Raw genomic sequence first — 144,179 nt, 5'->3', positions numbered from 1 at the left:
CCGACGTTCAAAGCAAAATGATGGCGCCTTGTTTTTATTCTGCAGCAATTTACTGAACTTGCGCATAAAGTGTGTTTGCGCTGTATTTTTAGATGCAATGTACACTTCCCAAGAATCTAATTTCATATTCCATAAAATAAACAGATTTTTAACCACCAGAGACGGGTATATCTCCTTCAATGGCAACTGAGACAAACTGAACGCTTTTTTTTGCCGTGACTCTCTTCCGAACGAAACAACTATACACATACATTTTATACTGATCATTTTTTTAAGACAATAAATGTAATGTGAGATTTCGTACTTACAATCGTTCGTTACAAGTGATCCGCGCCATATGGTCGATCATCCATAATGGTTTTGTATCCATACACAGCTTCATCTCAATCTCAACGCACGGTTTACAAAATTTGTGGGAAATAGGTTGTATTCCCTGTCCTTTAGGTACACGAATGCGGATTCGGATGAGACCCAGTGCTCATTTGGCTGTGGTGCGGATCTGCGCGTGAGCCCGATGCTGGAGTATCTGCAAGGCACGGGCGTGTTTTTTTTTTCAGAAGAGGGCAGGTCGCTCTATGCATTACAATGACTTAAATCGCCCCTCTCCCCCCCCCTCTCTCTCTCTCTCTCTCTTCCTAAAACACATAGACGCGCACACACTCACAAAGCACTGTACTGGAGAATCTGTTGTAGGCTACCAGTAAACACACACTGTCTGAATTGACTTTTTAAAAGAATCCTATTGAAAAGGGCCCACCACAAACCTTTAACTGCATCGTATAAAGAACGTCAGGTTTTGCCACAGCATTCATATATCACACAAAAATATTCTTGGAATTACTGAGAACTAAAATAAAAAAAAATCTTCGCCATCACGACTAGGAAATGTGTCTTCATGGTCTTTTTTAATTGATCCCGTGTTTGCAGGAAGATAAAAGTTATTCTGAACATATACTTTAATACCGTTTTCCCCTCATATAATACAATATTTTGTTGCTCGACATTTGCTCAATCCAGATGCATTCACCCAAGAGAATGCAAATCCAGCACAGGAAGGGATTCAATTATATGAATAGCATAATACTCTAAAATACTAAAGGGAATGAATATTTATAATCCAACGATTACTGAGATTTACATTGCAGGTTCTGCCACAAGCTAAATCTGGTGACACAATTCACTAACATCTACTTGATAACCTATCCGTTGTTTTACTCTTTATTCCATGTAATGGACTCGCATGCACTGCCGCAGGAAAGGAACTCACGCCTAACTTTTCAGATTCTGTGCAATTATAGCAATGCTACAATTGTTGTACTTATCGCGAAATAAAAATAAGTCAATAAGATCAATGTTCCTACTTAACGAGTTGAAGTCAGTTTAATTATCATGAGAGATGAGCGGCCTTTTTGTCGTCGCCCCCAGTAATATATCCTTTAGTGATCTCGCAAAAATGGGAATCACTTTCCAAAAACTCTAACCTCTACCTTCGAAGCACAGCGCATTACTATCCTCCGGTTCTCTTTTGTTGTTTTGCTTTTATTTACGTTCAGCTAGATGATTTTATTGTGATAGTGAACGAAAGACCACATGACTCCAAGAAAATACACAGAGACTGCGCAAAATATCGCTAGACGGACACATCCGCTATGCGGTGCGTCATATGTCGCGAATACCCAAAACCTTGCTGTGCGCAGTGAATAATTCATTTAGGTAAGAGCTTGTCTACTTCGGTTGCATTTTTCTACTTCCCGCTACTGACTTTTAAAAGGGTGCAGCTATACTTCTTTATGTATAGTAGCGCCCGTTTCACGGGCTTGATGGACATCTATCTGCAACCCACTGAGGATTTTGAACAATCAGATTAACTGTGTCGTTCTTCGGGAACGTATTTCTCTCATTTTTAACAATCGATACCAAAAACACATTTCACGCCTGATACTAAAAGGATCAAAGGAAAATAAATATCAAAATACTGCTTTAAGGGTTTCACAGTTAAAATCAATATACCTAAAGCAGGTGTCTAACAAATACTATGTTATTGGACGTCTGTTAAGCAAAATGTAATCTCCCAACGTGTGTATACAGGCGTACAATTGTTTAGGCCTAGACTAAACAACAGAATAACATCAAATCATTGCGTTAGCAGATGAATTCCTGCAAAATACCATAACACATTTGTTCTGAATTGTTTTGTTTTCCACGAGAAAACTGCTATCAAAATAATTATTTTTACAAATAAATCTTTCACTAATATAATTATATCGAGAACATATTAAGAAAATGTTTGCGGTAAGCGTATTGCTTAAGAAGCAATGGAAGCCGTTGAAGGCTTTCAACGCCTTCCCTAGGAAAATGCCATTGTTGCAGTTAAAACAATGGGAACTGCGGGTGATTCTAGTGGTCCACGGGATGAATGGAGGATCTGCGGGATGTACGCGGGTCAATGCCTGGGGTCCCCGTCCCAAAGCCCCTTTCTCAGCGTGCCACAATACAGCATAAATAAAGGTCGTGGCTCCGCAGGGTCACGGGGCTGCCCCTATTGTCCCACACTTCAAAACAGATAAACATTTATTAATCAGGAGTTACCAGCGGCCCCACTCCCCCAGAGGGTAGGGGTAAAAAGAATAAGGCAAAGAGAAAGAGCGAACAGATCTTCCAGACGCAGGAACAGCCAGTAGGCCGCAAGGGCAACTTCTGATATTTTGAAATGAAACAGGTTTTATCGGTAGTGTACAGTCTGGAGTGATAACCGAGGAAGCCGTGACGTCAAAAATACTACATCAAGTAAGAAGTATTAGTGGACTAAAAGAGAGGCATCGGAAAAAATGTAGGCTATTTCAATTGCTTGTTGCATGAGGTTGTGAATATTGACAATGCAGTGAAATAACCTAGCGAGTTTGCCGTAAGAACGTTGCATAACAATGCCGATTTGGGCTTAATTTGCATGAAGTTGTGTGTCGAGTTTAATCTGTTACATTATATAATATCTACGCGTACGTGTATTTTTTCCAATTACTTATTGACGACCGCGAATCGCCTTATATAACTAAAAAAAAATCATAGACAACGTAATAATGCCAAATTGTGCATTGTTGTTTATATAATGGCCAACTATAGATAACGGAATAAAATTAAATAAAATGAGCATAATATTAATAATACACTAAGGATCGTGTAGAAAAGGGAGAGAAGTGTCACGTTTTCATACGTCTACAGTCGCTTAAATTAGGCTGTAACAACATGAAATCTGCATATAGCATTACAGCCCCGCAGTTCTGCAGGTATTGAGTATTTCGCCAGGAATAAGAGTTTATAATAATAATTATTATAATTCTAATAATAATTATTATCTTTCGCATATAATGCAGTGTAGCAATGAGATCTTAATACATTTTATATATTCAAAAAACTCGTCTGAACGAAATGAGTAATTATTTTATGTTTTTCAGTTATTACTTATGCTTCCTGGGCTGCTAATAGGATGCATCTATATTTTAATGTTTTGCCAATAAATACTAAATAGATAATGGGTCAAGGTTATGTATTAATTCAATGCTGATATTTAAATATGCATTTTCAGTTCTCTCTTCTGTGGAGTACCTTGAAAAGACACGTTTTAACGAGTTAAACGCCTGAGATGTGCAAGTCTCCAGTATTACAGTGTCACTGTGTCACTGGTGAATAATAAAAAAAAAACACAACGTCGGGACGCCGGGACTGTTTCATTAAAGCGAAAGGAGAAAGTATGTCTTACCATAAGTGACACGTACGGTACGCTGTCACTGGGAATTTTCTTTCGTTTCATGCGCGCATTTTTTCGTTGACTTTAGTGTCCGTTTAACTCATTTTATCGCGCCAATAACGAAAACGAGCACATTGCTTGCGTTTTTCGCCTTAATGAGGGCGTAGACGTTGGCGGTGAGTTCCTCGGTGCAGTTATACGACAATACATGTTTTGTGTCTGCATTAAGTAGACCAGCGGTACCCGTGAAGACAGCCCATTCTCCTTAACGATATTTTAAGACAGTAGGATATTGTATTGAATTATATCAATGAAACCCAGGTGAAAAGCCAAAGTCTTCACACCAATAAATATTTTATAAATGAATATGTTATTATTCCGTCTATGCGATGATTTGATAGCATTTTAAATACTTTTTACACCATTAAATATGCACTTGTATCAAATTGTATCTAATATAAAAACTGTAAAAATATAAAGAATAAACTTAATTTATGTTCATATTTTTGAACATTTAAGGAATTGCTGAAAGTCACAATTAAAAATACAAACATAATATTGCAATTATGTGTAGTTGAAAATGGACAATTTACTGATGAGTCCAGGCTCTTTCTTCCAGAAACAACACCATTCAAAAGACAAACCATATAAATATCAACATATTTTATATTCAGTTTCTCACCAGTGACATGCAATACAAACACACCAGCCTGTCCTCGACACTCTTGGGTCTCCTTCATCATAAAGACACTTAGTTACCCCCAGATCACCACACTGTGGGAGAAAGTTGACCTTCTGTGTGTGTAAGAATAAGACAAACTTGTGGAGAGATGTGACGAAATACGACGAGCGATTTTAAGGCAGCAGCTCCGCCACCTGTGCGTGTTTGGATTTTGGGAGGACACTTGGGTACCCAATGGAAGCTGCGGAAGCGTCGCACCCCACAAACGCTCCACATGTGGGGGTCTACCCTGCTGCCCAGCCTCTGCAAACTCCAAATCCAATCAAGAGAGCATCTCACTCATTTAGCAGTAATAAGTCTGCTAAGCTAGGGAAGACTGATGAAATGGGCCAGTAAAATCTTATCTGAGTTCTCAAGCTTTATTGACTGTGAACAGCATGTTGTGTGGTCGAAACCTTGACTTCGTGTTGAATTCATTGAATTTCCACATACAGTTGCACACTTAGTCCACCTTGTAATATCTGCGGTCCCCTTGTTCCGAACTTCTGTAAGCATCTTGAATCACAAACTCCATACTTTTTTCCCGATTTCTGATCATTGACTTTATTCCTATTTCAGCTTCATCGCCATGGTGACGTACACGACCGCCATCATCGCCATGGTGACGTACACGACCGCCATCATCGCCATGGCTTCCTTGCGGAAATTCAGCCCAGTCTGAAACTCCACTCCTTCTTCTGTGTCTGGGATTGTCCTTTGACAGAAAAGGCTGGCAAATCATTTATTAACACTGTGTGCTGTGCTCTCCAAATTTATTTAACTTGTTCGTCTTCTAATCTTTACTACCCAGACCCAGAAAAGGAAGGTAGCACGATAAGATGTTTTATCCCCTTAATTTAAGTGGCAGTGGTGGGTCTACGCCCTCATTAAGGTGTCATTCATCTTGGGCAGACTGGTTTAATTTGCTGTGGACCTCATTGTTTAGGTGTAAGTGTTTGATTATCTTGTTATTAATCTTTAAAGGCATCTTCAGAGTCGCTTATTTTTTTCATTCCTCAAGGGCTTTGATAGACAGAAGGTCAGTTAGAATGAAATGCATCACACTACAGAATGACAGACTGTTCATTTGGACATTTGCTTGTGTCAGTTTAACTTGTTGCTGTTCATATTTGACGTGCATGTTTGTGTATGTGTGCGAGTGACTATAAGAGAGACCGTGTGATTCTGTTTTAAAGGCACTTTTAAAATTATGCCATGTTCAGCACGAATCACGTGGGTGTCATTCGGAGCAGCTAAAGTTATAACATTAACAGAACCCAGTATGGAAAGGATGTGCAGTGGATATATGAGATTGTTTAATATAAAATTATTTAAACGACAATTTAAAGTTACATTTTCAAATTAAAACGTTTGTCTAAGACATGGGGAATAATTTAGGGTTTAACAGCATTTATTCTATTGCTGTTAGAGGTAAAAAAAAGAACAAAATATTTGTAAAATGTTATAAATGCTACTTTTATTTGATAAGTTATTTTTATATAGTATAATAATGCAAATAAAGCATCAAAGCTAATTTGCTGACGCTGCCCCTTGATTGATTATCATTCTTAATAGCTTCCAACTCAAGGAAACATGCCATTTCAAAGCAGTCAGAAATGCTCTGACTGTAGAATGATGCCGTTAGTTAGATGCAAGAAACAATCTCTGCATGTTTAAGTGGAACATGAAAGTGAGCAGCTCACGTCCAGGGAAGAGCAGAATCCATGTGGTTATCCAGTTCAGGGTCACATGACCTGGAGTTTATCCCAGAATGCACAGGGTATGAGACAAGGGGGACCCCCTCCGCCCCCCCCCTTGCCCCCAAGTCCCTATAAGCAGCCTACTGCATTCATGATCTGTTTTATTATGAAAGTTATTATGCTGAATTACATAAATAAATGATACACACATGTGTATTTATGATGCATTTACTATGTATGGGTAACATTTGTTTGCTGTGTCTGACCATGGATAGGAGATGGAGGTAGAGGATTTGCACTCTCCTGCAGCACCTGACTACATTATTCAGTCATATTTACGGATGTTTTCCAGCGACTTCATTGTATGTATCTAGCTGGTAAGCGGCACGTCTTTGTTGATCAGGAATCGGGTGATTTAAGGTGCTGGTTATGTGTTGTAGGACATTGAGGTAAATTAATTGTTCAGCTGAAGTCTGTGTGATACGTGAACAAGAGGAGAGGCCAGCTGGTCATCAAACCTGCTGCGGAATTATCCGTTACTCCCGAATCCAAAAGCTCGCTCCCGCCCGAGCGTGGGGCCAGCTGTCAGCCACTTGATTAATGTCTTTGGCATTTTTTGCATCTAAATGTTCAGCCAAGGAGCCCTTCCTGTGACGGAGCCAAACGCTGCCTCTTCAGTAGCCATTGTTTGGAAGCCTCTTCACATCCACACACCCATAATAAAAGACCTTCCTTTTCAATAATGCTGTGTGTCCTACATAAGGCTTCCTTTTCTGCAGGCTTGGTTGTCTTGTCCATTCCTTTGTTAAGTGAACCTGAGGAAAGTGTTAAGTAGGGATCATACCCAAGGAAGTTGCTCCAGTGTTAAGATCATGCGTGTTAATCCTTTACACTTTCATCATAAAATCATGTCATGAAAACCTGCAACTAATATGGCTCTAGTAAGCTGTGTTATATAGATCAAGCCGTAACTGACTATCAAGTTAATTACATGTTGCCAAGCACCTCAATTAAGGCTCAATTAGCTGTAATTAAAAGCTTTAATACAGTATGTGTCCAGTTGTTAAGAAGAAGCTGAGCAGTAACTGCGCTGACAGCGTTTAAAGCCTGGAAGCTTTCTCCAGTGCAGCCAGCTGAGCTCACAGGCCTGCTAACGTCCCAGGCCACATGACTGCATGTGCTTATTCTGTTCATCACGAGGTCACTGTGATTTTGTACTTTCAAATTAAACTATGTTAAACTGTGTTAGTGTAGCGCAAGCTAAAACCCTGGCTTCCTTTAAATCAAAGCTAAATAAGATTTGAACAACTCTGAGCTGTTAGTTAAGTTCTCCCCAAATGAGCTCGATGAGCCGAATGGCCTCCTCTCGTTTGTAAATTTCTTATGTTCTTATCCATGCAGGAACCTTTTATTATTCATCCGGTGTACCTACTGTGTGTACGGTGTATCTACACATTTCTTAGAGCATTTAATAATGATTCTCTTCTTTATAATAGGTCAGTATCATTTTCCTCCTAAGAATGGAGGCTGTGGTCATATTTCCCTTGTGAACACAAATCACACGTCATGTAAAACGAGGCAGACGGCAGCGTTAACACGCGGCATGAGAAGCGGGTGAGCAGCACTGAGGGCACCATAGACACGCGCGATTATATCCACTATTTGTGCAGGAACAGAAAAGGCGGGAATGGAAGACAAAGGCGCAGGCGGTGGGGGTCGGAGCTTCGAGCTCTATGGGCGGGAGTCCTACAGGAGATGTGCTGCTTTCGCTTTCAGGGAGGGGGAAATCTGCTCAGATATTAAGATCAGTGCTTTTATGTACAAGGCTGGTACGGCTGTGAGGATAGTGAGCTGACTTCCAGTCACACAGTTTAAATGGAAATGCATGAGAACTGAGCATTAATGTGTGATTTCCAAAGTCATAACAATGAAGGCCCCTGACCTGCTTTCATGATAAATGTACAAGCTTTAGGCTGCTAGAAAATAATACAGTGATATGACGCACATTTAATTCTTAACTCTTTCAGCTGGAGCATGTGTGTGTGTTTTTTTTTTCTACTGTTATTGGATGTAAACCTGACCTCCTTCCTCATGCTGCTCAGATATCGCACCGTGATTTCAGACACTGATTTTCAGACACGACGCTGTAAGAAAGCTGAAGAACCACTTTAATTAGTGTTATTAGCTCCTGAACTTAAGACAATAGCTATGAATATGCACAACCCCCTCTGCTAGCCGCTGTGTCTTGAGTCGGAAGCCCAGCCCAGCCCCCTCTGCTAGCCGCTGTCTCTTGAGTCGGAAGCTCAGCCCAGCCCCCTCTGCTAGCCGCTGTGTCTTGAGTCGGAAGCCCAGCCCAGCCCCCTCTGCTAGCCGCTGTCTCTTGAGTCGGAAGCTCAGCCCAGCCCCCTCTGCTAGCCGCTGTCTCTTGAGTCGGAAGCCCAGCCCAGCCCCCTCTGCTAGCCGCTGTCCCTTGAGTCGGAAGCCCAGCCCACCCCCCTCTGCTAGCCGCTGTCTCTTGAGTAGGAAGCTCAGCCCAGCCCCCTCTGCTAGCCGCTGTCTCTTGAGTCGGAAGCCCAGCCCAGCCCCCTCTGCTAGCCGCTGTCTCTTGAGTCGGAAGCCCAGCCCACCCCCCTCTGCTAGCCGCTGTCCCTTGAGTCGGAAGCCCAGCCCAGCCCCCTCTGCTAGCCGCTGTCTCTTGAGTCGGAAGCCCAGCCCAGCCCCCTCTGCTAGCCGCTGTCTCTTGAGTCGGAAGCCCAGCCCAGCCCCCTCTGCTAGCCGCTGTCTCTTGAGTAGGAAGCTCAGCCCAGCCCCCTCTGCTAGCCGCTGTCCCTTGAGTCGGAAGCCCAGCCCAGCCCCCTCTGCTAGCCGCTGTCTCTTGAGTCGGAAGCCCAGCCCAGCCCCCTCTGCTAGCCGCTGTCTCTTGAGTCGGAAGCCCAGCCCAGCCCCCTCTGCTAGCCGCTGTCTCTTGAGTCGGAAGCCCAGCCCAGCCCCCTCTGCTAGCCGCTGTCTCTTGAGTCGGAAGCCCAGCCCAGCCCCCTCTGCTAGCTGATGTGTCTTGAGTCGGAAGCCCAGCCCAGCCCCCTCTGCTAGCCGCTGTCTCTTGAGTCGGAAGCTCAGCCCAGCCCCCTCTGCTAGCTGATGTGTCTTGAGTCGGAAGCCCAGCCCAGCCCCCTCTGCTAGCCGCTGTCTCTTGAGTCGGAAGCTCAGCCCAGCCCCCTCTGCTAGCTGATGTGTCTTGAGTCGGAAGCCCAGCCCAGCCCCCTCTGCTAGCCGCTGTCTCTTGAGTCGGAAGCTCAGCCCAGCCCCCTCTGCTAGCCGCTGTCTCTTGAGTAGGAAGCTCAGCCCAGCCCCCTCTGCTAGCTGATGTGTCTTGAGTCGGAAGCCCAGCCCAGCCCCCTCTGCTAGCCGCTGTCTCTTGAGTCGGAAGCTCAGCCCAGCCCCCTCTGCTAGCCGCTGTCTCTTGAGTAGGAAGCTCAGCCCAGCCCCCTCTGCTAGCTGATGTGTCTTGAGTCGGAAGCCCAGCCCAGCCCCCTCTGCTAGCCGCTGTCTCTTGAGTCGGAAGCTCAGCCCAGCCCCCTCTGCTAGCCGCTGTCTCTTGAGTAGGAAGCTCAGCCCAGCCCCCTCTGCTAGCCGCTGTGTCTTGAGTAGGAAGCTCAGCCCAGCCCCCTCTGCTAGCCGCTGTCTCTTGAGTCGGAAGCTCAGCCCAGCCCCCTCTGCTAGCCGCTGTCTCTTGAGTCGGAAGCTCAGCCCAGCCCCCTCTGCTAGCCGCTGTCTCTTGAGTAGGAAGCTCAGCCCAGCCCCCTCTGCTAGCTGATGTGTCTTGAGTAGGAAGCTCAGCCCAGCCCCCTCTGCTAGCTGATGTGTCTTGAGTCGGAAGCTCAGCCCACCCCCCTCTGCTAGCCGCTGTCTCTTGCGCCTGCTTTACTGCCTCTCGCTGCTGTATACTGATAAATCAAGCATCCGACTCCCCCATAACCCCAAGTCCTCATTAGAAACTCCTCCCCCACCTTGCCATCCTCAGCGTTTGGCCCCAGGCCATCTGGTCCCCCTCCCCCCACCCCCCTCTGTCTTTCATCCTTGCTGTGGTGAGAGAGCCCTCCCCCTCATCAGCATTGTGTAGTGATTTCTGAGCGTTCAGGGTTACCCCCCCCCCCCCAACCTCACGCCCGCCCCATGTGCTGGACCTCAGCTATCATGACTTAGTTTGACATCCAAGGTCTGAGATGAAAGGGTGCGGTTTCTCCTCAGGTGATCTGTGCAGCTGCCCTACCGGCGGAGTCAATAAGCTGATTCTGCAATAATCTACAGTGTTCGGTCTGATTAGACAGATTCTTTAATCTCCTGATATCGATTCTATTACTCGCTTTTCCTCGAAGAGGACGTCTACCAAATAAACGAATGATCAAAATGGCAGCCGTGATAATAAGGCTAATAAGGGAGTAATAAGGGTGAGGATTTGGTCCCTTTTAGGTATGTGAGTATGGCGCATATACGAAAACGAGCTCGTCGTTAGTTTGACATAAAATGATACAGGAGCCATTATTCGAGTCCACTGTTTTGAAGAGGATAAACCTGAAGTTCAGTAGGTCACCAGTGAAGTCCGTTCGCCTTTCAGGTCGCTGTTTACGCTGTCCTATGCTGTTAAAGCAGTAATATTCATCACTAACAAGTCAAGATAGATGCGCGCAGAGTCACGCATCTGGGCTTGACGCGGTAAAATAATGCAGCGCTACTCTTCAGTCCTGTTAGACATTCAGGACTTCCAATTGTCATTTTTACAGCTGAATAACAATATTGCTCAGAGGGCGAGAGAAAGAGAGAGAGAGACGTTTCTAAGAAGTGCCTTCCATGCCTAAGCCCTGCTTTGTACAAAGCATGAACTATTTATATCTAATGAAGTCATATCGTTGCAGTAATTTAATTGCATGCAGCAGAGCGTCATTAAATAGCTAAAATAAATATATATAAATGTGAATGCAACTAAAATGCATGAAAGGCATAAGTGAGAGATGCAGGCTGACTGAATGAAGAATGAACCTGCACACCGAGGATTATTAATGGGCTAAAACAGCAACGCAGGCACACCTCTGTCTGCAGGCCAATCAGCCGCCTTCTGCTGCATGACCTAAATACACTCACACATGCACTCAGCAGCTAACAGACGATTCCAGACCCAGTGCCCCTTGCCTGCCGAGCCTCTCTCCGCTCCCTACATTCCAATGGCGCACCTCTTCTTCCACATCCCTCCAGTAATTCTGGTTTTGGCCACCTTGTGCTCAGATAACCTCTGTTTTTTTGGGTTTCACTCTAAATGATGGAGTAGGGAATCTGGATGCCAGGTGCGACAGAGCAAATACCCGCACGGACCCCGTGTGCAGCACAGCAGATACTCGCACAGACACTGTGTGCACCACGGCAGATACCTGCACAGACACTGTGTGCACCACGGCAGATACCTGCACAGACACTGTGTGCGACACGGCAGATACCTGCACAGACACTGTGTGCGACACGGCAGATACCTGCACAGACACTGTGTACGACACGGCAGATACCTGCACAGACACTGTGTGCGACACGGCAGATACCTGCACAGACACTGTGTGCGACACGGCAGATACCTGCACATACACTGTGTGCGACACGGCAGATACCTGCACAGACACTGTGTGCGACATGGCAGATACCTGCACATACACTGTGTGCACCACGGCAGATACCTGCACAGACACTGTGTACGACACGGCAGATACCTGCACAGACACTGTGTGCACCATGGCAGATACCTGCACATACACTGTGTACGACACGGCAGATACCTGCACAGACACTGTGTGCACCACGGCAGATACCTGCACATACACTGTGTACGACACGGCAGATACTTGCACATACACTGTGTACGACACGGCAGATACCTGCACATACACTGTGTACGACACGGCAGATACCTGCACATACACTGTGTGCGATACGGCAGATACCTGCACGGACGCCATGACTCCACAAACAAGCCCACCAGCCTGTCAGTCACAACTTCAAAAGCTTATATTTATATTATATGAACAAACCATTAGCTAAGTTTCGGTGTGATGTGTATTATTTAAATTTCATTATTCATCTTTGCCAGTTCATTTGCCCTGTAAGAAAAGAAACTGACAAGAGAATGACAGATTGAGCAGAATGGATATTCACATTTTCATACACCTCCTCTCCTGCAAGAGTTAGTAAAGCAGCAGGGCATTGGGTGTGAGCAGAGATCACCGGAAAGCGCCGTTTTAATGCTTCAGAACATGCGGCTTTCTACATATCCTGCGCATTTAGGCTAGTTCTCCTCAGCCTGTCCTCCCAGCGCCTCCCCAACTGTATGCATGGCTCCATCTTTAGCCGTTAGCATACTCAGCAAACCCTGCTGGTGCCTTCAGTCTTATTCTGCTCTGCACGTTATCAGGCTCCTGTGAAGAGGCGTGTCGAGATTTCAGCCATTACAAGAAAGAAGTTTAGCTGTAATTTGCATCCAAAATTCGGTGACTCGGTTGTGCATCTAAAATTTCACCTAAACATTATGATTGTATGTGATTAGAAGGCGATTTAAACATGAATTTAAAATATATATGTAATTAAAAGCTATATTTATGTGTCTCTAATAAAGTGGTCGTTGGGTGCATTAGAACGCAGATATTTCACATATATTCGCTGTTGCACAGATCTGTGTTTATTTTTCACGTTAGTGCTGAAAAAATGGCACATTTTAGTCCCTCTACACTCCCTGAATACTGTAGCTTTTGCCAGAGATTCAGTGCACAGTCACAACGTTTTTGTCCTCTCCCACTGCCACTGTGCATCATCACACCTGTATATAAAAACTCCTTTGGACTGACAACATCTCGGGGGTGAAATCCATCTTAATCAGGGTGGTAATATATTTAGGTTAATCAAATGTATGCTGGGAGAACTGAGATTTGAAAGTTTTTTATTTGTTTTGGGGTTTTTTTTTCCAATTTACTGCTCATGAGGGGATAATTTGCGTTATAGTTGGCTCTTGGTCAGCTGGCTGCCAGGTGATGTCATTTCATGGCTGTACTGGATTTGACGGACATATGTTTCGTGGCAGCCGCGGTCCCACTGACTTCCTGTTCCTGCCGCACTGTGGCCCGTGTGCAGGAATGAGCAGAATGTGCACCGGGACTTAATGCTGATTGCCGCAGCTGCTTACACGTGGAGTCACCATGGCAACGGGGGCGGTTGCCAGGCAACCATGCTCTTTCAGGGACACCGAAAGTGCCCAAAGGGTTACTAAAAATATATAAGAGTATGATACTGTGACAGCGAGCCATCCTGCCTGCAGTTACATAGTGGCTGAAAGAAAGACTTCTGTGTGCAGGAATGCAGTGGCTTCCGTGCCTGAAACCAGTGGGGTTTTGCCAGGTGGAGAAAAGAGGCCGAGGGCCCTTGAGGAGAAGCGCAGTGCAGACAGCCATAGGCCATGTGCCGGGTCCTTGGGGCGGCATGCACACTGGGGTTGCTTAATGCTGCAGTAACATCAGCCCAGATGGGTCTGCAGCCTGTGCACAGCACGTATAAACCATGCTATGACAGGAGGTGCAGCTCACCAGGAGCAGGGGAAGGCAGCAGTGTGTGTGTGTGTGGATTGTGTTTACATCGCATTGTGGGGGCCAAATGTGTTTTGGGACCATTTTTCAGGTCCTCACAAAGATCTGTGAATGCAATCAGAAAACTGAAAATGCCAGAAGTCTCACATTCTCTTTGGTCACTTATGGTAAAGGTTAGGGCTGGGTAGGGGTTAAGGTCATCATATCGGGATTAGAGTTTTCCCAATAGAAATGAATGGAGAGTCCCCAAAAAGATATGATTTTAAACCCATGTGTGTTTGTGTGTGTGTGAGAGCGAGATAGAGAGAGAGAGAGAGAGGCTCACTCAAGACTGTGGACAGATGCACAAATTTAGCACCAGCTTCATATAGGGTGACATCTTCTAGATTTATACAAAATGTCGCGTAAAATATCGACGAGACGAACGGCCATAAATGCCGATGTAATTCCATCCAGCATAACCCTGTTCATTACTCGGGAGGGAAGCTCAATGTCAGCCGACGAGGTCAAACTCGCGCGTTGGACCGCTGCCATGAGACATGCGATCTCATGAATAGTGCAGCAAGGGGGAAGAAACCAGGCACAGCTGAGCTTGAGGATGACGGCTCCATACCCACAATGCCTTGCAAGGTCCTTATTAAACAGGTACACCTGCTCATCCTTTGATAACACTCTCCGAGCGTAGGCAAAACCAATGTTGGGCTGTTTATCGAAATTAGTCACAGCCTTGGGACACCCGCTCAGGCCCCAGGAAACTCACTCACAGCCTCGGGACACACACTCACAGCCTCAGGACACTCACTCACAGCCTTGGGACACTCACTCACAGCCTCGGGACACTCACTCACAGCCTCAGGACACTCACAGCCTCAGAACACTCACTCACAGCCTCGGGACACTCACTCACAGCCTCGAAACACTCACTCACAGCCTCAGGACACTCACTCACGGCCTAAGAACACTCACTCACAGCCTCGGGACACTCACTCACAGCCTCGGGACACTCACAGCTTCGGGCCACTCACTCACAGCCTCAGGACACTCACTCACAGCCTCAGGACACTCACTCACAGCCTCAGAACACTCACTTACAGCCTCAGAACACTCACAGCCTCGGGACACTCACTCACAGCCTCAGGACACTCACTCACAGCCTCAGAACACTCACTCACAGCCTCAGAACACTCACTCACAGCCTCGGGACACTCACTCACAGCCTCAGGACACTCACTCACAGCCTCAGAACACTCACTTACAGCCTCAGAACACTCACAGCCTCGGGACACTCACTCACAGCCTCAGGACACTCACAGCCTCAGAACACTCACTCACAGCCTCGGGACACTCACTCACAGCCTCGAAACACTCACTCACAGCCTCGGGACACTCACTCACGGCCTAAGAACACTCACTCACAGCCTCGGGACACTCACTCACAGCCTCGGGACACTCACTCACAGCCTCAGAACACTCACTTACAGCCTCAGAACACTCACAGCCTCGGGACACTCACTCACAGCCTCAGGACACTCACTCACAGCCTCAGAACACTCACTCACAGCCTCAGAACACTCACTCACAGCCTCGGGACACTAACTGACGGCCTTGGGATGCTCACTCAGGACGCTCGGTAATGGCCTAGGGATACTTGCTCATGGTCTCAGGACACTTGCTTAGGCCTCAGGACACTCACAGCCTTGGGATGCTCGTTCACAGCCTTTGGACGCTCATTATTGGCCTTGGGATGTTCAGTCACGGTCTCGGAACACTTGCTCGGGTTTCAGGACACTCACAGCCTTGGGACTCTGACTAACAGCCTCGGGATACTTGTTCCTTAAGGTCCTGCCTGAGTGCAGCCTGTTTTTCCTGCAGTTGTTTTTGGAAATAAGCAGCGGAAAGCGGCGCCAAGCTTGCTGGGGGGGGGGGGGGGGGGGGGGGGGCGAGGGCCAGCCGGGTTTCTTATTTATTATTAATAAATGTGTTTTTTGGTGTCCCCTGGCACACAGCCAGCATGGCCACGCGGCCCCCGACGAGGGGGGCGGTCGGATCGAGGCTGCCACTGGCCCTTGGCCAGGGCGTGTGCCACAGGCGGGCGGCTTGGCGCAGCATAAAGGCATGCGGCGCAGTGAATGCGCCTTTGTGTGGCAGGCCATGCCAGCCAGCCTCTAATGAGGAGCTTCTTTGTGGCGGACTCTCCACATCAAGTGGGTCGGTGGGCTCATTAACCTGCCGCTGGCGAATGAAAGAGCCAGGCACGAGAGACTGCCATGATCGCGCACTTAAAGCCATCGCCCCCCACCCCCCGCCACACACATACAACAGAAATGGAGGATTCTCACGCTGAAGGGGGGGGGGGGCAGGGGGTTTTAATCACACATCTCTCACCTGATATTGTGGAGCAGCTGATAACAGCAGAGCACAGCCGCGATCAGGAACAGCCAAAATATCACCAGCACCCCCTCATTCTCAAAAGAATATCCGGAGTTGCTGTGCGAGTCCCTCACACACGCCTGTCAGGGAGGGGTAGGGAGTGACTGCTCCGCCGTCACCATGCGTGCTGCTCCCAGACGTCAGTGAATGTTCTCTGCGAGCCCTTTGGGGCACCAGTTTCTTGCAGTCATCCTTCACACCTTTGTGTCTCCTCTCCGTCTCCCTGAAAGCTGGGCGGCCGCGTCGCCATGGTGACGTCACACGGCGAGCGGCTGCAGTCTCGCTCCTGAAGATTCCGTCTCATGTCCATCACCTAGAAGAAGCAGGCAACTGAAAGAAACATTATGTCTCAGGAAAAAGAGACAGTTTGCTGTACAAATGCGTAAGATACAAATGCATAAATACTGTAAAAGTATTGCGTTTTATTTGTTGTCAAAATAAGAGTTTTTTCATTCACATCTCTGATTCTTCTAGGCCAGTCTTGACTGTTTATGTTCATTAATAATTCATTTTTTTAATAAAAACGATGATGATGTTGGTGATGATATTACTGTCATATTTCTTGTTGTTCCAACAACGTAAATAAAACAACTGTAGATATGGTTTAAGGATGGGGTTAGTTATGACCCGTCAGTCTCTGAAACTGAAATGTAAAAACATGAGAGATGCGAGATCCATGACGTGCCCACGTGACAGCCGGCACACAGGGGATATTCTGAGGCGGGGGTGGTCCCGGGGGGAGGGGGGCACATGGAGAAACTGCATGTCTCCGGTGCGCTTTCCAACTCCCCCCACTGGTTATCATTCAGGTCAGGTTTCTGAATCACAGATGACGTAAATCTTCAGCATTGCTGCCCAGCTTTGGGGACCCCTGACTGCAGTGGCTGGTCTTTCACATACTGAGACAACCATACAGACACTGACCTGCGAAAAGGTCCGACCGTATAATACATTCGATTCCGCCATAGGTTCTCACATCCCTGGCAGCACTTCATGGTCTGACTAGCAGACCCCAATTAAGAAAGAACAATTAGACTTCAGAAAAGCGGATCAAAGAGTTACAGCATTTGTCACACTGACAAATTGTATGTGAGGTTTCATTCATTAGCAGGGCTGCTAATGTTTATTCAAATGCAGTACAGCTGCATTATTGATTAGCTCTTATATGGATGATCTGAGAGGCTTGGAGGCTGCCCTGTGCACTGCCTGCGTTAGCTGGAAGGGCCCAGCTAGCGTAGCGCCTTAGCGCTTCTGGAATGAAACGGGACATCGCCTAGGGCTGCTCTCTCATTACTGCTCCACAATAAAGCTCTGCCTGCCGTTGTACTGTACCTGCACTGTAAAATCACCGAATACATGGAACATCCTGCCTGCCTACAAGAGGCTCAGTCTCTGTTTACGTTCAAATTCCAAATGCTGATTTGTTCACATGATAAGAGTTTAAATGTATCATTTATCATGATAGAACACGCTGGTTATTACAAAAAAAATGTACATGTGTATTTAATCTCTCCTGCTTAATCTATCTGTAGCCGGAGACATTTTGCATTTTTCTGGTTAATGTGTGTGTATGTTTGTGGATTATGTTTATAATCACAAAAACCTGTTATTTTGACGTCGTGGGGACCATTTTCAGGTTCCCACAAAGATCTGTGGATGCAATCAAGAAACTAAAAATGCCAAAAGTCTCGTTTTTGTTTGGTTACTTATGGTTAAGCTTAAGGCTGGGTAGGGGTTAAGGTTGCCATGTTAGGATTAGAATTTTCTCCATAGAAATGAATGTGGAGTCCCCACAAAGATATAATTACACCCCTGGGTGTGTGTGTGTGTGGGTTTCCCTGTGCCCCCCAGCCCCGCTGGAGGACGGTCACTGTCCAGCCCACTGCAGTATCTCAGCAGATGAACCGCACTTTATCTGCACACCTTGCCTCACCCTAATTTCCGGAAGTGAACCTAAAAAGCCGTATGTCTAAAAACCTGTACGAATGTGTCAGTACGATAACATTATTATCTTAACATCCTTATCACAGATTTTTTTAAATATTCTTTTAAATAAAATATTATTTTACAAAAGTGCCAAGTGTGTATGCTTCAAACACGCCACCCAGCCTATAACTCACGACCTCTGAGGTGCAAAGCGATACTGCAAACCTTCGCTCTAACATACCCTTCCTTTGTCTTATTATTGATTTTAGCTGTAGTAGCAGTTGTAGTAGTGGGATAATGTTCTGGAAACGTTTCCATACCGTAATCGTGAGATTCGGTAAACGTCCATTGAACGAAAAATTAACGGGGGTATAACTCAATAAAATTCAAATGTGATGAATTTAAAATAAGACTAGTCTTAGGTAGCCTAAATATCTAAATGTATATTAAGAACGAAAGTTAAATATCACGTCTCAGCATAAAAATAGGGGCAGCGAATCTGGAGGTTTGCATGGATGAGGAGGCAAACTGCGCTGATCTGCGGCCGGTCCGCCGGCATCCAGCGCGGCTCTGAGCCCTGAAAAGGAGCAGCTTTACCGCGGTGCCTCCGAGTGCGACGCTGCAGGGGAGTCTGACGGATACAATTATACGGAATCACACTTTATCACTAAAACCTTACTGCTTCGGTGCCGGCGACAACAGCATGTCGATGAATGAATATTATAGTTCTCCCCGTTCATGCATTCATATAAGTACAGATATTAATCTTAGTTTAACACTGACAGATTAAGTTTTACTGCCAGTTAACTGTGTATCTAAAACACTACAGATCATTCACACAAACCTTAATATTTACCACAGTGATGACCAATTTAAGAGATATCCTTTTAAATCAAATGTACACGGAAAGCAATTTCATACTTTTTATGCCTGTATAATGAATCTTAGAATTTTCTGTATTATTTAAAATGTACACCTCTTTCGAAGTGCTTATTTTTTATTGCTGCCATTACACATTTTAATTAAAACTGGTGAAATATATTTTTCTTTAAATGCATTTTTACATATTTTTAATTATTATATTTTTCACTGTGTCAGTGGCACGTTTTATGCACTGTGATGTTGACTGGCATTTAAAAGTCACCTGGTTTGGGGGTCTTGCTGTGATTCGCATCCCAAGCCATAATAAATTTTGGTGTTATGAGTTTAATTTTTAAATTAATTTCAGATTAATTATAAAACTCTTTATCTTATATAATTCCAGGTAACCCATTTAAAACTGAACAATGTCTATAGATATTTTTATAAAAATTGCTTTTCTTGTTTCAAAATCAGCACAAACATGAAATTGGAGAAACCTGAATATTGACCGGATTTCAAAATAATCTGTTAATTTCCTAGCCACGGAGATGCATGCAGGGCCTTCTGGCGCGAGGACTGCGGGACCCTGAGTCCAAGGCGTCCAATTCAGGACGCTTCGGAAATTCACGAGACTCTGAAACACCCCTCCGTCTGCGTTTGCGTTAAAAGCTTCTGCTCAGTCATCAGGAGGTTTTCTGTTCACGTCATTTCAGCTCTGCTTTGACTACAGGGAACAGGGAACATGCTGATTGCTCTTCTTTCAGACATGACAGAAACTCACCGCGATTAATTTCATTGTTCACAAAACATTTAATTTATTGTTCATTCATTGAATTATTCAGGTTTTGTTATGGAGAGAGATGTGCTTTTTCTAAAATATGTCACTCTGGTTCAGTACCTCAGTTCAATTTCACTACATAATGCATCTTTTTCAGTTAATAGTAAGCCTAATTAAATTCAAGCTATCTGGTACTTTGCTAGTAACACTATTTTGTGATTCTGACCTGTAACCAGACTGTGACCACCCTGTTACTCCCCCCTGTTACTATTTCGTAATGGAGCAGAAACCTTCAGTCCAGGCGGCCATTTTCTGATTCACTTCAGAAATAGACATATACTTTAGATGCAAGGGGATGCCAGTAATCAAGGCTCCTATTAAAGTACAAGACACTCACGGCTGTTCCGATAAAGAAGTTTACCCATAAAACACCTGGCTAGCAGGCTTCTCTTTTGCCTCCATCCTCCTCGGCTAGACTGCGAGCCAGCTGAGGCTAACCGCTAAGTGCTACCTGCGGGGAGTTTCACCGCTGCTGGCGTCCCACGTTCAGCCTGAATACCAAGCAGGGCAGCAGAAAAAGGTCCCTTTAAGGACCTCCAATAACAAGTCGACGCGATCTCTGTTTACGCTGCGGACAAACACAGGTGCTCCAGAAACATAAACAGTGGGGTTTTTTTTTTCAGAATTTATGTGCAGCCAAACTACTGGGCACGTTTTGATGTGGTCTCCTTGCCGGTGAGATGCCTGCATTCACATTAAAATAATGCAGCTGAGAGCTGCCCCTTTGTCACACTTAGCCAGTGTGCCTCACATGATCTGTCTCCTCTTTACACCTTTGAAAGGCCCCTTTGATGTTGCCATGCTTACAGAGCCATGGGCTTTTTGTGAGCATCACCTAAGTGAACTATACGTCCTACAAAAAAAAAAAAAACGGCTGATGCTTTAACAATGATGCTCCTCTCCCTCAGCCCTCGTGTCACGTCGCAATTTAATTTGCGACATGTGGCGCGTGTGAATATCTGTCAGTGGGTCCATCTCATAAAATCCTAACACATCTGCTCGCACCCTCGTAGAAGAGTGTGCCACTTTCACTGTCTAGTGAGCTCTTCACCCAGAGCTTCTACAGTTTTATTTCAGATTTTATTTTTGGAGAAGTGGCAACATCGGGACTTTCTTGGGTCTCCTCTCTGCTCGAATTTCACCTCAGTTAACCGCTGTAGTACCTGCTCCCGTCTGGAAGTCTCTTACAGCAGCAGTTTCCAAAACCTGGTGCACGGAACACTGGGAGTTTAGGAAATAGCTTGGTTAATTTTTGCACAACATAAGCTGCTTTACAGTCATAAAAAGATTGGGAACCCCTTCCATAGAGGAGTCACCACCTCCCATGGACCTACTTTTACCAAGCTTCTTGTTTCCAAGTCATACTTGTTTCAGGTTGAGCTTGTGCTAGCGATGGCCAAAATGACAATTCATGAACCATTTGCTATATTTTCTGACTCCACTAGATGGTGCTCTTGGTTTGCTTAGGGGCAAGCATTGAGTCCTTTTTTTTTTGGAAAAAAAAAAAAAAAAGAGCACCACCTAGTGGGGACAGAAAGTACAACAAATGGTTCATGAAGCGTAGGCCACCGCTACTTGTGCTTTCGTTTCATCCTGGTCTCAAAAGACGACGCCTCTATCCAAAGTGAATTGTTTTGAGAAAGCAGCACCAGATACTCCCTAGAGCAACTGGGGAATTAAGGGTTTTGTTCAGGGGCCCAATGGCGATGTCACTCCACCAGCTAGGGAATTCAGTAACCTTCTAATCATAAGTGCAGCATGCTAACCCGCTAAGCCATACTCACATGTTATTTAACTGCAGACTGGGGGGAGACAGACCACACTCCTGTCCAAATGCTTTATGTCTTACACACCCTCCTGACAGGAAAGAGGGGTGAGGAAAGGGGGGGGGGGTGGGACCTGGGTTGCTCTGCCCCTCCATGAATTCTGTCACTCCATCGGGACCTTCCACAGGGCCCATCAGGGACTGTGCAGAGCACAGCGGTGCCCCAATCTCCGCCAGTACTCCGGCGAACCCCCCCCCCACACACACACACACACACACATGGCAGTGCCAGCAGAGGCAGGGCCTGGGGACAGCAGGAGGTGACATTGGGAGGACACCAGTGGAGGTCGTGCTCGTTCAGCACACAGCCGGGGGACACAGTTAATGGCCGAGACGGTCCGGCTGGCAGTGAACGCGAGGCAAGCTGCTGGGCCAGGCAGTGTCCCTGTAGAGCCTCTTTGTGGCTTTTCTGTGGAGTCACAGCACAGTTCATGACGACGATCTCGCGGGAACCCCACTTCCAGGCTGACATCTGGGGAATACTGCAGGTGTAGATGCAGAGAGCTCTTCTTTCTGGGTGAAATGCTGTGCCCCAGTGCTGCAGTTTATAGACCATCCATACTAAAAATGTGCTTTTTTTCCCCATCCATATTCAGGCTGACTGCAGTTCTCTCAATGACCACCAGGGTGCATCAATCAATTACAGTAAATTTCCTACGGTGTGGATGCAGGTGAATCAGTGACAGCCTACAGATACAGCAGAGAGAAAGATTCTAACTTTTAAAGGCAGGGATAACAGTCATTGCTATAATGTCTTACGCAAAACAAATTCCATATGCATTTTTGAACATAGTAATAACAGGATTCTTATTCTGAGTTTGATTGCGATTAGTATTTAATCAGGTTTCAATCACCGTGGGATCCTCTGAGACTGCATGGCATCATTCAGTGCATGCTGGTGTTCAGCACATGGTAGCATTCAGTGCATGCTGGTGTTCAGCACATGGCAGTGGTGAGTGCATGGTGGTGTTCAGCACATGGCAGTGGTCAGTGCATGGTAGTGTTCAGCACATGGCAGTGGTCAATGCATGGTGGTATTCAGCACACGACAGTGTTCAGTGAGTGGTGGTGTTTAGCGCACTGCAGTGTTCAGTACATGGTGGTGCTCAGTGCAAAGCGATGTTCAGTGCACGCTGGTCGTCAGTGAGTGGCAGTGGTCAGTGTTCATCGTACAGCAGTGTTCAGTGTCTGCTGGTGTTACGCGTGCGGCGGTGTTCAGTGCGTTGCTGCAAAGCTGCACAAGGGGAGAGCACAGTTCTGGCTCCAGTATAGCAGCAGAGGGACGTCCTCAGAAGCAGGTCATGCAGCCGGACATGGGTCTGTACATGAGGAGACGTGGTGCCTCGCACGTGCATGGTCCTCGTAGGGAGGGGGGCCTCAGAGGAACCCCCACATCCCAAACCCAGCGAGTCTCAGAGAAATATTTAATGATGCCCTTCTTTGAGGCGTTCTCAGCACTGGCATGATTGGCCGCATGAGTCGAACCACACTCCGCTCAGGGAGGGAGGGTGGGGAGCTATGAAGACATGGCGGGGGAGGGGGGGCAAGGGATGAGAGCAACTGTTTTCTTTTTCCGTCTTCGTCTGCGAGCGCGCACCCCTGCACGGCGGATAAATAAAGTGCCGACCGCGATTATGCGATGGCAGGAATTGACCAGCCCAGTTAATCCCGCATTCAGCTTGGATCTCCACTCATTTCCCCTCCCTCCCCAGCCTGTGTGCTCATCCCTCGCGGGGGTGGGGGGATCGGCACTGGGGTCACTCTCCAAAACAAGCACCCAAGCTGTCAGAGCACATTAATGCCTGGCCAGCCGAGACGGTGCGGTCCGCATGGCACGACTCCGGGCCGATGGCGGGCGTCACCCACAGGGAGCCATGACCTCCCACACGGACCGTATTAAGCAGGGCCAGCCCCCCCCCCCCCCACAATGGTTTGATTTGCTTCCAATAAATTTGTGGGGCAGAAGAAAACATGCAGTGGAGGCTCATTGACTGGTTTGTGGTTTCTCTCCTCAACACCAGCAGTGCTTCATTTGTCTCGATTCATCCCATTAAATAAATAAACCTTTATATTTAAACTATTGTGTCCCCCCCCCCAATAAAAAGCTCTCTCCTACACCATTGCACGCCAACATGCAAATATTCGTTTTCCTTCGGTGCTTCACCATTCCTCAGTTTTTAGGTTCTTAAGGAACTGGAATCAGATTAACATCCAAACTCACTCCCCGGTCAGTCTGGTTTGATATAATGAAAAATTTCAATTTAGATTCTTTTCTCGAACAAAGAACATATACAACGGTGATAAAAAAAAATTAAATTAGCTAATTTAATATTTTTAATATTAATGTGAATGAAAAGTCAGGAGACTGTTCCCTTTGTTCTTAGCCGTTCCTGGTTGGCCGTGTGCTTTTTCCGGCACATTCTGCGGCGTGCTGCGCATGCAGTTCAACACGGACAAGATCTTTGAGTTTCTTGCAGAAGACTGGGAACCCATTGGGATAAAGTTAGATGAGTTTATGCGTCATTAAGCAGCATTGCAGACCAGTGAAATGCGATGTGGAATCGCTCTGGAGCTGTTAGTGGACGCATACGAAGGTCTGCATTAATGGGGGGAGGGGGGGGTCTTTCTTTGCCATTCCATCACTGCCCATCAGCATTTTGTCAAAATAATATTGATTGTACTTCTAATGAAGCTTGAATCTGTCTCATAAAAAGGTAAAAAGCAAAGAAGGAATAACGATAGAATCTACAGCACTAAGTGGGCAACCGTTCTGGTTGGCTGGGGTGTATCACATGATGATGCCTTTATCCCGCTTGGAGCTTAATCTGATTCCATCGTTTGTGGCTAATCTAACCCTTCCTGACCCAGGTGGTGACCTCACAGCTCAGGTCTCTGGTCCTCGGCATGTCCAGTGTCCTTGTCAAAGCTACAGGCCAGAGACCCCGAAAGCCTCGCCGCCCTCCCAGCCCAGAAACCACACCCCAAACCCTCAATGCCCACCCGAGCCCAGACACTGCACCCCAAACCCTCAATGCCCACCCGAGCCCAGACACTGCACCCCAAACCCTCAATGCCCACCCGAGCCCAGACACTGCACCCCAAACCCTCAATGCCCACCCCAGCTCAGAAACCACACCCCAAACCCTCATTGTCCCACCCCCCAGCTCAGACACCACAGCCCCACCCCATCGCCACCTCCCCCGGAGCCCAGACACTGCACCCCTAACCCTCACTGCCCACCCCAGCCCAGACACTGCACCCCAAACCCTCACTGCCCACCCCAGCCCAGACACTGCACCCCAAACCCTCACTGTCCACCCCAGCTCAGAAACCACACCCCCAAATCCTCGCTGCCCTGCCCCCCCCAGCTAAGACACTGCAGCCCGAAACTCTTGCCCCCACCCCCCCCCATCCCCCTCCCTATTTTACCACAGCCTTTGCCACAGGCTTTAATTATTTCTGATTTGTTTCGCTGTGGATGAAAAACTTCTCCAGGAGAAGAATCGTGTCTCTGACCCATTAATTACAGCAGCTTGACTTTCCCACAAAAAGTTTAGACACCCTGACATCACTAGAGACAATTTTTTTAGCAGAATTAAAATGTTATGTCAACAGTGGTGTGGATTAGTCATTAACCCTATAATCGCCTTCTTTCTGTGTGTCTCTGTTACGCATTTTTTCAGATTTCCCTTTGATTAACGAATACTTATTTATTTTGTCATAAGAATCTGCCTAAAATCGGTATAACTACAGTTCATAGCAGCGTAAGCTTCACGTTTAGTACAGTTATTATGACACACATGCGTATCTCTTTGCAGCATGTTGCACATGTTTTCATATATTACTCCCAAATTTCCACTTCTGATGATGAAATATAGAAGCAGTTATGAAAATGGTGTGCTAATTATGGGCAGTGAAAGTGCTCAGCTCCTTATCAGTGTGATTACCCATCACAGTAGTGACACACTTACCAAAATGGTGTGTTAATTGTGCTTAATAAAAGGTTCACCCCCATCTTCCTGCTTGCTTACCCAGTACATGGGAATCTCAGATCCGTCTTTAGCAGAGCAGGACACAGGGAAGGGTGGAAAGCAGAGCTCTGCGTGTGACACGGCAAAGACACGCAAAGTGCATGCACACGGACTGCACATCCTGCTCTGAGCTGGCTCCCGCTGCGTTATCATGCCACCGCATGTCTGAATGTGTTTGATGTTAATTATTCTGAAGCGAAAAGCCTAATGCTTTGATATTACCTGCTGTTACACTTTACGACACTTTGATTTTACTGCAAGGAAGCGTCACAGTGTGAAATTCTTTCCTGCACCATATTTGTCTCCGTGTGTAATGGATGTACTTACATTTTAATTCAGTTTTTCTTACCTACTCATATTCAAGCTGCTTAGATGCAATTGTTGCAGTGTTTAAATGCGCAGTAACATCTCTTTGCCTGTATGTTTGTCAGTAGCGTGCATGTCAATGCACACATTTGCTGTGTGCCTTTGTACAGATAGTAGCAGGAAAGGTGAATGCTTTAAGTATGTTTCATACACAAGCGGACAGTCAGACTCCGCAGCTTCATCGTGAATTGTTAGCTCTTCCACTGATTTGTGGAGGATGCACCCAAACCAGTGAGCCCAGTGCCGCATCTGTCCCCATTCCATGGTCATACAGGCTGCACTGTTTCGTTCCTACTGACGCTTCTCCCCTTTCCGGGATATTGGTTGAGTAATACAAAACCCTCGTAAATATTCAAATTCACCCTATCATGCATATTCACAAGGTGCTTCACATTCACATCATTTGCGGTCAAGTGATCATGCAGTTGTACAAAAATGATAATAACAGGTGTGATTTCAGGGTAGCTGTTGGTCTTTATTAACTCTATTACAGTAAGTCCACTACCCTACTTGGTACTTAATGCAACATGAGCTGCTATGGACTGACTTTTGAGACAGGCTCCTGGCATGAAATATGGATGGACGTATGTGTGTGTTTTTGTTTGTTTCTAATACTGGCTTGAATATTATCATTGATTGCAGGTCAATGATAATATTGATTTCAGATACTGTCCATAACAGCCAGAGCAGGTGATGGTCCAGTTAATGATAGAAGCCGGACCTAACGGACGCAAAGTGGAGCCCTGACCAGGGAAGTGAGCCAGAAGCTTCCTTGTTTGGTGTAACATGCTCTCTAATATTTTCGCTCTTCACATCCCATTACCACTGTTTTTCCCTGCTCACTTTCCACAAATGTTCTTCTCTATCTTGTTTTTTTCTTAATATCTGCTGGGCTTGTGAACTGCAACTAATTTCATGTATTATGTACATTATTTCATCATGGTGAAACGAAAGGAACAAATTAAGTCAATTTTGTTTCCAACATTATAAGCTTTAGCTTTAAGGGAAATTGCATGTTGCTGCCACACTTTGGCGCTCTAATATAAATGTGTGTGTGCGTGTGTGTGTCTGTGTATGTGTGTGTGCGTGTATTCATGTGTGTATCTGTGCGCATGTGTGTGTGCATGAGTGTGTGTGTGTGTGTGTATGTGCGTGTGTGTGTGAGCATTCGTACCTTACCTTATGGGGACACAAAGTCCTCACAACGTGACGAATACCCATTTTTTTCCCTGACAGGGCTGCGTGTCGACCACGTTCACGGACTGTTTCAGAGGCCTCTCTGAAAAGGACAGAAAGGGCCCGGTTTCACACCTCCACAGAGAATTCCAGCTCCCGATGAACCGGATCTTACGTGGCCTGCGGTGGCTGGGATCTAGTCCCAAGATCTCGGCTCAGACTGCAACGGGCATTAAACTGAGGAGAGGATGGAGAGAGAGCTCAACGATACAGAAATGATGTCACAGAAATGATGTCACAGAAATGATGTCACACTTAACACCTGCTGAAAAGCACCTTTGTTAATTCATAGTGAATGGCTCCACAATGAGGACTGCCACTTGACAAGGATTCTGCAAACAAAACAAATAGAATAGAATAGAATAGAATAGAATAGCTTTATTAAGACACTCTAAATAAAATGCATATTGATACAGTCAGCTTCAACTGTAAGATGCAACTCAGTCATTGGTGCAGACTAAAGTACAAGCAGCAACCACACGATCATCATGCTTCACGTTAACACTAGAGAGTAATGATCCGAAAAGCTTTTGCTGGTCAACATAGCCGCAGTTTTTGGGGGCGAACTCACTGCAGTATGAAGTCAGCTGGCTCTGCAAAGCCCACATGCTTCTGCTTCGGAAAGCCATCGCAAGTCCTGGCAGGAATTTCGAGGAAAACAAATCAATCGCAGGACGCTGATGTCGGAAGCAGAATTGTTGGTTGACCGAAGGAAGGCTGGGCCTTTTCTGACCCCAACCCCCCCCATTTGATTTTTAATGCCAATGGGATTTTATTTTTCATTATAATGTTTAAATCCAGCATTTCAAAGTCCATGGCCTGGATAAATGAGATTGGTTCACAAGCTGTGGCGGCCCAGCCTTTCAGTGGCGGTTCTGCAACATAAAGACACAAAGCCGGGCGGATCCATCATTCCACAAGCTTCACCATCGGTCCCCTAATTCCTGCTGAAGTATCCAGGTCAGACCCTGAAGCTTAGCTGCACAGGTTAGTTCTGTAACGTAGCTCAAAGCCCCAAGAGCGGAACCCACTTCCTGACGCTGGGACTGGAGCACAGTTTCGTTAATGTCGACAGTCACTTTAAAAGGACTGCTTTTGTGGAGGACAAAATTAAGGCAATCAAATGTCACCAGTATCCATGTTTGTACTGTCTACTGCCGTCTTTAATTATTTCCCCGGGGATTACAATCACATATTTATAGAAGCTTAATGTACTCTGCATATATTTATGTCTAAGGTGGCTGTTACTCTCATGCCGTCATAATCGGAGGGTCCACGAGACCCCAGAGTGTGACGGGGCTGCCCTCCACAGAAGAGAGGCATTCTGGGAAAGGTGCTGAAGCAAAAGCAGACAGAGCTGATGAACATTGTTCTAAACATTTCTACAGGGAGGAATTAATCTGGTGCAAAGAACCTTTTATTTTCACAGAACCAGTGTATCAGCCTCTACTAAAAGCAATTTGTTTTTTTGGGCCATGCTATCTGCCCAAACAGGACTTTGAAAGCAGTGTGCCGTGTGGCTTAAGAAAAAAAAAAATGCTGCCTTAATCAGATTAGCCTTGGCTAAAATCCCAAACTGCGGCTGAAGTGCAGTGCTTGTGGTTTCGAACGGCTTATGCTAAGTCTGCACCATGGAAATAATCTACTTTTAAAACCTCGGAAACAAATCAGCTGCGCTAAAGACACAAGTCGCTGTCATTAGAGAGTGATTAGGATAAACATTTTTATACTCACTGGCAGGTTGTGTGCAGTTTCTATCTGGGGCAAACGGGAAGATCTGCCATATGGTCATCGCTATAAGATGGACTGTGTGTGTGTGGGGGGGGGGGGGGGGGGTTGCTAGGATGGTGAAGTAAATCCACCTGCACACACAGAAAAGAGAGGCACACACAGATTTACCGAACAGACAGACACACTCACAAACAAAAATAGCAGACACACACAGAAAACGTGTAATCAACCAAAGCTTTTATCCAGAGCGTCATACTTTTGGGTCAGCCAGTACTTGTACCAACTGGAGGTTAACGGGTGACATCACATATGTGACCCATCACCACGGAATGAGTCTTACGGGTGCATTTCTACCAGTGCGACTTAAAACTCATTTCGTGGGGATGGGTCACATATACACACACAGATATAGCAGAAAGATAGAAAGAAACAATCCTCACAGAAAAAATACTCACAATTGCATGCATTGCATTTTTGAATATTTTTGAATAGCTAAATGGATTCGGAGACGCCCATAACTGCTTTGCGATTTATGTTTTCCATTACATTGTCAAAATAGATCCCACAGGCTTCATGTTAAGTTGCTCATCAATCCACAGATGGCCGTCATTCAGTGTCTAGGCAGCAGCTGGGGTTTGTATACATCTTCCAATAACCAGAAGGGTGCATGGTCATGTCTGGGGAGGATTTACTGCACCCAATCCAGCTGATATTTACTGAATAAAGCAAATGTAATTGATATGCATGCCAGAAAAAGAACGACCGCCACACAATCCCATCTTGTTAATTGTCATGTGTGCTAATTACTGTCAGGTCAGGTCAGGTTGGGGAGCATGCACTGCTAATTACTGTGGTCTATCCAAAATCACCACCAGTACCTGCTGTGGTCTTCACAACGGCTCTGATGACTGTAGAGCAGTGTTCCCTAATACAATCCTCAGGAACCTACAGACAGTCTTGCAAAAATGCTCTAGGGGAAACGTCACTTCAGATGCAGGAGTTTAACTAGAAATCCTGATGTGCTTATTAGGGGATATTTGGCTGATTTGTTTTACAAATTGCAGTTGGAGTTGAAGGAGTTGGAGTTGAAGGCTTGTGAGAGGATCTCTGCTGACCAGAGACAGTTTGGCCTCCTGCGTTCAGAGCCTCTACAGTTACCATCTCAGTACTCGGCCTTCCGTTGGATTCAGAATAAGATTTGTTTCCAAGGCCTTATTCAATAAATGAAGCAGATGATTATCTCATTGTAAAGCTCCCATGAATCGTGTTTTACTACTTGGAGCCTGGAGGAATAAAGAATCCGTACTCATTCAACACCATAAGTATCATTTTGGATATTTATAGTAATTGTTATTGCTGTGGTATATTCAGTGAAGATCAATAAAGTCTGTATTTCAATGGACTCATTGCTATGTGTGTGCCATCTATGTGCTCATAAACACATTATCGCTGGCTTCTAACCAACCCCTAGTAATTCATACCGCATACAATTCAATTAAAATATTTTGAATTAGTCTATTGTTTCATTAATTTGGCTGACCATATATTGATGGGTAGCTCATTCCATCAGCGAGGAACCACACGCAAGAATCACCTCCAGTGAGACTTTTCACACAGAGCAGAGATCTCCGGGTAGCACTGATTTGCAAAGCGAAGAGGAACAGTTGGGATGTAGGTCTCAGCGAATGATTCGATGGGGGTAGGTGCTGGCTAACAAACCAGAAGCAAGGAAGCTGAACTTCACAAGAGCATCTACAGGGAGCCAATGAAGAGAGACAATGAGGCATGTAAAACAGGAGCCGTTGGGCTGAATGAACACCAGACGCAGTGCTGCATCTCGAATCATCTGTAGATGAAGAGTGTCTGGACAAGCAGAGGAGCTGCACCGTTTTCTAGAAAAGGCCTGGTTATCCTGATGTTATAGAAAGCAAGTCTACAAGCAAGGCTGGACTGGGATTAAAAATCGGCCCCAAGCCAGGTCGGTGATTATTGTCGGTCACATAGGTGGCCATTGGGCCACCAGGAAATTGCTTGGTATACCAGATGGCCAGTGCGTCACGGGTCAGGAGACCACAACCGAGGTCCACTAGACTACGGGTCTCCAACCTTTTGATGAGTGCAGTCCAACATACTTTGTGCAAAAAGAAAGGGGTGGTATTGGGGGATGATGGTCATTAAACTCGATTGGCTGACCAGAATTGATAAGTTTAGCAGTTTCCACTTTTTCCAGATGTGATTAGAACATGCAAATGCCAGCCCAGTGCACTGCTGGTTGGGAACCTCTGCTCTGGGCCTCAAATGTCCTCCACTCAATCAGGGTCTCAATCTGCTGCAGCCTGCAGAGCATGAACATGCAGTAGTCACACACTGCAATTCCCCTGGGAGCCTCTAGGGCGGAGCTGCCCTATTTTTCAGAGGGTGACACACACCAATAATAACACTTTTCTGACCCTACCATTAGTCAGGTGATGAGCTAGCAATGCTCGAATAAATCAAACAGGAGCACATGCAGTGTAGCTGAACAGGGGTCGACAAAAGCTGCCATCACAGTACAGGCAACTCTCAACTTAAATAAACTCGACTTATGTAAATCCCGGGAGACCCCTCACCCGAGCACTCTGTGCCACCAGCTCACACTCTCACCCTGCAGTAATCAGCAGCTCTTCAAGGTCCCTGCAATAATTGTGATAAACCAGAATGACTCCAGTCTTTCTTTCCCATAGAGGGGACCCTTGTGTCTTACTGGGGTCCCCTGCTTGCATTAGCATGATCCCATCACTCTCTGCATGTGTGAGATGAGCTGTCTGGCAGGGCGGGGCACAGGGTCTGGCTCCGCCCCCTTCTCCCTGTCCCGCTTGATGATTATCTTATGTCTTATCATTCTCTCCCTGTGCTACATCCCCATTTGCATGTAATTAGAACCGCCCATAAAGATCTGATGCTGGTAACAGGATGAGGAATTCAGGAGGAGTAATTAACATGAACGTGCATGCTTGGGGTGGGGGCTGGGTGGGGGCTGGGTGGGGGATGGTTAGGGCCTCACTTCCAGCACCATATGGCCATTTCTGCTAATTCCATTTGACCTGTGTTTCCACACAAGCACAGAATTTCCATGTGTAACTGCATTTAAGGACAATTCCGATATCAGGCCCCTTGCCTGTCGTTGCTACATATGACATAAATGTGCCCCCTGTGGAGGAAGGTGCTGGGGGATCACCAGCAATCATTCCACTGTATATTAATGCTTCTAACAAAGTGCGTCCTGTTTCAGATAAATCACGCCATTTCGGGGTTCAAATACTTCCTTGCAAAAACATTTTATGACAATTTCTTCAAAAATCATCTTGTCTCATAACAGCTGTTTTACAGAATTACTTCCCACATGGGTGTTTTACTTACACAAATGTGCTGAGGGCAGAAGAAAAAAATTTTTGGCTCAGAGAGACAACCAATCAGATTGCAGAAGAGGTGTGTCCAAGCAACTGGAGGAGGTAGAACCAACCAATCAGATTGTAGAAAATTGTGTACAACTAACTAGAGGAGGTGGAACCAACCAATCAGATGTCTTGGTCCTGCCTCCTCTAGTTGTTGGACCCTCAGTTCCTTCTGTCCTCAGAACATTTTTGTGTCAGTAAAACGCCCACGAGCATTTCCTTCGTATTATATTTCTGCTTTCATAAACATCCTTTAAATTGGTCATATTTTTGGTATCGTTCCAAATCATTTTGTGATACCCAAAGTGAAGATGTGCAAATAAAAGGCTTTATTTACATAGACATGTACAGGATAAATAATTGTCCTGATTTAAGTTTTTTGCAGCAGTAAAGGGACAAGCATGTGACCTTCAGTAGCCAATCACTGCTTTGAACTGTTACCAGACTGGATGAGTAAATATGTGTTTTCCTATGTGGTTTGGGGGGGGGGGGGGTGTGCGTGGAGAGGGGGAGATCCATCTGGCCATTTTGACTCATATTCTGCTCAGGGTTAAAATGAAAAGACTTGTCTGCATCACACAAGAAAGCGTGCGCCCTGATCTCCAACAAACAGGATTCTGATTACTTAATGCGATGCTATCAGAGCAGGAATCACGATCTCAATGAAAATTAGCAGCTGGAGGGACATGAGGCCGGCAGTCACAGCCCCAAGACACGAGGAGGGTCTCATACGCAGAGCAGGAAAATGAGCAGAGGATGGTATTGGGGTCACATCCCTGCTGCTTCGAGACTGACGATTCTTTACTTGCCTTTGTGGCTCAGCACCTAGGACCCTGGGGGCTCAATGGGCTAAGCCTCTGTGCCTGTGATCAGGTGGTTATTGGTTCAAGACCAGCCTCAGCACATCTGCAGGTCTTTGAGCAAGTGTAAAGCGTAAAAATTCCCCACGGGGATCAATAAGGCAGTACTGTGTTAATCACATACACAGTCAGTAATATTTAACATGATTAGACAGCACAAAACAAGATGAAAACACTCACAAAACACCAAAGTCGACATGTAACTGGGAAATGCAGAGGTATTTATGGAATAAATGTAAAAGAAAAGAAATGGCTGACACAGAGAATATGACTAGATAAATTATAAATATATGCGATAAGTATAAGATAAATAAAAGAAATTGCCAAAATAATAAATATGGTAAAGTGCAACATGTCCATCTGTCCTGTAAAGTGTGCTGTCCGTTTGTGAGGCTGCAGTGTCATTGCTCCGTTTGAGTTGTTGAATTGCAAAAGGGTAGAGATTAGATAAATAAATAATATTAAGAGATCAGACTGGACTGAAAGGTGCTCAGTGAGCCCTCTGCTGTGGGCGAGGCTGCTTCTAATACACCTTCATAACCTGCGGTGATTAACATGAGGTTGTTAACACATCATTTCCCATTTCCCACGAAGAATTTCTATTTAATTACACAGCTCACTATGCATTTTTTTCCTCAGCTGCGTTTGCTAGCGCTTAATAAAAGCAGGTTTTCATTATATTTTCATACTGAAAATGCTCACACACTTGCTGAAACATTACATTTTACTTGGGATTCTTATAATGCCCTACATGTAGTACTGGAATTAGGAACTTCCGCTGAGTTCCTATTAAATATTCAGCAGTCAGGCTTAACGGCTGTTCTGGATTAACGCTGGCTTGTCATGGGTGTGTGCGTGTGCGAGAGCGTGTGGGCACGTGTGACTCTGTGACACTGGGACCGCTTGTCCCTGGGGCAAGATGCTGAGCGACTGCCGAGGTGTTTGTTGATAATCGGACCACGTGGGCCGTGTGCAGCATTTCATCATTAACGCAGCCAGTGAAACAGTGGCGTGATGCTGCGATGCTGAAGGCCCTGTTCTCCTGCTTTAATACATTCTGAAGCGCTGGACACGGATTCCGAGTGTGACGCTAACAAAGGACACCACTCTCTGCTAATGCACTGCTATTATCAGGCATTCGGCACAGAAAATACCATGAATATGCTTATTTGCAGTGTTCCTTTATTCTTTCAGTAAATCTTTGAAGTGAAGTTTCAAGAAAACCGCCTGAAGGGGTATATATTCCACTTTTATTACCAAGGTCAGACTTTGATCAGCATACACTATTGATACAAATCCAAGCAGTAACACACTGTAACCAGCTGAGTTTCCCGGTGAAATAATACTACACTGCAACAAGTTTAATTTCTCGAAGGAACAGTGCTGGAGCGTAAAAATTTGAGGTTCTTTATAGAACATTGCCACGCAGTAACAAGCTGAGGGTCTTTATGGAACACTTATACAGAGAAACAAGCTGAGGTTCTCCATGGAACACTGACACAGTGTAACAGTCTGAGGTTCTCCATGGAACACTGACACAGTGTAACAAGCTGAGGTTCTTTATGGAACACTTTGATTACTGCACGGAAACATCGGGACCCATGCAGACGACAAGAAACTCTGCTTTCCTAGTTGGTCTCCCATTCAAGCACTTGCCAGACTCACAGCTGCTTTATTACCCGGTCCGAAGTGCAGGTGGCATGGGTGCTGACACACAGCGACAATCTAAGGTTCTCTGAGGAACAATAACACACTGTGTCACAATCTGTTTCCATCAGCCCTTTCATGTTCCTTTTGGTCAGCAAAGGTCTCGGCTGAGCATTCCATTTCCTACCCCTCTGGTTCTTGATTACCCCCACCTGTTCCTCGTTTTATGTGATTCCTAGTGTCTAGCTAATTGTTAATGCCCCGCACCTGTTCCTCATTCAGCCCTCATTATCAATATATATACTCACCTGCTTTTACCCTATTCCTTTGTTAGTCATTGTGGAAATTAGTGTTAGTGCGTTGTATCAGTGATTTTCAAACCAGTCCTCAGGGTCTCCCAAACAGTCCACATTTTTGCTCTCTCCCAGTTCACTGGGAGCTAGGACAGAGCAAAAACGTTAACCATTAGGGGGTACACTAAGGAAACACTGCTTTAAATTGATACCTATTTGTGGTTTTTTGCTAGTATGACTTGTCATAGTTTTACCCAAGTTTTACCTTTGTTTACACCAGCCCTTGTTCCTCTCGAGTTCTTTTCCCTGCTTCCTATTTTGCCTCCCAGTCCTTTGGTTTCTGTTTCTCTTTGAAAGTTCGTTCCCAAAATAAAGACCTCTTTAAAAAGCTGCCCATGTCCCATTGTGACACACTGTAACAATCTAAGGTTCTCCGTGGAACAGTGCGGAGCCATAGAACCGCCCGGCGTGCAGTGTTTGATTTTATCCTCCTAAAAGGAATGGCAGCATCTGTGATATGCCATGGCAGGGGGGGCGTGTTGAACCACTGAAAGGATAATGAGCCAAAAAGGAGATGGGCTTCCATATCATACAGTATAATACATTTGATGATTTACTTGATTGCACATCATCACCCAGCACTGCAGGATCACCACACACAACGTCCTCCAGATCAGCACATGTGAGGAGAGTCAGCAGAAACAGCTGCCTACCTCAGTGCTTTATGTAAACATCCATAAGCATGTTTACAGGGAGTGGACATTACACACGCTCAAAAACGGCTTGGGATGAAATCAAATCATATCATTTGCCAAATCACTTCAGGCCCATAGCCAGAAAGGAATTTCGAGGGCGGTCCAGCAAATTTCAAGGGAGGTGCAAATTCGTCATTTTACTACCTGGCCATGCGCCTGGTCAGGAGCAAAAAAAATTCTGGGGGTGGCTACATGCCTGCATCAAGTACAGGTGAATGATGAAAGTCCCACAACAACCGCAACAAAATAATGCAAATAATAAACAAATCGTGCAATTACAAGTATACAAAAATGGTATTTGCAGCATTGTGATAATAAATAGTGTGCAAACTGGAAATAATAAATACGACAAATGGCCGTATGAAGGTGGGTATGGATTAGGCACGTTTGGATGCAGTGATTGGGCTCACAGTGGGACCAGAGTTCAGCATTCTGACAGCCTGGTGACAGAAGCCGTCCCGGATACAGCTGGTTCCTCACTGCCGTCTGTTGGATTTGTCAGCTGAGTCATCAATGACGGGGTAACGTAAAGGACTGAGGATGAGGGAACGAAGCGCTGACCTCCAGCCAAAGCGAACTGCAGCATGTCACCAGGAGCCCAAGACGACCGGACCCGGCTGCAGCTCCACCGGCGCTGAAACCTGCATGCCGAGAGACACGCCTGGTAGCTCTCTGGCCCTCCAGTGGCACTGCAGAATCCATTTGAGGTCTTAAGTTGTCAGAAAGGGGACTGTGATCCTGAAAAGTTCATTTAGCTTATTTATGCTCACTGGATATTAGTATTTATAGCTATTTATATCGCAATGTACAGCAAAGTGATGCCTTATGTTGCCATTTGCAGAAATATAGTTACATTGGACTTCTTTAATTTCTGCTCATGCCTCTTGCTATCCTATATATATATATATATATATATATATATATATATATATATATATATATATAAAGTGAAGCTTGGAATCATACCCCGGGGGGCTGGCAGGACCTCCAGAACCTGCACTCTCACCTACCATAATGGAGAGATGGATGCATTTATTAACCTGTGTGAAAAGCCACAGCTGTCATTGGCAAATACAGTCCATTAGCTCAGTGACAAAATGGCATCTTCATAAAGAGCCAGGCTGAGCCTTATGGATACCAGGCGAATCAAATCAGAAAAGGTCCTAGAACAGGCTTTGCTGGTGGAGCCATCTGGGGGTTTCTGGGGGATTTCAGAAGCTGAACACCCTCACAGTATTGGAAGGGATAGTGCGTATTAGATAGTGTGTATTTTAGAGTGCGTAATAGACAGTGTGTATTTTAGAGTGCATATTAGACAAGACATTTCAAACAGTGCGTATTAAGCAGTGTGAATTTGACTGTGCATATTACATAGTCCAGATTTGACAGTGCATATAAGACAGAGTGCATTTGACAGTGCTCACTGGACAGTGCGTATTTGACTGTGCGTATTTGACAGTGAGTATTAGACAATGCATATTAGTGTGTATTTGTCAGCCTGTATTTGACAAAGCGTATTTGACAGTGCGTATTACGCAGAGCCTATTTGACAGTGTGTATTAGACAGTGAGTATTTGACAGTGCATATTATCTGACATATCTGACAGTGAGTATGTTACTGAGTGTATTTGACAGTGCATCTTTGACAGTGAGTATTAGACAATGCATATTAGACATGGGAACTAATGTGTATTTGTCAGTGCGTATTTCACAGGGTATATTAGTGTGTATTAGGTAGTGCGTATTAGGCAGTGCATATTTCATAGTGTATATTAGTGTGTATTAGGTAGTGCATATTAGGCAGTGCATATTTCACAGGGTATATTAGTGTGTATTAGGTAGTGCGTATTAGGCAGTGCGTATTTCACAGGGTATATTAGTGTGTATTAGGTAGTGCATATTTCACAGGGTATATTAGTGTGTATTAGGTAGTGCGTATTAGGCAGTGCATATTTCATAGTGTATATTAGTGTGTATTAGGTAGTGCATATTAGGCAGTGCATATTTCACAGGGTATATTAGTGTGTATTAGGTAGTGCGTATTAGGCAGTGCGTATTTCACAGGGTATATTAGTGTGTATTAGGTAGTGCATATTTCATAGTGTATATTAGTGTGTATTAGGTAGTGCGTATTAGGCAGTGCATATTTCATAGTGTATATTAGTGTGTATTAGGTAGTGCGTATTAGGCAGTGCGTATTTCACAGGGTATATTAGTGTGTATTAGGTAGTGCATATTTCATAGTGTATATTAGTGTGTATTAGGTAGTGCGTATTAGGCAGTGCATATTTCATAGTGTATATTAGTGTGTATTAGGTAGTGCGTATTAGGCAGTGCATATTTCATAGTGTATATTAGACGGCGCATATTTCATAGAGGGTATCTGACAGTATGTATTTAACAATGAGTATTAGACAGTGTGTTTTAGTGCAAATTAGACAGCATATTAGACAGTGCAAAGTAGATGGACAAAATGCAATTTTACCACAGTTAACATGGTAGTTAATAGTCTTTTTTTAGTCAGAACATTTCGCCGTGGACACAGATGAGTCTTTCCAGGGACACATTGGTCCTTGTATGGACAGGTTGATGATCCCTTCTCTCACATCAGCGATAAACAGAATCAAACTTACCCTGGTGTCAGTTATATTACTCAGGAGATGCAGAATGTGATTAATCATATAAAAATACTCTGGTGAGATTCTCAATTGCTCTTCTCTTCACTGTGCTTTACTCCAGAAAGCAGCAGCTGCTGCTTCAGAAATCAGGTACAAACTGGTTTTGACTGGCGCTGTTCATGCCATCACTGATTTTTCTCATGCTGGTTTTCCCCGATTTTTTTCAATGGGATGACAGGAGCCACAGTCAATGTGAAAAAGCCCCATTGCAGCAGTCAGCTCAATAATTCATCCCCTCTATGTTCAGCAAACAGACTGTTTATTTTATAATACAGATACAATACAAATCACTGTTGCCACACCAGCACTGGGGTTAACACCAGTATCCCATCAGGAAACGCAGGGTCCCTGATGTCTCTCATTTTACATTTATCAGACTCTTTTATCCAAATCAACATATGGCACCAGACAGACCCTGAACAATTGGAGACTAAGCAATGATGACATCACTCTGCCAACCCTAGGACTCAAACCAGCAACCATCTGGTAACCAGCACAGTGTCCACACCCAGTGAGTCACACACCTTCCCACTGTTGACCCTTCTGCTGTGGGACGAGCCATAGTTAAACCTCTGCATTAATAACCACCAAACCACTCTGATCAGAGCGATTCTGAGGAGCTGCTCGTGAGCTCGCTGCAGCCAGCCCTCCATAACTTTGCCAGTGACTCATCTATACAGGACGGCATTTACTCTCAAACTTGGGAACTTGAGAATAAGTGGCGACTCCTTGGCTGACAAGTGCATTGTAGAACAGCTGCGGTGAATGTACTGTGTAACTGTCCATGCTGCCTTGGTTAAACTGTAATGGGGCATATGTGGGCGATCTGTTTGCATATGCCCGCATTCTCCACCAGCGTGGTGGGGCACGAGCATGAACAGGCACAAGCAGAGTGGGCACCGTGAGGCTGCCGCTTCAGTAATGTCTGGGGGTGCAACAGATACAGAACGGTGGGGGTCACGGGGCTTGGAGCCCGGGTAGAGGTCGGCGTGATGTCCAGGCAATTCCCCGGCCTTATACTAGGGGACCCTAAGCCCTAGTGATTCTTTACTAGAAAAGTGGTTGGAAAGATTTCATTTGATCACTAACAGCCTACATATTCCCTATTGTCATTAATGATATTTATATTTGATTTGCCCAAAGAGTTATGCATGTTTAGTACTTAGTACTTGTGCTCAGTACTTGCCTGGATATCTCCTGGATACCAGCACAAGCAATCATGTTAGTGCAAGTACTGCAGCTAAAACCTACCCTATAGCATGACGCCAAGATGGACATCATATTTCATAGCTATTTATCCAACCTGTAGGAGGGAGTAATGTGATGCAAAAGGTTAACATTTTATAAGACAGACACAATTTCTACTGCATTTATGCCACAATTGTTCTTGTTTAAGTGTGGGGAAGTACAAGCTCCCCTTGGAGCAAAGCAGCCACGTTTTGGCAGAATCTGCAGGGCGGTACTGCAGTAGCATTTCAGAAGACGTGCTTTATCCCTCGGCCCTCTCTTCCTGCACTTGGTCCCGCACTAGGAGCCTCCCGACCTGCAGAGGGAGCTATGAGGCCCAGGGCACTGTTGAGGAGGACAAACCTCCACTGAATCGTTTCTGATTCCTTTTGGCAGGAAAGCACAGGCCCGGGGGCAGAGCAGGTGGAGGCTGAGAAGTACATTAAAAAGGTGAGACTGCAGCAAGAAACAATATATAAATATACAAGGAGGAACTGAATCTGTTCCCTGGATCTGTCTCAAGTTATATTACCACATATGTTCCGAGGAACACAGTGGCAATTCTTATGGTACAGTTGCGGGGGAAGGGTCAGATGCCTGGGGGGGTCAGTAGGACAAACAACAATGCAATAAGCGACAGTGCAAGACAAAAGACATGTGCAATATAAGAATGAGTGAACAACAAGTAAGCAATAAATTGGTGATGCACTGGGGATTCGGGTCTGCAAATAAGGACAGAGGTAGTGCAGTGGTGGCAAAGTGCAGGAGGGGAATATTAACCTCAGCGTGTGGTACAATGCAGTGAGGGGACAGGTGCAGGTCACTGGTTATTTAGTGACCTGACGACTTACGGACAAAAGCAGGTAATGTGGGTGCTGATGCAGTGGTAACGCTTTCGAGAGGGCAGGAGTGTGAACAGGGCGTGAGCAGGGTGGCTGGCATCCCTGATGATGGACTCGACCCCCTTCTGACAGTGGGAGAGGTAGATGGATTGGAGCTGTGGAAGGTCTGCTGATGGTCTTTGAAGCAGTCGGGACAGTGCTTTTCGGTAATCTGATGCCCTGAATGGTTAGCTTACCTAACCACACTGCGATGCATCCAGTTAGGACGTTCTCAATGGTGTACCGTCAAAGTTTATCAGGGTTTGGTTCCCAACCCAAAGATGAACAGATGAACAGTCTCTGTTTGGCCTTTTTGAGGATGCAGCAGAGATGTTCAGAGACCAAGAGAGGGCGTTGATGATCTGGATCTGCCCCACAAACTGGTATCTATTATCTAAATCTGAATCTGTCCCTTCAATGTGCTCTCTGCACCACATTATGCTCCAAAGCTGCCTGACTTTTATCTGTCTTTGAAAAAGGAAATCATTTAAAGAAATACTACAAAGACCCATGGATTTCAGATGTTTTTAGGGCTATCGGGTTGCATACCCATAGGAATGTCTGTGTAACCTACGGTCTCTGTATGTTGTTTAAACACTGCATTATCTATAAAAAGCACGCCTATTGACAATATTTGAGACTGAATATCTCTGATTTATACTGTAAATTGGGAAAAAGGTTTGTTTTAAGACATTCTGAAGTCATACAGATGTAATTATTTAAAATGTTTAAAAAATGTTAAGTTTCCTCTTTTTTGTTTGAAATTGATTGCAAACCAAGTAATGAGCAATTCGCTTTTATGGAGGTGAAATACTGAATAAGTGAGCACTGATTGGTAACCAGAGATGGATAATAACTAGTAAGCCGGAGCATCCAGCCTTATGACAGCATAATGAGGCTTCATGAATATTCATCATATGGACAAAGCAGGTAGTGACTGCAGTGGCACTGTTGTTTGTCACCTTAATTGTTCATATATTTATATGCTGTGATTGTGTCATTTTTATATGCACTGATTTGTGTCACTTTCCTTTGGAATGGCATTCCTGCTGATACAGGAAATGCATTTCTGCATTTTTGACAACCTTTAAAACATATCAACAGAAAGCGTTTACTTCATCGTACCGAAATGTATATTTATTTAATTTCGGGGGGGGGGGGGGGGGGGGGGTAAGGATATTCGCAGTTTGTATAGCAATTATCATAATTATACACGTTTCTATGGTAACCAGTTAGTCTGTTAGTTTTGATTCACTATTGTTCCACCTTCAAGCTGATTTTAATTATTGGATGGCGATATAAAGGATTTTGCTTGCTGGTAAGTTAGACAATGGATGGAAATTTGGTTTTAAAAATGTCTGCTTGTGTGTCTGTACGTGTGTGTTAATAATCCCTCCTATCAATCCAACAGTAAAAACAGTGACCTAGATAAGCAGAACACCCTACAGTGCAGGCCAATTATTTACACATAAAAGGGCATAAAATATTTTACTTCAGATGTATTTTTTTTTGCTCTGAAGTGCTCTAAAGTGATTGTTGGTTAATTGAGTGGGTTAATTTTTTGCTTTCATTACAGTATGAAGACACATCAGGGATATGTGTGTTTATTTAGCGTTTTTTTAACCGATGTTTTCCAGTCATTTATTTTAATGCACTCTGGAGACCACAGCAGGAACGGCATTCTACATTTTCATATACGTAAGCATAGTTCAAATAAAATGTTTAAAACATTTGAATATGGGTAGTAAGTGTATATTTGCTCAAGAAAAACAAAAAAACACAATTTAAAATTTAACATTAGGACGTATGCAAATGAATAGCAACATAATTGAAAGTAACGAGCTTCTGTGTTTTTCTTTGTGTGCTTCTCCGAAAACTTATTGATATTTCGTTGGACGGCTAGAAGAACACAGCTTCGGTTCTCAAATCTCTCATGTATTCATTAAATTTCACCACTAGCTCAACAAATTCATGGGTATATTGCTTGGTCTCTGTAAACACTGCTGTGACCAATACAAAGATCATTTAAACATCATTTTCTTTGGTAGCCTAGCCTGGAAGACTTTTGCACAGTACAGTGTGTGTGTGTGTGTGTGTGTGGGTATGAAATTTCTCTGCAATTTATTGCTTACCTGCAGTCACGGAGAGAGTATTATTCACATTGGGCAGCACTGTGCTGGGGTCAAAGGGCAGAGTGCGGCCTGATCCGTAATTGGAGCCCAAAGAAGCCAGCAGCACCGGCATCAGGACGAGCTTCAGCGGGATGGTTTGTCTGCATCGGGAATAAAAACATCGGAGGTGATGGCAGTCCAGCCGTTGGCTCCAGAAGGCAGAATAGCCCTAACCCTAACCCTAACCCTAACTGCACCGTCAGCCTCCGTATGAAAGCCTGCTGGCTCCATCAGGGAAGCCAAAAATATCACCAGACACCCACACCGTTCCCATGAGGACTCGGGTAAATAATACAGAGCTGTGGTCCAAGCACTGATCCCTGTGGTACCCCGCGGGAGCGAGGGCTTTTATCAGGACAGCCCAGCGGTGTGGACCATGACATCATCTCCTTCTGATCTCCTGGTATGTCAATGGCAAACGGTACTGCCTGCCTAGTAACAAATAAAGTAACTGTTTAAAACTAAACAGTTATATACTGAATATTTGTATCAAACCTGTAATGTTTTCAGAAATTAAACTATTCATTATATTACAAATATACTTCTCCTTAAAAATGATGAATGTGGTATATTTGGATTTTATGGTAATCTGATTAACTAAGTAATCAAAAGCCTAATCAGTGTAGATGGGAAGTGGTTGCATCTCAGAATTACAGGGAAATCTAACATGTTCTACAAACCCTGAATGATTCCCGGAAGGAGCTGCAGTTTACTTCCTGTCAGAAACTGTCAGTTAAATGCTCTAGCAGTCATGGAGAAAAACCTGTAGGATGGGGATGAACCCAGAGGATCAAGGTGAACTCAGAGGATCCTAAGCAGCGGGATTGTCTCTGCTGGCTCTGCCTCATATTCTCGGTTAATCTCCCGTCCAGCTGGCATTCAGATTTAACATCCAGAAACTCACAAAAGATACATTTCATTATTTCTTTTGCTTGAGCCGATTTTTGGGCTTAAAATGTGCTCATTTTTAGTGATGGGCAACTTAAACTTCATGAGCCATTTGCTGTATTGACTCCACTAGCGCCATCTAGTGGAGTCAAAAAATACAGCAAATGGTTCATGAAGCTTCATTTGCCCATCATTACTAATTTTAGCTTAATCTGTCTCCTTCCATTTTTGGCACTTGACAATGTTAGGTTTAACAGAAATGCAGGTGGAGGTCACAGTGAAATCCATGGTGGGGGGGGGGGGGCTCTTTGGGCTCTGCTGTACAGCCTTGCTGTATTTACATGACAAGTTGGAGCTACAACGAAGTGCAAGTGGGATGGGCATTCATCACATCCATCAATAGGTAGAAATATAGATGCTGACAGCTACAGGTGGGGTTGAGCTGATGGGGGCGTTCAGGCCCTGAGAGGCTCTGTTTAGGGAATAACAGTCCAGCCACAGAGGGGGGGTAATCCACAGCCCCTCGACCACAAAGATGGACTGAAGGAGTGATGATTGGTCGCTCAGAACATAGCACTCAGGGAGCAGTAACGTCCAGGCTTGGGGAGATGATCTTGCTGATGTCAGGCGACTAGTGCCAGTTGGCAGAACATCCATATCCAGCCCCGTATTGTTTTGGGCGTGGCCTTGCAATCGCATGCTGACATACGGTCCAGAACACTGACACTGAAATTTTGAAGAGTGTCCACTGAGGTCCGAGGTGCAGTGCCGAGCTCATGCCCACCAGGGGGTGCTGCCATGACACCACTACCATGCAATTATACCATAAGGTGCACCACAGTGAAAGAAATCCCAGAGCATCATTAGCATCACAGCCTGTATACCTGGGATTTCCTGCTGTTACAAAACCTCATTAAAATCTCACTCACCAACGTAAAAGCCTGAAAACACATGAACATTTTCTCATTTTTGAAATTTTATCGTACATATTAGCATACACACACCGCTGATGCTCTTATGCATGCTAAGATTAGCAAGTGATATTAATTGTTGCAGCAATCATCACTGACAGTCTTTGTGCTGTTGTTTACATTTACATTTATCGGTATTTTTTTGTTCAAAGCAACATATAAGTGAGGCAAATAGCACAGTACAAACATATGAGTGTCAAGGAGTCAAGTTAGCAGAATTGCAGCAAAAGCTGAGTTTCCATTGAATACCCAGGTACGAGTGTAAACGGTATTGGAGCAGGAGCTACACAACTATTCTAACAAAGCAAGAACCCAGTAAGACAGCTTTTCAACTCCGCAGAAAATGCAACGGTAAGAGCCTTCCGGAAGCATGGAGTTGTATTTGAGTAGTAGTGATGTTCCTGGAACAGAGGGGTCCTCAGAGATTTCCTTAAGCTGGGAAGGGAGTCTGATGACCGGTTGTGGTCTGGCAGCTCTTGGCTGTTGTTCTGTTGTTGTTGTTCTGAGGCTGGAGGTCAGAGAGTCTGCATGTTTCCTGGCGCGCTCCCCACTCAGTAGCATGTGCTGTCTGCTTTGTGTTTGCCCCCCGATGGTAGTGCGTGCAGCCAGGCCGGGCGGAAACGCATCCGACTGCATGGATATCGATGTAGGAATGGAGCACTCATATTCTGTCCCGTCCAGAGAAACCTCAGACGTGCTATTCCTGTGACTCGCTGCATTTCCGCTCCCTCGTCTCCGATGTCCCGGGATACAGGCCCGGGCCACATCGCCCTCTGCACGACCTTGCCGGGAGAGCTTGTCGTGCGGCCCCATGCCGAGGTGTGCGAATGCGACGTGCAGCTTGACAGCCTGCAGCAAACGGAAAAAGCAGCGGCACAGACCGAGCAGCACGAAGCCCTGCAGAATCGGACATGCAGACAGTCTGGCTTCAGAGGCGGAAACCCATCGGGAAAAACCAGCATCTCGCTGGGTCCGCCTGCTTTTAGAGGAAGATCACCCCCATCTGGGCTCCTGCTGGCCAGGACATCCGGCTCTTATGGTACTTCCCATCACAGATCGGATCCCAGCCAGGCATCGCTCTTGCACACTGTCCATGCACGTAGGTTTCCACGTCTGCAGTCACGTCCCATTGAAGTATGAAATACAATCATTTTGAAAGGTGAAGTAGCATTTCCCGTGTGCAAGTTAAACACAGGCACGATTAACATCACGCTCACAGACACACTAAGAGGATTAGACAAGGTCATCTGTGCTGAAATTAAACCCCTTAAGCATGCATTTATAACATACAACTAAGATGAAAACAGCAGCAGGATTTATGTTAAAAAAGACACTTTTTTTTGCTTCAGATAAATGTACACGGTGCAATTCACCTCGGCTCTGCATGACTGATTAGGAGGATGCCTCTCTGGACGTAGCACAGAGTGGGCTGGCGGTGTCCCAGGGCTCAGTGTTTAGGAGGAGATTATGGGATGGTAGCACAATGGCGGAAGCCTCTGGCACTGCCATGACGACCTGTGTGGCAGCAACACGAATTACTGCGAGCGAGGTCTCCAACCCCAAGCCAGGCCTGAGTTGCAGAATTTCTCTGAGGACGCCAGGGGAGCTGTTTCCTTGGCCGATCCCCCCCCCCCAGCCAGTACCAACTGCCGAGCTCAGTATGACTGTAGCTACTGTCATTCCAGAAAGTTCTGTTCACAGAACACGACGATTCTGATGCAGCCCCAGCATAAGATGGGTTTAACCTGGCAGAGGTGTGATGGTGTGGAAAGTCACTGTAATTGTGTTTTGGATGGAAGAAGAAAACTACAGAACATGACCTACTGGGAATAATTCCAGAGCAGATGCTGAACACCAGGAGAACATATCAACAGAAGATGCTGAGGAACAGAAGCTTGGAAATGAGAGCGAAGCAGGACAGCAGAACATCTCGCTCGAGTGGATCAGAGCAGCGACTCCCGTCGAGATCAGAAGCCGTTGGTTTCATGGCTGAAGGTCAAAGCGGATGGTGATGTTCAGGGTGTGTGCCTCCGTACGAACATCCTGCACGTAAACGGTTTTTACGGTACATCTGAGGATTGTTTATAATTTTGTAGATCAGGAGTGTCAAGCTCCAGTCCTGGGGGGCCGGAGCCCTGTGTAGCTTAGTTCTTTCCCTGTTCCACCACAAATGATTCAGCTCAGGAGCTGTGTGGTAATTAGCACAAGGAGTTGAATCAGGTGTGTTAAATGAGGGGAAACCCAAAAATGTGCTGGGTTCTGACCCTCCAGGACTGGAGTTTGACACCCCTGTTATAGATGCTGAAGTTTAAAAAAAATAAAAAATTCAAGATCTTTCACAGTGCCCCTTCAGACGACACTCTTGCGGGGAGCTTACACAGCATTGGCTGAAAAGCGGCAGCCCTGTAAAATGTAAGCCTCCTTAATGAAGCCTCCTTCTTCATCAAGAAAACTCGTTTAGAATGTGAAGCTCCTCCACCTGCGTAAATATGGGTCATCGTGGGCCTGTCATTCCGCACAACTTACACTTAGACGTGACTCACGATATTTGTCGGGAATTTCAGATTGACGTGGATAGATAGATAGATAGATAGATAGATAGATAGATAGATAGATAGATAGATAGATAGATAGATAGATAGATAGATAGATAGATAGATAGATAGATAGATAGACACAAATGTGCACAGGTATCTGTACATATATAAAACATGCTTATTTAATATACACACATGCACACACACACGCAGTTCATTCCTTTTGGGTCCGAATTCCACGTGATACCTGCTGTGGTTCCCAGTAATGAACAGCGCATATGAAACCGTCCCCCATCCCAAGGTGGGGGTGCCTCTTTATCGTGGTGCCTTCCCTGGGGGATCCAACATGCCATTAGCTGAAAGGCGAACTCTGTATCTTAATTACAGCGCATTTATCAGCAGTATAATCACATACAGCGGACATTTGGGCCCAGCAGACCTGCAGCCTGTTTATACTGGCTGACCTTGACCCGAGTTCCTCTGGGGGGGGGGCGACGCCTGCCATCCAAAGACTGCTGCCTGTCCTGCCACTCCTCCACACCACAGGGGTGCACTATCTTTGTCCTCACCAGCCACCGTGTCCCGCTTCCATCATCTTAATGGCTCTGGTGCTGCCTTTTTAGGTCAGTCCTGTGCATTCACTTATAAGCCCATCCGTTATCTCTCTCTCTTTCTCTCTCACTCATATTCTCCCTCTGTCTCACGTATACTTCCTAGAAAGATCTATATGTCAGCCATCTAGCCAGAAGAAGACAAAGGGACTGTGTTAATTACCCATCATTTAGTGCATCACAGAGCAGATGGTCACTGATGATATGTAAATGGTTGCGTGTGCGTGTGTGTGTGTGTGTGTGTGTGTGTGTGTGTGTGTGTTCTAGCATGTGTGTGGTGGTGAGCGAGGGCCTCACGGGGGAGAGGCGGGCTGCTGAAAAGACATGTCGATTATTCGATTCCTCCTTGACAAATTGATGACAAAAGCTGTAATTATAGGGTTGTGAAATAGTGCAATTATTTGCAGGCTCCTCTGGGCTGAGTGTCTGAGCATTTCGTGTGAGACGTGTAACGCAGTCCAGTTGAATACCAAACTACTTGCATGCTAATATTCACGATTTGCATTTTGTAATTTGGTACAAACGCTCAAAAAGTATGGACCCTTTGTTCAAAACGGAAAAACGAATACATGCTTATTTAGGACAATATTCTTTCTTTGTTCCAAAAGAGAGAAAAAAGAATCTGGATTGATTTGGAGGAATATTATATCCGTCTGTGTCAAAACATGCTGTATTTGTTGACTGCATAAACACGTTTTTTGGATGTGAAAACAGTCTTGCATCCATATATAGCAATTGCACCACTGAAGTATGAACAGAATAGATTCAAATACGTTATTACATTGTCTGACCATTATATAGTCATACAAAACTAATAGCACAGCTTGTTCAGTGTGCGTTGGTGGGAATTTAAACATATCCTCTGTTCTGCATTGTGAGATGATTCTCAGAGTAACGATCACAGCGTTCTGGCTGGATATGTACAGTACTGTAGTGTAATGACACACGTACGCTTCCTGGGTGTGGGTTTTCTGACAGTCGCCTGGGTGTGGAGTTTCTTCAGACGCCGAGGCTTGTGGCATCTTCTGAGAGGAACTTGGTGAACGGAAATTCAGGATGAAGTGGATAAGAGATGATCGATGGTCCTGCATGCAGCAGACTGTGCACAAAATGCAATATATATGTTACAAGCGGCTGCCGATCCATCGCACAGGAAGCAGTGAAACCACAGCAGTGGAAACTGGCGCAAGCAATCAATGGTCCCGCTGGTTTGTACACCAGGCGGCTCGGTACGGATTTCCACAGGCTGTGTGTGTGTGTGTGTGTGTGTGTGTGTGTGTGTGTGTGTGTGTGTGTGTGTGTGTGTGTGCCAAAGCTTCCCCTAACTGCTGGGCAGCCTCTCTCCCAGCAGCCCCTGGGACAATTACTATTTATTTAGCAGACGCTTTTTATCCAAAGCAACATACAATTGAAAACAGGATCAGATGGTCCCTGGAGTGATCGGGGGTTAAAGGTTTTTATCAGAGGACCAACAGTAAAAATCACACTGCTGACTGGGATTTGAACCAGCAACCTTATGATCACAGGCGCAGTAACCTATTGAGCCACATACCACTCCCAAAAAAAAATTTTTTTTTAAATGGCGGGACCCAAAAGACCGACCAGAAAGTCAAGTTATGTTTTATTGTCCCTCCCCAGTTATGTACAGATGCAGTGAGATGCAATAACAGTGGTCTAGGACCACAGTGCAAGATTCATGACAGGATAGGCATTACAGGGTTAAAAACAGTGTTTCTGGAAAAATGTATCTAACGCACAAAAAAATTCTATACAGTTATTATTAATTTAAGGGGACAGGAGAGAGAGGCAAGACTACCACCTATGTACCTAACATAACATAACAAACATACAGGGAGCTACATTCCACATTAGAGAATGACCAGGCACTCTTTATAACGCTGGGAAATTAGTGCATCGAAATGCATCAGACGCGAACAGTATTTTTCCGTATTCGGCTTTGTCCCTGAACAAGATCGGCACGCGCACGCGCCCCCGGCACGCGGATGTGCCCATGTGACCGTCAGCATCGCCACTCGCAGCCGAAACGGGGCATCCGTGTGCCACCCTGCGTGCAGGGCTGACCACCAAAAAGCAGCACAGCGGCAAGACTTAAGCCATTCTGCTCGATTAGCATTAGCATCAAGGCTAGCATTCTCATCTTGGGCCAGCTTACAGCTGTGATTAAACGACACAGGGAAACCCAGATTCCCCGTTACTTACCATGATATCCGCAGAAACAGAACATTTTGATTAGCGGTTTTTAAATAAATTTAGATAACTGCGTCAAACTATTGTAATGGCACAGAGTTTCTCAATATATTATGAATCCATTAAATATTTGGACGATCACGGAATATTTCTCTGACGCCTCAAGTATAGGAGATAGATGTCAGCCACTTTCTGTTGTACTTGTTCACATGATGATGAACCAATGAGGACCTCTGCTGGTGATACAGGGAACATAAACCTGGTAGCCAACGTACCCAACGATCATGTTGAAATGTGCCAGTCAGAGAGTGAAGAAAAACACTCGAAAGTCACTGCTCACTCGTATATTTTACTCATGGCAATATTGTTTTTCCAAATGAATTTTTACCTTAATGAAACTCACCGTAAGATGGTTATAATTTTGATTGAAATACTTAGTAAGATATCGTTTTTATTTTCCAGTTTATTAAATGTGAAATTACTGGTAGATCTCGTGCCTAATAAAGTTGAAAAAGCACCTTGTCGAAGGTCGGTGTATCCCATTCTTCAACAATTTTCTTTGTAAGAAATGTAGGCATTTTTAAATAGATTTCTGTCCGTTTGTGTGGGTCTATGCTGCATTTTTCATGGTGTTACTGATTAGCTCTTGGGCTGGAAGAAGCCGGGGAACTCCCTCACAGATGGGTGGTGGGGTGTCGGCGGGGATCTCAGGTGGGGGAGGGTAAGCAGAACGCTGGTGAAAAATCTCCCCCAGTCCCCCGATTGTACGCTTGACTGGGGTCAGTGTGCCGCAAATGTGGACATTACACGTATGATAAAGGCAGCAGAAAACCATTAGTGCTGCAGGGTTAGGGTTAGGGTTACCCCACCCCCAACAGCCAGGCTCCCATACAGACATGCTCCTCTCTCTCATTTATGAAGGACGGCACTCGTCTGAGGCCTCAGAGCTGGACACACATTTTTCCAATATCAAACATCAAAGAATCAGACCTATCATTTGGCCAGTTTTAAAGATTATTGTCTAGCTCATCCATCCACCCATCCATCCTCCAACCACTTACCTGGTACTGGGCTGCTGGAGAGCCTGGACTCCATGGTGTACCTGGGCTCGAGGTGGGGGTAGGGTTAATGCCCTCTTCATGCGAACATGGGGGTAGCTGAGGCCTCTCTGCTCTGGGCAGTGTGCCTAAAGACTGTATGATAGCCCTGATAATGCCATTACTCTAAATCTACTCACATTTCAGGCTCCTCTCAGCTCTTCACACATGACAAAGTGCCTGCCTAAAGCTGCTTTGCACTGACATCTGTTTCAGGTCGACTCACAGCATCTGCAGCCGGTGACTAATGCAGGGGAATGTGGAACAAAGCGCAAAACGAAGAGCAGTGTTTTAATAAGAGCTACACTTTGCACTGGGGAAGAGAAATTATACTGCATTTAAAAAATACTTTAATCTGCAGGGGGAAAATTAAGTTAAATTAAAACACAGGAATACCTTAGTTATAAGGTAATCCATAAAAATAAATATGAATTAAGTATGTGAGTGCACAAATGGATAAATATAATATAGTATAGTATAGCATAGCATAGTATAGTATACTATAGTATAGTATCGTGTAGTGTAGTGCAGTGTAGTGTGGTATAATATAGTATAGCATAGTATACTATAGTGTAGTGCAGTGTGGTATAGTATAGCATAGTATAGTATAGTAATGTTTCACTGAACGTGTTTAATGAAATCCTTCTGCTATAACAGCAATGCAGCATCTCCTCTGATGGAGAACCTGATTGATAGAATGAGGACAGAGAGCTATAATCCATAGCGCATGATGGCTGGGGAAGTTCAGTGGTGCTGGACCTGTCACTGACTGGCAGATGTGTAAACACAGGCTCGGCAGCCTGCTGTGCTAGACAGTTCTTTAATATAAAAAGGTATCCAACAAGCATGAGCTGCAAACAATAAAAGCAAAATGATTAAAACCTCCAAAACGAATGGAAAAAGTTCCGCCCAGCTGCTTTTTATTAGCATAACAAGACGTACATTTGCTCTGACAATAATAAGGGTATCAAGATGAATCTGCAGTTAAAGGGTATAGAGGGATATTATTAAGCAAGTGAAGAGGGGAAAGTCGAACAGGAAACATGAGGGATACTGGAATTAAGAAATAGGCATCCAGTACACTAGGAAGCAGGTAACTGCATGCTTTCCTTGTGCTTTGACAGGTGTCCACAGAGATGTTTTCAGATTGTCTGCAGCTGGTAGTCAGACATTTGTCTATAACACAGGCCTCATTAACATATCATTAGCTTGAACAGGTCTGACAGCAGACTATCCCAGGCTGTTCTGGACTGTCCCATGCTGTCCCAGACTATCCCAATCTGTCCGAGGCAGTCCCAGACTGTCCCAGGCTGTCTCAGACTATTCCAGACTATGCCAGACTGTCCCAAACTATCCCAGGATGTCCCAGACTGTCCCAGACTATCCCAGACTGTCCCAGACTATCCCAGACTGTCCCAGGCTGTCCAATGCTGTCCCCATGCAGCGTCTCCTCCAGCTGCCAGATGTCCCTGCATTCTTGTTCTTGGCCCAGAACCGGCGACCAATGCTGTGAAATCGGATCATTGGCCAAAACAAGTGGAGTCAATATGATCAATAGAAACGGCACATACAGCAGAGAGTGCTGAATCTCCATTAAGGTGTGGGGGGGTCGGGTGAAGCCGCCTTCCCTTACAGGGAAGGGTAGGGATCGGGGGGGGGGGCACATTGGTGGCTGGCATTATTATCTGTCATATTGCCTGTCAGAAAATAGTAGGAAAATACAGGCAAGTTTATTTATGTGGCACCTTTGGTACACTGCAGTCATTCAGAGTGCTTTACAGCTAAGAAACACACGGAATAGAAATGCATTTCAAATTAAAATGATATGAGAATAGATAGTAAAGCATGATTAAAACAAGATTAAAACAATAGATTTAAAAGAGGAAAAGAAATTAAACATGAAAAATAAAAAGCAAATTACAAATAAATTTAGATAATTAGGTGCCTTTACAGGATAGAAATGCAATAGAGCGAACAGAGTATTAAGCTAAAAGCCTGATCACATAAAATCCTGGCTGAAAATGGTGCTAAGTGTCTAGTATTTGGGTTCTAATGCTCTCTGTCAACTGGTTCCATTTAAGAGCTGGGTAAACGCTGCTTCACCATGTTTAATAGGTAAACGCTGCTTCACCATGTTTAATAGGTAAACGCTGCTTCACCATGTTTAATAGGTAAACGCTGCTTCACCATGTTTAATAGGTAAATGCTGCTTCACAATGCTTAATAGGTAAACGCTGCTTCACCATGTTTAATAGGTAAATGCTGCTTCACAATGCTTAATAGGTAAACGCTGCTTCACCATGTTTAATAGGTAAACGCTGCTTCACCATGTTTAGTCTTTTCCTTAGGGAGGACTAACTGACTTGTTCCTAATGATCTCATATCGCTGCAGCATATCAAATAGATAATGACACCATTAAGCAATTTATAGACCAGTAATAGTTCCTTAAAGTCTATTCTGTAACACACAAGTAGCCAGTGTAAGGATTTAAGAACAGGGTGATTCATTCCCTTCTTGTACTCCTACTCTACTTTTTTACTAGTGAGAACTCTGGCAGCTGCATGCTAAATCAACTGGAGCTCTTTTGTGTTTTTTGAGAGTTCAATTAAGAGACTGTTACAGTAATCAATCCTGGTAGGACAAAATAGGCATGGATGTGTTTCTCCAGGTCTGGTTTAGTCGGAAAACCTCTAATCTTCGTTGATGTTCCTGAGGTGAATATTGATGTAGTAACTGCTTTGACATGACTACTAAAGTTGCGATCAGATTCCATTAGTAAACCAAGGTTACTTGCTAGTTCTTTCGATTGTAAACACTGTTACTGCAGAAAATATGACCACATTATTCTATCGACCATCTATCCAACTCCATAGTTTTCCACAGCAACTTCATCTGTGTCTTTGTATCAGATTCCATTTTCCATTGTTCTTTCTTTACCTCTGTGTGAGTCTTTTGTTTCTACTCTAGTCTTATATAAGGAATCTTGGTCTCTAAGACAACAGTTCAGCCAGTTACTGCAAACAGGAACAAACACAGAAGCACAGACGCTTCACTTCTTTCATACTAAAAGAGGCTAAATCTTTGCTAAATGTTATTCTTAGCTCAGGGAAGATTGTGTGCTAACATGGTTAACATATTTTACTCAATTTTCTCATTATTTTGGGTGTGTTTGAAAGTCAAACTGCAGCAGGAGACGACAGGAGATTGCGTCAATTATCTTTTCCTCTTACATATCTTCTACTGAATATAAAAGTTATTAGTAGGAAATATTTTAAAGATCAATCAGTGAGATCTGGTTAGTTATCCTCTAAGCAGAGACTCATCAAAAGAAAGAGCATCCGTTTGATGCTGTCTCAGATCATCACCATGGCAACTGTGTCAATCAGAACGAGAGTGTTTGGTAGGAATCCCTGCCTGCTGATGCAGAGAGATGGCCTTTGGCTGTAACAACACGGCTGTTCAGACACTAATTGGTCATTTATGGGACACAAAATAGCCTTTGAAGGTTCTCCACATGTATGTTCACATGAAAGCCATGAAGCCCTTGAAAAAACTGCTTACATGGATCCACTGAAACCTGTCCAATTCAACCAGGGGAGCGGAATGAGAGGCGGAAATGATCAGGCAGCTACAACAGTATATGCAACAACAGTCACTTCAAAGACAAGACCCAGCTTAGCTCCAAGCAGTTTCTCCAGCAAGCGTCCAACCTGACAGACAGATCAAACAGTGCAGGAAAGCAAGTGAAGGCCCCGCCCCAGGGACAATGTCGGTGTCTGCAAAAACTGCTGGCCAGCATGCCAACATGTGCTGCCTCTAATCAACCTCTTCTAGCAGGTATTGCTGGTCAGTGTGTGCAGCCTCTATTGACCTCTTCCAGGAAGAACAGCTGGCCAGAGTGCACTATCTTGGTGTAGTCTCTTTCAAGACGATAAACTAGGCTTTGTTCATCACATCGGGCATCTTCCGGCAGGAACAGTTGGCCATTATGTGCTGCCTCTAGTGACCTCTTCTGGCAGGAACAGGTGGCCATCCTGTGCTGCCCCTACCTAGCCTCTTCCAACAAGAACAGCTGGCCATCCTGTGCTGCCTCTAACCAGCCTCTTCCAACAAGAACAGCTGGCCATCGTGTGCTGCCTCTAACCAGCCTCTTCCAACAGGAACAGCTGGCCATTGTGTGCTGCCTCTAACCAGCCTCTTCCAACAGGAACAGCTGGCTATTGTGTGCTGCCTCTAACTAGCCTCTTCCAACAGGAACAGCTGGCCATTGTGTGCTGCCTCTAACCAGCCTCTTCCAACAAGAACAGCTGGCCATCGTGTGCTGCCTCTAACCAGCCTCTTCCAGGAACAGGAACAGCTGGCCAGCATATGCCACCTCTAGCTTCTTTCAAAAGAAGAAAATTGCCAGCATGGGCTGCCTCTCTACCGCCTCTTCCAGTGCCAATTCCTCCTCCCAGCAAAATCATGGGATTCATTTATTTTTTATATAAGCAAAGAAATAGCATGATGAAGACTTTTCTATTGTGAAGTCGCAACAGAAAACTCAGCATCTACGAGCACAAAAGACACTGATATTAAATGCTATTTACATATTCAGTCCTTTTCATTCCACAACCAGCAATTGAGAATGAGCATCATTATAGGTTTTTAGAATGTTATCTTCTTTGCATGTATCACCATAAACCCAGTTCATAAAAGCAGGAAGAGAAACTGCACACAAGAGAAGGTGTCCAAGAGCTGTTTGATGAGAGCAATTAACACGCAGATGAGGAAAGTCAGAGCCCCAAAGCTGCACTGAGGTAATTACAACTCTTCATACGCAGAGAGACTCCTATTTATGGAAGTGTGTAGGATCTCATTTGGCAAGACCTCATTAATTACGAAATAAAGGTGCAGTTTGTACAACAAACCCACTTCGCTTCTGGATGACGGGTGAAGAGGCTCTTGGACAATGCTGAGGCTTTTCAAGAAGGGGCAGCTTCTTTGGGGACAGAAAAAAAGCTCCCCCCCCCCCCCCCCCCCCGAGTGCTCCCCCCCCTCTTCCTGTCAAAGGCTGCCTAAATGCCATCAAATAGACAACAAGATTAGCCAACATTTACACTTAATTTTGTACCTTAAGCAGTCCATAATTAAGCCATCTCATGACAAAGAACATGGTGACCTATCTTCTGCGATACCTTAGGATCTCGTGTCCACACACAGGCAGTGAAGACATGAATAGAATACTCTGCACACTGCAGTCACACATCCGCCTGACAGGCAGATTTTTCTACTACAAAACATGCACCAGAACGAGCATGATGATCAGATACGTCCTAGAACAGGGTAGGGAAAACTACGCCCCGCCAATCAGCTTTAACCAGCCATTAACAATTATTCAAACAGTATTTGTTTATTGCATTTAGTGATATGGTGTGTACTGTATACAGTCGTGTGCCTCTGTCATTAATAATGGGATATATGTTCTGAGATATGCATAGTTAGAAGATGTTGTATCAACATCATACAGTGTACTTACACAAACCAAAATGGTATAGCTAACTACTCACCTAGGCTAGAAGTACTAATCTGTTTTTTTTAAAGTAGAAATCTAAAATAACATTTCAAAGCACAGTACAGTAAATACATAAAGCAGTAACTTAGCTGTTTATTATCATTATGAAGTATTATGCATGGTACACAACTGCATGTGCTAATCCTATATGACTGGTTTGTTGACACCAGCATCACCACAAACACATGAGTAACACATTGTGCTATGGTGTCACTATGGCGTCACTAGGCAATAGGAATTTTTCAGTTCTATTATAATCTTATGGGTGGGACCACCGCCTGTCATCGAAATGTCCTTATGCGGCTCATGACTGTATAGGAGGGTTGCAGTAGTATTGCCCAGTCACCTCTTGCCGCCATCTTGGTGCATGTTTTACTCCTAGAAATGGAGTAAGACTGAATTTATCCCAGGGTTAGGGTTAGGATTAGGGTTAGGGTTAGGCACAGTAAAAACTCTTGTGCACACAGAAGCGAGCAAAGACGAATGTAGATTTAATGCAAAACAAAGTGCAAAGATACTACATGTAGTGCATACAAACTAAATACACAAATTATTATATTCTGAAAAATAATATTGGAATATTCAGAAAACAACATTTTTATTATAATAATAAATTAGCTATGGCGTATTTATTCAATTAAACATTTCGAGTATGTTAATCTGCTATCGCCTAATGCAAACAAATGATATAAAAGAAAACAGATGTCATTGACAATGACCCACACACTGAAAGCAAAACGGCTGTGAGCTGAGCGCTTTAGGATAACGTTAATGATGTCATTCTTCAAACGCGGGTAACGATGAAGCAAATGAAAGCAACTGGAAAAAAAAACAGACATAGACCTAATTTCTTTATTTATGGCTGGGTACAAGACCTGCAGAGGGAAAAGTGTGGACAAAATATTTCTGTGTATTCACGTTAAGGTGCTATGCCGGTGATCGTTGTTATGCAGCAAATCTGGTTTGATCGTAGGTAAATTAATATGTTTTAAAAGTACATTAATGATCGATATCTTTTAACCCAGGATGTGGGGATTTCACTTTGCTGAAGGGCTGTGTAAATAGTTTCTTTTCGCGGGTCTCCCTGGTGCCTTCGACGCTGACGGACTCCCCGTGTTCGTTGTTGGTGCCCGGTCACGTTGCCTGTGTCATACGAAGTAGTTTGTTTGCCTAACGAAAAAGATAAGAATGGCCCTTTAGGATATATTTTTCACATTGCGTTTTTACAATACAAACAATAGTTTTATACCTCTTTTAAGTTATATGGCCAAAAAACGCCACACATTGTTTTGTATTCACGTTAAGTAACATCACTAACCACAGCCGTACATTTAAGTGGGGCTGTCTGTAATGGTCTGCCTTAGAATTTAAAAAATTAATGTTTCCTTTGGGCCAAAAACTTTGCCCACCCCAGTTCTTCGAAGCTAAAGCTGTAGTAAGATTAATATTAGTTATTATAGAGGGTGGAGTGGCTCAGTGGGGTTGGGACACGGTGTCTGTGAGCTATTGGGCCCCAGAGCGAGGCCCTTAACCCTTTCCTGCTCCAGGGACTGTGTGACCCTGTTTACTCAAAAACGTACATTGCTTTAGATAAAACCATGTGATTGACAGCGGAGATGGGTAGTTCAGGTCCAGAGCGTAGAAGTTCAGACTAAGATTTTGTTTCAACCAGCCAGTTGACTACCCTACTTTATATACAACTGGTTGGTTGAAACAAAATCTTGGCCTGGACTTCTACGCTCTGGACCTGTGTCACCCACCTCCGCATAATAAATGATAATATGTACTTATTACAAAAAAACTAAATGATGTGCTCAGCACATGTGTACCATGCATGTCAATATTCATCAGATAAGTCTCATGCTTGAGAACATTCCACTAAACATAAGCCCGCCGGCCTGCGAAGAAGCTCACATTCGAAATATGACAGATATTACAGTTACAGGCTATGTGTTCTAAAACATCAAGACAGACACCTATTATTTTCATTCCGTAGTAAGATAATAAACAAGATCCATATTTTGTCATAATGCATAAAGGTTTTCTAAATGTAAGTAGCACAAAGAACTAACAGAACATTGTTTACTTACAATCACTCATATAGTTTAAATTTGTACTGCGAACTGATATGAAGCAACAAAGCATGATAGATCTCTTTTTATAAGCACTACATATAATTAAATGTGAAACAAATTACATCTATTTCCTCTCTACAAGAAAATGTAGAAATATTGAATTAACATACTCACAGAGACCTTATTTGCCCCGCGCTCCTTTTGCTGAGATTATGCTGCAGCTCCCCCTGGTGTAGAGGCACCAACACTGCAGTTATTCTGTGATTTTTCTGGAGCAGGTGACTATCCAGCAGGAAACTGGAAGGAGCTTGTAAACAAAACCAGTCCAACTTAAAGTCTCTCTGAAACCGCATTTGTACACTGAGCACCAGTGCATGCTGGGATTTTCTAAAGATGAAGTGTAAGGTCCCCAAGTCTGGAAGATAAGCAGTGAGAGTGTGTAAAATGCCCTGGAAAATGGTCCGGCGTCTCACTAGACGATTCAGCTCATTCACTGTTATACATCTCAGGGAGACGCCACACATCACACCAGACGCAAGGCAGAGCACAAGGGAAACGGAAAAGCAGGCTTGATTGCTCACCGAATCTAAGAATTCCTACCGCACACTTGCACTGAAGCAATCTGGGTGAATGTTTTTTCCTGCATTTACATTTTCAATGTATTCAGCAGGTGCCTTTTGTACTGTGGGAGGAAACCAGAGTAACTGGAGAAACCCCCACAGGGAAGAACATGCAAACACCACACACATGGAGCTATGGTGAAGATCCGAACCCTGGTCTCAAAGATGTGGGCAAACAGTGCTAACCACTGCACCACCCACACGTTAACAACCCTTCAGCCTAAATTGCAAACTCTTATATCGGATCACGCACAGGGATGGTAACACATCCCACAGTGAGAGGTCACCGGCACCCAGGGCAGCAGGACATTAGCTTGCCTAGTTTCACGCCCACCCTGAAACCGCATCAGAACATTCAGCGGCATAGTATCAGTGGTCACAGTAGCCATGCACTGAACATGCCAGACGCTGGACCAAGCAGACCGGCCACACTGACAGGCTGGGAACCACACTCAGGCTCCGCTGCTCTGTCACAATGACCCTTGGGTGAATTTGTAACGCCTGGGATCTACGTGACAGAACGTATCTTGATATGTGCTGTAGCCTCATTGGTCAGCCACTGGGGGGGGGGGGGGGGGCATCTGAGCTCAGGTGTGACACTGACCGATACAAAGTCATCCCCAAAAGCTGACAATCAGTTCACCTTATGAAACTCTGTTGTGAATAAGTGTACAAAGAAATAACTGCTAACCTGTTACTTTATAAATACATCTAGGGTGCTCAGGTAAAAATTTAAATAATCTTACTTCTGTTTAAAGGGGGGGGGGGGGTCTCACCTGTGAGAATTTACAGTCAAACATAAACCAGACAAGACAATCTGTAAGGGAGGGCATTTATTCTCATGTTCTCATGCTGAAGATGAAAATTTAGCAAATGCAACTTTATCGATTTCTTTTTAATCAGTAAAGACAATTATTATCCAAACCAATTTTACTGATGCAAGTTTGTCGTCTCATCCGTGGCGTATTGATGTCAGGGTGTTTCGTTTACAGTTATAAACACTGTCCCTTAAGCATCGATCAGAGCGAACAAAAGCAGACGTACCACAGGTTTTGTTCACTAGAATTAAACACGAGGGCACTGGATGCCATCTGATGTACAGTACATCTTTCCCAGAGACACAAATCCACACACAACAGAACTTTAATATGATTCTCTTCGAACCACTGCTGCGAGTTAGTCAACCACTCACTCAGCAATTTCAGGGGGCAGTCTCATACCTTCCCAAAAAAAATTAGTCTATTTTCTTTTTATTTTGATAAGTTTTAATCACATCAAACTAGAATGAGCATTGCATCAGCATTACATCAATATGCATTGATTTTCAGTAACTCGGAAACATGGCCTCATTTATAACCAGAAACAAAACAAACAAAAAAATTAATAGACAGCAGTGGTACCGCCTAGGGACCACACCCACCCTTAAGCTCATTATGAATCCATGGAGATTTTAGTCGTGGTGCCGTGATTTCAACACTTATCGGCTGCGTGCTTACACATCCCCTCATTCGCAGAAACAAAAACCTGCAGGATTTTCTCGAAATGTCTCAAACAACAGACGTCGTCACGGGACTCGGATGTATATTAATTACAGATGCTTTAAAGGTACAGACATTCATGGGACTGCATCTAAGCGTGGTGTATGGGCTGGCTAAAGTAGGCATGAGCATGTGTGTCGAGTCTGTGACAGTGGAGGAAGGCCACCAACACTGGAACAATGAACCCCAGATGAACCCCAGGAGCTGAGCGCCCCCTTGAGGGCACAACATGCTAAACTCTACCAAACATCCCCCCCCCCCCCACTCAAGACACAATTGTTCATGCATACATCAGCGGACGGGAAAATGTGTTCAACGGCGAAAGAAAAAAGGAAAAAAAAAAAAAAACACACAAGTTAAATGGCACAAAATTAAAAACTCAAAACGTGAGATCGCTAAACAAGTATCATGTTTATTTAGCTAGTGAATCACCTAGAGAAGAAAACTTTCACTTGCATGATACTGATCTGCTTTGGGGAAAGCTCCCACAGCAGGACGCTCTATCGTAAATACGGTTACAGAGGTCTTAAGAAGAAGTCCATCTTACGCTGAGGTACATCACCTTCATAATTCAGGACGATTTCGTAACTGTGCAGAACTGAACAAATTTCTCCAATTTAGACAAATGCACTTCTTTATAACATGTATTACAGTAAAAACAAATGTGTGCATTTACTGGTGTCACCCACCATGCTGCAAACTCGGCTTACGGTGCACAAAAACAAGTGAGCGGCCATCCGCAACATCACTATCCTGCTTGGCTTCCGGCAGAATGGCCATCCTGCTTGACATGAACTCTGTTCGAGAATCTGGCAGCTCGACGCAGATTCATGTAGGAGTTGCTATTAATTTAGGTGTGTGTATATACAGTACACATACACATAAATTAATTTAACTCAAAATGTGGAGGGAAGAGGGAAAAAAAAAAAAAACCTTGTGAAACATTAACAACCAACTATACTGGTTAGTCAGTTAATAAACAAAAATAATCCAGAGAAAATTAAGGGTATTGGTAGAAGCTTTTAAAAGGACTGAAAGTGCTTTAAATATAGTTTGTGTACTTTTCACAATATCTGTGAGATAGGAGTATATGGGCAGATGGACCAAAAACCAACAGAGGAGTCCATCGTCACGTTTTCCGAGTCATTGCCACCGGCTGAAAACCTCCTCGGAGCTCTTCCTCAAATTTAGGCAATTATTTAAGGGTCTACATAATTAGTGTTGCAGTTCTAGCAGGGACATCTCCACAAGGTCACTATTTGTTTCTGTTCCGCTCCTGTAAAGCAAGAGAAAGAACCGTCAGATCAGTGCAGGTTAACCATAAGCCAATAGGGGATTAGTACTCATACTCATTAATACTCATACTTTAGTACTTGTACTCATACTTGTTATATGTACAGAGTTTACAGCTTGCAGATACCAATACAGAATCATAATTAGGGCTATTAAAACCTATCGCTTTAGTCTTCTACCATTTCAGGCAATCTGCGAGAAGGGAATTAAAGCCCATTAAAACACAGCTCCAGAATTTTCACACCACTTCAGAAGAAATAACTTTGTTACGCTCCTGTGCTCAACTCAGCCGATATCATCCCAAGCTGAATCAGGCGGAGGCACCGTGTTCACAGTGAAATGTATTAATTACAGCAAATTGCAGGGGCATTAAGATAAGCACAGCACATTATCCCCCCAGGCTAACAGAGCAATTTTCTTGTCATGTAAAACACAGGACTTGTTTTGAGGTTCTTCTTGGGTTTCTATGTCACCACTGAGCCTCGCTTCTGTAGGGGCTTCAGAGTCCCGGTTCTGAGGAGAAGATGAATGCCTTTGCTGATCTCTGGGGTCGCCCTCCAGGATGAATCGGCATTATCCCTATTCCACATCAGCCTCTTTCATTCTTCTCTTCATTACAGCTAATGACCCAAAAGACTGGTTTTAGCTCGATGACACACAGTCTCAGAAACTGCTGCTTTAAAGTGTAATAAAAGGACATTCCAGACATTTCATGAAGCGGAAGGTCTTTAAGTTTGGTACGTTTCGCGAGAATGAAAGCGCAAATATAAAAAAGTCACAGTCACTACAAAGGGTCAAAACAAGCCTTCAACGGCACCTAGGAAGAAACAAACACTTCAAAAACAGGACAATATACTGACTAATAGAAAAGCATTTTCCCCATTTTTAACAGTCAGAGGTACAGAAAAGACAGTCGGACCAGCAACATATTAACTGTACCTTTACAGCTTTATTAACTGGAACCTCCTGAACAGGACATGTCACCAGCTCTTCAAAATTGACCTTCTGGTGGTGCTTCGGGGGGGATTTGGTTGCTTCCTACTCTTACATGATCCGTCATCCATTTGACCCACAGAGAATCTTGAAACACAGATAGCTTTCGACCGACATAAATAATCTCTTCCACCAAGCCATATGCAAGTACAGAATTTTCACAAGCCAGATTTATCTTCCCGTACCATTCAAGACGCCTTAAAGCAAAAAACACAAACCAAAAATGTATTAGAAATATGTATTAAAATCAGAGGTGGAGATTCCAGGTCCAGAGAGTACAGATCCAGACCAGGATTTTGTTTCAACCAACCAGTTGAGTCCTCTGTGACTGTGACTCTTCATGCTCAACTGGTTGGTTGAAACAAAATCCTGATCTGGATTTGTACTCTGGACCTGAAATCTCCACCTCTGATTAAAATACACATTAAATAAATGAAAAGATCGAGTGTGTATCCACTTACAGGCGTTTGCCACCTTTACATTGGCGCTTCGGTAAACTCTATGCATCTTGGATTTTTTTTTTTCAGATTTAAGCCAAGCCAAGAGCTGCCTGTACTGCCCATCAGAGGTAAAAGGCGCATCGAAGCACAAAAGAAACTCAACACTGTTGTGCTGCACCTCCCTCATAAGAGGTTCACATAAGCGGCAGAGGATGGACACCACCTCCAGCACGAATCCTGTGGGAACCCAAGGAGACGGCGAGTGATTCTCACATCACCAGGCTGCCCAACGCTGACTCAGGGGTGGAGTCACAAGTGTTCACTACCCACTCACTGTCAAAGACCAGTGCTGAGAGCCAAGTACATTTTAACACATACATCCTGCACCATGAACCCAGAGCTGCTATTAGGTCTGGTGACAAGGGGGGGGGGGGTGTCCTGGTAAAAATCATCAAGCTGCATTGAGACTGACTTGCCGGTATCAGATGCTTACATCCAAAGCAACATACAACTGAAAGCAACATCAGCAAATCCCTGGAGCAACTGGGGGGTTAAGGGCCTCGCTCGAAGGCCCAACAGTGACATCACTCTGCCGACTCAGGGATTTGAACCTCTGACCTACCGGTCACGGACGCAGCAGCCCAATCCGCATGCTATGTAAAAATGCCAAAAAAAAAAAAAAGATGAGTTCTCAGAGATTAATATTTGCATCACACTTTTCAGAAGAGTTGGAGGATTCAAGGGTACGCGATCATCTCTGTATACACAACAGAAAAACCATGAGATCCAGTGAAGTTGTGTAATTTACTTATTTAGCGAAGATGCACTGAGGTCACTGCGCAGTTATTTCTGGCGCTACAAGCACCAAATGCATTACTGCATCACAGTCAACCTCCCCTAATAGGGGCCCAAACTACAAGCCATTTATCCAGTCTGCCAAACTCCAACACAAATTCGGCATTAGAGATATGGGGGGAATCTGCAGCTGAATAGACGTTATAAGTGACATCTGCGAAAATGAGACAGACAGCTGCAAGAAACAGATGGATAAGGCCTGCAAAGCAGACACTTAGCAGATAATTAGAGTGAGTAATTGGTACAATTAATGGAGAGAGAAGGTGACCCAAACAAGGAGGGTTCTTCACAGCCCTGCGGGGGTAGCAGTACAGACTCGGGGACAGCGGAGAGCACAGCTGGCTTACAGACATCAGGGGCACCTGTAACTCATATAAGCCAAACCACAACCCACCAACACTCCAAGTCATGGAGAAATCTGGGCCAAGTCCCAGACAGCTGCAGCGCAATCAGACCTCACAAGACCCCTGAAAGACCACCTGGAGGGTCCTACCCTAACCCTCCAGGTACAGACCACTTTCTAGGGTCTTCTGCACAGCTGAAACTGCCCTACACCAGCACAGAATGAGCGGGCTAATCTGCGCGATACACAGGGACTCTACACAGAACGCGTACATAAAACGTCAGATAAATCAAAGCAGGTTTTGATTCCATAGTAACAAAACTTTAAGTTAGCAGATAGAGATAGATAATGATTGCAAAAACAAGAAATAACTACATGACATAAAAAAAAACCATGGTTTGGGGAAGAGAAACGAATGTGGGAGTGCAAGTAAATTTCAGTACGCGAGTGTGGAGTGGAACCTGTCATCCTAGAAGAGAGATAGGAAGTGATTCTCAGTGCAAAAGCAAATGTCAAAACACCAACGAGGGTCCAGTCAGTACGATCGAGTCTGCAGAGAGGTGATATTTCAGCTTTAGTCAACATTCAAAGTTAGTAGTACCAGATAGAAATATTAAAATAATGAACATCACCCATTTTCCATAGTGGAGAATAAGGGATTGTGTTGGTTCATTCAGCACTTAGAACCTGGCTACAGTCTCCCAAGTCTGCACTACTTCGCTGTTGTCTTGCTGCCTGCATTATATGATGTGGCTGCTACACACATTCACAGGACCTTAAGTAGCAACATCACCGACATCAGTTCCACTACAGATTTGTGGAGCTCAGCAATCGGCCGGGAAATGTTGCACATCGGCGCATCACTAGCAGAGGTATTACCAAGAACAGTTGCCTAAAACAGTTCCTGTAGCTGTCTGCTGTCTCTTTATCGCCTCATCCCTGCTCAGACAGACAGGGAGCTGCTTCAATAGCGCCACATGTTCCCACATGGAAGGAGTATGGATGGAGGAACCAAAGAGGGCTGCAATCCAGCTGCAGACCAGAAGCATCCGGCCCCGGCAAATGGCCAGAGCACAGACTCCGGAATCGGGAGAGATGTTAGGCGGGTCTTACCCTACGCATGGCCTCTTCCTCTTCCTGGCGCTTCTCGTAATGTGCAAAGTCATCAAAGATTGAGGTGGTATGCTTGAACGTTGCAATGATTTTAAGCACTTGCTTCGCCTTCTCTAGCGGGACTTCCTGAGTGTCCCTGGAGTTGGTGACAGGCTTGTTGTCATTGTTCTCCAAGCGGATGTGCCGCAGCTGGTTGTTGGGCACGTCCTTGACAAAGACCCACTTCACCTCGAACTTGCCCTTCCACTTGTCCTGAGACCAAACTCCAGCGTAAGCGTTGTAATCCACCGGCGACTTCATCTCGGCCACGCCGCAGAAGTGCCCGCTGCCGTTGACGCTGAAGAGCAGGTAGAGCGGCCCCTTGGCGCCCAGCGAGCGGTAGGCGGCGTCCAGCCGCTTGTTGCCGTGCTCCGTGCTGCACCAGATGGAGTACTTGATGGATCGGTGGATGTCGTCCTCCGAGTAGCTCTTGATGATGAACACGCGACCGTTTTTCAAGCTCCAGTCGAAGTCTTTGGGATTGTAGTTGTTGAGGGCTTTGAGGTTCTCCAGCATGGGGTGGACCTCGCCAGAGGTCGGGGGCACGCTCACGGGAATGCCCCCTCCAAGACCAAAGCTCTCCGGTCCACCACCCTGGTTGAAGCTGGCGCCACGGTTACGGGGCGCCACCCACCGGTTCTGGGGAGGTGCAGGCTGCTGCTGGTGCTGCTGCTGCTGTGGAGGTTGTGGGAGGGTCTGGGGCGGGCCAGGGGGTGCGGGGTGCTGCTGGTGGGGGTGAGGGGGCCCTGGGGGCAGCTGTGGAGGTCCTTGGGTGGAGTGCAGCGGCATTTGCAGGGGCTGGTGCTGGTGCGCAGCCTGCGGGGGCAGTGGACTGGGCATCAGCTGCTGAGCAGGGGACAGCAGTGCCTGTTGCACCAGGGTCTGGGGGGGCATCATCTGCTGCGCCAGGGGCGGTTTGGCAATGGGCCCCTTGTCGTCCCAAGTGCCAATGTTCATGTTATGTTTGATGGGGGGCGGGGGGATGGCGGCACCCACCCCACCCACGTTGGCCTTGGGCTTCAGCTTGGGCTGGGGCTTGGCGGGCTTGCGGGCAATGGCCGCCCACGAGGTGGGCTTGGGAGCCGAGGAGCTGACAGGGGGCACGCTGCTGGCAGCCATGCTGCTCATGCCAGTGGCCCCGCCCAGCGGCGAGCCCACGGTCTTGGTGACGGCGGCCATGTCAGAGCCCAGCTTCAGGCCCGCCATGCCCTGCTCGATGGTGCCCAGGCCGGGCACCTTGCTCAGCTGCGTGTCGCTGCCGAAGCCGGCCTGCCCGTCGGCGATGGCCCGGCCCAGGGAGCTGGGCGCGTAGCCGTAGCTGGAGCTGTAGGCCGAGCTCTGCGTCGACTGTCCCTGCGAGCCGCTCGTGCCCCAGGTGGAGAAGTCCGCGTTGCCGGGAAAGAAGTTGAAGCCGTGCTGGCTGAGGAAGGGGGGCGTGTTGCCCAAGGCCCCCGGCTGGCCAAACACGCCGTCCGGGATGAAGTGGTGTTCGCCATTGCTCATCTGTCCATAGGTGGTCAAGTAGGGCATTGGGGGGTCCCCAGCAGTGGACCAGGCAGCTTCACCCAAGGAGTAGGGGAACCCGATGGATGGAGCATAATAGCTGGGCATGTAGGGGTCCGACATCGGGGGGTAGCTGGTACTCTGTTGGGGGGGGGGGGGGGGGGGTTGGGTTGGTTGTTGTCAGTTCAGTGTCACTCCTAAACACTACACCCCTATAGCGGGATGAACCCGAACAGGCATAAACAGCACATCACACCTCAATGGAAGGATGAGCATTAATCCTGGTGTTACAAATTGGGGTAACAAAAGCAAGGAGGACATTAAACGCCCTGCAGCCTCACGGAGAGGTAGAGAAGCTGCCTCATCGTGCAATTACCAACTGAGAGGAATGAATGGGGATTCAATCATGCATACAGAAGGGGGAAAACGTCGCCGTGTCAGACAGACACGCTGCAAATGCGAGATGCTGGGGGCGATCGATTCACCTGATTCGTCTGGCCGCTCAGGTAAGGCTCAAAGTCGTCATCGTTTACAGCGTCTTTCTGATGCATCGAACCGTTCTGAACTAAAACAGAATTGAAAATTTTATCTTTAAAAAAAAAAAAAAGATACAAACAGATCAATATAAAATACATGAGAACCTGAACCACAGAAGCACAAACCAGAGCCTAGATGTTAGAGCTTAGAACATTAAGATTGCGATGCAGACCACATAAATCAGCACAAACTCACCATTCATCATTCCATACTTATAATGTGATGTACAATACTTGTGAATAAATGCTGCAGATTCGGTCTTTAATCAGATATGATTTTGCTAAGCAAATTGATTTTGATCCATAAATTTTCCCATAAAAATCTCAATAGACGTCTCCAACAGAATGTGTTCTTTTTATCCAGAAAAAATATTAGCGGTTTGTGGACAATTAATGCAATACAACATTAGTTCAGGTGAAAGTTTGAGTGTATATTCAAATGTATATAGTAAATCACCCCAATCTGATTTGGTCCCTTGAAGCTGTTCTTCTCCTTATCCAACGAAAACAACCAAATATGTGAGCTTTCAAGTGTCAGGAATTTTAGCTGAGCATCATGAACACTGCAGAGCATAATTAACACCCCCAGAAACCAAACTGGCCACAAAACGCCCCAGGACCAAAAAAAAACACAACACTCGGCCACTGGAGCCCAGTACATATCTGTTATTTTCCCAAACAAAACGGACATAAAACAAGACAAGCCCCCCCACTTTCTGCCGACTACATTCAAATGGGAGCTTACAATTTTGGCCCAAGTTTCCTACGTCAATTTTAATTCTTATATAATCATACATTATCTCATCTCTTAGTTGTTTTATCATAACCAGGAAAACCAAATCAAGATACATCGCTAATTTGACTCAGCGGTTACCTCTGACCACTTTAATGTGGTAAAATAAAACTGTATTATTTGCATTTTTAAACTAAATTATTCAGTTATTCAAGAAGGCCAGGGGAGATACAATGGCTCTCATACCACCTCTCAGTTTAAATTCAACACCACGATCATTTGCAACCTGTTGTGGTTTATCAACAAATGAGCCCGAATGTTAAGTGAAAGTAGCTTTCGTTGCTACTGTGCCCTTCCATCACAATGATACTCAACAACGTTTACACAGTACGGAGAAACAAATATACTCAAATACAGGACCTACAAAAGCTGGTAAGATTCCCACTTCTGGAGCCCACTAAAAAAAACTGATTCGACACGGTGGGCTGATGGATGACTGTACGTGGGAGAAAAACATAACACCGTGCAACAAAAGGCACACCGTTTGATTAAACCTCATGCTATCCAAGTGACAATATTGGCAAAGTGGGCTGAAAGTCTGAGCTGTCAGCCTAACACACAGCCCGGAAGCCTTGGGTTCAGAAAAGACATAAAAATGGGTACGCAAGGGGCTTAAAGAGGGGGGGCTTCCAAAATGAAGACGAGCAACAGAACCCGGCAGGGAGGGGCTTCCAAAACTGAGACATAAATGGGACATGAAAAGGAGCATGCTAAAAAAATAAACAAAAATAAATACTGGACACAGAAGGCAGCTAACCTACTAGGAAGACAGTATCTTACAAAGTACTTAATTGGGGTGATGTTACTCACCTTTATTTCCTTGTCCTTTGGGTCTCTGGCATCCCATAAATGTGAACAGAGAGAAGGGGAGGGGGATGAGAGTCAGAGAAAATGGTCAGAGTACATCGTGCTGACAGTTAGAAAGCAGGGCAGCCTGTACACTTCCACCCCCGGCTCCGGGCCTCCCATAAAGACAGACTCCCTTCACAGACATGGTTCCTCGTACCCATTCCATCCTTCCCAGCCAGACGTGTGACCCTTGGTCGCCCCCTGAGGAAGCTCTCCCTCCACACGCAAGGCGCCCTCTGCCCACTTCGCCACCTCCGGTTCCGTGCTCCGGGGCCTCCCGCACCTCCATTACAGCGCACGGCCTACCGCACTGCGCCCAGGACGCATAAGAGCCCAGGGGCCGGAGACCGGGCCAGCTCGGCGACGGAGACAGTGCTACCTGGTCTACGGTAGTCGCGGACATCCTCTGGGGAGCGCGGCTGGCGGACTGGTTACGATGGTCCACGGTCTCTGCTGCTTGCGGCCGCCTGCGGGATCCCTTTGCGTCTCGGCTGCTCGGGCTCTTCTCTCCTGCGCTCCCAGAACCCCGTACGGGCGAGAATTTAAAGCGACAGGCTTGCGGTGTACTACAGATACACGATACGGCGAGGTCGCCTCGTTTTCCTCGGTGGCCCTCGCTGCGCGTAAGCGCCAGTAATGTCTGACTAAAAGAGCCCTGACTCTGCCTAGATCCTACAATGGCGGAACGACTCTGCTCTCACTTCCGGTACGCGGCTCCGTGACCTTCCGCCCGTGACGTCAGTAAACACTCGGCCAATGAGCGATCTTCTTTCACGACGGCGCAGCGAACCACCCGTCGTTCAATTATTGAAATGGGACACACTTAATAGATAGATATATATACTTAATTCGTCCCCGGAGGGAAATTCAGCAGCAGCGAATAGAACGACAAAAAAAATTCATTAGGACCTGTCCTGCAGCCACCAAATTAACCGGGAATCAACAAAAGTAACATCAGTACACTAAGATTTGTAATAAAAAACACATAAGATCGTTTTATAACGCAGAAGGCAAAATTACTGAAGTACATTTCATTATGTGTATACAAAAAATATAAAACAGGACAAAGTATCCTTACTTTATATTTGCCTAAAGAGTTAACGTTGATATTTCTAAAAAGATTTTTTTTTAACTGAAAGTGTACTTCTGTAATTTATTTAATTCAAGGGTTACATGTTAAATGTTAATTGCAGCTTCACACAACAAATTAATTCTCCGAAAATATTTCTTTATAATTTAATTATATATTCTAGGCTTTTTGTTTGCACAGTCTATATAAATGATTCATATTATATAAAATCATATGAGTAGAGAACGTTTTCAATTGTGTGTAGATCATCTCAGTTTATGTAGCTCAGTTATGGCCCGAGTTCCAGGGGCAGACTAACGGTCAATGTGACCCTGTACTGCAAATGGAAGGATAGTGTAAGACGTGCATTTTTCTGTTTTTTTTTCTCCTAGAAAACATTACAAATGCCCAACCTAAACAATTTTACAATCAGGAGATAAAAGACATTTTAAACCGAATATTAAGTTTAAAGCATAAGTGGAGCAAAAATGAAAATGTACCTAACCTAAGTAAAAATGGGGCATGATAAATCTAATTCAATTCAGGAAGATGAAAATAAGCCGGTAATATAATATGAACAGATGCTCTTTCATTTTCCATAAAAATATGTTAGATAGTTGCCAGTTCTAATCAAGTCTTGTTACAACCAGGCAAAAGATGCGATCCATCATGCCGCACTCAAGGGATCCAAGCAAATCCTCCGTGCTAAGCAGCTCGTTGCTTGCATTAACTGACCCTTTATATACAAAAGCACATAAAAAATGCTTAGTTTGTAAGTGTGTGAGTGTTTGTGTGTGAACATACATTAGTTTTTTTAAATTCATGTATAATTGTAATGTTACAAGTACTTGTTATAAAGCATGTAATTGATAAGTTATTTAGCTAAAATGGTGTGACTATCCACAAAAAAATATGCTACGTTATAATAACCAGCAGAGGGAGACAACATCAAATCCAATATAACCCAATTGAAGATTTTGCAACAGAATTTCTCGTATATACGTTAAAAGTACAGCTAACTATATATCTGGTAAAGTGAAATAACATTTGAAACCTGTTATGATAAAGTTCACAGTAGGGTCTGCTATGTATGTTTGGGGTAGCCTAGGGCGTAGGTTGGGTTTCAACACTGCTAGGGTTCTAAGGGGATCAGCCCCGAACCCCCCGTCCCAGTAAATAAACTATACCCAAATCTACCCCATTGTGTCCAGTACAGCATATGTGCGGCTGAATTTACGTTGGGGGAGCGTTACATAGCTTTGTTTCACGGGTGTAGAAAAAGGCGGACGAGAATTCGGGAAATCCAGGTTTCGTTACGTAAACATGTTGTTGATGTCACAATCTCTGGGTTGTTCCCGGTCCAGCTGTCAAGTACAGCGCTTGCTTCCGCTTAATTCGTCAATCAGGCGCGTTTGGCGTTTATCAATACATGTCACGTGATAGTAACCAATAGGATTTCGGGACTTGGGTGTGACGTGGCGCTAAGTTTTGTCGCAGGAATCCGGAAATAGGATTGAGCACCAAGGAAATGCACAGTTTGGGGCTTCTATTGTTTTTCATCGGCTTTGCATTTTCTGCAGACATATCCTCAGAAGAGAGGAATGACAGGCCAATAGTGGGTATGTTTCAGAGCTCCTTATCACGCTATGGAAAGCAGCCTCCTCAGGCGAAGTTGTGTCGGTGGTTGTCGTCATGGCCGGCTTTGTTTGTTTCTGGGCTCCTCTCTGATGTTTCAGAAAGTACATGAATATCTAGCCAGTGGAGTCAGAATATCGTAGTTAAGTAGCTGCTTTAGCATCTCCTAAAAAAGGAACACTTTTATTTAATATTTAATGTAGTGAACGTTTCTGGCCAGCAGGGGAGACCCCCCCCACGCAAATGTACGGTGATAAACATCGCCGCTGGTTACTGAGTGACGTTAAAATGACTTTTCCAACTGTTCAGGAATCTTGGCCCAGGAATACGCGAAACCCAGGCCTTCCAGAAGTTCATATATCGCCGCATCATATGTAAAATTTCTGGAGTCGGCTGGAGCAAGAGTCGTACCTGTGAAGTAAACATAATTGTTTATATATTCCTTAATAGTAAAGTAATTACTGTCAGTGATTACTTGTTGTATAACGTTCAGGTTTTATGTGTTAATTTGTGATTTTACAAAGGTCTACCTGTTGGTATATAACGTTATTCAGAGGATGAGACCTGTCTGCTTTGTTTTTTCTTTGCTACAGGCTAAATCAGACAAAGGAGGAATATGAAACCCTTTTTAACTCCATCAATGGGTATGTCTGCTGTGAGATTAGAATGCTCAGCGGGAGTGCTGGGGCTGTGTGATCCTGCATGTTCATCTCTGTTCAAGCCTCTGGTGGCCTTGTGGTCATGTGACCAAAACACAATGGCAGTTGTACATATAGGTAGATGGTGAGATGTTCTGGGTGGGTATTTCTCACCTCCCAAAATGACCTAATGTATGTACAAAAGGCCAACAGAGGTCTCTTATTTCAAAACGTATGTGCACTCAGGGTGTCTATGGAACATTGTAGAATATATGTAGGATAATTTATGGTAAAATATCTTATTAGTTGTAAATAATCCTTGGATACTGTACCAATGTCCAAAATGCATGTAATAAGCTTATATGTAGCTGCATAGGAGGATGAGAGGGCATGTTGTTCCAAAAATAATGCTGATCCCTTTCCCCATAGAGTTCTTTTTCCTGGAGGTGCTGTCAGCCTCAATGCTTCAGGGTATGCTAAAGCTGCAAAAGTATTCTATGATCTTGCTATAAAGGTTTGTTTTTTTCTTTTATTAGTACTGGTTAATATCACACTTTCTTAAGTCACAAAATGATATGCATGTTTCAATTTTCCAGGCAAATTCCAAAGGTGACTATTTCCCAGTTTGGGGAACATGTTTAGGGTTTGAGGAGCTGGTGTATCTGACCTCTGGGAATTGGTGTCTGTCTTCAACCAACACGACTGCTGTTGCACTTCCTTTAAATTTCACCAAAGGTTTGTGTCACCAAATGCCAGCACACCGACAAGCAGGCAAAGTACCTCAGAAATTAGAGTCGTGTTTATTAAAGAAATGGTGTCCTTGCTTGCATGTCGTCCCAGATGCCATACTGAGCAGGCTGTTCAAGAACTTTCCAGAAGATGTCCTCCGTGCTCTTTCCACAGAACCCATAACTGAAAATTCTCATAAATGGAGTCTGACTCTTAAGGTACAGTAATTTATATGATACTTTCAGGGTTTGCTGTGGAGTTGCAGACCTAGGAGATCTTATTTACAAAATGTTGGAGCTGCTGTTAGGGTTTCAGGAAAGCTTTCCTGCTAATAGAATCACCTGGGAACAAGATCTGAAGTTGGATCTGTTGTAGACTATGCACCTAAGTGGATGATTGGGCTGGGGTGTGATTTGTGCATATTTCATTCATTTTTCTGATGACTGAAAGGTTTGGTCCACAATCTGTTGTAGACTTTCAACAGGAGTAAATCACTGAAGAACTTCTACAGTGTTTTGAGCACTAATAATGACGGGAAAGTGGAGTTTGTGTCAACCATAGAAGGTAGGCCGTCTTTTTCCTCTAACTTGCTGTTTTATATTTGGTTTATTTGTGAAGGTACAGAGTGCTGAATACTGCATGTTCCATCTAAGTTTAGTTTTGATCAGAATGAAACTGAGTGTAGAAAGCATGGATATCTAGGCTTTGAGGATCTTCTCCAGCATAGGAAAGCATTTCAAATTATAGGGACACAACTTAAAAATTTACATATAAAAATCTGTTTATTGGGGGGGGGGTGGGGTGAATGAAGTCAATTTGATATCATAGGGTACACATCCATTCTGGCCCCCGCCCTTCCAGTGCCCCTGTCTGTTTTATGCTCCCTGAACTAGGGCTGGGCAATTAATCAAATTTTAATTTCAATTACAGTTTTTGCTTACAAGTCATTCAAAACACAATAATTGCGATAAAACGATTATTTTGCTGCCTTGTATTTTTCGATGATGCTCCTGTTTTGTCTTGTTATAAACCCAGCTCACGCCTTTCCTCTCCCTTTTTATTTGTTTCTCAGTTGAATTGAGTTCAAGGAAGTCCACTGTTAAATAGTCTAGTTGTTTTTTTTTAAGTCAACGAGTGATCATGTTAATCGTGATTATTGACCAAAATAATCCTTTTTGTATGATTTTTTTTTCTGTAATTGAACAGCCCTAGTCTGAACACCAAAGTTGTGCGTGGCATTAATGTCAAGCTTTGGGGAATCATAGTTCATTAACCCTCCCCCATGGCTGAAAATCATGTCAATATTAAAAATTCCTCACTTAGCCAATGTTGTACATTATATGAGTATATTGAAATTGTGACTTTTCATATTTGGGGTGTAAAAAAAGTCGTCATACTGCAAGAGTCAGCAGTGGACTGGCTGTGTTAGCGATCTTCAGCTGTTAAGGATGCCTCCCCTGATGCCTGGGGTGCGATGCTTCCTCCACAGCAAAGGATTACCCAATTTACGGGACCCAGTGGCATCCGGAGAAGAATGCTTTTGAGTGGACGAGACCTTACATCCCGCACTCGCCTTCGGCCGTGAAGGCAGCCTTTTTCATGGCTGACTTTTTCGTGAACGAAGGTAAGTTTTTAATGGAGGAGAGGAAGTCGTTCGCAGGATTACAGCTAAGGCTGCATGCGCAGGGAGGATGAAAAAGATGAAGAAATGCGATATATAAGATGCAGTTGATGCATCTCCTGCAATGTGAGCAGAGGGTGCAGTACCTGGGAGGGGGAATCGCTGTAGATTTGTCTCAGTAACTTCATACCATAGAGCCAAGTCGTCTAGTTGTGATAACATCGATTGCTTTGGACTCTATTTTCTCTCTTACCTGTATATTCCACTCAGTTGTACTCTGACATGAATAATTTGTCATTTTCAGCCAGAAAGAACTTTCATCGATTTGCAAATGCCAAAGACGAATCGAAGGCCCTCATCTATAACTACAAGCCAGTCTACATGAGTAGTTTGTCTAAAACTTCTGCATTTGAACAGATATATTTTTTTTAGTTGGAGGATTGTGCTGAAACTCAGGGAAAGAATGATTCAGGTTTAAAATTCTGGTGCCAGTATGAATATTTGCGAATGTGAATGTTGTTAAAATACACATTATATTTTCTTTGTCATGCTTTATAGGGGCTTACACACACATTAATTTACATTTACAGGATTTGGCAGATGCCCTTAGCCAGAGCGACTTACATAATTTGTAATTTGTAGCAATCGATCAGCAAATTACTGATTCCCCCCCCGCGCTTGTTTTTGGTGACATCGTTCCACCTGTGATTTGAACATTCAGCATTCTGGGCCCAAACCAGGCAGGGCGAACTTCACACATCTGTCTGGAAATTTAGGGCACAATGTTCCTATGTTTGCTTAAGACCCATTTGTTTTGCTCATGATAACAGGTGTGCTGTGTTTTCTGTAATAAATAAATAACGGTGACCTGGGTAATTATAAGAGTTTTATTGCACTAGCGGCACCATATGCATAAAGGATTTGTTGGTATGTGGTTCGAATTGACAAGCAATCTGAACTTCGCAAGAGCACTTTAGTTCTTTTTGATGAAAATTACAGCTTTTTAACTCTGCATGTACGCGATTAATAAAAGAAAATGATAAAAACATGTCTGAGTGTCGACCTTTGTCCTCATAAAAGCGGTGACCATTTGTGATTCCAGGACCAGGTTAGTCTGTGTCGTTGATCTATTTCTCAGAAAGTCAAATTTCTCTGCACTTGTGTGTTTGGATGGGTTAAAGCAGTAACCTATTTTAAACTTGTTGCAGGTGTTGAGATGCTTTTTCAAAACCAGGACACACAGAATAATGAGCTGTCAGTTAAACGAATGCGGCAGACAAAAAAAAAAAACAATAACGGAACAAAATTCGAAACTCTTGTGAGCTACTCCAATGTACAATTTTATTAATAACTGACAAGGTATCTCCTGTTAGACCATTTTTTACATGGTACGACAAGAAAGGAATCCATGTTTGCATGAATGTGATTTTTTTTTCTTTTTTACACAAGGTAAAAATTAAATGTGCAAAAATGTCTGAAGTCCTACAGAAGACATAACAGAGTAAACCAGCCACACACCACTGGAAATGGTTTATCAAAAAGAAAGGAAAATATTTATTGCGATTCGTATTGGCTTGGCAGTCATAAAGAAGACAGTGGGTGAAGTCATTTGTGGCTTCAAGACTTAAAAACGAAACAGACATTTGCCAAAAGCCACGCCTGCCTACTGGACTTCCTGCAAGAAGCCCTAAGAAGTGGATCTTCTACACGAGAACGAATGAACTCTCTTCATGTCCTGTTTGGGGTCTTGTGCGCTCAATGGCACGGACGTTTAGAAGAAAACATTAGCATGTCCTCAAGACCCTGTACTGGATGAGTGGTGCAGGGATGGATGGAATGTGTGGCTTGTATACACTTCCATACTCTCATGATGGGCAAGCTCTTAGAAAACACATTTACACGAAAATCACAAAAACAAGTCCATGCATGTACCCGGTAATACTTTACTTACATCAAAAACAGTTGTACAAACTCTATGCCTAAATGAAACATTATATTCTACGTCCCGCTCGTTATCTACGTCACTGCAATGGAATAAAAAACTATGCTCACTGACCACAGATTAGAAAGCTACACTCACCATTTCTCTCTGTCTCTTCCGAGTGTAGCGTAAGCGTCTTTTGTCATTTTTGTTTGCTGCATATGTCAGGTAAAGCCCGTCTTAGCTCTGGTTATACCTGAATAACAAAGACAGCAGATGAACCAGCAGGTGGCGCTCCAACGAAACCTTTCTCTTATTTTATCTGGACGCACAATTGAATCCTCATGCTCTGGGATCACTTCACTGACTTCTATTCTTCTTGAGAGCAAAGTAAAGTCCAGTGCTGGGCAGTTCTGACCATCTCCATCTGCCCAAAATTCACTTTTGAAACACAAACGTATGTATGTTAAATATATTAAAGGGGATTAATTCCCTCTGACCTCTGAAGTGTAACACAAAGCAAGTAGAGATGAAAGGCACTGTTTCAAATGTCACAGAACGCATGGATTTAATACTGGTATCTGGTATAAAAATGGTACCTGTACTATATAACCTTCCATAGCTACCTATCCAGAAGTCTACTGAGACACTAACAAATCTACTGTACAAAACTGGATGTAATGAATATGATTTCTATGTAAGGTCCATCCAGTCTCATGATGGAATCCATGGCATTTATCATCCTTATTCATGGTTTATTCAGAGTATAGCAAAAAAACCGAAGTTCCATTTTAGAACAGCACATGAAGATGCATCTGGAAAAAATGTGTGTGATAAAGACCCAAACCTCAGTAGGTATATAAATACCACATAAGAACGGGGCATGATGAGATAAGGAGACTTGAACTAATATCTTGAACGTTGTCTACCAAAAGTCATGAGACAACCCTCTGAATGCTGCAAAATTGCTTTAACTATAGAATATGCAATTTTTGTTTTTTTGTAGAAATTAGCTTTGGAAGCACAGAGATCCAACACGAGCCTTGCAGACCATCTTTGGGATGAACTGGAACACAGATTTAGCCCAATGCCAAGACTGCCTCCTGCTGGTGGAGCTTTGTAAAGCTTCGAGGAGTAGCAGAGTGGAACAAAGCAGGAACAGCCAACCTGAAATGAGCAGACCAGCGCGCTCAGCATTCTTCATACGGCTCCTCACAGCTCATGGCTTTTGGTAGGATTTATTCAGCAGATGCACAACAGAACTGTTAATATGGGGTTTGTATAGAGGTAACTGAATATGGCAGACAGTACCTCAGGAAACCTTAAACATCACATTTGTTACTTATTTGGCAGATGCTTTTGTTCAGGGAGCAGGCTCAGATAGAGACGATGTTCTCTGAGCTATTGGGGTCGCGGGCCTTGCTCGAGGGTCCAGTGGTGATGCCTTCCGGTCCCGGACACGCAGCCCTAACCCACAGAGCCACACACCGCCCCCAAAACAAAAATCCTACAAAAACACTTATAGAATCATCTGCAGTTATTGATCACTGTGCAGGAGAAAGGCATATTTTTCATTAAATGTCATGAAATATATTGCTAAAAGTGCCCAACCTGATTATTGGGAAATAAAACCACATGACAGTAACTGAAGACAGCCTGGTGCACAGAGTTAGGGTTTCATGCTCTGAAATGTATTTGATATATAAATAAAAGATTTAGCCGAGTATTTCGTATTGATCAATTTGGTCAGAGGTTAGTGGAGTGGGGGGATCCATCCACAGCCGCTCTCTCGCTGGCACAGACATCCGTCCATGTGGCACATGGCATTCTTAAGGGGGGGGGGGATCTCCTTCCATTTTGGCATCTCCAGTTACGTCAGTCGCAGCTCCTCATTTAATTCGATCTACAAGGGATGAAGTGAATGTTAACAAGAATCACTTTAACCCTAACACCTGTGCCCAGTCTGGAAGTAAATAACATGCTCATCCAACAGGATGAACAATGACAAGCACTGTGGTACCTTGGGTGACTGAATCACAAGTGGACAGTGTTAGATACAAGTGTAAACGACCATCAATATGCATTGTGACTTGATCGCTCACACCAGAGGTGGTCTGGGACACATTTGACCACATGCAGTTATCTTTTGTAGTGTAAGTGCTAATGCGTCCTGATCTGTCCCCGACAAGGAGGTCACAATAGCCGTGCAGGGGGTAGTAATGAAATCTGAACACAAGTGATCAGATAGGCGCTGGTGTAATTAGTGATGTGTCTCAGCTGGCCACTTGTGATCCAATCACTCAAGATGCATTTTAAAACCAAGTGTGAATCAGGCCTTAGAATTAAAACACTTATATAACATGGCTGTAGCATTATGACACCTAGTGACTGCAAGTAGGGAAACGGCACTGAAGATATGACACGCAGTCACTGGGAAATCACTGGGATCTGAGAACAAAGCTGAAATGAAAAGATCTTCTAAAGATTCGCTCCAGGATGTTTCTTCATCTGGTACACAACTGAAAGGGTGTTGCAGCATGCAGCACACAAAACAAAGTCTCACTGCGTTCCTTAGCCAGACTTAAGCGACTTCGACCTAAGAAAATGTCACAGGCGTCTATGACAAACAGTGAAGATGCAGTGCAGGATTATTGCTACCAAGCCTTAGAGATGAGCTGTTAATTGCATGTGCAGAAAAACAGACCATGAGATACGTGTTGTGAGAAGCTGACCTGATTTTCTGTTCGTGGAAAATCTAATTTCGTTATGAATAAAATTCACAAATTGAATTTCACTCAATTTACAAGTGGTCAAAAGTGAATGAGAGTCAAGTCAAATGAACTATATTGATTTTTTATCGCAAGCAGTGAAAAAAAATTGGATCATCACTGCACCAAGAGTATTTTATTTAAACGCTGTGTAAGAGATTAATACCTTGGTTGAATGTATTGTAAACATGTACTTAAATGTAAAAAGAAAGAAATTATTTTTTTGTTAAATTTCACAATTATGATGATGATAAACAAAAGGGCGTGAGTGTATTTCTGCTGACGCTGATTCTACTTGTTATATCTCTATCATAATATGAATATTCATACAGGGCTTCAGGGCTGTATGCAGGGGAAGGGGCATGAAGGGCACAGTGCCAGCATGGGTTTGGACTTTGAAGGCTACTTCAGTGAACATGAGATGTTTTATGCGCAGGTCCTTCCACGGATCACACTTCCAGCCGGCCGTTTTCTCATGACCTCAGGTTAAATCCTTCGCCATTAACATGATAAATACTGTACAGAGGTCCCCCCCCCCATGGAACCACAGAACCACTAAGCACTGTTAACACTTCCCACCAAGAAGGAGCTGGCAGCCTGAGGTTTGCTGGTAGACAGACAGTCATTAGCTGAAACTGCTGTAACTGTTGTACCTACCCCGTGAAGTATAGCATTAGTCCTTAGCAGTTAGGAAGAGTGCTGCCCATTCCCCCCCCCCCCCCCCCCGTTATCGGACCACTTCCTCAGAGATAAGCAGGCAGCAGCAAACTCAACTGTGGCAAACCGTAAGCTGAAAAATGCCATTTCCTTTATTTACTGATACATAGGCTTTAATTGCGCTGGGGAACTTTTCTGAGGAGACAGCCAGTAGGTTTAAGTATCGAGTCCCTCTATGAGTGTGACTGAAACCACAACACGACCAGCGATCGAGATCCGCTGCAAAAAAAAATAGGAGATTCAAAGTAAAATAGCTTCATTTCATTGTGGTTCTTCATTTTTATGTAAATAATATTTAAATTTCTGTTATATGCTGTTTGATATTCCAAGGCACTGAATAAGTTGATGGGTATCTGGAATAAATACTTTGTAAGTTTTCAAGGCGAGGCAAGTTTATTTATATAGCGCAATTCAGATGCAAGGCAAGTGCTTTACAAAGGCAGTTCTATACGAAATGCTTCCCTAAATAGCTGTAAAACTACACCACTCGAACATCTAAGCTGTGTTTATGGACGACCAAAGTTACTGAAGATCCACTTTTGTCCTTCCAGCTCTCTAAGGCTGTGAAGTCATTTATCTTTCCTGCACTGACTTCGGGGTGAAACCACAGTGCAGGTCACTTACAACCACGCTGAGAAGGATCCTGACATTGGGTCGTCCTTGGTCTTCAATTATTTATGGTCCTGACCGAGCACGTGCACGAAAGCTACCAGCCAAGCTCACGCAACACGAGTTACTGCTCCGATGTGACATCAAGCCCACCCCCCACCCCAGCTCAGCACCATTACTTTGGAAAGCTGCCAAAACATGCACTGTTTCTAAAACCCAGAGCCCATTAAAATGTGTTTCAAGTCTCTATATATACAGACACACAATCTACAAAAACTGTATGCCTGCACCCATCACTGGAGTAGATACCAGACATGCAGTGATGGTGCTTCTTTGTTCTGGGGATGATCCGGAAATATACATACACCATATCGACAGAAGTATTGGGACACACTTCTTAATCATTCAATCCAGGCATTTCATTCAGACCAATTGCACCCAGCCATGCAGTCAGGTTTACAAACATTTGTGAAATAATGAGTCGTTCTGAAGAGCTCAGTGATTTCAAGCGTGGTCCTGTCATAGGATGCCACCTTAGCAATAAATCAGTCTGTGACTTTTTTTTTTCCCTGCTAGATATTCCACGGGGAACTGTAAGTGGTGTTACTGCAAAGTGGAAGCGTATAGGAACAGAAACTCAGCCATCATGAGGCAGACCATGTAAAGTAACAGAGCGGGTTCATCGAGTGCTACAGCGCATAGTGTGTGAAAGTCAACAACAGTCTATTGACTCAAAAACTGCAGAGTTCCGAACTTCCTCTGGCATTAACTCCAATATAAAAACTGAGTGCTGTGAGCTTCATGGAATGGGCTTCCATGGTCGAGCGGCTGCATGCAGGCCTCACATCACCAAGCTGAATGCCAATCGTCAGATGGAGTGGTATAAAGCATGCCACCACTGAACTCTGGTTTAGTATTCTGTGGAGTGACGAATCACACTTCTATGCTTCCAACTTTGTGGGAACAGTTTCGGGACCCCACAGTTTTGGGGCTTTGCGCCCCAGTGCACAAAGAAAGGTCCATCAAGACATGGTTGGGTGAGTTTGATGTGGAAGAACCTGACTGGCCCACACAGAGCCCTGACCTTTGGGATGAACTAGAAAAGAGATTGTGAGCCAGGCCTTCATGTCCAACATCAGTGGCTGACCTCACAAATGCTTTTCTGGATGAATGGGCAAAAATTCCCACAGACACTCCAAAATCTTGAGGAAAGCCTTCCTGGAAGAGTGGCAACTGTTATAGCTGCATAGGGGGGACCAACTCCATATTGATGCCCATGGATTTAGAATGGGATGCCATATATAGGTTCCCGTAGGTATAACGGCCAGAACTGTCCCAATACTTTTGTCCACATAGTGTATGTATATTTATTTACCAGACACTTTTATCCAAAGTGACACAAAATTGCAAAAAGAAGCACAGTCAACCAGTCCCTAGAGCAATTTGTGGTTAAGGGCCTCGGTCAGAGGCCTAACAGTGACATCACTCTGCGGACCCAGGGATTTGAACCAACAATCTTCTGATCAAAGTCATAGCATCCCAATCTTCTGACCAACACATTATAATTTAGTGTGAGCCGTTTGCATTTATTTGGAATGGTCCCATAATTTTGCATGACAGTAAAAAAGAAGAGTTCAGATACACTGACAAAACTCAGCACTGCATGTTACACACTGTGAAACAACAGGGCAGCACTATGAGTGAGATGTTTGAAGAAATCCACACTAAAGCATCTAGATCTTCAGACCAGTGACAGATGCAGTTCATTTATGCCGCCATGTAACACCCATGTTCTCTATGCGATGATGCAGAATGACAGCTGACCATCAATGTAAAAGGCACATTGCAGATGGCAGTAACTAAGAACGTTAGTCTGCCACATCTTTGCTGGATGTTTAAAACCCTGCAGAGCAGGACGTGGCTATAAACAGCAATCGATTTCACATAGACACCAGGTGGATCGTCAAAGAAGAAGATCAGATTAAAATATATTTAAACCTTTGAACACACATCCTACTTTGTGTTGTTCTGCCTACATTTAATCCATCCACCTGTCTTATAACCACTTACCCAGGTCAGTATGTTTTAATAAAAGATTCTATTGAATATTTAGAGATGCAGTTTTCAGAAATACAGTGTGCAGTACAGGAAGCACAAGGCGTATGGCAGGGGACAGTCCAGATCTGATTTTCTTAATTCGGTCCCCAGGGACTCACAGCCCCTTACTGGCAGCCAGGTGGGAGCATAAACATGGACCGTCTGTGGGTTCCTGCGAAGCGGATTGGGAAACACTGGTCTGGATAGAACAGCGAACTACAGCAAATCACCTAAAGGAAAGCTGCTCACACACAGCGAGAGCACGGACATGCAAAAGGCCCGAGTAAAGAATGATTCCCTCAAGCCCAGTTAATAACTCACTGAGGTTCCCATTAAAAATGTTAAAACATTCACACCATATAATCAAGTCTAAAATTTTCAATTATAACATTCTATACATAATCCCTTTAATATACAGCACATTTTCTCTGCTGGAGGGAAAAAACTGTGTCTGTTTCTAATGGGGACTGATTAAAATAGAGGCTCCTCAGTCAGGGCTTCCTTAAGAGCTGTGAGGAGGAATTTAACCGAAGGACCTGGGAGTAAAACTTTCATTAATGGCATCTTTTCTTCGGGCAAGGTTACCTGTTTTCCCTGCAACAGATTCCGGAAGGTTCACATATGTCAGACATCCAGAAAAGCAGATGAGTCTGAGGCATAAGGAAGTCTGAGAGGAAGGGGTGCATATAGGGGTGGGGCTACAGGAGCACTGGCCCCAGCTGTAAGCTGATTGGCCCCTGGAGTGCCCTCGCCCCTGTCACTCATTGATTCATTGACGACAAAGGCCAGTAATATTAAGACCAAAAATTCCTGATACAGTGGATCCCAACTTTATGTAGTTTTAAAAGACAGATTAAGAATAATGTTTTACATCCACAAATACACTTTTCTTTAATTCATGCTTCTAGAATGCAACTCTGGCTTTGTGTTTTTCCATTTGTACCCTGGATAATAAATACAATTTTCTTTATTTCGGATTTAAATCAGGGCCTCCTGACCTGCCTTTCATTCTGAGGTCAGGTACTGTATGACAACTGATGAGTTTTCCCTGCACGCATCTTCACAAAACTGTTCATTAATGCCCCAATTAAGGACCCAAATAGGAGTCCCCTCTTGGCCTGTGCAAGGTGGCATGCAGGTCCTAAGCACCCGGATCAGATGTAGCCAGTTGGTCTACGCTTTATCCAGTGACATGGTATCTACACCATGTTGGATGGACGAACACGAGTGTCTGTTTTCTGTCGGAGTGTCACTGGATTATTTGAGCAGGACTGGAATTGTTTGGAATGACGTAATATTCCAAAATATATGGTAAAATCTGCAAAATGTATAGAAGCGATACAGAGCATAGATCACATTGTATTTCTGTGTAAGTTTCGTAAGCCCCACAAACAAACCACCGCAAACAAGATCAGGCCAGACTGCCGTAGCATCTGACACATCTGAAAGTAATCAGGGCGCAAAGCTTTAATATCAGATTTTCCACTTAACCTGCATATCAATTACTCAGAAGAGCATATTTATTTTGTCAATACAGCATTTTGTCAGCTGCTACCTTTAACCTGACGCTGGTTGCAACTGGGTTATGACCGACACTAACTGACCCTTGTTTGCCCGTGACTTTGCATGACCCTCGTTTGTACGTGACTTGGTTTGCCCCTTGTTTGCCTGTGACTAAACATGACCCCCATTTGCCCGTGACTTGGTGTGACCCTCCTTTGTTGGCAACCCTTGCTTGCCCTTCTTGTCGTGACTCTTGTTTGCCCACGATTTGCTGTGACCCTGGTTTGCCCGTGACTTAGCATGACACTTCATTAGTCATGACCTGGTGTGACCCTTGATCACAGGTGACGTGGTGTTACCCTTGTTTGCCTGTGACTAAACATGACCCCCATCTGCTTGTGACTTGGCGTGACCCTCATTCGCCGTCTCCTGCTGTCATAGTGCTGTTACCAGTACCACTCCCATAGAGACAATCATGGCAAATAGCAAAAAAAAAAAACAGAATACCATCTTTAAGTACAGGACACACTAATGGGGCAGCCATTGAGAAAGCCAGTACTGATCAAGCACTTTTTGCCAGGGGCAGGAATGTTCATGATACTGAGATGAGATGTTGGTGTTGAATGTTGAGGTGTCCCAGGCATGAGGATGGGTGGCGACTGAAGGGATGGGGTTACCACACAGCCAGAGAGGAAGCCTCACCCTGGAGATCTCCAGAGACGGGAGCAGATGGGAGCAGGTCAGTACTTACAACTGTCCTCTTCCTCCGAGAAGATGCTGATCACATAGCAGGCATAGACAAAGCCCACCAGCTGTGAGAGGAGACATACAGACAACAAAGGCATCAGAGAGGGGCTTTCCGAGTATCTCGGAGGCAGAAATAACAGAGAGTAATAAACCGCATTGTTATTTGGTGCATTCAGATCATCATTTTTACACACGAGAACCTATATTACCATCTCCCCCCCCCCCCCCAACCAGGTGTGTAGTGGCTTGTTGCCAATTACTGAGAAGGTTGAAAGGAAGGCCGATCTCACAATTCAAATTTATAAAATCGGGAGAATGTGTTCATCGCTAGAGTTGATGGAAGCCTGCAGCAGAGACATGTGACATGAAAACACGTTAGTTCTTCCAGGCGAGTCCTGGAAAAGGGGTGTGCTGCTGACACTGGCCGCGTAGCCTGGGGCAGACACTCCGGGGTGGGGGCAACGGCCTCCAGCGCGGACACCGCCGGGTTCAAATGCGGGAGGAGCTCCTCCCGATAAGCAGCAGGGCAGACAGCGGAGAGGGAGACGGCCCCTAAGGAGACCTCTACCATCAGCTCGTCCTCCGGTCTCTGATCTCTCCGCTTCTTCCTTTTCTTCCTGCCGGTTGTTGTATGCAGAGGTCGAGGTGTTTCGGGGAGGTCGGATGTCTGACTGTTGAGCGGCACCAGCTGACCCCCCCCACCTCCGTCACCCTCCGTTTTAGCTGCCGGAGATTCTCGTGCACCTCGGTTACCAGGTGCTCCTTTCCGGGCGGGGACACATCCCCTGCAGGTTATCAATTTCCAAACAGCAGAAGTCAAATGTATTTTCATCCAATGGCAAGGATGGGGAGTATTATGATTGTCTCGGGGAACACATGCAGAGCTCTTGCAAAAGCATCGGCAGTAAACTGTAGATCAATCTGCTAACCATACTCATTGCCTAATCTATATATCTGGCAAATATCTAGTCATTTTCTAAAATAACGTTTACTGGATAAATTCTACTGGGAACTCTCTCTTATGTCATTCAGACCTATGGAAAATTAAAAAAAAAAAAAATGTTACATACTGCTGGAATCGTGAGTTTGAATAAGACCATTATCTCCCTGTAACACAGGATCAGGCACAGCTGAGATACGCATGTCAGCTCCACCTTAACATCCATCTCACCTACATCCTGGTATCATCACCTCCCTCAAACCTCCTTCAAAGGCCAGCATCCAACTTAAAACCTCACCTGGGGTGCAGAGACGGTGGCCATTGGCACAGCAGGAAATGGACTGCAGACAAACCGTGAGACCATTCAATATGAAAGAGGCCACATCTTCATGGAGAGCCACTATATGGACATCTACCGCATGTGAAATGAATCAGTAACTGAAGCACTGACCTTATGACATTTTTTGTGGAATCAGCTGTTTAGAACTCATTGTAATGGGCCACATTTGACACATGCAGCCACACGAAATGTATGAAACCGTCACTGGCAAGAAAAACCAACAGCTGGAAGTCATGAGTCAACAGAACATTGTCCACAATCCACTAAGAAGACTATTTACATGTGTTCCTATAAGAACATCTGTCTGTTCCTGCAAACTATTCTTCTCACCAATTAAGCAATTATCCAGATCCCTTTGGGAGCTCAGAAGGCTCTGCATCTCCATACATTGTCTCCTTATGAAACGTTGCAAGATCTCCATCAGATGCAGTGGAACTTGGCTGTAAACCCCGGCGATGTAGTAAATTCTGGTGAGAGCCAAGCCGGGTCCTTGCGATGCCTGTGGCTGTTTGCAACCCCAGCCTGTGATAAATCTCCCAGCAGCCTCTCTGCCGGTATAAATGATGCATGAGCAACATCACCAGCTGAGGTGAGAAAGAGTGTCACGCCAGCGCTTCATAAAATTACTGCTGGGACTTCATGGGTAGGAAGGCGGAGCTTTTGAAGTTAAGAGAATACAGGTAAACATACAGTAGACAAACAAGAAATAAAATATGCCACCTATTTGGGCAACGTGTGATTAAGGAACGTAGGGCTAGTTGGCATTACCTGTGGTATTCCAGTCTATTCGCAGAGGTTTAATGGCTGCATCATCTGGCATTTTAGTTTATAATGATAGTAGCGTGCGTGCTCCACAATACACTGGGATCCAGTCTGAAGCCCTGTGCTTCCTGGAATGGGCTCCAGCCCACTGTAACCTTATAGGGCTCAACCAATCACTCACCCCAATTTCACAAGGTTTCGACAGTATTAAGTACGTCTATCGCATCTATGGACAGCCCCCAATTTCAGTTAAAATGTACAGCGATCAGAGCACTGAAATGGGCCTGAACCGTCAACCCACACATGTTCATTTTCTGTCCAGAAACATACCGATGGCTAGTATACATGGCTAGACTTTGCTGCGAAGAAATGGCACACAATAGATATTAGACATTACAGAATGTTGCCCTCTGACAGCCTCTTCTATTACTATGCAGTCATTGTCCATCCCATCTGCGTCCACTTGGATTTCTACACTTTGAGGGGCCGCCACCACCAACCACGGCATGAACATGAGTGCTGGCTGGGTGGCCGCTTTCCTATGGTGGAATGGACATTGACTGAAGAAATGAGAGGAGATTGAGCAGAAGGGTGCGTTCTGGAAGAGATTAGAGGCCGCTGTGTTTGATTAAATCCCCAATGGGAAGAAAAGGCTGCCTGCACAGATTCAAACTGACAGCCAATCTGCTTGTGCCTAATGAGCACGTCTCCAAACAGCAGGGGCACAGACGGTGTGTCCTGCAGACACCCCCAGTAAGGCGGTAAGATAGGAAGAGGTTAGATATGAGAAGTCACGCAGGCACACAGACAGAGAAACAGGTAGACAGAGAGACAGGCAGAGAGACAGACAGGCAGGTAGGCAGACAGATAGGCAGGCTGAGGGACAGACAGACAGGCAGAGAGACAGACAGGCAGGCAGGCAGACAGTGAGACAGGCAGAGGGACAGGCAGAGAGACAGGCAGGTAGGCAGGCAGAGGGACAGAGAGACAGGCAGAGAGACAGACAGGCAGGCAGGCAGACAGAGAGACAGGCAGAGGAACAGAGATAGACAGATAGATAGGACACATGAATAAGTAGAGTACATGTGATACAAATAAGGTAGAATATGATTGTATGCTTACGAGCCAATTAGTACAACACATTTACTCACAGACAAGATGTCAAAATAAAGTTTATTACTGAATTTGATTCCTGAATCTAAAACCAGCAGTGAAATGCATCGTAATTCATACATCCTCCCATCTTCCACCTTCTTATCCAGTACAGTGTCACATGAGCCTGGCGAATATGCCAGGAAGCACCGGGCACAAGGAAAGGCGTCATTTTATAAAGGCCAGCTCTGCATCATCATGTGCCCCCCTCCCTTACTGTGTGCACACCCCGGGATACACCCTGGGTCTCCTGTTGCTCAGAAAGCGGAGACGTCTTTGGCTCACGGCAGAGGCGGACATCTCAGCTAACAGCCCAGTTTGGCATCACCATATGCTGCCTGCTCCACGGAGACGAGCAGGACGCTCCATAACTACTGAGCACTATTAATGCGTCTTTTCTCCTCTGCAGAGTCACCTGACTTGCCTTAGTTCATTATTTATAGGTTCCAGTGCTGTCCCTGATGTGAGGATGACCTACCACAGCCAATTCCCAACCACATATGGTGGGCAGCTACCCCCAGTGTCATGCTGCATTTTAATGTTGATAGATAACTCCACAGAGGTTGTCTCCAGCATTAGCAATGCCCGAATAATCTATCAAAGAATGAGAGAGCAGCGGCGTAACCATGAAACCGCTCCGCTGTTGCAATCAGTCTGCTTTCATTCCCAGAAAAGCATCAGTTCCAGCAGCAAAGAGATGGAACCTTTCAGGAACCACTGGATCAGATCTGTTAGTGTGACTGAGATCATCTGATTGGGTGTCAAGGTGCACTGCGGTGTCCTTGGTTACGCCGTGGCTGTCAAAAAGGTCAAACAGTCGTTTAGGGGGCTGTCATGATTCTGTATGTTTATGGGCGTGTTTGGTCATGTGATTCATCCCCTCAGGAGCTGCTTTGGAAACAGCTCCCCCTGCTGATCAGCGCGTCTGCACCTGTAATGCAGGTATTGCTGCATGCCAGAGGTCAGTAGGCTGTTTGTCTAAATCCAAAAAACAAAACTGCAGTCTCAATACACATAAATACAAATACATATAATCCAATGACACCCATCCATTTCCCAACTGCTTGTCAAATAAAGGGTTGGGGGATGGAACTGGAGCTTACTGCAGGCAGCACAGGGCACAGGGTGGGGGAATACGTGTTACAGGACAACTGGAATGCAGTGAAATACCATGATAAATATATTGATATACGATTCAATAGGAGTAAAGGTGTACAGACATTCCTCACTTTATGAAGCTTTGACTCATGATATTTCATCTTTACAGTCCTGCGATACGGATGCACGTTCCCTGAATTTTGAATCTGTTTCCAGGCTAGCGATATGGAGTACGATGCTCTCCACTGTTGCTGGGGTGACGGCAGCATCCACCCAGCCACGCTTCCAGTCTCCGTAGGGATCGTGAGCGTAAACATCTCTTAAGGTGTGTGACAACGTGTATTTTTTTTTTAAGCAAATATATACTTATTCAGTTTCAATTATTCATTCATTCGCTTCCTCATTTATCCATCCATCCATCCATTTTCCAAACCGCTTATCCTATTGGGTCGCGGGGGGTCCGGAGCCTAATCCTGGAAGCAATGGGCACTAGGCAGGGAACAACCCAGGATGGGGGGCCAGCCCATCGCAGGGCACACTCACACGCCATTCACTCACGCATGCACACCCTTTCTCATTTATTTATGCGTTTATTTATTTGTTTACTTATTTGCTTAATATCATATTTACATTTGACTTGCGCTATTTTCAACTTTCATCGGAAACATAAACCCCATCGTAAGCTGAGCAGCGCCTACATTATGCTGATGTAGAGATGCAGTAAGTGATTGTAATAGAGTATTTACAGTAATGTGAGTGCAGCCGCCTGGACAGCGAGGGCCGTCCCCCAAGTGTAGCTCGTTGCTAGACACTCTGGTTGGGGACCAATTTCAGTCAGAAGATGCTGCATCGTGTGGATGTGAAAGGATGCTGTGAAATCCCACAGCTAACAAACATCAGCCGGGCCTTAAACAAGCTTTAAAATCTCATGTCTCCTGTGCAGTATCAGGTCTGCATTGTCTCATTGGCCATTTGCCCCAATTCCCATGACCTTAAACAGGCTACTGCTTTGCCCCCTGCCCACTTACCTCATGACAGTTTTACCAGGTATTTGCTTTTGCAGATTAGGTGTGATGTCACCATTTCCAAGAGTCTGAAGCTGAACCCATTTAACTATGCAAAAAGAATCAATTACCCTTGGGCTGAAGTAAGAGCTTAGGATTTTCAGCTACTTATCGATTAACGCGTTTTATTCAATTAGATCTGCAGAGAGGTTTAATCTGCAGCAGTTTTACTCGCATTTTAATTTATGAATTGTCTTTTTATAATGTGTTTGTCAATTATCCTCAAATAAATCGAGTAACCACGAGCAGTAACACCCTGAAACACAGGTCTCGCAGCCAGTAAATTGTAGCAGAGGTGGGCACGTGTGTGACGGGCGGTACTCACAGCCAATAGGATCTGCAGGGCAGAGTGCATGACCTCCAGGTACTGGAACTCCATGATGCAGCCAGTGACGGAGATGTAGGTGTGGTCCTCCAGTGTGCGGGAGCCTGGGGGTGGGACTTCCCTGCTCACGCAGCCGGGGCCGTGCTCACGCCACCAGGACCGGTGCATGGAGATATTGAAGGTCATGAGGTCGGTGTCCTATGGGAAGGAAGGCCAATACCGATTGGGTGAGATGTTCTCCTGCATCTGACAAGGGAAGCTCAGGTGCGGCCTGACAGTCAGTCAATTAAGGAAATCATTGCAGAGCGGGAACCCCACCCACCCCCCCCCAGGCCCAAACCAGCTGGACGGCACGGACATCGATCGTAGATTAACCGTTTTCCTGCCAAGCAGCGAATCTGCGAGCGAGTGCTGGCAGCTCCAAAGGAAACAGCCAATCAGGGCGCGCTTGGTGACGGTATCTACACCTCGACAGCCCTCGCAGCAGGAACTCCCGATTCTCTTTACCGATTCTTTGAGTATCTGTGTCATGCCTATTCGGTCACACGCCCTGCTATTTTTATTGAAAAATTTTTCATTGACATTGTTGAGCATCTGTGGTTGGTAAAAATGCTTTTTCACTCAAAAGTCACAAAATGTCAAAGAGAAATAGTAAATCATTTTTATGCATTTTATGGCGATCAGCACTGGCTGATTAATCAGACTACATGGGCACTATGGTGATGGCTGGGTGCGTGTGTACATGATTGACATGCTGAGTACTCACTTCGTCAGTGTTATAATGTGGTTTATCAGCACCTACAGCAGTGAACCAGTAGTGAACAAGAGTGCTAAATTCCTGCCACATCAGTTTCACATGATAACATCAGGAAGCCAGAATGATCTCAATTCTTAAACATATTTTGTTACTTTTGACATAAATTTAGTCAGGAAACACCAAAGAGATGTGCACTGAGTATGGTTAAATGTTTATATGCCTTTAAAAAGCTGCATGTCCTTCTTTGAAGGGTGATTAATATTTAGAATTAATAGAAATTGTATTTGCATGTTATTGCTACATAAATAACAATCATAATATCAGCTGTCCCTCCCCAAGGAAAATGAATGCATCGGTCAACCTCTAGTGTTTACCACACAAAGACCAGAAAGATCTCTGGGTTTCTGCTCCTCCTGCGCCCCTGTCCTCGCCCCACATCAGCGCGTGCAGGTTCTGTAGGAACCCCTGGACACCTGCAGGACGCAGGTGAGGCAAAGATGTTGATCCGAGCCGCTGAGACTGAAGGCAGGAGCCCATGGCACTCAGCAAGCACAGCACTGCTAATTATAGAGCAAGAGTCCAGGACACAGGTGTCCTGAAAAGTGTGAGATTAAATAGCGGGCAAACAGCTAACTCTATTAAACTCAATATGGGCGATTTTTAAGCAGGGGCGATGTGTGACATGTAGTAATTAACATGACTGCTCTTGCTAAGGTGCAGAGAGACACTCGTGAGTCCACACAATCACCCCATGCTAATGAGCAGCTCCTGTTACTCCCAGCTGGCTCATGCTGTAATTATAATACTGGCACCATGCACACTTCATTCTTTACAGAAAAGGTTAGGAGCACCGAAGTTCTGCATCCTTTAGCAATGCAGTGAAGTATATCTCCATCTTGCCCAGTTACTGCCAAGGATCACTTAGCATCATACTAATCCCTTATCCAGCACCAGATCGCTATGCGCCAAGAATCAATGACCACAGATATCCGACACTAAACGCAACCCTGAGGTTTAGTACCAACGCTTCATTGCATCCTCAAAAAAAAAACAACAACTCCGTTAAGTATCAAACGCGGAGTGATATCTTGGAGTAAAGCACACGCAAGGCTTGGCATTACACGGACGTCACAGACCTGCAGACATGCATACAATGAACTTCACCAAAGCGTAAAAAGCAGACAATTACGCAGATTAGACAGGTATAAAATGCGTTTTCAAGTGATATATGTGCATGTTTATACAATTCACCAAGGAAGCAATTAAACACCAGGAAAAAAAATTGGCTGCACAATGCATCATTAACATAATGATCTAATTCCACAAGCATTAGCATAATGGTGCAGTTTAGCGCTAAGGTAGCTGCATAAAAGCAATTAAATGCAAACGAAAGGGACATTTAATGCTGACACTTTAATTTGTTGTGTTTGTCAGTTACTTACAAATTCATTCCTTTTCATTTAAAAAGAAAAATGTCTTCCGGATAGTAAAGTTATTTAAAAAAAACAAATCAAATGCAGATGAATTATGGATAACAGAAATAGCGTTTGTGAAATTTCTCACGCGGCCTGGAAATGACAGTCTGGGGCAGACAGTGATTTGGGCTTTGTATCAACAGAGAACATGTTCTGGAAATGACAGCGAATAAACAACGATGTGTGGTGGCGGTTTCCGGTTTGCAGGGACAATCGGAGCCTGGTGTTGTGCGGTGATCTCTTGGTGAGAGTCTCCTTCTGACAGTATCATCCATCCAAGATGAACCCCAAGTTAATCTGGCCCTTTCCCAACAAGAGAGCTGAATATGGTGCCTGACACACTCAGGTTTGCCAAGTCATCAGGAGATGGCGCTCTAGGAAGCTGTCTAGCTCACCTGTGGGTTTACCAGCACTAGTGTTAATTAGCGGATGACACTAAAATAAACACTTGGTGGGACTGGCTGGTGACAGCACCACTTTACTCCTGTCTCTGTCACTTCCATGGAGCCTGGAAAATGGCCACAGAGATTCCCATCCTGTTCTTATGCTGTCATGAAATTTCCATGCTGAGTCACAGCCCAGCTGTGGGAGTCTGTGCTGCTGAGAGTCTGACTCGGACAGGCAGGAGTGCTGGGCTGTGTCTGTGCCACAGAGGGGCACGGAGCAAAGCCCACTCTGTCTTCTCTCCGGGGGTGTCCACAGCCTCAAGTGGGGGCTTCATCTGTATTCCGTGAGCAGGACAGACGTTCTCAGGGCCGACAAGGAGATGATTTAGCGATCAGTCTCAGAGCCCAGCCCTACACCTCCACCTCCATCTCCGACAACAGCGAGACATCAGCATTTAGATGCTTGTCAGCTTGAGGTTTTGAGCGGACAAATGACACAACGTGGACTGACAAGCTGTGCAAATTCCACGTAGTTACAGCGTTTGTAAGTGGTTGGTCGTTTCGGGTTTCATGTCCTATCAGCTCTGCAATTAGCATTGCAATTCTTCAGAAACCGCTGACATTTATTTAGGGGATGGTTTTTTCAGTAATTGGGGTTAAAGGTCATGCACAAAGGTCCAACAGTGGAACCATTTGGATCAGGGGGTCCAACCCCACACAGCTACACACCCCAACTGGCTACCGGAGCATCTTACCATTCTTATTGACACAATGACTTTTTTTTCCAGCCCCCAGACGCGTCTCTGATCTGCATATGCTGTGTCATTCACTAAAGCCCAGATGAGAAGCCATTTTTCAAATCTGAATTTCACATTTAACAGCAGCAAACTAATTCACCATACACATACTCACTGTACTTAGTTATTTCTTAAAATACCATTTACCATCCATTAATTTTACATACTAATTATTTCAGAAAAAATGTCTGTTTCCATAATTATAAATTCCTTCAAATTTGAGCCAAACATTTCCATTTACTTCTCAATCATCTTCAGTCAATTAATTCTGAATTTGGTGATTTATTAAAAATCAATCTCACCCTACTTTGTCCAGCACTGATCCTCTGTTATGTCCCTCCTGTTAGAGGAGAACGAATTGCTTTACCCATAATGCAAATCCTTAATCATGATATGTATTATTCCTACAGATTTTCTTAAAGAGAAATTAAAATGTCCATCCATCCATTCATTTTCTGTATCTGCCTCTCCTATGAGGAGAAATTGAAATGTAACAATAATAATCAATAACATTATAGTAAATACCTGCTTCTGTAAGAATAACCAGTTATGGAGTGGAGCATGAGATAATCCTCACGTGTCTAATAGTGACCACATCGTACAGTGAAGAGAGTCACCTCACTGACCACTCGGCGCCATAAGACACATCACTGCCTCCTAGTGGTCTAACGTAATCTACACCACGCAGATCCTACCTGTCACCTATACTATGACTAGGCAAGTGTTTGCCATCCTGCCCACAAAGAGCACACATGTCACCTGTCACCGGGGGACAGGAGAGTACCCCGTCATCGTCATTCATCTGTGCCCAAATGTGCCGAATCCGAGCGCCCAGACACTGCCCAGACAGTCACGAAGGCGGGTGAGTGGCGTTAATTGAGTGGGGGCTGCATCGCCGACATGTTATACTGATGGGCGAACAATGACACGACGAAGCAGGATGACGAACCAGGAGAAGGTTAAATGGCTCACTGACTCGCAACTCGTACATTGCAGGTGCTTTTATCCATACAATTTCTGAGATAATGCAGGCAGCTATCGGGAGTTGAACGCCTTGCTCAGAGGCCCAACAGTGACATCACACTGTGGGCCCCGGGAATTAAACCAGCTTCCTTCAAGCAGGTAAGGCATACAAACACCACGCAGGAAACCAGCACGTTGACCAATAGGAGCAAGAACCAAGGACAGACACATATGCACACATGGGAAACAAGGGTTAAATAAGGGACAGGTGTGAGCCACAATTAACCGAAAGCCTTTGGGCAACAAGACACAGGTGCAGGTCATTAACAACTCAAACACTAGGAAAGGGGTGACCAGCGACACCTGCTGGTCGGGCAGGGAAATGACAAGGCAGGGACTGATACTGACACCTGCCTCTTCTCACCACACAGACCCTCCATATATTTTTAGATTTGTACATACGATATATTGATATATGATATATGTAAAAGCTAAAGTCACATACCATTGACACCCAGTTAAATAAAAGACCAAAGGCCGTAAGATAGAGAGTATACCATTACACTGCTTACTTATAGTGCCTACAACATCCAACTGCTGTTTTCCTGTTCCTTTAGCAGTTTAGATTCACGTAATGTTCCCCCTCATCTCTATGGTGCCGGGAGTGAGTTAGCAAAGAGCTCATGCATCAGTTGCAGGCCAAAATTCTATTACATTATAACTTAACCTATATCATTTTTCCTCCTACACCACACTTAGCAGGAATAAGCTAAGAGCTACTTTAACAGCTTAAGATATACAGTATTGTTCAGTGCTGGTTTGTGCCGATCCAGGAGATTATCCCAGAAGAAGGACACCCTGGACAGCATGGCAGTCCATCACAGGACACAAGGCAGGGGACACCCTGGCCAGGACGTCAGGCCATTACAGGGCATGAGGAAGGGGACACCCTGGCCAGGACGTCAGGCCATCACAGGGCATGAGGAAGGGGACACCCTGGCCAGGACACCAGGCCATCGCAAGGCACGAGGCAGGGGACGCCCTGGACAGGACGCCAGGCCATCGCAGGGCACGAGGAAGGGGACACCCTGGTCAGGACGCCAGGCCATCACAGGGCATGAGGCAGGGGACACCCTGGACAGGATGTCAGTCCATCTCAGGGCATGAGGCAGGGGACACCCTGGACAGGACGCCAGGCCATCGCAGGGCATGAGGCAGGGGACACCCTGGACAGGATGTCAGTCCATCTCAGGGCATGAGGCAGGGGACACCCTGGACAGGACGCCAGGCCATCGCAGGGCACACACTGACATGCACAATCACACCCTCTAAGGAAGATACAAATACCAGGTCACCAAACCTGTGGGAGGAAGCTGGAGTTCTGGAGAAACCCTCACAGAAACGTTTTTCATGCAGCGTACAAGCAAATAAAAAAAAAAAAAAACATCCATACATTTATGATAACTGATTATCCAGTGCAGTGTCTTGATGAGCTTGGAACCAGTTCCAGGACTCACAAGGCAGGATACATAGGGCAACCTGTATGGGATGTGCCCCAGGTGGTCCGAGTTCACACACTGTGAGCTGTTTAGCGGCAGCAGTCAACCTAAGTACACATTTTGCATTATGGGAGAAAACAGAAGCCCCCAGGGAAGTACCACAAAAATATGGGGTGATCATGCACCATCCAGACTAGATAACACCTGGAAAAATCTGGAATTGTGAGGTGTTTTTCAACGGAGATCCACCCTGCCATGTAGATGCAGACTGTTTGATAAGCGAAGTGCTGGTCAACCTGTTATACGATGGCGGGGGAGGGGGGCTGGGTCGCCAAGACACATCATCAGCTTCAACCAATACAGGATAAGCGTTATCTTAAAAAATTAGCTGAACCATAATTGGAACGGTTGAAGTGGTGCTCCGACTTTAATGTTGCCGGGTGACAGAGCATTCGTTCGCCATCATTCCCGCGTCCTTCAAAAACAGCGAGCGCGTCGTGGGAGCATCGTCTTTCCGTCCGAAGCGGCCGCCACAAACCTCCGAGTTACTTCCACATCTCACCTTGCCTGCTGCCCTCGGATGAAGTATCGCCAAAGGCAACGAAAAGGGTAACACGACTCCTCACTGCTATTCACAGCGGGCTTCCAAGTATTTATAACCCTGCAGCATTGTTTGCAAAGTATGTTAATTCGATTGATTCGTGCCCAGTTGTGTGAGCCACTGTTTTTCCATAGGTAAATCACAGTCATCATCCAGCTTATTAAGAGCTGCATGGGTTGAAAATACAAAAGCACACACAAGTTACATAATTATATATATTTTGCTGCGAAGTGAGGAGTTGCATCCTTTGCAATAACAGCAGTACCACAATATTTCATTTAATGCTTAAACTATAATATGTTAGCAGATCCCATTGCCTTTATTTATATCTGAAATTTAAGGTAGTGCACATTCATTGAATAATCTAAAGTTTTCACTGCAACTCAAAAGACAATTACTTCTACGATCCTGTACACATTTTCATTCGCAGTCTAGAACAGAATCTGGTTTGAATCTGGTTCTGGGGTGATATCTAGCTCACAGAGGTGTGCTAAACTGCAGAGTGACCGTAGGGGCTGCGTGATCACTCTGCCATTTTATTAAGGGCTAACCGTCTGCTCCCGAATTCATCACCGGAGACAACCATCCCAGGGTGTTAAATTTACAGTCCCGCTCTCTGTGCCTGACGGGACCCAAAGCAGAATCTCACCCAATGGAGATTTAAACACATGGCTTCCTCTTCTTATAGAGCAGCACCACCTGCTAGACAGCAAGGTGACTGTTCAGGTCACCTGGAAGCAGAAAAATGGACAGAACTTCTGGGTCACAAAGCACAGGCCAGGAGTGATGCTCTTTTTCTTTAGCCGTTTGTTCATTCTTAACGGGCTTTCGTCATGACGGCTTTGCAGTGCCACTCTGTCCCCTTGGCCAGGGAAGTGGCCTTGATCTTCATTAGTGATTGCATGAGAGCTGGGGATAACCGAACAGGTTTGTGCTGCCGTTGACACCCCCCTCCGGATTACGCAACTGCTGACTAATGCAGGTCATTCCGATCAAATATTAACTCTGACCAAGAACCTAGAACATAAGACAGCAATGCAATAAGAGACAGGAGAGACAGGTACGATTTTGGCTAAAATCCATAAGCCAAAGCCGGTGCCATCATCTCCATAACCCAACACCACTGGTGTCATCTCTGTAACCTAAAACCAGTGAAATTATCTTCTGCTACTGGTCACTGGTTTAATGGAGTGGAAGCTGTCCAAAGGAAATAGTTCTTGGTGAGAGAATCTGACAACGGGGCCAATCCATAGCTTTCACACTACGAGCTTCATGCTAAGAAGCTTCATGCAGCAATAATAGCCAGTGAAACTACGAGTCATGTGACTTTCATTTCAAACAATTCAAAGGTTATGTCATGGCTAAGATAAAATGAACTTCACTGATACCGTGGAAACCGTGAAATACTATGCACAGTGAAATATACACATCCATCCATCCATCCATCCGCGTTTTCCACACTGGGTTGCAGTAAAACCAGCACAGTGATTTAGCATATATTTATGTAGCATGTGACCTTACCTTAGACAGACCTCCAACTTCCAAATAGAAGCAGATAACGAACACATTCCATGCCACCCACAGAGCCACCCAGATGGAGTACTGGGGAGAGAGAGAAAGACATTTTTACATTTATTTAGCAGACATCATTTATATATAAAGTGACATACATTTTTGAGAAGGCAAGGTCAGCCAATTCCTGGAGCAATTAGGGTTAGCAGCCTTGCTCAGGGGCCCCAACGGTGGCATCAGTCTGCCAACCCTGGGATTTGGACCCACAGCCTTCTAATCACAGGAACAGCAGCCTAACGCACTGAGTCACACAGCACCCACAACATGAAGGACATGAAACTGTCGCACTGAGAGATTAATGTGGAAAAAAGGCCACCCATAATCCCCTACTGGGAAGCTTTAGGGATCCTAAAAGGAGTAGGGCTCCCGGGGTCCAGCATCAGCTATTTAATAATGCAATGCTGCATCCGTCTACTCACATGAGTTCCGTAAGACATCACAGGGGCAACATGTTAACAACTAGCTTGTTTGACACCAGCTGTTATACACTAAGGATTCCTGGGATTTTTGATTGCAAAATTCACCAGCACAAGACATTTGTTCACAAGACACTGCACTTTCCAAGTAACCGTCTCGCCTCCGACAAAATATCCCACTGTAGGAGGTACACCAGCCGCCCCATCTTCAGCGGCGAAAACGACAGGTCGTCCAGCAGCCGTCCTGCATCTGGAGCCACTTAGCAGAAGAGCCAAACGTCTCCTGTCCCACCGAGGTCAGAATGGGACTCATGTGATCACGTGCTTCATGAGCAATAAACCTCTGAAATGTATCGTGTTCATGTCCAGTAAAGTCGACCATCCTACTCCGGAGACGGCGCTGAATTGAAGTCATAAGGTAAAGCAACAACATAAAACTAACAAGCTAGGTCAAGGTGATGGGCAGCAATTAAAGGAAGTTAAAAACGATGTACATTTACAAAGGCAATTTCAAGCTCATTACTGCCAGGAAACTGTTCTGAAGATGGTGTTTATGGAGTTTGAGGTTTCACCTGGTGGTATGTGAGGGTTTTTGAACATTTAAAGGCAAAAACTCTGTGCTTGTGATTGGAAGGTCACTGCAAAGAATCCCACAATCGGCAGAGTGATGTCATCACTGTGCCTCTGAGAAAGAACCTTAACTTCCAACTGCTGTAGCGGACTGTCTGACTGCTTTCTTAACTGTATGTCACTACTGATAAAAGCATCTGTCAAATAAATACATTTTAAATAAAAAAATTATCATTGTAAATTCACTGTAATTACATTTTCTTTCATTACAGCAGAACAGGAAATCTATTGCTACTTCCAATATTACACAAAAAAATCTAATTAAAAAAACCCTTCAAAACACTGTTGTCTATTGAAACAAAGTGACACAGTTTGCGTTTACATTTCAGGCCATTACACGCGTCTGTCTGGCCAGCGAACGGACAGCCATTTGCTAAGGTCTCTGCTTTGGACACGTCCTCAGTCCCTCGTTCATTTTTCCAACACGTCACGTCTCCGGCACTTCAGCATCGCACCCGACCACATGAAGCACTTAGTCAGCTCCTCACCCAGGACTTAAGAATTAAAAGAAAGACCATAGAACTTACAATAGTGGCCAAAACTGAGGAAACACCTAGCATCTTTGGCATTACGCTTTAAAAATGACTACATGAATACTGGTGGTAATGTTAGTGTATAATCAAAGAATGTTACAAACATACATTGGATGATTACATAAGTAACTGGAACAAGTTACAAACTCTAAAAATTGGAAGTGTTTCCACAGTTTTGGCCACTAGTGTATATATGTTATTATAAAGTTACCAAATAACTAGATAAGTCATATAAAAGAGTGACTTGTTCTCCAGCACATTTAGTATGGATTCCGAGTGTAAATACTTGGGCAAATGAGGCTTTTAAATGTGAAATGTCACAGAAATCAGCAACGAGAGCAATTTGGAAATGCTTTGGGGAGCACTGACCCCAAACATCCAGGACAAAGTCTCATAATTAGCCATTTCAGAGCACTTATTTAAAGGCCATCCGGGGGCCACTGAGGATGGAGGGGGGGCAGAGTCAGGCCATCGGGCACAGAGAGCGGCCGCAACACCATCTGGGGATTTGCATCTTCGTGCAACAAGCAGCTTTTCCGGAGCTTCTGATTATGCTGTTGGCATGTAACCAGGGAAGGGACTCCACTAAAGAGCCAGGAAGGTGGTGCAGAGCTTTGGAGGTGCAGCTTTCTGCCGGGAAGCAGGCCTGGGCCACGTTCTCCTACTGCAGCATGTTTATGACCCATCCAAGTAGGATGGAGACCTAATCCAAGTCTGGGGGGGCACTATGAGCTAGGACAGGGTTTGTGAACTACCATTTCAATTAAAACAGCATGGATTTCACTTGAGCACTGAGTTCTTGCTGTGTGCTGATTGGTCAGTCTCCTATAATCGTGCACGTGTCACTAGTGTTAATGTGAAACAGCTGGATGAATCTTTCAGTCAAGGAAACAAACCAGTCAAAGCACAAGAAGAACTGAACGATTTAGTCATGCACAGGAGCCTTTCGGTTTTAAAGCAGTTTGTAAGACTTGAAGTAGCTCAGAGAGTCCCCCTTTGACATGCTGGTCACCCCATATATTAGGTACCAACCTTTGGCACCCTGCAGAAATGACGATAGTAGTTACTCACCACCACGATGTATTTCGAGCGATACTGAATTGTTCCAAAGAGGCCGAGGATGACAGCTATTATGTGCAGGAAGTTTCCGAGGATGGGGACCCACTGATATCCCAGGAAGTCAAAGATCTGTCGCTCCAGTGATGCCAGCTGTGGGGAAGAAAGTAGCAATGAGCTGGATTATTAGACATATTATTAACCATTATTAAAGCCAGAGAACTGCGTAAACTACTTCAGGAAGAGCGTTAGCACATTAGGGGGGAAAAAATGAATAATACTAACGGTTCAGTAAAATTAAGCTGTATTTGCTGCTAAAACAAGTTCTTTAGAATAAGTTTTTTATTTTATTTTTTTTTAAATATCCCATCATTCTCTCCTTTCTCTCCAGCTCAGAATGACCTTGGGGGCTGAGTGCATTTTTCAGGGGGTTGATGGCCTTGCTCAAGGACCCAGTGCAGATGGGACCACCCTGTCAAATACAGGATTTGAACCAGTGACCTCCTGATTACAGGCTCAGCCTACCCCACTAAGCCACATACACCCCCCCCTGTTATCTTGGTAAATATGGTCGGAGATCATAAACAGTTACTTTACAAAGCATGATAAACAGTTAAACAGATAATGAACTCTGCAGTGACCAAACAAATTCCCAAAGTCTTGTTTGGTTTCTGAGCTGTGAATTTTAAGAGGTAAAGCTTCCTTTAAACCCGAATGCTGAGGACTGCATGCGAAACCCAAAACAGGGATCCTGACGCAGGCCACCAAATGTTCCATGTGACTGGGACACGTCAGCTCGGCTGCCCCCTTCCTCACTGGACTGGTTCACATTCTAGGGACGAAGTTTCCTTGGGCCTTTGAAAATCACAAATTCCAGCCGTTTTAATGAGCTTTGGCTGATAGGCTTGATAGTTTTCAGCTAATGTACCCATACACATTAACACCAGTTGGTGTTAATTAAGCACTTCCGATTTTTTTTTTTTTCCAATTAAGCACTTCCATTGTTTTGCTTTCCTTTTATATTGCCATCCATCCATCTTGTCTATGCAGGGTTGCAGGGGTCCAGAGCCTATCATAAGACCATCAGAGATTTACAAACGAGAGGAGGCCATTCGGCCCATCAAGCTTGTTTGGGGAGAACTTAACTAACAGCTCAGAGTTGTTAAAATCTTATCTAGCTCTGATTTAAAGGACCCCAGGGTTTTAGCTTGCGCTACACTAGCAGGAAGACTATTCCATACTCTAACTACACGCTGTGTAAAGAAGTGCTTCCTAAAATTCATTTTAAAATGTTCTCCCGCTAATTTCCACTTATGGCCATGAGTTCTAGTATTTAAACTAATATTGAAATAGCCATTTGGCTGAACAGCATCCAGACCTGTTAGAATCTTATATACCTGGATCATGTCCCCCCCCTTAGTCTCCTTTGTTCGAGGCTAGACAGATTCAGCTCAGCTAACCTCTCCTCATAAGACATTCCTCTAACACCAGGAATCATTCTCGTCACCCTGCGTTGCACCCTTTCCAAGGCAGCAATGTCCTTCTTAAGGTATGGTGACCAAACCTGCACACAATATTCTAGGTGGGGTCTTACCAAGGAATTATATAATCGTAGCATCACCTCCATTGACTTAAATTCCACACATCTAGAGATGTAACCCAACATCCTATTGGCCTTTTTTATTGCTTCCCCACACTGGCCATGAACCATGGAAGCATGAGGTCTTTCTCATAATCAGCTACCTCTATTTCAGTGGAACCCATAAAATATCTGTATTTTATATTTCTGCTCCCTGCATGGATTACCTTACATTTATCTACGTTAAATTTCACCTGCCAAGTATCAGCCCAGTCGCTAATTAAACCAAGATCCCGTTGTAGCCTCTGTGCTGCTAGATCCGTATCTGCTACACCACCCACCTTGGTGTCGTCTGCAAATTTAACCACATTTATCCCAGATTTTACTGACATGAAGCAAAGAATAACCACACTGAGCTTTAATGACCTTGCTCGGGGTACTAACTATAGCCAGCCCCGCCCTGCCCACAGCTTTCCCAAAGCCGTTGGCCCTGTAGTGTGACCACAGCAGATCCTTCCACACTGCAGACAGGGCCGGTTGTGATTCACCTGCACGCTACTGAAATGCCTGTGGAGCAGCTTCCATCTGTGCCTCACCAGGTCCGTAGGGAGTAGAGTGATCCTTTCTGTTGATCTACCTCCACCAGCCACCTCCAATTAGACACAGTCAGGGGCCCAATCAAACCACAGCCTGCAGCTACCAGTGCATCTGCCCATCAATACCTTACCCCAGTTCTCAGAGCCAGGTGAACATTCACTGGATTAACACTGCTCTGCCGTGTCAATCATTCTGCACAGTTCCACCCACAAGACAGACAATTTCTTCAAGTGGAATTTGTAAAGCTGCACAAAAAAAGCACTATATAATAGACCTAATTTACACACATGCATCCATTTCATATAAGCACTTCTCCTGTGCAGCGTGGTGGTGAGCCTACAGCCAATCACAGGAAGCCCTGGGCACAAGGCAGAGGACAGCCCAGTCAGGATGCTCTTGTATCAGAATCTGTACCAGTTATCAGCAGTTGTGTATCAGAATCAGATCGGAATGGAAAAAAAGTGGATCTGGGGATCCCTGGCCAGAGTATATTTGACATAGAACCTGATAAACAATTTTGGCCAAGGATTGAATTGGAGGATGTATGTTAGCATTACATTAGCTTAGGAGGCTTCGTTTTGAACAGTAAGTTTCTTTTGTATCCCATTAATACATAATATATACACATACACACATGCACCTTTTTAATAATTAATGCCTACAAGGAAATCCTATTAAACCAGTCAGGTCAGATCAGTATAAGACACATGGAGACAGTTTTACCACAGAACTGGGACGTGGTTACTTTGTATGGGGGTAACCCCATGTAATAAGCATCCTTATAAAGTTCCCATCGGAGACACAGGTCTTATTTAGCGGCTCTCGCGTCTGTCATATGTTAAGATTTATCGCTGTGTTATGCCAGTGCTAGAGCCATTATAATCCCTTCAGCAGAAAGATAAGAGCAGAAGTGAACCTTAAGGGGGTGAATCCTGAAACTAACAAGGCTAACTTGTTGTTTTCAGGAAATGTAAGATATGCTCTCTATGTTATATTGGTATTTAGAAGAGGGAGCCTCCGCTCCTCTCACCCTGAGATCAGGTGCTCCGCTCCTCTCACCCTGAGATCGGGTGCTCCGCTCCTCTCACCCTGAGATCGGGTGCTCCGCTCCTCTCACCCTGAGATCGGGTGCTCCGCTCCTCACACCCTGAGATCGGGTGCTCCGCTCCTCTCACCCTGAGATCGGGTGCTCCGCTCTTCATACCCTGAGATCAGGTGCTCCACTCCTCTCACCCTGAGATCGGGTGCTCCGCTCCTCTCACCCTGAGATCGGGTGCTCCGCTCTTCATACCCTGAGATCGGGTGCTCCGCTCCTCTCACCCTGAGATCGGGTGCTCCGCTCCTCTCACCCTGAGATCGGGTGCTCCGCTCCTCTCACCCTGAGATCGGGTGCTCCGCTCCTCTCACCCTGAGATCGGGTGCTCTTCACACTCAATTACAGTACATCCTAGCAGAACTTTGCCAATTTTATTTATTCCCTGACGAGATTTTCCAAGACTCTTTTCCAAAGGCTCACACACCTGACTGTTCCAGCCTTTTAAGTATCAGAGTTACTGAAATGGAAGCGAAAAGCAGTTCTCTTCTCATGAACTTTTGGGTTCAGATCCTCAAGCTGACTGCAACATGCTAGCTCTCTACACAGTGTTGTTGACAGGCTGCTTCCGTGTTTTCTGAGGATTTATTTATAAAACTTTCCATGGATCAAACTCTTGTCATGAAAAGCCACGTCAAAATCCCTTTATAAAACCAGCAAGCAAAGGTCTTTCACTAAGAACGCACGCATCACTGCACCTAGCTGGCACGAACACTTTAATCATCTTCTCTGCACTAAAACTGCATTCATAATGGATTACCAACTTCTCCCCAGTGTTAAAAATGTAAACGTTTTTACTGGAAAGGCACCAAGAGTGAAAAAACAATTAATTCCAGCATTTATTTACTGATAGTCCCTTAATCAACTTCTGAAATTTCATACTGAATGAATTCTATTTGTATGCAGCAGAGCAAACACTTAATATTACTTAATATTACTTAATATCACTTAATATTACTTCGAAACCTGACGTATAGGTACGGTATATACTTCACATGAATGATAAGGCACATTAAACTATTTCCAGTTCCATCAAAGTTCTATATTGGCATCCCTCCCCCCTATTTTCAGCAGACTAGGAAATGTGACTGAAATGCTTGCCTCCCATCAAGGGCATCATCCAAGTGAAAACTGTAAATCAGTGCTTAAGGCCCAACGCCAGAGGTGTATGTGTCGGGTGAGGTAGCTGGTTTGGTTCTCTCTTTTAAAGTGTAAAATGAAAAACTTCATAAATAAATGAATGGGACCAAATGGCGTCATCAATCCGGGTGCTGTGCAGGGTTTGGATTGCTGCAGGGGGGAGCGACTGAGCCACTCAGACCATCTTTTATAAGACTCTTCATAAAGACCATAGGAAGACCTTATTTCTAAGCAGGACGCTCAAGGTCACTGAAAGAACTGACTCTGATTGCGCCACTCGGACCGTCTTTTATGATACGATTCATAAAGGCCACAGGAAGAACCGCAGAGTTTATTTTGTAAGAAGGACACTCAAGATCATTGAATGCATTGCGGACCCCCGATTCTCGCAGCTTTGTGAAACTAATACAAGGGGCGCATTGAAAGGCCTGAAAGGGGTCGGAGTTCAAAACATCAACAGCAACTTAAAAATGATTTCAGGTTCAATTTTTTTCTTTTTCCGTAGACATGGAGATGATCTGCCATGATCGGCCTGAACATACACCCAGATCCTGCCATTAAAAATGATTAAAGCCCGACCGTTTTAAAGCTGAAAGGTGGTCAAAGAGATTAAAGACCATCGAGATTAAAGACCTTTCACTTCCTCACACCATTCTCTACATTATACTTTAATGCAAATGTGGAACAGAGCGGACCTGGGGCTGAACGTCTAAACCACGGAATTAGCAGGTGCACTGATGTGGAAGTACTGGCTGATACTGATAACTGGCCGAGCGCCACTGATGTGTAGAGAAAGTATTGTCAGTGATTTTACTTCAGATTCTGTGAATGTGTGTAGCAACTACCTCATATAATGCGGGCAGGCATCAGCGAAGTAGCACACAACTGAGACCGTAATGAATATCTAACCTGTAAAGAAACCAGCAAAATCCCTCACATGCTATGGGAAATGGCAGATCATCCAATGCAATCAGCTCCATTATTTTAGTAGTTGTGTGTTTAGCTCTGGTGCCGCTAACTTGGAATATTGACTAAAGTCTCAATATCAGTCAGCAGCATCGACCAGGACCGACACATTTGACCAATGCCGATGTCTTGATCTTTAACAAACTTTTGCTGATACCGATATGTTAACTGACATATTGTGCATCTCTAATCCATATGCTGCTACTTAGCGTGCGGCAGATTTAACGCACTAGACTGCGGCAGCACTGCACAAGGCTACGCAGTCTCCACTTTCCGTTTTGCGGCATGTCGGAAGGCAGACGTTTTTCTTGATGGATTGTCTTCGGCCTTGATTTTCATCGGCCTTGATCTACATCACGGACACCGCAGCAACAAGCCACCACCTCCGCCGCACTTCATGCGCGGTGGGCAGTACCTTTCAACACCTTGCTGTAATATATCCATTGCTGCCATTTCTGCCCGTGACAGCAGTTGACAATCTGTTTTACGTTATAGGTGTACATGCCCATTTTTAATACTATTTATGCTCGATTTATTTAGCAGGCAAAATTTTCCGAGAAAGGCGGGATCAGGGAGTCCCTGGATCATTTTGTGGGGGGGTTAAGGGTCTTGAACGGGGGCATCCCAAGGCTCTTCCACACTTAGCTGGTTCCTACTCCTCCCATGTTTCATGTTTCATGCATTTCGGATCTCATGCCTCTTGTGTTGTACGTCTCTGTGACCGGAAGGTCACAGGTTTGAATCCCGTCCTCAGCAGGATAGCTGCTGTGCCCTTGAGTGAGGCCCTTCACCTTCGAAATGCTCTGGGTTTCCAGGAAGAACGGTTCACCCTTTGCTGTAACCCCAAGCGTCGCGCTCAACTATACAGCACAACCACTATGTCCTGTCCTACTAGAGAGAGGGAATGGTGTGACTGAGCAGCCAATCCCTTGCTGAGGACAGGGCCTGGAGTTCATGGACCTCATCAGCTGGAGCCCACAAATAAACCAAATAAGGCCAGGTGACAGTCAAGCAGCACAGTGCTACCCTGAGGGGTCACTTATCATTATTTATCAAGTACCATCATGCAAGTACATTTTACAGTCACTTACATCTCTGCATTTTTATTTATTTAGCCAAAAAGATTAATCAAAGTTCATCCATATTTGGTCACCATTCGTCCTACGCTTAGATATTTTTATCAATGCAATTCAGGTTAATGATATTTCTCAAAAAAATCCATGCTTTTAGTATTTCAGAATGATTCCTTTGCCTGAAGGACATGAAATCCCTGTTAAAAGGATGGGAATCATGGTGGGAGATAAAATGGACATCATTAGGGTTAGGGGCTCAGGGTTAGGGTTAGGGGCTCGGGGTTAGGGTTAGGGGCTCGGGGTTAGGGTTAGGAGCTCAGGGTTAGGGTTAGGGGGTTGGGGTTAGGGTTAGGGGGTTGGGGTTAGGGTTAGAGGCTCGGGGAAAGGGTTAGGGGCTCGGGGTTAGGGTTAGGAGCTCGGGGTTAGGGTTAGGAGCTCGGGGTTAGGGTTAGGGGCTCGGGGTTAGGGTTAGAGGCTCGGGGAAAGGGTTAGGGGCTCGGGGTTAGGGTTAGGGGCTCGGGGTTAGGGTTAGGAGCTCGGGGTTAGGGTTAGGGGCTCGGGGTTAGGGTTAGGGGCTCGGGGTTAGGGTTAGGGGCTCGGGGTTAGGGTTAGGAGCTCGGGGTTAGGGTTAGGAGCTCGGGGTTAGGGTTAGGAGCTCGGGGCTAGGGTTAGAGGCTCGGGGAAAGGGTTAGGGGCTCGGGGTTAGGGTTAGGAGCTCGGGGTTAGGGTTAGGGGCTCGGGGTTAGGGTTAGGAGCTCGGGGTTAGGGTTAGGAGCTCGGGGTTAGGGTTAGGGGCTCGGGGTTAGGGTTAGGAGCTCGGGGTTAGGGTTAGGGGCTCGGGGTTAGGGTTAGGGGGTTGGGGTTAGGGTTAGAGGCTCGGGGAAAGGGTTAGGGGCTCGGGGTTAGGGTTAGGAGCTCGGGGTTAGGGTTAGGGGCTCGGGGTTAGGGTTAGGTATAATGCTGTAGTTGATGGTATGAAAGACTAGACAGTACACTCTATCGGTAATCCAACTATAGACCCACTGGGCATATCCACAGGACCGTGGAAGGAAACCTACAGAAATATATCCCAAAGTCCACAGACAGGCAGAAGTAGCAGCGTAATCCTGCAAGTGTGAGGTCATGCTCTGCCAGGACCAGCCTGGCTAGGCACATGTGACAGGCATAGTGAAATTAGCCTGAATTCACTGCTCTAATCTGGTTTTCTCAGTCCCAATGGCACAATTTTCACGGTTTTCATCTCCAAACAAACACAGTGTAATTTCATACGTTTTTCCCAGCTGTCTCAGTGATAGATAGATTCACCAGACATAACTAATCTCATTTCTGGAGCAAATTTTCGGCAATGGGAGCATGTCTGTGGCGCTTAAAAGAGAACGGGGATATGCAGTCAGCAACAAATTACTCTTCACAGAGAGTTTAAATATCCCTCCTTCTTCAAAAGTGATCAGCTAGGCCCACATTCTCTTGAAAAGCTTACCAAAGAAAAAGACACTTTCAAAATGAGATGTTTTATGTCATTCTCTCGGCTCAGGTCTCCGGCATGAAAAATAAAGGACGAAAAGCAGCAAACGGATGCTCTGCTGTTGTGTTGCGGTTGGGCTGCCTGTTCTCTGCAACCCCACAGCACCCATAAGACAATCATACATGCATAACTGCAATGCAGACAGCGTAGCCAATCGTAATGGCCGATTCCGGCAGTGAGTGGGAAATACATTTTTAATTTAGTACTTTTTATCTCAGAAAGTAGTGCAGTGGTTATACACTGACCAAAAGCTCATGAATCTAAAGAGGCTCCCTACCACTCTCAGTATCCAGTGTTCAGTCCAGGCTAAACCAGATCTTATGTCTAGAGATTATCACATCCAAACTGCACTGGCAGCTATTCCAGTTCCTCATTGCTGTTGTCTGCTATTATTTAGGTGCAAAAGCTAAGATACATGACTGGGCTTGTAAGCGTTCTTTTTTACATCGGAGTCTTTTTTTCATTATTATCTAATTTTATTTTTATTAAATTCAGTTAGCGGAGCACGCCGCATGCTACTCTTTTGGTAAATCATGTAAGCAAAAAGCACTTAAGTGGCGTGAAGAAAGGGACGGCTCAACAACCTTAACATCTCTTAAAAGAGGAGACACTGCAGATAGACAGGGTTAAAGACGTCGGTGGTGTGGTGGTACTTCTTCGCAGATTAAAGTCCGACACGTTTATTAAATTAATGCTGAATTTATACAGATCGCTAACTTAACGGCTTCACAATACACCTCTCATTAATATTTTAGATGCACTATTTAATCTGCATTCCTAATACTTCCGTAAGTAACGTCCATATAGTACCGAAAAGCCAGCGTCCGGCTAAATGTTTCACCCGTCGTCTGAAGCCCTGGGGATTATTAAGATGTGATGGCAACAGCCGCAGGTAAAAGTGTGAAGCAGTACTGGAGCAGGAGCTACACAAGATCTTTTCAAATTTTCTTTTTGATAGAGGGCATGTTACCGAGGTGGTTCCATTTCATTGTGGCCAGGACATTCATTTTAAGTCCATATCAATGGACTTTGGAGAAATGGAGAACGAAAGGAACAATGAATGTGATTTAATGCTGCCCACAGATAGTGAATGACTCCCACACAGGGACCACACACCCATCCTGTGAAGATTAAAATGTTTACTAGCCTTTAATGGGCCCCGTCGGGTGTCATGTATGTGACTTAGTACCGGGTTCCTTAGTCAGAGGAGTGGAAAATCATTTCTATGAGAAGCACAGTGACAGATTTAAATATGGCTGCATTCAGTGCAGCTTTATTTCAGACTCACTGCACCTGGGCGTTCCACCAAGCGGAATATGTGAAAAAAATGCTGATTTATAATCAATACTCGAGTCAATTATTCCTCTCCTCTATGAGCCTTCCCCGCTCATTTTCTGGGGAACAGCCCAGTTCAGTTAACTTATAGGCTAGATGCAGGACGACTCTCTGCAGCAGTGTTCGCGGCTGTAGTGAATCAGGCAGAGGTAGATTCAGGGGGAGCGGCACTTGGTTAAATTTGGGGGTCATTTTGTCCGGGGGCTCAACATTTCCAGGTATGTGCCTGGTGAGGACGATCTGGGGAGAGCGGCTCGTCCTGCTGCAGACCCAGGCTGGATCCCGGATCCTGGATCCCGGATCCCGGCATGGATTGGTTTGGGATCCCGACAGCGGCACTAAGTCATGATCATCATTCACTATGACCTGCAACCCCCAACCCCCCAGCCATGTACACAGTGCCTTCGACATGACACTGAAGCTCAGCCACTACATTGTTCCCCTTGTTTAACGGGGGCCATTAAAACAGCGACACATTTATATAACGATGCGGACGAGATAAAACGATGTGAGTAAGCGACTCCGAGATGGCGGCCGATTGTGAGGTGAAAATATGGTGAACTTTCAAAGATGTCACTCACACAAAGCAGCCTTTTAGCAGACATGCTCTTCATAAATCTCTCTCTATTTTGCCCCCAGACACTATTCCATTATAACAGGGTTCCTCCGTAGCCTGAAGACACCGACTGGGATTTCAGCTCAATTTCTATTCCAGGAACCCTAAACAGAAACAGGCACATTGTTCCCACTCAGGCATTATATCAAAGATGCATTATAATCACACAGATTATTAGAATGAGCAGGGACTCTAAGTGCTAGTAGATGGACCCGCTGTTGTACCCTCAGGCGAGGTACCTTTCTAAGATTCCAACAGCAAGGAAAATATATATACAAAGATTATCAAAATATTAATATAATATCTACCCAAGGTCAATGGCAGTTAGAAAAGGACAGTTGAATGGATGGATAGATATGATAAAATCCACACTGGACTATTAGGAAGGATCCCAGCTGTGTGACAGCGTAGGACAATGACAAAGACATCATCCCCCCCCCTCGCCCCCTCTCTGACCCAGTTAGGAGGTTGAGCAGAGGCTGTGCTGGGTGGGACAGTCAGTGAGGTTTTCATGCTCACACACTCTGTGTCTCTGCAACACGGAGCTCACTGTGAGATAAGACCTTGCTGTATGTGATAAAACAGCCCGACATCACAGGCACGTGACGGATTTTACAAACTGCCAGGGCTCTCCTGTAGCAGACAGCGATGTCTGCCGCCGAGCGCGATGGGATGTGATCAGAAGCGATGTTTCGCAAAGCTGTACAGACAAAGGAGGCGCGCAGATCATCATCAAGTGTGAAGATTCGGCATAGAAACTGTTAGTGACACAGATCAGCTCTGTCACACACACAGACACACACACACACAGATAAGGTCCTGCGGTGCCAGTGCCAAAGTAATGATCACATGATAAGCGTTTAATACTGAGGTTCTGAAACAGGGGCCCACTGACCCTAAGGAACCGCAGAAAGCCTCATGAACCACACACGGGCATAAAGTTAATGTCTCACAAAGCTGCAACATCTGGGCCTTTTGCTAATTCTACTGACGTCAACAGAGCTTGTCTCAACACAGAAAGTGATGATATTAAGTTGATTTAGTGAATCGCTGCATAGAATATGTTTAGTTTAAAAATATGTGCTTTAAGGCAAGATGATACATTTTTATTAGGAGCTATTCAGAGCCGTGTAGAGAGCGTGTCGCGTCAACAGAAGTTCAGTTCAGCGCTTGATCATTACATGGTTCTTTTAGACTTCACGTAGTTCCAGGAAGTGCTTGATCGTTACATGGTTCTTTTAGACTTCACGTAGTTCCAGGAAGTGCTTGATCGTTACATGGTTCTTTTAGACTTCACGTAGTTCCAGGAAGTGCTTGACCGTTACATGGTTCTTTTAGACTTCACATAGTTCCAGGAACTGCTTGCCGGGCCATTTGGATGCATTAAACACAGAGAGATTTAATACCGATTTATTTTTTTTGGTGATTATTTTTTTTTGTATTATGTTCTTAAACCTATATGGTAGTCTAGAGCAGTCATATCCTAATGTTTATTGATATATTTAGAGGGAGGGCAAGAGAAGACACATTTCAAAATTCAGATCAGATTAATGTTCCGGCATTTCTTTAATTCGCGGAGGTTTCATTAATCCCGTGAGAACTGAGGAACTAAATAATCTTAATGACTTATTCACTAACAAACTCCAACATGAATCGCATGCCAAGCAGTTTGTCTGTGCCCTTTCCTCCACGTGGTCCTTGCATATCATCTCCACCATGGTTTGCTGTACTGTGTGAAGATGCTCTAATTGCTCAGAGGAAGGATAATGTAATGTGGAGAGGAAGAACAAAAACCACACGCTCCAATATTATGTTCAGCTAATATTTATCTGCTGCCACCCTGCAAAAAAAATTTAAGCCTTTTTCTGTAATCCCACAGGTTTGGATGAGATAGTGTTAAGAGAACAGAATACACCATTAATAGGCTGTTTGTAATTAATGTTTGCTAACTAGCCGGTGTTTTAGCCTTATCTGTTAACATTCCCTAAATCTAGTAATTTGGTGGAGGATAATCCACTAAAATGCTTTAATGCACATATTAATTTGACACAGAGGTACTGATAAAACAAAATTAGATGTTTTAAATGTCTTAAACTTCCAAAGTGCATTACAAAAGGTCTATTCTGCTGTGACTCTATTACGCTGCTAGTATTTGGCGGAAATTTTCAGGAACTGAAATTTCCAATTTGAAACATCTAATTTTGTTGGCCACGATCTGCCATTGCTGCAAAAAAATGATCCATTGGAGTAAACGAAGTTAACGCAGCTCTCTCTCTCTATATGGCTCTAGAGTTATTTTAAAATGCTCCATGGAACTGCACGTATTTTAAAGACCCAACTGTATTGCTACGGTTCGGTTGTATGACGTCTGCAAAGCATCAGTGCTCCGGACGGCTGGCAATTTACACGCATATGAAGGGTTTTTAGGAAGCATTCAACAGATATACGCCCTTCAAGCACAGAATGACCCCACCGTCAGCATGTCACGGAGTGACGTTAAGGTCTTTGGCTGATAAGATGGATATTCAGCCCAGAGCCTCTCAGCAACTCCTGATGCGAGTTAGAGTTTGTCTGGCCCAGGTAATGGACATCGTGTCATTTTGTTTACTGAACCATTGAGCAGAGCCTAGGAATCAGGGTGACTGGGGGACATGTACCCCCCCGCAAATATTTAATTTGGCTTCATTGACCCCCGCGCTTCAATAGGCAAACCTTTGCATTTTAATTATTAAGTTGGGTCCTCCCCAATATCAAACTCTCTCATACGCCCTTGCTGCTGAGGTACATTAATTAGTAGGATACCTCCGTTCTTCGGATTAAGATCTTACCAAAAGATTAAACAAAATAGTCAGAATCAAGTTTATTAGCCTTAAGGTGCCTCGAGATCGCATTAATAAGTTCAAATGCAGAAACCAGAAGATGGAGGATCTTCTGCCACTTCTGATGTCTCCTCCCAGAATTTTCCTGCGGAACTATTATTAGAAGTCTTAAAATATAGCTATATTATATCCTGCCTCCTACACGGTAACGTCTTATCAAGAGAAAAAAGGTCAAGTGGCTGATTTGTATCTGCATCTCCTGCTTCGAGGAGCAGTTTCTGTGGTTAGACGTTGAAAAGTGCCGGTTGGACTTTGATGATTCTTTGCACTGGGCCACAATTGCGCTGAACACGATAAACACAGGAAGATATCTTCAGATGTTGAGCAGATACTGCCTTCGGTGCCATAAAAACCAACTAACAGAGGAGAGGTCCGGGAGATGTTAATTACTCGGCGCTACAAGTTTGTCTCACAATGATGTTGGAAAGGTTATTAACCCGATGAATGACAGTGAATTGATTACACAATCATACATGATTCATAACCATGTACTGCCATGTACTGAGAAGAATAAGAGATAAAGGGGAACATTGTGGATCAGTGTTCCTTTGTGAGACTATGAACAGAGATAGCTGTGTTTATTAGCTCAGAAAATGAGGTACTGGTGGAACAGACCAGCATGTTCCTATGCATGAGATAAACTTCTGGTGTCTGAAAAGGTATCTAAAGTATTTTGCTTTTTCTTTGTCATCTCCAGCCCGTTGCAGGTAAAGGGATCCCACTTGTACAAACACGTGAGAAGCTGTTAGACAACCACACAGCTGACTACCACCGGATTGTTTACAATTCACCATTGCTGGCACATCACCGGCACATCGCCAGCACATCACCAGCACATCGCCTGCACATCACCGGCTCATTACCGGCACATAGCAGGCTCTCACTCTGCAACAAAGCCTCGCTCTCAAGGGGAAACTGAATGGTGTGAGTAATTAAACCAACATTTGGCTTACAGGGAATATAATTAATCTTGGTTCATCTCAACGCTGTTGAGTGAATAATTTGAAAAATGAAAAAAGAACTTCGTTTGAAATAGAACAGATTCACAGTTCCAAACCAACATTCCTGCATTTGACCCAAAAATACTTTTTGGCACATTAAACTTATTATTCTTTTATGGTGGGATGTGATGGAATTGTCTGAAATTCCACAGAAACATACCACTGTATCGTACAATAGCATAGTGTGCAGTTTTTCCATTTATGCACTTTGTGTTTGTAATTAGAATACCTTACATGAATGTAAGAGCAACATACCTCTTGAAAAACATCCACAAGATATTCCTGGTAACAGCCTTTCCCAGCACAATGAAGAAAATCCCAATTGCAGGCAACGGCTATGGCTACTGGCTGAAGATGAACAGGGAGCTGGGATGTGATTGGAAGATGAACAGGAAGGTGAGATGCGATGAGACAGAAAGACGGACAGGACGGTAGAATGTGATTGGAAGATGAATACGGAACTGAGAAGTGATTGGAAGATGAAAAGGGAGCTGGGATGTGATTGGTGGCTGTTCATTGCCCCTGAGAGGGCACCTCTGACCAGCATGAGAAGTAAGAGGATCCCAAATGCAATGGCTGTCAGTGGGGCCTGTACACTTTTTCCATTTCTGAGCCATTAAAGCATAGCACCAAATATTAATTGTGATGATAACAGAAATATATGTCCCATTAATGGTCTAATTAGTTCCTCCAAACTTCACTTATAAATTCCGTAAATATATTCACTAAGAGTTTCAGTTTAGGCAATTGGCACCAGAGGCAAATGCCCAGGCTGTCATTAAGCAGATACTCCTTCAAATCAAATCCTAAATGGAAACTTAATTACACAGTGTGCCAATCTGCATTACCAAACGCGATAGAGCCAAATGGCATTTAGAGCCTCCTGATGCCAATTAATGAAATCAATGGCCTGGGATTTAAGCGAACAGCAACACTTATCTCTGCAGACAATTACTCATTCAGAGCTCCATGGGCCATTAGGCCTTTACATTACTTTATGTAAGGTGTAAATAAAAGACAAAGTATGCCTATGTTAGTCAGAGGCTCAGCTGGTTAGAATGCTGTGCTTGCAACCGGAAGGTTGACAGTTCAATTCCCAGCGCCGGCAATATGATGTCATCATTAACCCCCAGTTGTTCCAGGGACAGTTATGACCCCACTTTCTCAAGGACGCATGGAACTATTTGGATACAAGTATCTTCTAAATAAATGAGATGTTTTCATTTTATGAATGAAAAAGAGGCTTCCAAGGAAACGAATGAATTTACTGGATTAAGTTTAGATTGGCGTACATCTGAGAAAGCGGGGCCAGGCTCTGGAGTAAATCAGGGCCTCGCTCGAGGCCCAAACAGTAAAAACACTCTGATGGCCCTGGGTTTTGAGCCTGTGACCTTTAGATCAGAGGCACAACACCCTAACCCACGGAGTGACACAAACTTCCCACGACACATTTATGCTATCTGGTTAAGTTACTAACAATAACCAAATGCGCATTTGCTGATGCTGCCATGGCTTCGCCCAATGGGAAGACTTTGGTCCCCAAATAATCACAGCTTTTGTTCTCACTTACACATCGCTGCCGGTACCCGCGCCGCCTCGGTGTTGTCATAGCAACAGCCACCGTGACCATTTGACTTCATTAAACGGATGGAGCGCCTGTGCGTTTGCCGTGCGGGGGGAGAGCGATGCTCGACCCCTCTATTGTCAGCGCCTCTTTCTATTTACGAGCCACGCCTTTAAGGGGCCATTCATCATGGCCTGCATTTCTGCCTGCCTAATAAACAAACAAAGCCAGGAAGCCGTTAAGCAGTGAGCCTGACCGAAGACTCTCGCCCATCTGCATTATTTTCCCAATGATCATATTTCCACTGTACTTTCCAGTGTCCATATTCATTCATCAGTAGACCAGTGTGACCATGTCTGCTTTGCTTTCCCAGCATCCATGGGTTTTATGCAGGCAGCTCTCAACTGACGTACATAACCCACAAACCCTCACGGCAGTCAGATTTTATGTAAGTCAGATTTACTTTCCCATGCCATTCAAGACACCTTATCGCCAAAAAACAGCCAAAATATACTAGTAATACTCACTAAAGAACGCATATCAAATAAAAGAAAAGGTGGAGTGTAAATTTACTTACAGGCGTATGTCATCTTTTTACATTTTTGCTTCCGTAAACTCTATGTGTGTATCTTTTTTTAATTTTGCTTTTGTATAAGTCTGGATTTCGTTAAGTCGGTTTTACGTAGATCGAGCTGCCCGTTTGGCTGGACTCAGAAGCACAGTTTCCACACTGAAATAAAATGACTGAAATGCAGCGGCCGACATTCTGCATTTTCATGTGGTCAGTGAGAAAGATTGAGACACCCCCACCCCCCACGTCCAGGGTTAGTCCCCATAATGAAGTCCCGCCCCCTTTACCGATGAGCCGTACCTCTCTGGGAGATGAACATGAAGGCTGCCCCCTCAGCCCCCCCTGCCCTTAAAGCAGCAGACAAGGGGCTGGAAGGGGAAGAGCAGCACCCCCCTCCCCCACACACACGCACTTGGTTTTTGCTCCAAAGAGAGGCAAGCAGCTGGAAAGATGGAAAGAGAGCAGGAAGACCCCTCACCGAGCACCACAGGAAGGGCGTAAGGGTTCTGATTATGTCCCCAATGAGGAGCAGATTGCAGAGATCATCAAATATCACAGAAACATTAACACCAAACCGTAGGCTTTGTGCATCACACCCCCCACAATTTCAATAAAATTATAATATTCTCCCAGACTGCATCACATTTCAAGGTACAGATGGTTCTCAGCTTATGGGAGGGTTGCGCTCTACAAACGTATACACATTTAAAATTATGTACATTTTAAATAATCCCCCCCAATTACAATTATCTTAATTTGGCAGATGTTTTTATCTAAGGCAACGCGGACCTGGAAGCAGGGTCAGTCGGTCCCTGGAGCCATTGGGGTTAGGGCCTTGCTCAAGGGCCCAATAGTAAAATTACTCTGCCAGTGTTAACAAGAGCTGTGTCCAAAACCAAAGCATTGGCTCTTCTTTACTGAAGGAGACTGTCTTCAGCATCACTGTGTGACTATCAGACTGCTAGAGACAATATCATGGAGGCCCTGGGAACAGAAGCCGCTTCAGTAAGAGGGAATAGGGGCAAAACTCTCATGTATATAGGAGGAAGGTGGGGAATTAGCCAAAATGGCAGAGCGATCGCATAGCATGGGAGAAGGAGCGGGATCCACGCCTGCATTCTCCAGGTCTTTTGGGGTGGTGTGTAGCTCAGTGGGGTAGGATGCTGGGCTTGTGATTGGAAGGTTGCTGGTGTAAATGCCAGGCTCAGCAAAGGGATGCCAGTGTTGGACTCCAGATAAGGCCCTTTAGCCCCTAATTGGTCCAGGAACTGGCTGATGCTGCTTCCTCGGATGAGTCCATTTCTTTGGATAAAAGCATTTCCTAAAATAAATAAGATGGCGCAGATCTTCCATGGCTAAAGAGTTGCACAAGCTGTGGAGATGATCTCCTGGTGTCAGATCGTATAAATTCCAGATGCAGCTATACATGATACCTGCCTTACTGTATTAGCATGGCAAAATTTGATTTTACATAAATGTGTTGTGTGGTGAAGACCAATATGGAAACTCATCTGGATCACATCAGGAAACTTTCTCGCATTTTCAGTTTATATTCGCCTCAGTATCATTGACCATAATCCATATAATATAGGTGCGCATATTGCTGAACATATTCCACTCTGCAACACAGCCCATTGTCGGGCTCCCATCTGGGGACAGCAGGAGGCCCAGCTGATTGGTTCCTTGGACACGGCTCGGCAGGGAAACCCTGAATGCTGGTTATACCACTGCATTATGCATGAGCAAATACCCCCACTGTCTTAAACACATCAACCCACTCTACAACAGGGAGGAACTCAATGGGGGACTGCGGGGATTGGCGGGTTCGTTAGCCAGCCCAATCTGTGGGGGCCCGCTGGTCGACACTGAGACACTGTCAGCTTGGAGGGGGGAACTGTGGGCTCCATGCCATCCATTTCCTTAGATCATTCCTCTTCTCCATACTGTCCCCCGTGTCGGCCGTCCTTTGTTCTGTTTGTCTTACATGCTTGATACCGCGTTCATACAATATCTTTGGTTTACATCTGAGCATGTGAATATATCTGACTTTCAAATAATATTATATTACATTTATTTAGCAGATGATTTTTTTTTTTTTTTTTTTACAAAGCGATGGACATTTGAGAAAGCGGGACCAACCAGTCCCAGGAGGACCCACCAGTGACATCACTCTGGCATCTCGGGGATTTGAACTGGCAACCTTCTGATCACAGGCATAGAGTGCTAACCAGCTGGGCCCAATAACATTTAGCGAGGTGCCCGATATGGTGGCTTCAGATCCGCGGGGGATGCGCTGGAGGTGAGATGGAGATGGAGGTCAGCTGTGTTTAGTACATTCATAAATTCACCTCAGCGTTGCGCAGAACTGGAGCCTGAAGCACATTGCTGCATCAAAATGAGTGTCTTTTGGAATACAAAGTAAAACAGATTTTGACACTAAACACAATAAGTTCAGTCAGCTTCAGTTCAACACGCTTTTTTTTTTTTGTTTTTTTACCAGTAGGTGTCAGATAAGCATGTGAAATACTAACTTCCCATGTGAGGAGGGACATGGGCTGCCTGCCTGCTGAGGAGCCTTCAGAATGATGGGGGGCAATTACAGCTGGAGAAGCTGAATTTTGGCACGGATCCCCGTCACTGGCTACTGAGAGGAACAGGGCTGTGGGAGGGGGGGGGGAGGTGAGGCCTCACACTGCAGGGCCGTGTGTCTGTGTGTGTGTCTGTGTGTGTGTCTGTGTGTCTGGGTGTGTGTGTGTGTGTCTATGTGTGTGTCTGTGTGTGTGTCTGTGTGTCTGGGTGTGTGTGTGTGTGTCTGTGTGTGTTTGTGTGTGTGTGTGTGTCTGTGTGTGTGTGTGTGTGTGTGTGTCTGTGTGTGTGTGTCTGTGTGTGTGTGTGTTTGTGTGTGTCTGTGTGTGTGTGTGTGTGTGTGTGTGTGTGTGTGTGTCTGTGTGTGTCTGTGTGTGTCTGTGTGTGTGTGTGTGTGTGTGTCTGTGTGTGTCTGTGTGTGTGTGTCTGTGTGTGTGTGTGTTTGTGTGTGTCTGTGTGTGTCTGTGTGTGTGTTTGTGTGTGTCTGTGTGTGTGTGTCCGTGTGTGTGTCTGTGTGTCTGTGTGTGTGTGTCTGTGTCCCTGTGCACATTTGGCCATGGTCTGCATGTTCGCTCCCCTGGGCACCACACATGGCACCACAAAGAATGTAACCTCAGACCAAATGAAATAGATTAATTACATGTAAGGACATGCAACGCATATGAAGTCATATGCTGACTGTCAATGTCAATGGCCTAGATGCTCATGGATGTGCTGCTAGTGACATCCACTCTGTCACTGTGATTGTTTATACTCAACTGGTTGGTTGAAACTAAATCTTGGTCTGGACTCTCTGGACCTGAATTACCCACCTCTGACTGTGTGTGCAGGTTTTCGCTGAGACTCCCTAATCAGGTCATTAATTAGAGGACTGATTGGCTGAAGAGTCCTCACACCTGGGTTTGACCAGCTGACCTAAAGGTTACCCCAAATACCTGCACACACACCGGCCCTTTGCAGATAAGATTGGCCACCCCTGGCATATGGGTATAGTTAGCATAGTTAGCTTGCGATGCTACCGGTCGCCTTGCCGTTATAGAGGGTGGCTTCCGAGCTGCATGCTGCCTACACTGACTCACATAGGTGACTGAGAAACGGACGGTTTACATTTAGGTGCATCACAGCTGTGACATTAGATAACCACCGCCATCACTGCCCTTTCTGACGTGCTGCATCCCCCACCCCCTCAGAAAGGTGGGGGCATTTATCTGAACACCGGCCCCATTTTCTATCCCCACTGCTACATGTTCAAAGATACAAACCCTCCCCCATCTTCCAGTGATATCCACCTGGTTTTAACTGGCCCCACACCTTATCGCCAGTCTCTCCGCCCAACTACCCTCTTCTGCAAAATAAACTCTGCGCCATAAACAATAATTTTAAAAAAATCCTCATTTAATCAGCGTAATATGTGCACATCCTTAGACAGGCATAAATTCTGAGGTTCCCGGTCCATTCAGAACCATAGAATGTTTGGATGTTCATCAATCCATCCATCAAAAAAAGAAATCATTCATCCCCGACAGGGTTACGGGGGGGGGAAGCTTGTCACACATCACCGTCTAGTTTCTTAATCTCACGGATTAACTGCCCAGGGAAGGGTTCAGATTAACCAGCAGGAGGGATCCTCACACACTTTCCATCTTTGATAAGGCATGTCATTTACATTTATTCAGCAGATGCTTTTAGCCAAAGCAAAAGCAGTCAATCCCTTGAGCATCTTGGGGTCAAAGACCTTGCTTAAGGGCCCAACGAGGAAATTGCCCTGTTGATACTGGGGTTTGAACCTACAACCTTCTGATGACAAGCAGCGTCTCAAACGCCAGTCTAACCCCACACAAGAACAGTAGACGCATGTTAAATGACCCTTTCTAACTGAAAGAGACCATGACACACCACACCAGCAATATCTTTCTATAAAGGGCTCAGAGACATCATCTGTAACTAATTGTCCGTGAGTTCAAAGCAAATTCTCCATGTTTGCTGGGGGGAGTAACAGAGTCCAGGCAGGTTGTGAAGTCGAGTTTGCTTGGGGGTCCAGAGGGCCACGACAGACACTGCCAGCACCCTGGCTGGGTGGGTGTCCCAGTCACGGTGAGCGATCTCACTGAAACAGTCAGGGAACAGCATGGACAGTGAGAGCTGCTCACCAGGAGCCTGTTACTGAGGGTTACTGCAGACCAGTACTGTTTTCATGAGAGCAGGCACGATGGTGCCCGCGGCAGAGGGAGGGACCCGCCATGGCGTTCCTCCCCACCATGAATGGGGCCCCCATGCCCCATTTTCACAGGCTGTCTGTCTGACACGAGGCCTCCTTTCTCAGGACCTGTGTTAGGGCACATAATGCAGGAGCGTCCCCTCCCTAACATGCCATTCGTCAGTCCGGGGGGGTGGGGGGGCGCGAGGGAGCGTGGGGGGTTGTAGGAGGGGTGCATACACATACATATTCATGCGCATTCAGCCGTTCAGCCCGAACGGCATTGTTGAACACTTCACCCGCATGCTAAGATGGGAGCTGCATTCATTTGCACCATTTCTCAAAATTTTAACCACTGAAAATAGGACTAACATGGTCGAAAATTACGCACAATTCATTTAGGCGGCGAAATGGACGCCTGTTCAAGGACCCCTTTGTTTTAAGGCCAAGACTCCTTGTTCCCACTAGCGCCGATCATTCCTCAAGCTAAATTATTCATGAGAGTGTCTCCTCGCTTTGTAGCATCGCTGCTTGCTGTCTGCTTCCATCAGTTGCCATGGAAGTAATCCCAGGGGCTCATGTGACCCCCCCCCCCATCCCATTACCCCACAGCGTCCATCTACCAAGCAATACCCCCCTGCAGCTAAAAGCAAAGGTCATCAGATCTATGTGCTGCTCTTTTCACAGAAAGTGATCAGAAATAGATCCACTTAATGATCTGCAGAATCGATTCACACTCGCAAGCCATGCGGCAGACACAAAATGCACAAGACAGACGGTTCGACAAAAGATTGCTCCTCACAGACGAAACTGAATTAAATCTATTTCCCAGTCATCAAGCTTTCACATATTCTTCGTTTATTAAAATACTGCCAGAAACATGTTTCATTGTTTATCTAAATATACAGTACTGTGCAAAAGTAAAATTACGTCTAAATGATCTTCATGTTGGTGTAACACTATGATGCTATGCATGTCAAAGTCTGTTGGCTTAGTCATTTGAAGACGTCTGCTAAAATCAGCCCAGAATGTGCAAAGGCCATCCATGAATTTCTTGACTTGACCACTAGCACACCTCATATAGCTAATCAATATCTCATTGACTTGTCTTAACTAATTAAATTAATTAATTTAGCTGGTGGTGAAAATGAATAAATACGTAGAACGGCTGAGGTGCCCCTGAGGAGAAGTTTGGGAGCTGAAGTGGTGATCATCAAGCCATCAAACTAGATATCAGTAACTTTGTGGACAACAGAAGAATTATTTTTTTTACTAGTTTTTTTTTTTACTTCTGATTTGCAGATGCTTGCAGATGTTCGCAGATGTTCTAATGTTAAATTGTGTCTTTTTCTTTTGAGCGAATGTGCAGTTACTACCCAGATAAACAGCTTTTGACTGCCTAAGACTTTTGCACAGTTACTGTATTTTCCTGCAGCCACGCCTCTTCTGAATGAAGCCCCCTTTATTACGTAAAATGCACACATAAGCACAGCAAGGCCTGCAGGACTAAAACAAACCGCTTGAAGATGTGAAGGTTAAATCACTTATAAACGGGGAAGAAGGCACCGGGATTTGCATGATGATAGCCCACCCAGACCAAATTCCTGTAAAATGACTTCAAGCTGCCACTGAAACTTCACTCCCGTGCTTTTCCATACAACGACACAGAAGGTGGGCCTGAGTCTCCATGCCGCTGCTCTCAGCTCTTCATACATCACGGCCATATTTGTAGCGATTTGCTAATCACTGCTTTCATAATAACACTGCTATCCGGGCTACCCTATTAATTTTAATGGGCTATACCGCTTCCATTTAATGCTTCAGTGACTGTAATATGGCAGCTGCTTTTGTCCACATAATCACTACTTTCGGGGTTTTTCAGAAGCAAAACAGAGCGCTGCTCTATAAACACACCAGGGCCTTGGCCTGCTACCATAAGCCCAGCTCCACTGCTCCGCCTTTATGTAACGGACAGGTCTCGTTCGGAAAAATGCAACACACTGAAGCATTTCACTGAATGCAAGAGTCTTGGGGACGACAGCAGTAACAGCTCTCAGCTAAAAGCTTTGCATGTTTTGAAAAACTGTATATAAAATGCATTCTATAGAGCGAAACGTTGGGTGAGAAAGATCCATCGCTGGCCATAGCCCCCCCCCCCCCCCCCCCCCCCGCATCCCCTAATAATAATTTAAAAAATAATCTAAATAAACAGCTAGTGAGTAGTAGTGAGTCAGAACATTGTAGCTGGTTAGCAGCACAGGCTGCTTCAGCATCTCCTAAATAAGGAAAGCATTTCTTTAGTGTTTTGCGGGGACTCAATGGGGGGCCCCAGACCAATGTGTGGTTTCCCCCCCACTCTCATTTGGAGCCACACTGGAATAGGAGCAGGCCCAGGCTTGCTGCAAAGTGAGCGCTGCTGATTTTGCCCTTGAAATGTTTAGTCAGAATCTGTAAACGTTCCATCTGCATTTAAGATTCTCCTCCTATTCAGCAGCAGAATAGAAAAGGTAGATAATCAGGAAGGACATCGAACATGCTAAAAAGCCATTACACAGCCTTAGGGACAGGATGCGGCCAAACACTTAATGTAAACCCTGTATGACATCGTAATAAACAAAGGAAAATGTTTATCAACATAATCACCATAAACCCATCTATAAATCTTTCCCCAAGATTAAAAATCACAATCTATGCTAAGTGAACTGATTGGTGTCATTACAACAACTGTGCAGTAAGGGTTTGCTTTTAGTAAGCTTTGTATCACAGCCAGAGAATAATATTTGTAATGCCAGACACTGCCACACAAAATAAGATGATCTCCATTGTCTCAGTGTTCCATGTTTGCAACACATTGAGTCATTCGTCCTATTTGCAGTACACTGTATGTACCTCTCACTACTTTAAAGTGATACCCCATTTTAAAAAAAAGATGCCAAGATTTACAAACCAACACAAAAGATCTGCCTAAATGAATTCGCCGAGCTTCACTTGTAAGGACTGTCTGTCATGAAGCCGAAGCTGAAACCATTAGAGGATCTCAAAGGTGTCCAGATTCAGAGCTTCAAAGAGATGGAGCAGAGAGCATGAGAGTGCAGACAGCTGCAGCCCCCCCCCCCCCCCCCCCCGCATCCTCCAGCCCCCGAGGGACACAGTGATACCGCCTCGCTTCCTTTTCAGCCAGACGTACAGTCAGTCACACTCCATTTACATACGTTCTATGACAAACTCAGTCGGACAGTACGTGGCACAAAAACTATTTACAATTCGGTATAAAACATTCAACCAAAGCAGAACATGCAAAGCACAAGCATGTTATTTTGAGATACTGGCCGTCTTCTTCCTTTCCCCTTTTCCTTTTCTTTTTTCCCTTCCTCGCTGGAATTATGGGTGCAAACCTGACTGGACACAGATCTGATACCAAAAGAATTTTAAAGCTTTTAGCTTGTATACAACAGTGGGCTAGAAAATGTCATAGCTAAAAGCGATGCCCTTTAACACACACATACACACACACATGCGCGCGCACACACAAACACACACACACACATATATATACATGCACAGTGCACGAGAGACGCTACCCAGAGCCAGGGAACACCCAGGTGGGCAATTAAAGCAATGTAAATCAAGCCTGCCCCCTTTCCTTGAATAATGCATGAGAACAATCTCCCCGCCCCCCCACAGTGTAAACACGGATGCTGACCGCTTTCATGTGGCCCTTGAGGGACACGATCCCTCCCCCCCCCCCAGAGCAGCAATGCCCTGCCCTTTCACCCCGACTAACACAGCCCCCGTGGCAGCCAGTTCCTGCAGCCGGCGACCTCTGTACTGATTCTGCGAGGATCCAGATGCATGATCTCTCTGCCACCTTCCCTGGAAGAACTTTAGGTTGATCCTTGTACCATCTGGCCCAAAATGTACAGGTGTGACACACATTGACACACGTGTCTGAGAAGAGAAGCAGGACAAACAGAGCAGAGCAATGAACATGACAGAAACGCACCACAAAACACCCTTACTGTGACGTAACAGTCACTGCGGCACCTACGCCCCCACCTGTAACCCCATAGGTCACATCTGGGCTCGGCCCACTCCCATCCTCTTAAAAAATAAGACTAACTTTATTCTTTGTGCTTGATACATTAAAGAAAACAGGATAATTCCCATTGTTATCGCCACGTTAAATATGGAGACAGTTGTAATTCTATACCATCACTTAATATAGATTTACGGGTACTGACAGGGCTGTGTTTGGGATATGTGTTAGGAAACACCCCAGTGTTACGGCCAGTATCGTGTTACAGTCCTCACTGAGTAGTCCAAGCTTCTGGCCAATACGCCACATCAATTTGCCTGATATCATATAGTCAAATCATTCACACTATCACATCACATATTATGAGACTCACCTAACTACATCATCATGTCAGTTACACAATAACACTATGACATCATTGACACTGTTACATCACCTTACACCAACTCAGTCACATTAACACAACATTCACATCGTCACACCTTCACACTACTGCACTATAACAGATTGACATATTTTACAGTATTGTACACCCCCAAAGCCGACACTGGAGCAGCCTGATATGGAGCAGACTGACCCCGATGACAGCAGTTCTACTGGCCTTTCTGGGTTCCCATCAGAGTGCTCACTTCATGACAGCAGGAGATGGCGATCGCAGCCGACTGTCAGTTGGATGACCCCCGCAGAGCCAGCGGGCCACGGCGCAGCGCTAACATCCAGCACCTTCTTGAGGAAAATGCATCTTGAGGGACAAATGTAGGACTCGTGCAGAACGTCATCATTCACTCGTGTAAACAGCCTCTCCGGTCTCACAAAGCAGCTGAAGACAGGCCCATCTGGCTGAACAGAGCGTGACATTGACAGATACCCCTCAATAGCATCTGTGACGGCGAATGTAAAGCGATCCAGGGAGGGATGGATGCTATTATATAGTTCATATCTGATTACAGATGCATATGATACCGCTGAGACCTGAGTAGGAGAAGCGAGAAAGGGTGTGTTCAGAAACGCAGTAAGGACACAACCGCAATCACCATACCTAACCCTAACTATGATCATCACAGCTAACCTTAAACCTAACATCAGTCTCTAAGCCTAACCCCAAACCCTAAACCTTACCCTGACACCAACTCCGAGCACAATCCTAACCCTGACCCTAATCTCATCTCCAGCCCCAAAATTTACCCTTAACCTTTACCTGAAACCCCCAACTGCTAATCCTAACCCAACCTTAACCACAATCATCATACCTAACCCTAACGCTAACCATTATCATCACACTTAAGCCTAAACTTAACCCTAACCATGATCATCATACCTAACCTTAACCGCTCTGCACATTGTTCAGAAAACACCAAGACAGATTAATACATCATCATCTTCCCCCTCTAGAGATTTCTCTTTATTCATATTTTATTCTCTGACAACAGCACAACAAACAAAAGCAGGACTGACGAAAGGAGAGACCCACCGATTTGGAACAGATCGTAATTCTAGTAAAGGTACAATGTGCTATTACGTTGTGGTTTCAATAAATTGCAAGAAGAACAGGTCCCATGAGAGAAAATTAAGCTACAAACCCTATAATTACAAGGTAAAAATAGCCCAGGCCTCAGGGTAAGGGTACATGTGGTATGGATGCACGTTATCCGTCCTCCTTATAGTCCTAAAGAAAACCATGTGTACCGTGGGCAACACAAATCTCTTTTCCAGACTGGATTCTCTTTCATATTATTATGGGAATCACTCCTGCTGCCCATTATCATTCGTCAAGCAGCCATTCATTCATCCATTATGTGCAGTCAGTATCGATGAAGATGTTCTGCTGTTTTGTGGGGATTAAACCTTCCCATAGTAAGCTGAATTTGGGGGGGGGTTGGTGACTAATAACAGGTAGATGAACCAGTACATCAGTACACTCCACAGTGACAAGAGGATCAGAAACACAGGCCATGACAATGGCATCGCAGACTAAAGGCTTCTATATAAAGCTCGTAGCGAATAAAGACGTCTTTTCAGACAGCTCTACAGCACAGCACTACTGCTTGGCTAATTGTTACAGCCAAAGGCCATCATCTTGAATGACTTACTGTATTAAACAAGCTTGAAACACAGCAAACTCATTGCTAGTTTTTTTTTTCCAGCACTAATTGCCGGCAGGATGTCGAATTGTACACGAGGTGTGAAATCATCCATCCTTCCTCCCTGTTCTCTTTCTTCCCCTCATTTCCCTCTCTCCTCATTTTCACACCCTATTTTCCATCCTCTCTCGTTTCTCCCTCTCTCCTCCATTGCCCCCATTTTTGCGTTTTTTTTTTTTAATAGCTGGATCACTCGTTCCCTCTCGGTTTGCGAATTACTCTGCGTCAGACTATGACCACAGCAGCTAAACAATCACATGATATACATCACGGGACGCCTAACATGCAGCCACGTGTCTGTCTGTGTTCAGGGCTTTTGACTGCCCCCCCCCCCCCCACCCTATTTGCTCACCACACTGCACACATATGATGCCGTCTTTGCCTGAGAAAGATGCCAGGACACCCTTCATCTGAATCTGTAACCTGAGAGAGCCGGATTTGGTTTCCGAGGTGATAAAGCCAGACTTTCATCTCTGCCGGCTGCGCTTTCAGGCAGATACATCAGACAGGATGTCACAGCAGAACACAAGCAGCTCCAGGGCTAAAACGCACAGGTAGTGCAGACTCTGCGCATGAAGGCCCCAGGCACCACAGCACTGCATTTCACCGCTTGGCCTCTGGGGGCAGGCTGGCCCCCAAAAAGCACATTTTTCAGGAAGTCACACCATCCCTGGAACAACTGACTGGTTAACTGCCTTGCTGAAGGGCCTAATGATGACATCGCTCGTCCAACCCTGGGATTTAAACCAGTCACCTTCGAATCACAGGCAGTGTCCTAACCCACACAGTACCCTTCTGCTTACAATATTTTTATTAAATGTAAACTCTTTGGATTTGGCTGTTATTTGACCACATAGACAGAGATGAGGTCCAGTTTATTGTAGGATAGAGTGTATGTTGTGGAATGGCTAGAATTAATAGGCAGGTGTTGGAAAGACTGTACATATTGTTTATAAATATTTTATTGATTGTATGTCGGATGCATGACTGACAGAGCTGTGAATGACGACTGGATGCTTTTTGAAGTTTTATATTTCAATTTCTTACTTTTCACTTCATCCCAAATTGCACGATGGGATGGTAGCCATGTGGTGCACGAATATTTGTGTACGCGTGTCCTACGCCTGTGCGATATAACCAAGATCTCATATCCCGATATAAATCATCTCATATCCCGATAACAATAAATATCACGGCTGCGCCTCATAATTATGGATTTTCTCTACAGATAATTAGCAGTAGGAATTAAACTAAAATCTTCAAATAAAAAGGAGCGAGGTCAGGATCTCAGGAGGAGATCCACAAATATGCGAAACCCTTTTGAAGTGTACAAATTTCTCCGTATCTGTGCGAATAAGATTTTACACAACACAATTAAAAAGCCATATCTGTGGATAGTGACGTATTTGTGATTTATTTTCTCTGCAGATCAGCAGTGGTTTACAGGAACCATAATAGGTTTGGTTGGGAAAATATTTTTTTATAAAGTTTTGGACTCTCGCAATAATTTTCTCTTACTAATAATAACTGTACTATGTCCGTCGAAAGACAACAAAAAAAGACAATTAAGGGACTAATAAGTTTAAACCTAAATGATACAGACATGTCCAGTTAAATGTGCTTTAAGCATTAAACTGGTGGGGGGGGGGCATAATGTACACTTTAACGTAACTTTCATATGTGCTTTTATATATATTTTATTAATAATTGCACTTAACTGTCCATTCACAGCCAGTAACTGTAAACAAGACAGCAGGGCTGTTGAACTTGAAGTGCTCACTTAAACATTGATGTATGAATTAAAACTCGCCCGGAAAGAAATCTGGAAAATCAGACTTTTTTTGTTGAACGATACTACAGCCGTAAAACTGAAGGTAAAACTTAATTGTTTTGTTCAGGTTTAAGCCCGAACCTATTTCCCAGTATAGCCCACCTCCCTGGTGTTCTCGCTTTATGGTGTATGTGGGGAAATGCGGATCTATGCTTAAATATTCCAGGAATCGGATTCCACTTTAAACCTTAACTCTAATACTGCGGTAAAGTTAAACTTATATGCATATATCTGGCTGTAATATCTTTCAATGCTGTAATATAATTCAGTGTTTGTATGTGTGCGCTTCATGTTCGATAGTCCAGCTGTCTTGCTCTGGCGGTGAATGGAAACATCCATCCATCCATTTTCCAAACCGCTTATCCTATTGGGTCGCGGGGGGTCCGGAGTCTATCCCGGAAGCAATGGGCCAGCCCATCGCAGCCCGGAATGGGGGGCCAGCCCATCGCAGGGCACACTCACACACCATTCACTCACACATGCACACCTAGGGGCAATTTTGCAACTCCAATTAGCCTCAGCATGTTTTTGGACTGTGGGGGGAAACCGGAGTACCCGGAGGAAACCCCACGACGACATGTGGAGAACATGCAAACTCCACACACATGTGACCCAGGCGGAGATTCGAACCCAGGTACCAGAGGTGTGAGGCAACAGTGCTAACCACTGCGCCACCATGCCGCCTGAATGGAAACAGTGCAATTATTAATAAATACATATAAACATATAATATTAAGTTACATGGTGTGCATTGTCCAACACATTTTAATGCTTAAAGCTTCATTTTACTGGACAAGTCTGTATTATTTAGATTTATCGCAAATGTAACGCGATCCACAAATGCGCAAAACACGTTTCAAGTGTGAAAATCGCTTTCTATTTTGTAGGTATGTTTTTACACAGCACAAATTAAAAAAAATACGTATTTGTGGATAGTTAAATATTTGTGAAGCACGGTACATGTTTATGGACTGTCTTCTGAGGGTTACAAATAAAGTTCGATAAAACATCAAAATGACGAAAAAATGTTCGCGTAAATACTGTATTTTGCGACATCGAGAAATAAACGATAGAGCATAATTGCGATATTTGACATTTGTATTTCGTCTTCCGATATTCATCGTCATATTACACAGCCCTAGTATGTCTTTATATGACGAGATGACAATCTTGAATGTCACCTTAAGAGTTTACTGTGGAAAATAAACAGACGTGATTGTAAGGCTGGTGAAATAGATTTTACAGTAGATGATGATTCCTCCGCCCTGCATGCTGTGAGCGTATCCCGTCCGATCAGGCAGGTACTCCTAGGCTTCATTTACAGATAAGCGGCCTTGGTAAGCGAAGAGCAGGCTCACTTTGTTCTGAATAGGGGGGGGGGGGTGGTTCGGCCCTGGTGTAACTGCTGCTAATTGAGAGTTCTTCAGCTTTTATGCCTTTTATTGTTAATCCTGAACTATGCTGGCATATAAAAACAGCACAAGAGGTACATCCAGCTGTAGGATAAACAGGATATGGGAAAGCAGCAGGGAAGTGTGAGCCTTCAGCAGGGGGTGCTGTGTTACGGCAGTACCTGAGGTCTTAATGGGAGGTGGGGGTGTTGCAGGATTGACTGTAAAGAGCAATGCAGCTTATAAAGGGTTTTCCTCACAATAGCGACAAAGAAAGAGTATAGGAAGAGTATAAGTATTAGGTACACAAAGCCAATCCTCCCTCACATCAATGGTAAAGAGAGAGTATAGCGAGTATTAGGTACACAAAGCCAATCCTCCCTCACATCAACGGTAAAGAGAGAGCATAGCGAATATTAGGTACACAAAGCCAATCCTCCCTCACATCAACGGTAAAGAGAGAGTATAGCGAGTATTAGGTATACAAAGCCAATCCTCCCTCACATCAACGGTGAAGAGAGAGTATAGCGAGTATTAGGTACACAAAACCAAACCTCCAATTTCTTTTTCAACAAAGGTTTCTCCTGAGAGACCTAGAACTGCCAGTCTGGAATGGAAAAAGTCCATAGTCGTTAATTTTATTCACCTCTATAGTTATCTGTGCTGCATAATTCATTAATTAAAAATTTCATGTTTGAGGTGAGCCCAGGGAAAGCATGATGGCTACTTTTAATTCAGCTAATCCTTCTAAATCTAGGCCTTTGCACATTTTCTTGCATTATGGTGTTTTAATGCTGTTATGTGATGGTATCTGAGTGCTATGCTGGTACTACATCCATGTTTAAGCAGCCCAACTCTTTGACCTCATTTTTTTCTTTTGCAAGGTCATCACCTTACCATCAACATCCAATACAGATTGTCATTGAATCCATGAAGCGACACAGGCGGCCGCCTACGACACCATATTCCGAGGGGGCGTCGACTTAGCGAACCGATTTCATTTCGTCTCGGACAGGGAGCTGAAAGGACCCAGCTTGAACCAGCCATACATGAAATGTCCAGTGTGAAATGTGATGCACCTTCCCTGATACACCCAGCCACATTCCGTAAGTGCAGTTTCATTACTTCCATGGGATTTAGTGCGGCTCCCAGTCCCGATACTCCATCATGATGACTTACAGCTCAGTTGTAAACGTGCACTTTGCTGACGGCCCCTTTCTCTTTGCCTCGCTCTGCCTCGTCGCTTCTGCCCTGTTAAAGCGCAGCTGGTGCAGGAGACATGGCGTAGAGCTGGCCCCCTTCACCGAGGACAGGTACAGGGAGCCCCATCTTAAATCATTTCATTTTTGAGGGCATTAACCCAGCTTAATTTAATTGTGTCTTTTTATTGCCGACAGCATATAGCTGGTGAAACACGTGACCAGCAGTGTCTAACATCTGCTCAGGACTAATTACCTTATAGTCGTCGTCAAAACTAACAGCAGGAATTGGCAGGTCCTCATAGCAGGACTTTACTAAGAAATATACAGAAGAGCTACATACAAACAGGGATTCAGAAACAGATAAACAACACAGTGATAAAGATGAGTAATAGTCTATGTTACTGGCTGCTCATTTACAAATGCAAAGCCAAACAGCTGATGGTAGCAAACAGCATAACTGACACAAACTCTGCTTTGCCAAACCATGACGAACGGCCTCGAATCACCATCACAGGCAGCAGGCCGTTAGATAACAATAAAAGTTACACGTTGCACCTCGCCTGTTCCTATCAGTCATGGTTCGTTTTCATCTTCCTCACTCATTATGGCGCCTGCATTATGGGCCAAGTAGCCAGTAATTAGCACCATAATATTAGATCCCCCACTGCAGGTTAATGGAAAAAAACCACCTGAATTACCTGCACAAAATAAATATACGACTCAGGAAAAAAATGAAGAGATCACAGCAACATTTTTAGTTTCCCTAATTTCTCGTTTATGGGTGTGCGCCTGTGTAAAACATACATTTTTTTGTAAACTGCAGCCTGGCTCTTCCCTGTTCTCATTGGTGAGGGGCTTCTGCCTAGTTTTATAGGTCTTTATGGTCTGTTAGGAGTCCTAGCACTTCTTACTATGCTATCAGTGCACTTCCCACCCCTTAATGTTTCCTATTCTCTTTGGAGGTCACTTGAGGTCACCCTCCGATTTATGAGGCACATAAGTCGACAGTCATCTCCATTAGAAAGTCACTTCTGCCCTCCTGGCTGGTTTTTGGTCATTGCTACTGTCTCCTGCTTCACCTTGTTCTTGTGTACTGCTGTCTTAGAAATTTTGAGCGAGGAAGCAGCCTGTCTCTCAGTGTATCTTTCTGCCAGCAGAACCAGGATTGAACCAGGATTTAACAACGCAGATTCTTAAAAAATATGGAGTGGTCTCATAATGTTTTCCAGAGCTGTATGTAAGCAGGACGGGAAATTAAAGCTTGCCTTCTCACCTGGGGCGAATCCGACAAAAGGCGAGTACGAAAAACTGAACACCAGCCCGCTAGCTCGTAAAAAGTAAAACACACCCTGGACACTGTCAGTTTGATCCCCTTCCCTCTGGAAAAAGATACAGACCAGAAAGCAAAACAAACAGACTCAGGAACAGCTATTACCCTAGAGCCGTTACCTCTGTAACCCTCCATTACCAAAGACTGATAAAAACAGACCGAATGTAATGAGCAAGACTCATTCAGGACTAATATTTACTGTTGCACAATGTTCTGTATTTCGTTATCTTTTTTGTATGTCTGATTTATTATATTTACATAAATTTTGCTTATTATGCTGCCTCTGATGGTGGTGCAGTGGTTAGCACTGTTGCCTCACATCTCTGGGACCCGGGTTCGAGTCTCTGCCTGGGTCACATGTGTGTGGGGTTTGCATGTTCTCCCCATGTCGTCGTGGGGTTTTCTCCGGGTACTCCGGTTTCCCCCCACAGTCCAAAAACATGCAGAGATTAATTGGAGTTGCTAAAATTCCCCGTAGGTGTGCATGTGTGAATGAATGGTGTGTGAATGTGCCCTGCGATGGGCTGGCCTCCCATCCTGGGTTGTTCCCTGCCTCGTGCCCATTACTTCCGGGATAGGCTCCGGACCCCCCGCGACCCAGTAGGATAAGTGGTTTGGAAAATGGATGGATGGATGCTGCTTCTGAGAAAGTGCCAAACAAACTATTCAATCTCAATATTTAATTACACTCTCAAACTAATAATCTATCTACATTTTTCACTGAACTAGTCCAGCTGGCTACTAGCAAGATTTCTTAAGCTCCACCCCTATATTTAAGGTATAAAATGAGTTCAGTTGTTACCAGTGTCAGTTGTTTTATATTATGCATCTGGAAAATAACTACATGGTTATGGAAGAAAGCGAAATCTTATGCAATTGAATATGTTTTATGTCCTTGACTGGACTTCTCATTAAATACCTGTGTGTGTAACTGTAATGTGCCCAAGTTATTGAGCATAAGACGTCTGCAAGCGACACTGAGAAAGGTTCTAGGTTACTAGTGGTCATGTCTCCATCTGTTAGGCAGCATTGGTGGGTCCAAATATCTGCGGTGACACCTGGAATCTGCCACAGATTTTGTCTTTAAGACTGGCAGCCCGGACGACTGATACGGTCCATGCAGGCGAGACGCGACGAGCTCACAGCTGGACGGAAACTCCCCAAGGACGCTCAAATCTGCTCGGATCCGCAGCAAAAAAGAAATGAAATCTTTAGTACATCCCTTCATGCCTCAACAGTGCGTGTAACCTGACATGCAATGATAATGATGTCTGAATTAGCAACTTAATGTGTAAAACATATTTTCAGTCCATATTTTCAGACTACAGACAAAACCTTTTCCTATTTGGAAGTGATATCCGTGAAGCATCAAAAGCTCTTGTATAAGCTAATGCCAAAGCAGATGCTATGGCCCCTGTAGAAGCTAAGGCCCAGCAAAATGCTAAGGCCCCTGTAGAAGCTTAAGCCCAGCAAAATGCTAAGGCCCCTGTAGAAGCTTAGGCCCAGCAAAATGCTAAGGCCCCTGTAGAAGTTTAAGCCCAGCAAAATGCTAAGGCCCCTATAGAAGCTTAGGCCCAGCAAAATGCTAAGGCCCCTGTAGAAGCTAAGACCCAGCAAAATGCTAAGGCCCCTGTAGAAGCTTAGGCCCAAAAAGAAGCCAAAGCCCCTGTAGAAGCTAATGCTAAAATAGATGCTAAGGCCCCCGTAGAACATAAGAGATTTACAAACAAGAGGAGGCCATTTGGCCCATTAAGTTCGTTCGGGGAGAACTTAACTAATAGCCCAAAGTTGTTAAAATCTTATCTAGTTCTGATTTAAAGGACCCCTGGGTTTTAGCTTGCTCTACACTAACAGGAAGACTATTCCATACTCTAACTACACGCTGTGTAAAGAAGTGCTTCCTCAAATTCATTTTAAAATGTTCTCCTGCTAATTTCCACAAATAATGAGGTGTTAGATTGCATTGGGAATGGCATTGCTTGGGAGTTGAACCCAGAACCAGTAGTATTAGAGGCGGGAATCATACCCCTACACTAACAAGGGGCTCAAAGACAAGGTCCCTGTAGATGCTAATATCCAAAAGAAACCAAAGCCAATGTTCAAGAAGATGCTAAGACTCCTGCAGAAACACTAACAGACAGTGAACTACCTTATATGATCTGCTTCCCAGAGACATATCACAGCCATTGGTATCCTAATTGGATACGTGCTTCTCAAAATATAACCAGGTAGGGATTAACGTACTGTTTAACAGTTAACTGCATAAAGTTAATTCTCAACCAAAAGGCCTAAGGTAATCTCTCTGCCTCTCTCTTGGTCTCTGTCTCTCTGGTGTACTTTTGTCAGGTTGCCGGTCTTGAAATAGATCGGAAGGGCCCCTTCGTGGCGGGGGCTGAAAACGTCTTCACTTTTGGAAAGAGAGATTATTCACAAGAGGAACAAAAATGCTCTTGGCACATCCTTAACCGATGCACATTTTAACACAACTGCCCACCTTTGATCTTTCATGTTTACCTTCTCCACATAACTTGAAACCACCTGTCTTCATGTACCATGAGCTGTCAGACCCATTATTAGATAATGTTGCCCTTATGACATCTCACTCAACAGTAAACTCCTCTTTAACAACTGTCCTAACTCACACAATATATTTTTTGTACTACAATGTTTCTTTCCACCCCGTCTAACAGACTGCATCATCTCAGCATCTAATATCCCATGGACACATCTCTAAACATCCAGCGGGGTGTTTTAGCTCCTGTCAGGATGTTCTGCAGATAAAGCTTTACAAACCTTGTGGAATCTAACAGAACTGGGGAGGACGGCTGTGTGGGTGATGCCTGTTTACGGGTTTCCGTGGGCTCCACTTGACCAACGTCTACAAGGACACCAGAGGAAGCATGTTTTTATTTCAGCTCTGGTGGAACGCACAAACCGTGTAATTATACTCACGCTTCAGTGAGTTTTCAGATTCACTCAGGGCAACAAATAAGATGATAAAGACAAGTGGCCTAGACTGACCCACAGACGACACCAGCTGTGACACTCAAACAACCAGAAGGAGAAGTGTCAAGCCACCATCTTGGACAGTGATTCCCAATCCGGTCCTCGGGGACCCATAGCTAGGCCATGTTTTTGCTCCCTCCCAGCTACCGGAGCAAAAACATGGACTGTCCGTGGTTCCCTAAAGACCGGATTGGGAAACACTGATCTAGGAAGGAATAAATATCACAATGCGTGTATGGGGAGTTTGGCACTGTCAGTCACTGACGGTGGGACACACTGACTACATCCTACCCCTCAGCATCCCGCAGATCACTCTCACCACATCCTAACCCATGGCCTCCCACTGCAGACTATAGAAGCTGAAGCTCTTTAAGAGTGATTTCTCTCCAAATTCCCACCCAGTCTTTACGTATTTTTCTCCAGAATCAGTCATTTGTTCCATATTAGTGCCATAAATGCATTTGCAAGCCATATAACTCACGGAGTACATGCTTAGCTAGTATCATATGCTTATCATTACATGGGTTAGCTTTACTGAAAGCAAACACTAAAGTTCATGAAAAAGATTGAATAAATCAAATATTTCCAGTGTCTTACGAATTATGTAACAAATTAATTCCCGGTCATTCATCAGACTTTCATTTTAGTTTATATATATATATATTTATAGTTTATATTTATTTCATTTCAGTCTTAAATACAGAAAACCTGATAATTAATGCATGTCCACCTTGATACCTGTGACTAAACATGGTAACTAAATATGTAAATAAACTTCAGCTACAAAAGGAATTGAAACAAACCACATTAAGATTCCATAAGATATTGTGAATGAGGGAATTACTTTATCCTCATACAACCCACAATCCATATCAATGAGCAATAAAATGTTACCAGTGCGAATGCCGGGTATTTTGATGTCTGTAGCAAAGCAGTGGACATAAGACTGTCATCCTCTTGGATGCAAGAGCACTGAATGAAACCCTCAGTTTCCTTCATTCCACTTTGAACTTATACGTGCTCAGTCGACATGTGATTCTTTGTCTTCAGCGTAGCAAATTGATTTCAGGGATAACGTCTCGAGTTCTTCACGCAATGCCAAGGCTGCACATTTCTCAAGAGAATCGTGTATCACTTAAAATGCCATGTGAGAAAACTTGCCATTTGATAAGAAGCAGCAAAATCTTTTCGCCGTCAGCCAATGGGGGGCCAAAGCATGTTCATATCAGTGAAAATACACCAATTGAACATCTATACTGTATGCATACCACTTAAGGATTCTAATACCACAGTACGCTTTTCTGCTATACTCCACATTCTTATTACAGCTTCATGATTTTGCCACAACTGTAAATCGTCCTTTTTCCTGAAAAGTCATTTTTTTCCATGTTTTTTTCCACTCATAACCATGTGACAGGAAAGTGCTCATAGCATTCAACTGAATCACAGGGAAGTAAATGTTGAGCTGCAAAGGCTTAGTGTTTTCAGACAGTTTATGCTTCCTACGGCGCCCCAAACCAGTGTGCGCCAGTGCTGTGCCTGTGATCCGAAGGCCCCAGGTTCACTTGGGCATTTGAGCAAGACCCTTAACCCTAATAACTCCAGGGACTGGCTGGCTGGCCCAGCTAAAGCATCTACTAAATATGCTAATACAATAGCTCTTCAGCTGAAATCACAGGGTCCCCTGTCCTGTGCGGACTGTTTGCAGCATGTGACTGGCAGGTATGTGTGGTGTCCTGATTCTCCACTCGGACACAATCAGATCTGTTTTGGCAGAGTCTTGAAGCACCATCCCACTCAGGCGAGAGATCATGACCCTACTTGGGCGTGTCCCCCCACATGAAACAAAGCCTGATTCCGTGTGAAGCAGCCACTTCACAGATCCAACCTCAGGCCTCAACACACCCTACTCCTGGTGGCCCTGGGAGCTCCATTGATGGCGCAGCACTGAGCCAACATCACGAAGAGTTACAAGTCACTCAGTGCACAATATGCAAGAACAGTTGAAAAAATAAATACAAATAAGTCAAAACACAACATCATATGTCTGGAAAACATACTTACAGTACTATTTAACATCTTACTGTACCAAGACTTAGACTGAGACAGCAAACATATGGGTCCGGAATCCGTCTTGAAATGAAAACAAGCACGTTTAAAACAAAAGGCCTCATTTCACATAATGAGCTGTTTGGTTAGATACGTTACACGTTACACTGCACTAGCCCCAAATTCCTGTCCACACATCATTCCCATGTTCATTGCGCCACCCTTCAATCCAGCTTTCCACCTCATCCATCTCAAGCAAAACTCATGGGCAGATTCCGGAATCTCCCCACAATCCATGTTCAGATACAGCATACTCACTGCACTGCACCCTAATTAGGGAACATAAACAAGGAATTATGCACGATTACCACCCCATGCCCAAAAAAAAACAAACACAAACACAAGCCATATGGCCACAGTATACGCAGTGTAAGCATCTGTCTGAAAAGTTATTTCACTCCTATACAAAGACTTACTTCAGCAGTTCAGCCCACACTGAAATCCACCAGCATACAAGGGCAACATCTCTGCCATTCTTACCAACTGGCTTGTTAATTTGCTGTATATCAGACAGAAGGACATGAACCAAGCAATGCTTTATTATAATTGCTTAAGAGACCAATATGAGTCAGGGACGCCTCCATTTTTAAACATCACACTAAATTACAACAATGCCAACATACCTAACTATAATAGTATAATAGTATTGTTACAAAAATCACTACGACCCATGGGAAAATTTGATCCATCCATCCAAACTGCTTATCCTACTGGGTTGTGGGGGGTCTGGAGCCTATCCTGGAAGCAATGGGCATGAGGCAGGGAACAACCCAGGATGGGGGGCCAGCCCATCGCAGGGCACACTCACACACCAGTCACTCACACATGCACTCCTATGGGCAATTTAGCAACTCCAATTAGCCTCAGCATGTCTTTGGACTGTGGGGGGAAACTGGAGCACCCGGAGGAAACCCCACGACGACATGGGGAGAACATGCAAACTCCACACACATGTGACCCAGGCGGAGACTCGAACCCGGGTCCCAGAGGTGTGAGGCAACAGTGCTAACCACTGCACCACCATGCCGCCCCCCATGGGAAATTTTATTGGGAAAATTTTAAGTGAATTTCAGAAATTTAACAAAAGTTAAATCTTTGGATCACATGAATTTTGGTTCCCAAAAGTAGGACGAGGAAGCTTGGCTTGAGCTCATTGGCAGTCTCATCTCAAAAGTTAAATTTGAAGGGCAAGTACACTGAAATTAATAAATCTGCAGTCTACAGTTACAAGATGTCACCAATCACGTGTATTTGAATTCAACAAAATTGGTGGTATAATCTAAAGATGAAAACATTTCTGGCAGATTTCACACTTCAAATCCACAATCCACAGTCAAACAGTGTATAAACTGACCAACAGGAAGACTAGTTTTCTACCAATACATTTTTCTTTGGAGAAAACTAAGCTATACGGTTCTCAACCAGGTTACAAAACTAGCAATTAATTTTATATGTCGATACTATAAATTGCAAGGCTAGTTAAAATTAAATTCGCTATGGCTTGAAAGTATACTGACATATTCAGGATCACTGTTGTCAACTGGGCAGTTTCACCCTTAAATAGACACGAGTAGACTGAATAAAACAAAGGACTCACAACAGACTAACAAACAGATGTATAACATCTAAAATACAGTCTACATAACAAGGACTCTAGTTTATTACATATGCCACTACAAACGTCTGTGAATTACGTGGGAAAAAAACGTAATAGAAATTGCATGTTAAAAATATCACAACTGATTTGTTCACGGGAAAAGAAGCTGAGTTAAAAAAGGAGTAAAAGCCGTGTATTTTAGGAACCTATACAATTAAAAAAATAGTGTACTATCACAGTGAGCAACAGAGTTGTCACATTTATTTAATATAGTTCGTCTTATTCTTCTATTATGATGATTATTAGTATTGCTTTACTATGCTAATTTACATAGGAATATTTTACGTATAATTTCATGAAATATGTTAAATGAAATATAAGACAACATATTTTACTAAATAACCCCATCGTTGTACTAATGCAATGATATATATATATATATATATATATATATATATATATATATATATATATATATATATATATATATATATATATATATAAAATTAAATAAAAAAATAAAACCACAAAAAAATTGCCCTGCCGGTCTGTCTTCTTCATTTTCATTTTTACTCTGAATTTTTCATTAAGTGCACGTTTTAACACAACCAGGCTGTTCGCTGGCCTCTTGTATGTAAAAGTGTATCAGAAGCTCTACTGATGTTGAAAAAAATAGGTGGACATTGTCTTACTTCAGCAAGTGAATATTCAGTTTTTGTCTGAATATGTTGTTGCACAACAATCGTCTTGCCATTCACGCAAGTATAAAACAAATTCTCCAGTGTTTATAAACCGAGGTTTATAATATTCAAAATACGAACATTTCACAGTGGAAGCATCGTTTAGAAAGTTTATTTATAAAATAATATACATGAAAGATTTTATTCCGAGAAGGGGTCACCTCAGTAATGAAAAGCGATACTGAACAAAGACACTATAGCTTACCTCTATATGCCGGTACTTCACAAATACTCAATTTTGCAAAATATAACGGTGAAGATCGGCAGATGTGAAATGTAGCCCTCAGAATAAAGAAATGATGTCGGCCATGAGTACTTACCAGCTGTAAAGTGCATAGAAAAATCAGCGTGCATCTCCCGGTGCAACAACCCATTTTCCGTAAAAAGGAGCAAAAGCGCCCGGTGAAATGTTAGTCCTGAGCCCGGCTGGTGAAGAATGAAGCGTCCCGGTGTCCAAGCGGTAGGAAACGGGCATCAAAAAGACTGAAAGCCTGAATGATCCATGCAGACGCCGGACGGGCAACTATGTTAAAAAAAAGCATTTAGGAACTGGAGACGGACGCCTTCGCCTCGCCCTCAGCATGTCTGCAGGATCCCGTCCGCGATGCGGCTTCCACCCCACCAGGATCCCCGAGCCAGTCCGGAACGGACGGGGATTAGTGGGTTAATGGGTAGTTTGACTCTTAGTGTCTCAGGACGCCGAAGGGAGTGACCGCTTTAACCCCAAAAACAGCAGCCAGCCCAGGCTTCCCTCAAACTCACTCATCCAGGACAATCTGCTCCTGTAAACCCGGATCCGCGCTTCTATATGCCGTCTGTTTCATTGATGATTGGAGCATCTCGGGCATTTCATTGTCTTTAGAATATTTCACGGGATTTTGAGCATAAAAGGGTGATCAGTTCACAAAGCCTTAAATAGCATGATTATGTCGTGCTACAGGTACGCTCTGATGCTGTATAATTATCAAGCCAATCATTTTTTACATTGCAAGGACTTTAAACTTTGAGCGATTTGCATAACAGTATAGAGGAAGCACTGGTGATGTCAAGGGGCTTGAGATATAACAGTCTTTGTTTAAGCCAAAAGGGTCCCCCCTGGTAAGGGTGACCAATAAGACATATATTTCATTAATCTCCCGACTGTTTTTCCGGGTCAGGGTAGGGGGGGGTGGGGGTCTGGATCTTAGGTTGCACAGGGTACACGGTATATGTTCTTGACATCGCGGGAGAAAACCTTTTGAAAAGCCCACAAACTCAGGCGAAGGTGTGAGGCCGCGGTGCCGCCCACAGGCAGATGTACAGCTATTTAAAAATGCATGAATGACAACCGCTTCCTATATCAGTGCCGGGGCGATGGTACTGTGATCAGATCGCCACAGTAACATATACGTGAATGGCAGGCTAAATCTGAGAGTATAACATGATCATTCCAAAGGTTAAGAAATACTGTTTTATACGAATGGTTGTAAGAAGGTAAAATCAAATGACAACAGCGATCAAAAGCAAGAATATATAATTAACAGGCCTGTACAATATACGGAATAGCATATATCATTCTACGATATGTGGTATTGTGTGTGTGTGTACGATTTAATTGATATTTGATGTAAAAACAATTATTGTTCTTGTGCATTCTAGTTGTCAGAATTCTTTAACTACCACAACACCCGAGGTATGTTATTCTCCACCGTATCGCTGGCGGGGCTGAGTGCGGCTCCATGCTTCATATCCGCTCCCTTACTTCTCTCTTTTCCTGATTTATTCCTGTCTTTCTCTTTAGTTCTCCTTAGTATCCCATTCATTTCCACTCAGCTTTCCAACCTCTCGC

At 44.6% G+C, this 144,179-nt stretch overlaps 3 protein-coding genes across 4 annotated transcripts; 1 reads left to right on the top strand and 2 right to left on the bottom strand.

Moving 5' to 3' along the window:
- Positions 1 to 61,456: 61,456 nt before the first annotated feature.
- ythdf3 (YTH N(6)-methyladenosine RNA binding protein 3) lies at positions 61,457 to 70,624 on the bottom strand. 2 transcript variants are annotated; one of them, XM_048977073.1, is made up of 5 exons: positions 70,206 to 70,624; positions 69,788 to 69,812; positions 68,134 to 68,213; positions 66,107 to 67,789; positions 61,457 to 62,345 (listed from the first exon to the last, which is right to left on the bottom strand). In XM_048977073.1, the coding sequence occupies exons 1-5, from the start codon at positions 70,227 to 70,229 to the stop codon at positions 62,325 to 62,327; spliced, it is 1,833 nt and encodes a 610-aa protein (XP_048833030.1). In that variant the 5' UTR covers positions 70,230 to 70,624; the 3' UTR covers positions 61,457 to 62,324. The 2 variants fall into 2 exon arrangements, with proteins under 2 accessions (XP_048833030.1, XP_048833029.1); XM_048977072.1 differs by lacking the exon at positions 70,206 to 70,624 and adding an exon at positions 69,984 to 70,198.
- Positions 70,625 to 72,318: 1,694 nt separating this feature from the next.
- On the top strand, positions 72,319 to 76,566 carry ggh (gamma-glutamyl hydrolase (conjugase, folylpolygammaglutamyl hydrolase)). Its single transcript, XM_048976992.1, has 9 exons — positions 72,319 to 72,514; positions 72,840 to 72,948; positions 73,124 to 73,174; positions 73,598 to 73,682; positions 73,765 to 73,903; positions 74,009 to 74,115; positions 74,371 to 74,461; positions 75,387 to 75,521; positions 75,823 to 76,566. Exons 1-9 carry the CDS (start codon positions 72,424 to 72,426, stop codon positions 75,948 to 75,950), a joined length of 936 nt encoding a protein of 311 aa, XP_048832949.1. The 5' UTR covers positions 72,319 to 72,423; the 3' UTR covers positions 75,951 to 76,566.
- Positions 76,567 to 76,842: 276 nt separating this feature from the next.
- On the bottom strand, positions 76,843 to 143,116 carry LOC125709015 (sodium/potassium-transporting ATPase subunit beta-1-interacting protein 3). The gene is made up of 6 exons (XM_048976993.1): positions 142,672 to 143,116; positions 102,262 to 102,399; positions 99,561 to 99,641; positions 91,562 to 91,759; positions 85,836 to 85,945; positions 76,843 to 79,342 (listed from the first exon to the last, which is right to left on the bottom strand). The coding sequence occupies exons 1-5, from the start codon at positions 142,723 to 142,725 to the stop codon at positions 85,874 to 85,876; spliced, it is 543 nt and encodes a 180-aa protein (XP_048832950.1). The 5' UTR covers positions 142,726 to 143,116; the 3' UTR covers positions 76,843 to 79,342; positions 85,836 to 85,873.
- Positions 143,117 to 144,179: the final 1,063 nt, after the last annotated feature.

Source organism: Brienomyrus brachyistius, chromosome 15 (assembly GCF_023856365.1).
Source record: "Brienomyrus brachyistius isolate T26 chromosome 15, BBRACH_0.4, whole genome shotgun sequence".
NCBI lineage: Eukaryota > Metazoa > Chordata > Actinopteri > Osteoglossiformes > Mormyridae > Brienomyrus > Brienomyrus brachyistius.
Note: the sequence above shows the minus strand (reverse complement) of the source record. Positions and strands in the feature narration are given on the sequence as shown.

Excerpts from the sequence above, each read along its gene's own strand:
- ggh (XM_048976992.1), top strand. The coding sequence starts at position 72,424 with ATGCACAGTTTGGGGCTTCTATTGTTTTTCATCGGCTTTGCATTTTCT. Across the intron at positions 73,175-73,597 it reads CTTTTTAACTCCATCAATGG|AGTTCTTTTTCCTGGAGGTG; the intron begins GTATGTCTGCTG and ends CTTTCCCCATAG. Across the intron at positions 75,522-75,822 it reads TGACTTTTTCGTGAACGAAG|CCAGAAAGAACTTTCATCGA; the intron begins GTAAGTTTTTAA and ends TGTCATTTTCAG.
- ythdf3 (XM_048977072.1), bottom strand. The coding sequence starts at position 70,115 with ATGGAGGTGCGGGAGGCCCCGGAGCACGGAACCGGAGGTGGCGAAGTG. Across the intron at positions 67,790-68,133 it reads TGAGCGGCCAGACGAATCAG|AGTACCAGCTACCCCCCGAT; the intron begins GTGAATCGATCG and ends CCCCCCCAACAG. Across the intron at positions 62,346-66,106 it reads AGGAAGAGGCCATGCGTAGG|GAGCGGAACAGAAACAAATA; the intron begins GTAAGACCCGCC and ends CTTGCTTTACAG.
- LOC125709015 (XM_048976993.1), bottom strand. The coding sequence starts at position 142,725 with ATGGGTTGTTGCACCGGGAGATGCACGCTGATTTTTCTATGCACTTTA. Across the intron at positions 102,400-142,671 it reads TTCTATGCACTTTACAGCTG|CTGGCATCACTGGAGCGACA; the intron begins GTAAGTACTCAT and ends TCTTCCCCACAG. Across the intron at positions 99,642-102,261 it reads GCTCGAAATACATCGTGGTG|TACTCCATCTGGGTGGCTCT; the intron begins GTGAGTAACTAC and ends CTCTCTCCCCAG.